Raw genomic sequence first — 125,358 nt, forward strand, 5'->3', positions numbered from 1 at the left:
AAAGGTGAAGAGCAGTGTGCCTGGGCCTATCTCTAACCCTGAAGAGGCCTGGTTCCAAAGGAGAAGAGAGAAGGGTCTGGGCCTATCCCTAACCCTGAAGAGGCCTGGGCCCAAAATGGAAGTGACAAGGACCTGGGCCTATCCCTAACCCTGAAGAGGCCTGGGCCCAAAAGTGAAGAGAAGTGGGTCTGAGTCTATCCATAACCCTGAAGAGGTCTGGGACCAAAAGAGAAAGGAACTCGGCCTGGGCCTATCCCTAACCCTGAAGAGGCCTCGGCCAAAAAGAGAAGAGAAGGGCCTTGGCCTATCCTTAACCCTGAAGAGGCCTCGGCCAAAAAGAGAAGAGAGAAGGGCCTTGTCCTAACCCTAAACCTGAAGAGGCCTGGGCCCAAACGTGAAGAGAAGTGGGGCTGGCCTATCCCTTACCCTCAAGAGGCCTAGGTCCAACGGTAAAGAGTAATGGGCCTGGGCCAATCCCTAATCCTGAAGAGGTCTGGGCCCAATGAGAAGAGAAGTGGGCCTGGGCCTATCACTTACCCTGAAGAGGCCTGGGCCCAACAGTAAAGAGCAATGGGCCTGGGCCAATCCCTAATCCTGAAGAGGTCTGGGTCCAAAGGAGAAGAGAAAATTGTCTGGGCCTATCCCTAACCCTGAAGAGCCCTGGGCCCAATGAGAAGAGAAGTGGGCCTGGGCCTATCCCTAAATCTGAAGAAGCCTGGGCCCAAAAGAGAAGAGATGTGGGCCTGGTCCTATCCCTAACCCTGAAGAGGCATGGGCCCAAATGGGAAGAGATGTGGGCCTGGTCCTATCCGAACCCTGAAGAGGCCAGGGCCCAAAAGAGAAGAGAAAATTGTCTGGGCCTATTCCTAACCCTGAAGGGGCCTGGGCCCAAAAGAGAAAAGAAGTGGGCCTGGGCCTATCCCTAACCCTGAAGAGGCCTGGGTCCAAAAGAGAAGAGATGTGGGCCTTGGCCTATCCCTAACCCTGAAGAGGCCTGGACCCAAAAGAGAAGAGAGAAGGGCCTGGGTCTATTCCTAACCGCGAAGAGACCTGGGCCAAAAAGAGAAGAGAAGTGGGCCTGGGCCTATCTCTAACCATGAAGAGGCCTGGGCCCAAAGGTGAAGAACAGTGGGCCTAGGCCTATCTCTAACCCTGAAGAGGCCTGGGTCCAAATGAGAAGAGAGAAAGGCCTGGGTCTATCCCTAATCCTGAAGAGGCCTAGGCCTAAAGGAGAAGCAAAGTCGTTCTGGGCCTATCCCTAACCCTGAAGAGGCCTGGGCCCAAAAGAGAAGAAAGAAGGGCCTGGGCCTATCCCTAATCCTGAAGAGGTCTAGGTCCAAAGGAGAAAAGAAAATTGTCTGGGCCTATTCTTAACCCTGAAGATGCCTGGGCCCAATGAGAAGAGAAGTGGGCCTGGGCCTATCCCTTACCCTGAAAAGGCCTGGGATAAAAGAGAAGAGATGTGGGCCTGGTCCTATCCTTAGCCCTGAAGAGGCCTGGGCCCAAAAGAGAAGAGATTTGGGCCTGGACCTATCCCTAACCCCGAAGAGGCCTGGGTCTAAAAGAGAAGAGAAGTGATCGTTGGCCTATCCCTATCCCTGAAGAGTCCTGGGCCCAAAGAGAACAGAAGTGGGCCTGGGCCTATACCTAACTCTGAAGAGGCTTGTGCCCAAACAGAGAAGAGAGAAGGGCCTGGGCCTATCCCTAACCCTGAAGAGGCCTGGGCCCAAAAGTGAAGAGAATTGGGTTTGTGCCTATCCCTATCCCTGAAGAGGCTTGGGCCCAAATGAGAAGAGAAGTAGGCCTGGGTCTATCCCTAACCCTGAAGAGGCCTGGGCCCAAAGAGAAGAGACAAGTTCCAGGGCCTAACCCTTACCCTGAAGAGACCTGGGCCCAAAAGAGAAGAGAGAAGGGCCTGGGCCTATCCCTAACCCTGAAGAGGCCTGGGCCCAAAGGTGAAGATCAGTGGGCCTGGGCCTATCCCTAACCGTGAAGAGGCCTGGGCCTAAAGGAGAAGGTAAGTGGGTCTGGGCCTGGGCCTATACCTAACCCTGAAGAGGCCTGGGCCCAACTGTAAAGAGCAATGGGCCTGGGCCAATCCCTAATCCTTAAGAGGCCGGGGTCAAAAGGAGAAAAGAAAATTGTCTGGGCCTATCCCTAACCGTGAAGAGGCTTGGGCCGAAAAGAGAAGAGAAGTGGGCTTGGGCCTATCCCTAACCCTTAAGAGGCCTAGGCCCAAAAGAGAAGAGATGTGTTCCTGGGCCTATCCCTAACCCTGAAGTGGACTGGGCCCAAAAGATTAGAGATGTGTTCCTGGGCCTATCCCTAACCCTGAAGAGGCCTGGGTCCAAAGAGAAGAGAGAAGGGCCTGGGCCTATCGCTAACCCTGTAGAGGCCTGGGCCCAAAAGAGAAGAGACAAGGGCCTGGGCCTATCCCTAAACCTGAAGAGGCCTGTGCCCAAAAGAGAAGAGACAAGGGCCTGGGCCTATCCCTAAATCTGAAGAAGCCTGTGTCCAAAAGAGAAGAGATGTGGGCCTGGTCCTATCCCTTAACCTGAAGAGTCCTTGGCCCAAAAGGGAAGAGATGTGGGCCTGGGCCTATCCCTAACCCTGAAGAGGCCTGGGCCCATTAGTGAAGAGAAATGGGTCTGAGTCTATCCATAACCCTGAAGAGGCCTGGGACCAAAAGAGAAAGGAACTCGGCCTGGGCCTATCCCTAACCCTGAAGAGGCCTCGGCTAAAAAGAGAAGAGAGAAGGGCCTTGGCCTATCCCTAACCCTGAAGAGGCCTCGGCCAAAAAGAGAAGAGAGAAGGGCCTTGTCCTATCCCTAAACCTGAAGAGGCCTGGGCCCAAACGTGAAGAGAAGTGGGGCTGGCCTATCCCTTACCCTCAAGAGGACTAGGTCCAATGGTAAAGAGTAATGGGCCTGGGCCAATCCCTAATCCTGAAGAGGCCTCGGTCCAAAGGACAAGAGAAAATTATCTGGGCCTATCCCTAAATCTGAAGAGGCCTGGGCCCCAAAGAGAAGAGAAGTGGGCCGAGGCCTATCCCTAACCCTGAAGAGGCCTGGGTCCAAAAGAGAAGAGATACGGGCCTGGGCCTATCCCTAAACCTGAAGAGGCCTGGTCCCAAAAGAGAAGAGAATTGGGCCTGGGCCTATCTCTAACCCTGAAGAGGCCTGGGCCCAAAAGAGAAGAGATACGGGCCTGGGCCTATCCCTAAACCTGAAGAGGCCTGGGCCCAAAAGAGAAGAGAATTGGGCCTGGGCCTATCTCTAACCCTGAAGAGGCCTGGGCCCAAAAGAGAAGAGAATTGGGCCTGGGCCTATCTCTAACCCTGAAGAGGCCTGGGTCCAAAAGAGAAGAGAAGTCGGCCTGGGCCTATCCCTTACTCTGAAGAGGCCTCGGCCCAAAAGCGAAGAGAAGTGGACCTCGGACTATCTGTATCCCTGAAGAGGCCAGGACCCAAAGGTGAAGAGCAGTGTGCCTGGGCCTATCTCTAACCCTGAAGAGGCCTGGTTCCAAAGGAGAAGAGAGAAGGGTCTGGGCCTATCCCTAACCCTGAAGAGGCCTGGGCCCAAAATGGAAGTGACAAGGACCTGGGCCTATCCCTAACCCTGAAGAGGCCTGGGCCCAAAAGTGAAGAGAAGTGGGTCTGAGTCTATCCATAACCCTGAAGAGGCCTGGGACCAAAAGAGAAAGGAACTCGGCCTGGGCCTATCCCTAACCCTGAAGAGGCCTCGGCCAAAAAGAGAAGAGAAGGGCCTTGGCCTATCCTTAACCCTGAAGAGGCCTCGGCCAAAAAGAGAAGAGAGAAGGGCCTTGTCCTAACCCTAAACCTGAAGAGGCCTGGGCCCAAACGTGAAGAGAAGTGGGGCTGGCCTATCCCTTACCCTCAAGAGGCCTAGGTCCAACGGTAAAGAGTAATGGGCCTGGGCCAATCCCTAATCCTGAAGAGGTCTGGGCCCAATGAGAAGAGAAGTGGGCCTGGGCCTATCACTTACCCTGAAGAGGCCTGGGCCCAACGGTAAAGAGCAATGGGCCTGGGCCAATCCCTAATCCTGAAGAGGTCTGGGTCCAAAGGAGAAGAGAAAATTGTCTGGGCCTATCCCTAACCCTGAAGAGCCCTGGGCCCAATGAGAAGAGAAGTGGGCCTGGGCCTATCCCTAAATCTGAAGAAGCCTGGGCCCAAAAGAGAAGAGATGTGGGCCTGGTCCTATCCCTAACCCTGAAGAGGCATGGGCCCAAATGGGAAGAGATGTGGGCCTGGTCCTATCCGAACCCTGAAGAGGCCAGGGCCCAAAAGAGAAGAGAAAATTGTCTGGGCCTATTCCTAACCCTGAAGGGGCCTGGGACCAAAAGAGAAAAGAAGTGGGCCTGGGCCTATCCCTAACCCTGAAGAGGCCTGGGTCCAAAAGAGAAGAGATGTGGGCCTTGGCCTATCCCTAACCCTGAAGAGGCCTGGACCCAAAAGAGAAGAGAGAAGGGCCTGGGCCTATTCTTAACCCTGAAGATGCCTGGGCCCAATGAGAAGAGAAGTGGGCCTGGGCCTATCCCTTACCCTGAAAAGGCCTGGGACAAAAGAGAAGAGATGTGGGCCTGGTCCTATCCTTAGCCCTGAAGAGGCCTGGGCCCAAAAGAGAAGAGATTTGGGCCTGGACCTATCCCTAACCCCGAAGAGGCCTGGGTCCAAAAGAGAAGAGAAGTGATCGTTGGCCTATCCCTATCCCTGAAGAGTCCTGGGCCCAAAGAGAAGAGAAGTGGGCCTGGGCCTATACCTAACTCTGAAGAGGCTTGTGCCCAAAAAGAGAAGAGAGAAGGGCCTGGGCCTATCCCTAACCCTGAAGAGGCCTGGGCCCAAAAGTGAAGAGAATTGGGTTTGTGCCTATCCCTAACCCTGAAGAGGCTTGGGCCCAAATGAGAAGAGAAGTGGGCCTGGGTCTATCCCTAACCCTGAAGAGGCCTGGGCCCAAAGAGAAGAGACAAGTTCCAGGGCCTAACCCTTACCCTGAAGAGACCTGGGCCCAAAAGAGAAGAGAGAAGGGCCTGGGCCTATCCCTAACCCTGAAGAGGCCTGGCCCCAAAGGTGAAGATCAGTGGGCCTGGGCCTATCCCTAACCGTGAAGAGGCCTGGGCCTAAAGGAGAAGGTAAGTGGGTCTGGGCCTGGGCCTATACCTAACCCTGAAGAGGCCTGGGCCCAACTGTAAAGAGCAATGGGCCTGGGCCAATCCCTAATCCTTAAGAGGCCGGGGTCAAAAGGAGATGAGAAAATTGTCTGGGCCTATCCCTAACCGTGAAGAGGCTTGGGCCGAAAAGAGAAGAGAAGTGGGCTTGGGCCTATCCCTAACCCTTAAGAGGCCTAGGCCCAAAAGAGAAGAGATGTGTTCCTGGGCCTATCCCTAACCCTGAAGTGGACTGGGCCCAAAAGATTAGAGATGTGTTCCTGGGCCTATCCCTAACCCTGAAGAGGCCTGGGTCCAAAGAGAAGAGAGAAGGGCCTGGGCCTATCGCTAACCCTGTAGAGGCCTGGGCCCAAAAGAGAAGAGACAAGGGCCTGGGCCTATCCCTAAACCTGAAGAGGCCTGTGCACAAAAGAGAAGAGACAAGGGCCTGGGCCTATCCCTAAATCTGAAGAAGCCTCGGCCAAAAAGAGAAGAGAGAAGGGCCTTGGCCTATCCCTAACCCTGAAGAGGCCTCGGCCAAAAAGAGAAGAGAGAAGGGCCTTGTCCTATCCCTAAACCTGAAGAGGCCTGGGCCCAAACGTGAAGAGAAGTGGGGCTGGCCTATCCCTTACCCTCAAGAGGACTAGGTCCAATGGTAAAGAGTAATGGGCCTGGGCCAATCCCTAATCCTGAAGAGGCCTCGGTCCAAAGGACAAGAGAAAATTATCTGGGCCTATCCCTAAATCTGAAGAGGCCTGGGCCCCAAAGAGAAGAGAAGTGGGCCGAGGCCTATCCCTAACCCTGAAGAGGCCTGGGTCCAAAAGAGAAGAGATACGGGCCTGGGCCTATCCCTAAACCTGAAGAGGCCTGGTCCCAAAAGAGAAGAGAATTGGGCCTGGGCCTATCTCTAACCCTGAAGAGGCCTGGGCCCAAAAGAGAAGAGATACGGGCCTGGGCCTATCCCTAAACCTGAAGAGGCCTGGGCCCAAAAGAGAAGAGAATTGGGCCTGGGCCTATCTCTAACCCTGAAGAGGCCTGGGCCCAAAAGAGAAGAGAATTGGGCCTGGGCCTATCTCTAACCCTGAAGAGGCCTGGGTCCAAAAGAGAAGAGAAGTCGGCCTGGGCCTATCCCTTACTCTGAAGAGGCCTCGGCCCAAAAGCGAAGAGAAGTGGACCTCGGACTATCTGTATCCCTGAAGAGGCCAGGACCCAAAGGTGAAGAGCAGTGTGCCTGGGCCTATCTCTAACCCTGAAGAGGCCTGGTTCCAAAGGAGAAGAGAGAAGGGTCTGGGCCTATCCCTAACCCTGAAGAGGCCTGGGCCCAAAATGGAAGTGACAAGGACCTGGGCCTATCCCTAACCCTGAAGAGGCCTGGGCCCAAAAGTGAAGAGAAGTGGGTCTGAGTCTATCCATAACCCTGAAGAGGTCTGGGACCAAAAGAGAAAGGAACTCGGCCTGGGCCTATCCCTAACCCTGAAGAGGCCTCGGCCAAAAAGAGAAGAGAAGGGCCTTGGCCTATCCTTAACCCTGAAGAGGCCTCGGCCAAAAAGAGAAGAGAGAAGGGCCTTGTCCTAACCCTAAACCTGAAGAGGCCTGGGACCAAAAGAGAAAGGAACTCGGCCTGGGCCTATCCCTAACCCTGAAGAGGCCTCGGCCAAAAAGAGAAGAGAGAAGGGCCTTGGCCTATCCCTAACCCTGAAGAGGCCTCGGCCAAAAAGAGAAGAGAGAAGGGCCTTGTCCTATCCCTAAACCTGAAGAGGCCTGGGCCCAAACGTGAAGAGAAGTGGGGCTGGCCTATCCCTTACCCTCAAGAGGACTAGGTCCAATGGTAAAGAGTAATGGGCCTGGGCCAATCCCTAATCCTGAAGAGGCCTCGGTCCAAAGGACAAGAGAAAATTATCTGGGCCTATCCCTAAATCTGAAGAGGCCTGGGCCCCAAAGAGAAGAGAAGTGGGCCGAGGCCTATCCCTAACCCTGAAGAGGCCTGGGTCCAAAAGAGAAGAGATACGGGCCTGGGCCTATCCCTAAACCTGAAGAGGCCTGGTCCCAAAAGAGAAGAGAATTGGGCCTGGGCCTATCTCTAACCCTGAAGAGGCCTGGGCCCAAAAGAGAAGAGATACGGGCCTGGGCCTATCCCTAAACCTGAAGAGGCCTGGGCCCAAAAGAGAAGAGAATTGGGCCTGGGCCTATCTCTAACCCTGAAGAGGCCTGGGCCCAAAAGAGAAGAGAATTGGGCCTGGGCCTATCTCTAACCCTGAAGAGGCCTGGGTCCAAAAGAGAAGAGAAGTCGGCCTGGGCCTATCCCTTACTCTGAAGAGGCCTCGGCCCAAAAGCGAAGAGAAGTGGACCTCGGACTATCTGTATCCCTGAAGAGGCCAGGACCCAAAGGTGAAGAGCAGTGTGCCTGGGCCTATCTCTAACCCTGAAGAGGCCTGGTTCCAAAGGAGAAGAGAGAAGGGTCTGGGCCTATCCCTAACCCTGAAGAGGCCTGGGCCCAAAATGGAAGTGACAAGGACCTGGGCCTATCCCTAACCCTGAAGAGGCCTGGGCCCAAAAGTGAAGAGAAGTGGGTCTGAGTCTATCCATAACCCTGAAGAGGTCTGGGACCAAAAGAGAAAGGAACTCGGCCTGGGCCTATCCCTAACCCTGAAGAGGCCTCGGCCAAAAAGAGAAGAGAAGGGCCTTGGCCTATCCTTAACCCTGAAGAGGCCTCGGCCAAAAAGAGAAGAGAGAAGGGCCTTGTCCTAACCCTAAACCTGAAGAGGCCTGGGCCCAAACGTGAAGAGAAGTGGGGCTGGCCTATCCCTTACCCTCAAGAGGCCTAGGTCCAACGGTAAAGAGTAATGGGCCTGGGCCAATCCCTAATCCTGAAGAGGTCTGGGCCCAATGAGAAGAGAAGTGGGCCTGGGCCTATCACTTACCCTGAAGAGGCCTGGGCCCAACAGTAAAGAGCAATGGGCCTGGGCCAATCCCTAATCCTGAAGAGGTCTGGGTCCAAAGGAGAAGAGAAAATTGTCTGGGCCTATCCCTAACCCTGAAGAGCCCTGGGCCCAATGAGAAGAGAAGTGGGCCTGGGCCTATCCCTAAATCTGAAGAAGCCTGGGCCCAAAAGAGAAGAGATGTGGGCCTGGTCCTATCCCTAACCCTGAAGAGGCATGGGCCCAAATGGGAAGAGATGTGGGCCTGGTCCTATCCGAACCCTGAAGAGGCCAGGGCCCAAAAGAGAAGAGAAAATTGTCTGGGCCTATTCCTAACCCTGAAGGGGCCTGGGCCCAAAAGAGAAAAGAAGTAGGCCTGGGCCTATCCCTAACCCTGAAGAGGCCTGGGTCCAAAAGAGAAGAGATGTGGGCCTTGGCCTATCCCTAACCCTGAAGAGGCCTGGACCCAAAAGAGAAGAGAGAAGGGCCTGGGTCTATTCCTAACCGCGAAGAGGCCTGGGCCAAAAAGAGAAGAGAAGTGGGCCTGGGCCTATCTCTAACCATGAAGAGGCCTGGGCCCAAAGGTGAAGAACAGTGGGCCTAGGCCTATCTCTAACCCTGAAGAGGCCTGGGTCCAAATGAGAAGAGAGAAAGGCCTGGGTCTATCCCTAATCCTGAAGAGGCCTAGGCCTAAAGGAGAAGCAAAGTCGTTCTGGGCCTATCCCTAACCCTGAAGAGGCCTGGGCCCAAAAGAGAAGAAAGAAGGGCCTGGGCCTATCCCTAATCCTGAAGAGGTCTAGGTCCAAAGGAGAAAAGAAAATTGTCTGGGCCTTTTCTTAACCCTGAAGATGCCTGGGCCCAATGAGAAGAGAAGTGGGCCTGGGCCTATCCCTTACCCTGAAAAGGCCTGGGACAAAAGAGAAGAGATGTGGGCCTGGTCCTATCCTTAGCCCTGAAGAGGCCTGGGCCCAAAAGAGAAGAGATTTGGGCCTGGACCTATCCCTAACCCCGAAGAGGCCTGGGTCTAAAAGAGAAGAGAAGTGATCGTTGGCCTATCCCTATCCCTGAAGAGTCCTGGGCCCAAAGAGAAGAGAAGTGGGCCTGGGCCTATACCTAACTCTGAAGAGGCTTGTGCCCAAACAGAGAAGAGAGAAGGGCCTGGGCCTATCCCTAACCCTGAAGAGGCCTGGGCCCAAAAGTGAAGAGAATTGGGTTTGTGCCTATCCCTATCCCTGAAGAGGCTTGGGCCCAAATGAGAAGAGAAGTGGGCCTGGGTCTATCCCTAACCCTGAAGAGGCCTGGGCCCAAAGAGAAGAGACAAGTTCCAGGGCCTAACCCTTACCCTGAAGAGACCTGGGCCCAAAAGAGAAGAGAGAAGGGCCTGGGCCTATCCCTAACCGTGAAGAGGCCTGGGCCTAAAGGAGAAGGTAAGTGGGTCTGGGCCTGGGCCTATACCTAACCCTGAAGAGGCCTGGGCCCAACTGTAAAGAGCAATGGGCCTGGGCCAATCCCTAATCCTTAAGAGGCCGGGGTCAAAAGGAGAAAAGAAAATTGTCTGGGCCTATCCCTAACCGTGAAGAGGCTTGGGCCGAAAAGAGAAGAGAAGTGGGCTTGGGCCTATCCCTAACCCTTAAGAGGCCTAGGCCCAAAAGAGAAGAGATGTGTTCCTGGGCCTATCCCTAACCCTGAAGTGGACTGGGCCCAAAAGATTAGAGATGTGTTCCTGGGCCTATCCCTAACCCTGAAGAGGCCTGGGTCCAAAGAGAAGAGAGAAGGGCCTGGGCCTATCGCTAACCCTGTAGAGGCCTGGGCCCAAAAGAGAAGAGACAAGGGCCTGGGCCTATCCCTAAACCTGAAGAGGCCTGTGCCCAAAAGAGAAGAGACAAGGGCCTGGGCCTATCCCTAAATCTGAAGAAGCCTGTGTCCAAAAGAGAAGAGATGTGGGCCTGGTCCTATCCCTTAACCTGAAGAGGCCTTGGCCCAAAAGGGAAGAGATGTGGGCCTGGGCCTATCCCTAACCCTGAAGAGGCCTGGGCCCATTAGTGAAGAGAAATGGGTCTGAGTCTATCCATAACCCTGAAGAGGCCTGGGACCAAAAGAGAAAGGAACTCGGCCTGGGCCTATCCCTAACCCTGAAGAGGCCTCGGCCAAAAAGAGAAGAGAGAAGGGCCTTGGCCTATCCCTAACCCTGAAGAGGCCTCGGCCAAAAAGAGAAGAGAGAAGGGCCTTGTCCTATCCCTAAACCTGAAGAAGCCTGGGCCCAAACGTGAAGAGAAGTGGGGCTGGCCTATCCCTTACCCTCAAGAGGACTAGGTCCAATGGTAAAGAGTAATGGGCCTGGGCCAATCCCTAATCCTGAAGAGGCCTCGGTCCAAAGGACAAGAGAAAATTATCTGGGCCTATCCCTAAATCTGAAGAGGCCTGGGCCCCAAAGAGAAGAGAAGTGGGCCGAGGCCTATCCCTAACCCTGAAGAGGCCTGGGTCCAAAAGAGAAGAGATACGGGCCTGGGCCTATCCCTAAACCTGAAGAGGCCTGGTCCCAAAAGAGAAGAGAATTGGGCCTGGGCCTATCTCTAACCCTGAAGAGGCCTGGGCCCAACAGTAAAGAGAGGAGAGAAGGGCCTGGGTCTATTCCTAACCGCGACGAGGCCTGGGCCAAAAAGAGAAGAGAAGTGGGCCTGGGCCTATCTCTAACCATGAAGAGGCCTGGGCCCAAAGGTGAAGAACAGTGGGCCTAGGCCTATCTCTGACCCTGAAGAGGCCTGGGTCCAAATGAGAAGAGAGAAAGGCCTGGGTCTATCCCTAATCCTGAAGAGGCCTAGGCCTAAAGGAGAAGCAAAGTCGGTCTGGGCCTATCCCTAACCCTGAAGAGGCCTGGGCCCAAAAGAGAAGAGAGAAGGGCCTGGGCCTATCCCTAATCCTGAAGAGGTCTAGGTCCAAAGGAGAAAAGAAAATTGTCTGGGCCTATTCTTAACCCTGAAGATGCCTGGGCCCAATGAGAAGAGAAGTGGGCCTGGGCCTATCCCTTACCCTGAAAAGGTCTGGGACAAAAGAGTAGAGATGTGGGCCTGGTCCTATCCTTAGCCCTGAAGAGGCCTGGGCACAAAAGAGAAGAGATTTGGGCCTGGACCTATCCCTAACCCCGAAGAGGCCTGGGTCCAAAAGAGAAGAGAAGTGATCGTTGGCCTATCCCTATCCCTGAAGAGTCCTGGGCCCAAAGAGAACAGAAGTGGGCCTGGGCCTATACCTAACTCTGAAGAGGCTTGTGCCCAAACAGAGAAGAGAGAAGGGCCTGGGCCTATCCCTAACCCTGAAGAGGCCTGGGCCCAAAAGTGAAGAGAATTGGGTTTGTGCCTATCCCTAACCCTGAAGAGGCTTGGGCCCAAATGAGAAGAGAAGTGGGCCTGGGTCTATCCCTAACCCTGAAGAGGCCTGGGCCCAAAGAGAAGAGACAAGTTCCAGGGCCTAACCCTTACCCTGAAGAGACCTGGGCCCAAAAGAGAAGAGAGAAGGGCCTGGGCCTATCCCTAACCCTTAAAGGCCTGGGTCCAAAGGTGAAGATCAGTGGGCCTGGGCCTATCCCTAACCGTGAAGAGGCCTGGGCCTAAAGGAGAAGGTAAGTGGGTCTGGGCCTGGGCCTATACCTAACCCTGAAGAGGCCTGGGCCCAACTGTAAAGAGCAATGGGCCTGGGCCAATCCCTAATCCTTAAGAGGCCGGGGTCAAAAGGAGATGAGAAAATTGTCTGGGCCTATCCATAACCGTGAAGAGGCTTGGGCCCAAAAGAGAAGAGAAGTGGGCTTGGGCCTCTCCCTAACCCTGAAGAGGCCTGGGTCCAAAAGAGAAGAGATAAGGGACTCGGCCTATCCCTAACCCTTAAGAGGCCTGGGCCCAAAAGAGAAGAGATGTGTTCCTGGGCCTATCCCTAACCCTGAAGTGGACTGGGCCCAAAAGATTAGAGATGTGTTCCTGGGCCTATCCCTAACCCTGAAGAGGCCTGGGTCCAAAGAGAAGAGAGAAGGGCCTGGGCCTATCGCTAACCCTGTAGAGGCCTGGGCCCATTAGTGAAGAGAAATGGGTCTGAGTCTATCCATAACCCTGAAGAGGCCTGGGCCCATTAGTGAAGAGAAATGGGTCTGAGTCTATCCATAACCCTGAAGAGGCCTGGGACCAAAAGAGAAAGGAACTCGGCCTGGGCCTATCCCTAACCCTGAAGAGGCCTCGGCCAAAAAGAGAAGAGAGAAGGGCCTTGGCCTATCCCTAACCCTGAAGAGGCCTCGGCCAAAAAGAGAAGAGAGAAGGGCCTTGTCCTATCCCTAAACCTGAAGAGGCCTGGGCCCAAACGTGAAGAGAAGTGGGGCTGGCCTATCCCTTACCCTCAAGAGGCCTAGGTCCAATGGTAAAGAGTAATGGGCCTGGGCCAATCCCTAATCCTGAAGAGGCCTCGGTCCAAAGGACAAGAGAAAATTATCTGGGCCTATCCCTAAATCTGAAGAGGCCTGGGCCCCAAAGAGAAGAGAAGTGGGCCGAGGCCTATCCCTAACCCTGAAGAGGCCTGGGCCCAAAAGAGAAGAGAGAAGGGCCTGGGCCTATCCCTAACCCTGAAGAGGCCTGGGCCCAAAAGGGAAGAGACAAGGACCTGGGCCTATCCCTAACCCAGAAGAGGCCTGGGCTCAAAAGAGAAGAGACAAGGGTCTGGGCCTACCCCTAAAACTGAAGAAGCCTGGGCCCAAAAGAGAAGAGATGTGGGCCTGGGGCCATCCCTAACCCTGAAGAGGCCTGGGCCCAAAAGAGAAGAGAAGTGGGCCTGGGACTATCTGTATCCCTGAAAAGGCCTGGGCCCAAAGGTGAAGAGCAGTGGGCCTGGGCCTATCCTTAACCCTGAAGAGGCCTGGGCCCAAAAGAGAAGTGAAGTGGGCCTGGGCCTATCAATTACCCTGAAGAGGCCTGGGCCCAAAGGTGAAGAGCAGTGGGCCTGGGTCTATCCCTAACCCTGAAGAGGCCTGGGCCTAAAGGAGAAGGTAAGTGGGTCTGGGCCTGGGCCTATCCCTAACCCTGAAGAGGCCTGGGCCCAAAAGAGAAGAGAAGTGGGCCTGGGCCTATTCCTTACCCTGAAGAGGCCTGTGCCCAACGGTAAAGAGCAATGGGCCTGGGCCAATCCCTAATCCTTAAGAGGCCCGGGTCCAAAGGAGAAGAGAAAATTGTCTGTTCCTATCCCTAAACGTGTAGAGGCTTGGCCCCAAAATAGAAGAGAAGTGGGCTTGGGCCTGTCCCTAACCCTGAAGAGGCCTGGATCCAAAAGAGAAGAGACAAGGGCCTCGGCCTATCCCTAAACCTGAAGAGACCTGGGCCCAAAAGAGAAGAGATGTGTTCCTGGGCCTATCCCTCACCCTGAAGAGGACTGGGCCCAAAAGAGAAGATCTGTGTTCCTGGGCCTATCCCTAACCCTGAAGTGGCCTGGGTCCAAAGAGAAGAGAGAAGGGCCTGGGCCTATCGCTAACCCTGTAGAGGCCTGGGTCCAAAAGAGAAGAGACAAGGGCCTGGGCCTATCCCTAAACCTGAAGAGGCCTGTGCCCAAAAGAGAAGAGACAAGGGCCTGGGTCTATCCCTAAATCTGAAGAGGCCTGGGCCCAAAAGATAAGGGAACTCGGCCTGGGCCTATCCCTAACCCTGAAGAGCCTCGGCCCAAAAGACAAGAGAGAAGGGCCTTGGCCTATCCCTAACCCTGAAGAAGCCTGGGCCCAAACGTGAAGAGAAGTGGGGCTGGCCTATCCCTTACCCTCAAGAGGCCTAGGTCCAATGGTAAAGAGTAATGGGCCTGGGCCAATCCCTAATCCTGAAGAGGCCTGGGTCCAAAGGACAAGAGAAAATTGTCTGGGCCTATCCCTAAATCTGAAGAGGCCTGGGCCCCAAAGAGAATAGAAGTGGGCCTGGGCCTATCCCTAACCCTGAAGAGGCCTGGGCCCAAAAGAGAAGAGAGAAGGGCCTGGGCATATCCCTAACCCTGAAGAGGCCTGGGCCCAAAAGAGAAGAGAGAAGGGCCTGGGCCTATCCCTAACCTTGAAGAGGCCTGGGCCCAAAAGAGAAGAGATATGGGCCTGGGCCTATCCCTAAACCTGAAGAGGCCTGGGCCCAAAAGAGAAGAGAATTGGGCCTGGGCCTATCTCTAACCCTGAAGAGGCCTGGGTCCAAAAGAGAAGAGAAGTCGGCCTGGGCCTATCCCTTACCCTGAAGAGGCCTGGGGCTAAAAGAGAAGAGATATGTTCCTGGGCCTATCCCTAACCCTGAAGAGGCCTGGGTCCAAAGAGAAGAGAGAAGGGCCTGGGCCTATCACTAACCCTGTAGAAGCCTGGGCCCAAAAGAGAAGAGAGAAGGGCCTTGGCCTATCCCTAACCCTGAAGAGGCCTGGCCCCAAAAGAGAAGAGAAGATTGCCTGGTCTTAACCCTTATTTTGAAGAGGCCTGGGCCCAATGGTAAAGAGCAATCGGCCTGGGCCAATTTGTAATCATGAAGAGTCCTGCGTCCAAAGGACAAGAGAAAATTGTCTGGGCCTATCCCTGACCCTGAAGAGGCCTAGGCCCAATAGAGAAGCAAAGTGGGCTTTGGCTATCCCTAACCCTGAAGAGGCCTGGGCCCAAAAGAGAAGAGATAAGGGCCGGGAACTAACCCTGACCCTGAAGAGGCCTGCGCCCAAAAGAGAAGAGATGTTGACCTGGGCCTATCCCTAACCCTGAAGTGGCCTGGGTCCAAACAAAAGAGAGAAGGGCCTGGGCCTATTGCTAACCCTGTAGAGGCCTGGGCCCAAAAGAGAAGAGACAAGGGCCTGGGCCTATCCCTAACCCTGAAGAGGCCTGTGCCCAAAAGAGAAGAGACAAGGGCCTGGGCCTATCCCTAAATCTGAAGAAGCCTGGGCCCAAATGGGAAGAGATGTGGGCCTGGTCCTATCCGAACCCTGAAGAGGCCTGGGCCCAAAAGAGAAGAGAAAATTGTCTGGGCCTATTCCTAACCCTGAAGGGGCCTGGGCCCAAAAGAGAAAAGAAGTGGGCCTGGGCCTATCCCTAACCCTGAAGAGGCCTGGGTCCAAAAGAGAAGAGATGTGGGCCTTGGCCTATCCCTAACCCTGAAGAGGCCTGGACCCAAAAGAGAAGAGAGAAGGGCCTGGGTCTATTCCTAACCGCGAAGAGGCCTGGGCCCAAAAGAGAAGAGAAGTGGGCCTGGGCCTATCTCTAACCATGAAGAGGCCTGGGCCCAAAAGTGAAGAGCAGTGGGCCTAGGCCTATCTCTAACCCTGAAGAGGCCTGGGTCCAAATGAGAAGAGAGAAAGGCCTGGGTCTATCCCTAATCCTGAAGAGGCCTAGGCCTAAAGGAGAAGTAAAGTCGGTCTGGGCCTATCCCTAACCCTGAAGAGGCCTGGGCCCAAAAGAGAAGAGAGAAGGGCCTGGGCCTATCCCTAATCCTGAAGAGGTCTGGGTCCACAGGAGAAAAGAAAATTGTCTGGGCCTATCCCTAACCCTGAAGAGACCTGGGCCCAATGAGAAGAGAAGTGGGCCTGGGCCTATCCCTTACCCTGAAAAGGCCTGGGACAAAAGAGAAGAGATGTGGGCCTGGTCCTATCCTTAGCCCTGAAGAGGCCTGGGCCCAAAAGAGAAGAGATTTGGGCCTAGACCTATCCCTAACCCCGAAGAGGCCTGGGCCCAAAAGAGAAGAGATATGGGCCTGGGCCTATCCCTAATCCTGAAGAGGCCTGGGCCCAAAAGAGAAGAGATATGGGCCTGGGCCTATTCCTTACCCTGAAGAGGCCTGGGCCCAAAAGCCAAGAGAAGTGGACCTGGGACTATCTGTATCCCTGAAGAGGCCTGGGCCCAAAGGTAAAGAGTAGTGGTCCTGGGCCTTTCTCTAACCCTGAAGAGGCCTGGTTCCAAAGGAGAAGAGAGAAGGGACTGGGCCTATCCCTAACCCTGAAGAGGCCTGGGCCCAAAAGGGAAGAGACAAGGACCTGGGCCTATCCCTAACCCTGAAGAGGCCTGGGCTCAAAAGAGAAGAGACAAGGGTCTGGGCCTATCCCTAAATCTGAAGAGGCCTGGGCTCAAAAGAGAAGAGATGTGGGCCTGGGCCCATCCCTAACCCTGAAGAGGCCTGGGCCCAAAAGAGAAGAGAAGTGGGCCTGGGACTATCTGTATCCCTGAAGAGGCCTGGGCCCAAAGGTTAAGAGCAGTGGGCCTGGGCCTATCCTTAACCCTGAAGAGGCCTGGGCCCAACGGTAAAGAGCAATGGGCCTGAGCCAATCCCTAATTCTGAAGAGGTCTGGGTCCAAAGGAGAAGAGAAAATTGTCTGGGCCTATCCCTAACCCTGAAGAGGCCTGGGCCCAAAAGAGAAGAAATTTGGGCCTGGACCTTTCCCTAACCCTGAAGAGGCCTGGGCCCAAAAGAGAAGAGATGTGGGCCTGGTCCTATCCTTAGCCCTGAAGAGGCCTGGGCCCAAAAGTGAAGAGATTTGGGCCTGGACCTATCCCTAACACTGAAGAGGCCTGGGCCCAAAGGAGAAGAGAAGTGGGCCTGGGCCTATCCCTAACTCTGAAGAGGCTGGGCCCAAAAGAGAAGAGATGTGTTCCTGGGCCTATCCCTAACCCTGAAGTGGACTGGGCCCAAAAGATTAGAGATGTGTTCCTGGGCCTATCCCTAACCCTGAAGAGGCCTGGGTCCAAAGAGAAGAGAGAAGGGCCTGGGCCTATCGCTAACCCTGTAGAGGCCTGGGCCCAAAAGAGAAGAGACAAGGGCCTGGGCCTATCCCTAAACCTGAAGAGGCCTGTGCCCAAAAGAGAAGAGACAAGGGCCTGGGCCTATCCCTAAATCTGAAGAAGCCTGTGTCCAAAAGAGAAGAGATGTGGGCCTGGTCCTATCCCTTAACCTGAAGAGGCCTTGGCCCAAAAGGGAAGAGATGTGGGCCTGGGCCTATCCCTAACCCTGAAGAGGCCTGGGCCCATTAGTGAAGAGAAATGGGTCTGAGTCTATCCATAACCCTGAAGAGGCCTGGGACCAAAAGAGAAAGGAACTCGGCCTGGGCCTATCCCTAACCCTGAAGAGGCCTCGGCCAAAAAGAGAAGAGAGAAGGGCCTTGGCCTATCCCTAACCCTGAAGAGGCCTCGGCCAAAAAGAGAAGAGAGAAGGGCCTTGTCCTATCCCTAAACCTGAAGAAGCCTGGGCCCAAACGTGAAGAGAAGTGGGGCTGGCCTATCCCTTACCCTCAAGAGGACTAGGTCCAATGGTAAAGAGTAATGGGCCTGGGCCAATCCCTAATCCTGAAGAGGCCTCGGTCCAAAGGACAAGAGAAAATTATCTGGGCCTATCCCTAAATCTGAAGAGGCCTGGGCCCCAAAGAGAAGAGAAGTGGGCCGAGGCCTATCCCTAACCCTGAAGAGGCCTGGGTCCAAAAGAGAAGAGATACGGGCCTGGGCCTATCCCTAAACCTGAAGAGGCCTGGTCCCAAAAGAGAAGAGAATTGGGCCTGGGCCTATCTCTAACCCTGAAGAGGCCTGGGCCCAACAGTAAAGAGAGGAGAGAAGGGCCTGGGTCTATTCCTAACCGCGACGAGGCCTGGGCCAAAAAGAGAAGAGAAGTGGGCCTGGGCCTATCTCTAACCATGAAGAGGCCTGGGCCCAAAGGTGAAGAACAGTGGGCCTAGGCCTATCTCTGACCCTGAAGAGGCCTGGGTCCAAATGAGAAGAGAGAAAGGCCTGGGTCTATCCCTAATCCTGAAGAGGCCTAGGCCTAAAGGAGAAGCAAAGTCGGTCTGGGCCTATCCCTAACCCTGAAGAGGCCTGGGCCCAAAAGAGAAGAGAGAAGGGCCTGGGCCTATCCCTAATCCTGAAGAGGTCTAGGTCCAAAGGAGAAAAGAAAATTGTCTGGGCCTATTCTTAACCCTGAAGATGCCTGGGCCCAATGAGAAGAGAAGTGGGCCTGGGCCTATCCCTTACCCTGAAAAGGTCTGGGACAAAAGAGTAGAGATGTGGGCCTGGTCCTATCCTTAGCCCTGAAGAGGCCTGGGCACAAAAGAGAAGAGATTTGGGCCTGGACCTATCCCTAACCCCGAAGAGGCCTGGGTCCAAAAGAGAAGAGAAGTGATCGTTGGCCTATCCCTATCCCTGAAGAGTCCTGGGCCCAAAGAGAACAGAAGTGGGCCTGGGCCTATACCTAACTCTGAAGAGGCTTGTGCCCAAACAGAGAAGAGAGAAGGGCCTGGGCCTATCCCTAACCCTGAAGAGGCCTGGGCCCAAAAGTGAAGAGAATTGGGTTTGTGCCTATCCCTAACCCTGAAGAGGCTTGGGCCCAAATGAGAAGAGAAGTGGGCCTGGGTCTATCCCTAACCCTGAAGAGGCCTGGGCCCAAAGAGAAGAGACAAGTTCCAGGGCCTAACCCTTACCCTGAAGAGACCTGGGCCCAAAAGAGAAGAGAGAAGGGCCTGGGCCTATCCCTAACCCTTAAAGGCCTGGGTCCAAAGGTGAAGATCAGTGGGCCTGGGCCTATCCCTAACCGTGAAGAGGCCTGGGCCTAAAGGAGAAGGTAAGTGGGTCTGGGCCTGGGCCTATACCTAACCCTGAAGAGGCCTGGGCCCAACTGTAAAGAGCAATGGGCCTGGGCCAATCCCTAATCCTTAAGAGGCCGGGGTCAAAAGGAGATGAGAAAATTGTCTGGGCCTATCCATAACCGTGAAGAGGCTTGGGCCCAAAAGAGAAGAGAAGTGGGCTTGGGCCTCTCCCTAACCCTGAAGAGGCCTGGGTCCAAAAGAGAAGAGATAAGGGACTCGGCCTATCCCTAACCCTTAAGAGGCCTGGGCCCAAAAGAGAAGAGATGTGTTCCTGGGCCTATCCCTAACCCTGAAGTGGACTGGGCCCAAAAGATTAGAGATGTGTTCCTGGGCCTATCCCTAACCCTGAAGAGGCCTGGGTCCAAAGAGAAGAGAGAAGGGCCTGGGCCTATCGCTAACCCTGTAGAGGCCTGGGCCCATTAGTGAAGAGAAATGGGTCTGAGTCTATCCATAACCCTGAAGAGGCCTGGGCCCATTAGTGAAGAGAAATGGGTCTGAGTCTATCCATAACCCTGAAGAGGCCTGGGACCAAAAGAGAAAGGAACTCGGCCTGGGCCTATCCCTAACCCTGAAGAGGCCTCGGCCAAAAAGAGAAGAGAGAAGGGCCTTGGCCTATCCCTAACCCTGAAGAGGCCTCGGCCAAAAAGAGAAGAGAGAAGGGCCTTGTCCTATCCCTAAACCTGAAGAGGCCTGGGCCCAAACGTGAAGAGAAGTGGGGCTGGCCTATCCCTTACCCTCAAGAGGCCTAGGTCCAATGGTAAAGAGTAATGGGCCTGGGCCAATCCCTAATCCTGAAGAGGCCTCGGTCCAAAGGACAAGAGAAAATTATCTGGGCCTATCCCTAAATCTGAAGAGGCCTGGGCCCCAAAGAGAAGAGAAGTGGGCCGAGGCCTATCCCTAACCCTGAAGAGGCCTGGGCCCAAAAGAGAAGAGAGAAGGGCCTGGGCCTATCCCTAACCCTGAAGAGGCCTGGGCCCAAAAGGGAAGAGACAAGGACCTGGGCCTATCCCTAACCCAGAAGAGGCCTGGGCTCAAAAGAGAAGAGACAAGGGTCTGGGCCTACCCCTAAAACTGAAGAAGCCTGGGCCCAAAAGAGAAGAGATGTGGGCCTGGGGCCATCCCTAACCCTGAAGAGGCCTGGGCCCAAAAGAGAAGAGAAGTGGGCCTGGGACTATCTGTATCCCTGAAAAGGCCTGGGCCCAAAGGTGAAGAGCAGTGGGCCTGGGCCTATCCTTAACCCTGAAGAGGCCTGGGCCCAAAAGAGAAGTGAAGTGGGCCTGGGCCTATCAATTACCCTGAAGAGGCCTGGGCCCAAAGGTGAAGAGCAGTGGGCCTGGGTCTATCCCTAACCCTGAAGAGGCCTGGGCCTAAAGGAGAAGGTAAGTGGGTCTGGGCCTGGGCCTATCCCTAACCCTGAAGAGGCCTGGGCCCAAAAGAGAAGAGAAGTGGGCCTGGGCCTATTCCTTACCCTGAAGAGGCCTGTGCCCAACGGTAAAGAGCAATGGGCCTGGGCCAATCCCTAATCCTTAAGAGGCCCGGGTCCAAAGGAGAAGAGAAAATTGTCTGTTCCTATCCCTAAACGTGTAGAGGCTTGGCCCCAAAATAGAAGAGAAGTGGGCTTGGGCCTGTCCCTAACCCTGAAGAGGCCTGGATCCAAAAGAGAAGAGACAAGGGCCTCGGCCTATCCCTAAACCTGAAGAGACCTGGGCCCAAAAGAGAAGAGATGTGTTCCTGGGCCTATCCCTCACCCTGAAGAGGACTGGGCCCAAAAGAGAAGATCTGTGTTCCTGGGCCTATCCCTAACCCTGAAGTGGCCTGGGTCCAAAGAGAAGAGAGAAGGGCCTGGGCCTATCGCTAACCCTGTAGAGGCCTGGGTCCAAAAGAGAAGAGACAAGGGCCTGGGCCTATCCCTAAACCTGAAGAGGCCTGTGCCCAAAAGAGAAGAGACAAGGGCCTGGGTCTATCCCTAAATCTGAAGAGGCCTGGGCCCAAAAGATAAGGGAACTCGGCCTGGGCCTATCCCTAACCCTGAAGAGCCTCGGCCCAAAAGACAAGAGAGAAGGGCCTTGGCCTATCCCTAACCCTGAAGAAGCCTGGGCCCAAACGTGAAGAGAAGTGGGGCTGGCCTATCCCTTACCCTCAAGAGGCCTAGGTCCAATGGTAAAGAGTAATGGGCCTGGGCCAATCCCTAATCCTGAAGAGGCCTGGGTCCAAAGGACAAGAGAAAATTGTCTGGGCCTATCCCTAAATCTGAAGAGGCCTGGGCCCCAAAGAGAATAGAAGTGGGCCTGGGCCTATCCCTAACCCTGAAGAGGCCTGGGCCCAAAAGAGAAGAGAGAAGGGCCTGGGCATATCCCTAACCCTGAAGAGGCCTGGGCCCAAAAGAGAAGAGAGAAGGGCCTGGGCCTATCCCTAACCTTGAAGAGGCCTGGGCCCAAAAGAGAAGAGATATGGGCCTGGGCCTATCCCTAAACCTGAAGAGGCCTGGGCCCAAAAGAGAAGAGAATTGGGCCTGGGCCTATCTCTAACCCTGAAGAGGCCTGGGTCCAAAAGAGAAGAGAAGTCGGCCTGGGCCTATCCCTTACCCTGAAGAGGCCTGGGGCTAAAAGAGAAGAGATATGTTCCTGGGCCTATCCCTAACCCTGAAGAGGCCTGGGTCCAAAGAGAAGAGAGAAGGGCCTGGGCCTATCACTAACCCTGTAGAAGCCTGGGCCCAAAAGAGAAGAGAGAAGGGCCTTGGCCTATCCCTAACCCTGAAGAGGCCTGGCCCCAAAAGAGAAGAGAAGATTGCCTGGTCTTAACCCTTATTTTGAAGAGGCCTGGGCCCAATGGTAAAGAGCAATCGGCCTGGGCCAATTTGTAATCATGAAGAGTCCTGCGTCCAAAGGACAAGAGAAAATTGTCTGGGCCTATCCCTGACCCTGAAGAGGCCTAGGCCCAATAGAGAAGCAAAGTGGGCTTTGGCTATCCCTAACCCTGAAGAGGCCTGGGCCCAAAAGAGAAGAGATAAGGGCCGGGAACTAACCCTGACCCTGAAGAGGCCTGCGCCCAAAAGAGAAGAGATGTTGACCTGGGCCTATCCCTAACCCTGAAGTGGCCTGGGTCCAAACAAAAGAGAGAAGGGCCTGGGCCTATTGCTAACCCTGTAGAGGCCTGGGCCCAAAAGAGAAGAGACAAGGGCCTGGGCCTATCCCTAACCCTGAAGAGGCCTGTGCCCAAAAGAGAAGAGACAAGGGCCTGGGCCTATCCCTAAATCTGAAGAAGCCTGGGCCCAAATGGGAAGAGATGTGGGCCTGGTCCTATCCGAACCCTGAAGAGGCCTGGGCCCAAAAGAGAAGAGAAAATTGTCTGGGCCTATTCCTAACCCTGAAGGGGCCTGGGCCCAAAAGAGAAAAGAAGTGGGCCTGGGCCTATCCCTAACCCTGAAGAGGCCTGGGTCCAAAAGAGAAGAGATGTGGGCCTTGGCCTATCCCTAACCCTGAAGAGGCCTGGACCCAAAAGAGAAGAGAGAAGGGCCTGGGTCTATTCCTAACCGCGAAGAGGCCTGGGCCCAAAAGAGAAGAGAAGTGGGCCTGGGCCTATCTCTAACCATGAAGAGGCCTGGGCCCAAAAGTGAAGAGCAGTGGGCCTAGGCCTATCTCTAACCCTGAAGAGGCCTGGGTCCAAATGAGAAGAGAGAAAGGCCTGGGTCTATCCCTAATCCTGAAGAGGCCTAGGCCTAAAGGAGAAGTAAAGTCGGTCTGGGCCTATCCCTAACCCTGAAGAGGCCTGGGCCCAAAAGAGAAGAGAGAAGGGCCTGGGCCTATCCCTAATCCTGAAGAGGTCTGGGTCCACAGGAGAAAAGAAAATTGTCTGGGCCTATCCCTAACCCTGAAGAGACCTGGGCCCAATGAGAAGAGAAGTGGGCCTGGGCCTATCCCTTACCCTGAAAAGGCCTGGGACAAAAGAGAAGAGATGTGGGCCTGGTCCTATCCTTAGCCCTGAAGAGGCCTGGGCCCAAAAGAGAAGAGATTTGGGCCTAGACCTATCCCTAACCCCGAAGAGGCCTGGGCCCAAAAGAGAAGAGATATGGGCCTGGGCCTATCCCTAATCCTGAAGAGGCCTGGGCCCAAAAGAGAAGAGATATGGGCCTGGGCCTATTCCTTACCCTGAAGAGGCCTGGGCCCAAAAGCCAAGAGAAGTGGACCTGGGACTATCTGTATCCCTGAAGAGGCCTGGGCCCAAAGGTAAAGAGTAGTGGTCCTGGGCCTTTCTCTAACCCTGAAGAGGCCTGGTTCCAAAGGAGAAGAGAGAAGGGACTGGGCCTATCCCTAACCCTGAAGAGGCCTGGGCCCAAAAGGGAAGAGACAAGGACCTGGGCCTATCCCTAACCCTGAAGAGGCCTGGGCTCAAAAGAGAAGAGACAAGGGTCTGGGCCTATCCCTAAATCTGAAGAGGCCTGGGCTCAAAAGAGAAGAGATGTGGGCCTGGGCCCATCCCTAACCCTGAAGAGGCCTGGGCCCAAAAGAGAAGAGAAGTGGGCCTGGGACTATCTGTATCCCTGAAGAGGCCTGGGCCCAAAGGTTAAGAGCAGTGGGCCTGGGCCTATCCTTAACCCTGAAGAGGCCTGGGCCCAACGGTAAAGAGCAATGGGCCTGAGCCAATCCCTAATTCTGAAGAGGTCTGGGTCCAAAGGAGAAGAGAAAATTGTCTGGGCCTATCCCTAACCCTGAAGAGGCCTGGGCCCAAAAGAGAAGAAATTTGGGCCTGGACCTTTCCCTAACCCTGAAGAGGCCTGGGCCCAAAAGAGAAGAGATGTGGGCCTGGTCCTATCCTTAGCCCTGAAGAGGCCTGGGCCCAAAAGTGAAGAGATTTGGGCCTGGACCTATCCCTAACACTGAAGAGGCCTGGGCCCAAAGGAGAAGAGAAGTGGGCCTGGGCCTATCCCTAACTCTGAAGAGGCTGGGCCCAAAAGAGAAGAGAGAAGGGCCTGGGACTATCCCTAACCTGGAAATGACTTGGTCCAAAATAAGAATTGGTATGGCCCTCGACCTCTTTGTAAGTTTGAAGGACCGTGGGTTCATGCTTAGTCTTGTTCCAATGAAGTGACATCTGGAAACATTTTATCCTCCAAGAAGCACACTTTGATAAGTATCTGAATATGAACACTTGTATTGTTCCAAGCGTGACCTCCCAAGAAACCTGGTAGCTCCTTGATACCCAAGTAGCCTCGGTCTATATTGTCAAAAAAGTGTTTGTGGGCCTCACCCTCTGTATCCTACCGAGGATGCCTTTAACCACCAAGGTGCCAGGCCTTACAGGGACCACCCTCATCTGAATGACCAGTTGAAATGGACAAAACCATGACCCTGACCTGGTGTAAAGCCAGGCATTATCTTTATGTTAATTGATTTTCTTAAACCAACCACAGCCTAATTAGTGACCAATTTCATGCAATGTTAACAGAAATCTGGACTCACCATTGATGAGTGCCATCGGACCATGGCCATGAACGCCAATCATTAGTAACTTAGACGATTCTTTTGGTACAGTGTGTTTTCTGGGCTGTACCTGCCATTCTAACAACACAGACAACATTCTCACCTCAAGTGTGTCAAGACAACAGCATGGCTTTTAAGTAATCTGGACCACATATAAACATCAGAGAACATGGGACACTGTGGGAGCAAGGGTGTGTGGGCCGCACCCAGGGAACACTCTGTGTCCTGGTCTTATCTGGAACACTACAAATGAAGGACAACAAATTGACCTCAACTCTGACTTAGGTAACACACCCCTCCGGAGAGTATGGACACACTTTAACACCATGAGGTGGATGTCTGAAGAATGACACAAAGACAAAGGCCATAAAGTGACATCAAATGAGTCCTGCCAACTCCTTGTTTACTGAGTCCACAGGGTCCAGCTTAACTTCAATGGTTCTCTTCATCCAACCCAGGAGTTGTGCTCCAGTTTAGAACCACAAGCAGAATACATGGCCTTCATCATGTCTGGACCACAGCAGAGAAACCATGTGGGCAACTTTGGCATGCTGGGTGTGTGGACCCCACCCAGATATGTTATAGGCTCCAGCTGTTTTCAAGAGATCCAAGACAAGAGATCTTCTCTGTGTTAGTGAACAACAAGATCTCAAAGGAAACTGTAGACAGAACAACCAAATCTGGTGTCTGATGTGTGACATCACCCTCACAGACTTCCAGACTATGGTTCAAACCCTCATGTCCTGACACCTTGGGTACTCATTGTTGACTTTGGTCCTAAACCTGACCTGACCAGAAACATCAAGTCATCTGTGGATTAACAAAGTGATGACCCAGACACAACTTCAGTGCAGATGTGTAATGAACAACCCTGAAATCTTCCTCTGAAGCCATGTTTGTGGACATGCTCACTGACAGAATTGCCAAAGATTCCTTAAGCCCTTGCAGGGCCTACCTAGAAGTGTCCAAATTTAACTATCGATTTCTATGCCACTCTTAAAATTTCTGAAGACTTGTAATCTTATATCATTCTTTCTTGGAAATGTCCTAGCACTGTGTATATAATATAAATATAAGTTTCATATGCTAACATGATCATCCTGAAATGTTTAATTTGGCTCTTTTCCTATGTTTATAAATGATCCTTTCAATCTTTAATTTACTTAAGAACAGGCTAAGATGGTTGCTCACAAATATAGGAGGCTCCACGAGTAAGACAAATATCTATATGCTCAGACCTCATTCTCAAGATCAATGTATCTGCTTGGGTGTTTTATCTTTGCTCTTCTTAAGAAACAACAACAACCAATAGTGCAAAGGGTGAAATAGGCAGGAACCCTCATCTACTCTTACATTCACCGAGATAAGATTTCCTTGTTGGATGGGCTGCTAGCTACCCCTTCCGATATCAGATGAGCACCAACTTTCAGAGAATGCTGATGAAGGGCTTGGGAGTTAGAGGAGGAGCAGAAGGTTCAGTGCAGGTCACAGGGCACTGCCTCCACTCCTGGAAAGCAGCTTGCAGACCCTATATGCAATGCACTTGGGCCAGCATCAGAGGGCTGTTGTTTTAAAAACAAGAGTCCCAATCATGAGATTCTACCCCTAAAGACTCAGGATCCAGATGCTGAGGTAAAAGTCTACTATCCCTGGAAAAGAACCCCACTGACTAGTCAATATCCCAGAAGAAAGAAGCCTTTCTACTCAACTCAAGTTCCAGAGGAAAAAGCCAAAAGCCAAAAGCACCTTCTCCACCTTCTTCTCCATACTGCTTTAAACAGCCTTGAACTCAAAAGTCCCTCTTTTCTGTTAGTCCATGTCAGCTTGTTACTGGAATGGAAATTTTGGTTTCTTTGCAATCTCATATTTTTGTTTTAATTAAATGTGTGTGATTTTAGTTGGGCCATAGTTTGTCCACACCTCTTAGTTGTCAAGTGCATGGTGTGATCTTTGCCAGCTGCTAAGGGCCTTCCACTTGCTGCCCAGAGAGGGGAGTGTTCCAGGACTCAGTATAAATATGAAGTTGTGAAAGAGAAGAAGTGCTGTTTTTGGTGACGGTCAGTCTGGGCATTTGGCATGGAGCAGTTTGGAGAGACCAGAAGCCAGAGATGGTGTGTTGGTTTGGATCAGACAGACAGAGAGAAACTCTCCAGGGTGCAGCAATATGGAGGTGATTGCTAGCTGTGTCTGTAGTTGACAGAGATAGGTATAGAGTCCTAAAAGAAACCCTTGACCCTAAATTGAGGAGTAAGGTTGTCTGGGCACCCTCTACCCACTAACACTTTCTCTATCCTACTTAATTTTGGGGTATTGGTGGAAGAAAGGTAGAGGCCTAAATACCCCAAATAAAGTAGAGTTTTAAAAAGATCTCTACAGGTGGCCTTCTGCTATAGGTGAATTGCTCCAGAGTTAACTTTCTTTAATCCTGCTTAGAGAAAGGTTTTGGATTAAACGTACATGATAGGGTGAACCACACCACAGCTATCTGTTCACAATAAACAGAAAGTTCTTAGATTAAAGGTGTGTGCCATGCCTGAACCACTCCATACCTGAAAAAAAAAAAAAGGTTTTCACAGTTCACAATCTCAGGGTTCACAATGGAATCCTATAATCCTGAAGCCTTCTCTAGAAGCAGCCAAACTGTCAACAACTTCTCACTTTGAGGTGTGGTCAGTGAGACCCTTTTTATAGTCACTGCCTTGATCTCAGAGTGTGTTACTGAGTTCAGTACTGCAGATACAGGAGACACTGCTTTATTCTAAACTCTCTGATCTCTGGATCTTAAAATCTTTCTACTCCTCTTCCAGATGGTCTCTGAGACTCATGGATGGTGAAAAATAGTCTCACATATATCCCTGGGGTATATGAGTTGGTTGCTTGAGAAAATCAGAAGAATGACAAACCATTACGCAGTTTCACTAAAAAAGTGAGATTCAGGATAAAAACTAACAAAATTGGAGATGAGAATGGGCACATAACCACAGACAGCATGGAAACCCACAGAATCCTAAGACATGGTTTTAAAACCTTTCACCAAATTGGAGAATCTAAAAAGAAATCACTTTCTGGATAAATAGCACTTAACAAAGTAAAATAAAGGCAAGTTAAACAGTTGAAATAGACCAATACCTTGTTAGGAAATAGAAGCAGTAACTAAATTTCTCAAAACCTCTCTGAACTCAAATCGATGCTGGTGTACAATTTGATTCCAGGGCAACACAAATCTAGGGAGAAAACCCCTATTTTGAAAAATAGGTTTCTAAACAATAATAACAAAAACTCCAGAAAAGTTTATTTTGGCACAGAAGTCTACTATCCTTTCAAACTGATAATGGCAACACTCATCAATGTATCTCAGAATTAGAAACAGAAGGAACACTGTGCAATTCCTTTTATGAGGCCAAGGTATCAATTTACCCAAACCACAAATATCTCAAACAACGTAAATTACAAAATAATTTCCTTTATGAACATAGATGCAAAAGACTCAACATACCTGTCAACTACATCAGAGGATGCACAAAATGATCATTCACTATGATCAAGTAGGCTTCATCCCTGAGATTAAGGATAGCTCAATAAACAAAAATCAAAACATGGAATCCACTATGTAAGCAAACCAAAAAAAAGAAAACACATGATCATCTCATCACATTAGATGCAGAAAAGGCCTTTTGACCAAATGCAGCACCTATTCAGGGAATAAGAATTGGGAATTTTAGGGATAAGAGGGATATACCTCAGCACAATAAACCTTCCCACATGTGTGCACATACACCCCTGTAAAACTCCCCACACGTGTGGGCATTCACAGTAAACTCCCACACTTTTGCACATACACCACATGCACATCATAAACCAAATTCAACTTTTAAATTAGAAAACTTACAACCTGAAGATATAGTCAGTTGTGTTTACCTGCCATGCAGGAGGCTTCAGTTTAATCCTCAACACTGTCAAACTGTGCATAAAACAGAAATATTACAAATGTTGCCTTCTGGGATGACTTGATGAAATGGAGCAGAGTTTTCCTTTTGACATGAAGATGTTTAAATCTTAGTCCTTTCAGTTTCAAAACCCTAACCTAAACCCAAAGACCAATAAATGATTTTAATAAGATCCTCACACTGAGCCTTTTAAAATTTCCTTAGCCTGCAATGCTTTTTCTTCTTACATCTTTAAAAAAGCACAATTTTATTGTGCTTCTCCCATGAAGCATGATGTCTTTCCTCACCCTCCTGGTCATATCTCATGCCTCCTCTCCTAGTGACCTTACTGAGGTGGATTGCAGGCCTCTCAACTCAGAGGCTGCCCTCTTGACAGTGAGCACATATGCCTACCTGTGCACTGACAGTCAAGAGACACACATGACTTCAATAGATGACTTTCCACTACTCACTAATATGCCATTTTAAAACATATGACTAAGGACTACAATTTGCATCACAAAAATGTGTTGTGATTTCAGAGGGATAAATGACCGAAACAATGTGAGGAAAGTCACATTTTGGGCAAGCCTGAGCTAAATCAAATTAAACCAGCTTTTCTCCTGTCGAACTTTTGAGCACCTTCCCTTTCTGATGCTCAGTCTCAAATCAGCATTCATTATTTCACGTTTAACCAAATGTTTCTGTGTTGTGCATTCCAAGGCACTAGGGTTCATCAAAACACACTTCAGAAATATGGATCTAATTCTTTAAGTAATGAGGACACATTAAATATCATGTGTCCATTACTTGTTCCATTAATTATACAACCTTGCTTTAAGCCTATCTTCAGTACCCTTTGTGACAAATCCACTAAACTTACCTTCTTCTACATAAAAACAGCCAAAGGGATAAATGGCTTGAGTATGTGCCTGTTTATCTTCTAAGTATTTTAACTGACACCTAAAACGTTTACATATTTATAGATGTGGTATTTTGAAATAAAAACACATTGTATACCCTCCATTGCATTGATTGCTGGTATCCAATATTTATGAAGAACTCAAAAAACTAAACATCTATACACCAAGTAACCCAGTAAAAAATGAAGAACAATATAAACATAGAATTAAACAGAGGAATCTCTAATGGCTGAAAAGCAGTTAATGAAATGTTCAATATCCTTTGTCATCGGGAAAACACAAATTATAACAACTGAGATTTCATGTTAAACCCTTCAGAATGTCTATGATCAAGAACTCAAGCCACAGCTCATGCTGGTGGGGATGTGGAACACTGGGAACACTCCCCCTTTGCTGGTGGTTGTGCAAACTTGTCGAACCCCTTTGAAAATGAATGTGGTAGTTTTTCAGAATTGGTAACAATTAGATCTCACAACCCAGTTCTATCACTCCTAGACATATATCCAAAGGATGCTCCACCAAACCATAAGGAGACGTGTTCAACTATGTCCAAAACAGCTTTACTTGTAATAGCCCCAAACTGGAAACATCCTAAAAGTTCCTCAACCGAAGAATGAATAAAGAAAAGGTGGTTCATTTCTGCAATGAATACTATTTACCTGTTAAAAACAAAAACCTCATGTAATTCACAGATAATGAATAGAATTAGAAAAGATGATCCTGAGTGAGGTAACCCAGACCCAGAAAGACAACAGGGTATAAGCTCATAAGTAGATATTAGCCATCAAATATAGGATAATCATGCTACAATTGACAGATCAACAAAGCTAACTAAGAGGACCCAAGGGGGAAGCTTGAATCTCACTCAGAAGAGTAAATAGAATAGACGTCAGGGGTAGATAAAGGGCGGAGACTGGGTAGGAAAGGGTTGGTGAGGAGAGCAGGAGGAATTAGGTTTGGGGAGGACAGAGGAAAGGAGTACTGGGTAAGAGAACTGGAACCTGTTGGGCGGCATCTATGGGACAAGCTACAAAACTGGGACAATGGAAGCACCCTGGAATCTGTGAGGGTGACCCTAGCTAAGACTCCTAGCAATATGGATATGGAACCTGAAATTGCCATCTTCTGTAACCACACAAGACTTCCAGTATGGGGAAACCTATCCATGATTTGTCCTGCCTGGTAGATGTGCAGGGGTAAATATGAAGCAGAAATTGAGAGAATGGACAAGGATGAGACCCATGCTATGAGAAAGAGCCCACCCCTTTCACTATTAATGATATTTGACTTTTTACAGGCAGGCACCTAGCATATCTGTTTTATAAGAGGCTTCACTCAGCAACTGTTGGAAACAGATGCAATGACCCATAGCCAAACATTAGGATGAGCTTGGGGAATCCTTAGAAAAAGGAGGAGGAAGGATTGAAGAGCTCAAGGACACTACAAGAAAACCTACAGAATCAACTAACCTGGGCTCATAGGGGCTCACAGGGACTGAACCCCCAAACAGAGAGCATGTATGGGACAGACCTAGACCCTCTGCACATATGTAATAGTTATGCAGCTGGGTCTTCATGTGGGATTTCTAACGGCACAAGGAGGGGCTGTCTCTCACTGTTGCCTGCCTTGGATCCCTTTCCCTTAACAGGGTTGCTTTTTTTTTTTTTTTCTTCCTTTTTGTTTTGTTTTTTAATTAATTTTTTTATTTTTAATATTAGTTACAGTTTATTAACTTTGTTTTTGTTTTTTTTTTTTTTTTTTTTCAATGCAGTTTATTCAGGAACATTGAACAATCCTCGGACCCCGGGGAAAGCCAGCCCACAGCTTAAATAGCCTCTGGGTAGCCAACCCAGGCGTGCCACGGGGGCAATGCAGATAGGTCCACATACATGGAGCAAGCCAGATCCTCGGCCTTAGCCAAATGTGGAGTTGTTCGTGACAGAGAGCACTCACCGTCGGGAAGGTGGAAGGCGGAAACCAGCTCCATCTTTAAGGCATAGCATTCCGCAGCTCTCTACAGTTCCCCCTTTTTGTTTTAGACGCATCAGGCTGCAAATCTGTCTAAACAATTGTCGAGCTATATTTTAGGTAATTGGACTGGAGAATTCGATACTACGATGGAGCAGCTGAGAGTGGCCATTGTCACAGTAAATTCTACCGGAGTGGACGCAGGACTAGCCACAGGATTATCAACATGGATTGCTGCAGCCATGAATCATCTGAAGGAATGGGCGGGCATGGGAGTGTTAGCAGGCCTTCTGGTGTTGGTCTCCTTGGTTTGCCTGTGGTATATATGCAAGATTAGAGTCTCACAACAGTGTGATGCAGCCATGATCATTCAGGCCTTTACAGCCATTGAAGCAGGACATTCTCCCCAAGCATGGTTGGATACCATAAAAAGCTAAAATGATACGCTCAGGATGCGAGGCTAAGCACTGCACTCAGGGTCAGCCGCTTTGGACCCAGAGAAGAGCATGTCTGATTGCATGCGGGTTGATGCCCCAGGTCCCGCCTCTGAGAAAAAGGTATCGGACGGTCTGATGCTCTTTGGGAGGATGACACCTAAATGAACATCTGTACAAAGTCCCAATTTATTTCTAATATCAGAGAACAGGGTTGCTTTTAAGCTTCCACAATAGCAGAAGATGCCCTAGTCCTACTGCAACTTGATATGCCAAGGCTGGTTGATATCCATGTGAAGTCTCCCATTTTCTTGGAAAAAGGGACGATGGAGGATGGGTGAGAAGTTTGATGAGAAGGAGGTACTTGGAAGAAAGGAGGGAAGGAAAACTTTGAATATGATGTAAAAATAATAAAATAATAAATGATTCTGTTGCTCTCCTCTTGGAGCTCCTGTCCTTTTCCCACTTCTTTCATAAGATTCCCTGCACTCTGCCCAAAGTTTGGCTATAGGTCTCAGCATCTGCTTTGATACCCTGCAGAGTAGAGACCTTCAGAGGCCCTCTGTGGTAGGCTCCTGTCCTGTTCCCTGTTTTCTCCTCTTCTGATGTCCATCCTCTTTGCCTTTCTGAATGAGGATTTACTTCTTACCCAGATGATCCTACTTGATTAGATACCTCCTTCTTGATTACTTTCTGTTGTTTTACTGATTTTAGTATGTTTATCCTATATTGTATGTCTAATATCCACTTATGAGTGAGTATAGACCCTGTGTGTCTTCCTGTTTCTGGGATACCTCACGCAGGATGATCTTTTCCAGTTCCCACCATTTGCCTGCAGATTTCATGATTTCCTTGGTTTTAATTGCTCCATAAGGAGAGCAACAGGACGAAAAAATCTGGGCACAGGGTCTTTTTCTGAGACTGAGACCCCAACCCAGGACCATTCATGGAGGTAATCTTGATCCCCTGCACTGATGTACCCCATGGCACTTTGGTGTCCAAGTGGGTTCCATAGATATGGGACAGTGAATGTCTCTGACATGAACTGATTGGCCCACTCTTAGATCACCTCCTCCTCAGGAGGGTGCAGCCTTACCAGGCCACAGAGCAAGACAATGCAGCCACACCTGATGATATCTGATAGACTGGGATCAGAAGAAAGGGGAGGAAGACCTCTCCTATTTGTGGACTGGGGAAGGGGTATGGGTGGGATAGAGGGAGGGAGGGAGCTACAGGTGGGATACAAAGTGAGTAAAATGTAATTAATAAAACAATAAAAATAAAAAATGAGCTTACATATTTAAAACTTAATAAATGAAGGCAAAAGAAATAAAATACTGAATATATGCTTTAAAAATTAACGTATTGTATAATGTTTAAATGTAAGTGTATCCCATCAAATATTTATTATTTTTTTCAGCAAACATTCCAAATGCACTTTAAACAAGTTCTGTATAGTTTATAATTAATAAAACCTACAGTCATTTGGGAAGAAAGATACTCAATTGAGAAACTGCCTCAATGCCTATAGACATGCCTGAAGCAGTACTTTCTTAGTTGATGATTGATGTGGGAGGGCACAGCACACTGGGGGTGGTGCCACCCCTGGGAAATGGCCCTGGATTGTAGAAAAAAGCAAGCTGTGCAAGCCAGCATGCCACTTTCCTCCATGGTTCCTGCTGCTGCCATGTCCAGGTATAGGCCGTTTAATTAGCCCAACAGGAATAATGACTTAGGCAGGTTGACACAAAGGGCCAGTAACTAGCATCAGACCAATCTCCAACACCTGGGGGTCCCCCCAACCCTGCCCTACATGGTAACCAGAAGCTGACCAGGGGAGGCTAGGAGCTCTGTGCTGTATCTTGTTCTCAGAGTTTCCAGGGAACTGAATGGAAGGGGGTCTACCGTGAGACATACTGAGTTGTCCTGGCTCTGTCCTAGGCTGTTTGCAGACACTCTCTTTCTCAGCAACCTTCCTAATAACTGTCATCCTGTAAAGTGAGAGCCATTTCAGGCTCTGCCTCCTGGAAGCCTCATTGTGTGGGACAAGGTCTCGGGAGAGTAGGACCCAAGCTCTTATCCACAGAAGATGGCTAGATCTGTGTGATACTGGTCACCCATGGATCTTCAGTGAGGAACTGTCACTGGGTTCATAGGTCGTATGTGTGACAGTTGGAGAAGGGATCCAAATGATTGCTGGGTAACCCCTGGTGGAGGCACAGAACTTTCTCTCACCTGGAAACAAGGGCTGAAAGTTGAGTTTAGAGGTCAGGCCAGGGACCCATGTGATTCTATGTCTTTTGCCTAGGTCTTTACCATTCTGAACCTTTCTTCTTCTTTAGGCTTGGCATCCTGCCAAAAGGGATAGGCCCAGGCCCACATCTCTTCTTAGTATCCAGGCTTATTCTGTGTTAGGGAAAGACCCAGGCCAACATCTCTATTTCTTAGGCCCAGGCCTCTTGAGGGGTGGTGATAGGCCAAGTCCCACAACTCTTCTCCTTCGGGCCCAGGCCTTTTCAGTGTTAGGATAGGTCCAGGTCCACACCTCTTCTACTTTGGGCCTAGGCCACTTTATGGTTAGGGATAGTCCCAGGACAACATCTTTTTTTCTTTAGGCCTGGGCTTCTTGGTTTAGGGAGAGGCCAAGCCCTGAATCTCTTCTTTGTGGCCATGCCTCTTCAGTGTTAGGGATAGGCCCAGGCCAATACCTCTTGTTTGGCCCCAGGCCTCTTCATGGTTAGTGATAGGCCTAGGACTACATCACTTTTTTTTCTCCCATACTTCTTCAAGGATAGGATAGGCCCAGGCATATATCTCTCTTTTGGGCACAGACTTCTTTGGGTTTAGGGACAGGCCTATCAACTCATCTCTTCTTTGTGCCCAGGCCTCTTCATTCTTAGAGATAGACCTAGGCCCACATCTCTTCTTCCTTAGGCACAAACCTCTCCAGGGATAGGGACAGGCCCAGGCCCAGGTACACATCTCTTCAACTTGAGGCCCGGGCCCCTTTAGGTAGTGAGAGCCCCAGGCTCTCATCCCTTCATAGTGCCCAGGCCTATTTGGTGTTAGGGATAGGCCTGGCCCTTACCACTTCTTCTTCTTTAGGCTCAGGCCTGTTCAGGGTATGAAATAGGCCCAGGTCCACACACATTCTTCTTTGGTTCCAAGCATCTTTAGAGTTAAGGTTAGGCCAAAGCTAACATCTCCTCTTCCTAGGGCCCAGTTCTCTTCAGGATTATGGATTGGACCAAGCACACAGTTCTACTTTGGGCCCAGGCTTCTTCAATGTTAAGGATTACCCAGTCCCATACCTCTTAATCATGGGCCTAGGCCAATATGTGGTTAGTGGTAGGCCCAGGCCCACACCTCTTCTTCTTTGGGTCCAGGCCTCTTCAGGTTTAGGGATAGGCCAGGGCCCACATCTCTTATTCCAGAGGCCCAGGCTTCTTCACCGTTAGAGAGAGGACCAGGCCCACGTCACTTCTTCTTTATTCCCGGGCCCATTCAGGTTTGGAGACAGGCTAAGTGCACTATTGTTTTTTTGTGCCCAGGACTCTTCAGGGTTTGTGATGGGCCCAGGCTCATACTTCTTCTTTGTGCCTAGGCCTTTACAGTGTTATGGATAGGCCCAGGCACACATATCTTCCTCCTTGGGCCCATGACTCTTCAGGGTTATGGATTGAATGGACTGAATGGAAGGGGGTCTACCGTGAGACATACTGAGTTGTCCTGGCTCTGTCCTGGGCTGTTTGCAGACACTCTCTTTCTCAGCAACCTTCCTAATAACTGTCATCCTGTCAAGTGAGATTGGCCCAGATCCACACCTCTTAATCTTTGGGCCCAGTCCACTTTACAGCTAGGGGTAGGCCCAATACCACATCTCTTCTTCCTTGGGCCCTGTTCTCTTCAAGGATAGGATAAGCCCAGGAATTTATCTCTCTTTTGGGCACAGATTTCTTCAGGTTTAGGGACATGTCCAGGCCTCCATCCCTTCTCTGGGCCCAGGTCTCAACATAGTTAGGAATTGGCTCAGTTCCACAACTCTTCTTTTTTGGGCCCAGGCCTCTTCAGGTTTAGGGATTGGTCTAGGCCCACATCTCTTCTTCATTAGGTCCATGTCTCTTCAGGGATAGGGAAAGGCCCAGGGCCTCACCACTTCTTCTTTGGTCACAGGCTTCCTCAGTTGGGGATAGTCCACTCCAGGTTTAGGAATAGGCTCTTGCCAAAACTCTTCTTTTTTGGGCACAGGCTTCTTCAGGGTTAGGGATAGTCCAAGGCACACATCCTTTCTTCCTTGGGCCCAGGTTTTGGAAAAAAAGAAAAAGAGTGAAACAGTAGTTGTAATGGAAGTTTTGGTGTCTTTGTATGTTATGTTACTATACTTTTGTTTTAATCTGAAGTGTGAGATTTCAGTTGGGCTATAGTTTGTCCATACCTTTTATATGTCATGGGTAGGGCACCATCTTTGCCAGTTGCTAATAGCCTTCCTTGTGGGGCATAAAAGTGGCATGGTCTAGGACTCTGAGTATAACTGAGGCCAAAAAAGAGACAGTTCGACATTTAGTATTGGCATGTGGCTTGTAGCCATTTGGAGAGACCAGAGGTGGTGTTGCAGTTTGGAGCAGACAGACTGAGAAAAATCTTCTGGGCACAGCAGCATGGAAGAGCCTGTAGCTGTGTCTACAGTTGACAAAGATTTCTACAGAGCCCTAAAAGAACTCCTTGATTTTATCAGGGAAAAGTAAAGGGGTCTGGACCCCTGCTCCTCACTAACCTCTTCTATCTTTTACATAGAGTTGGGGGGTTAGTGGAAGGGAGGTAGAGGCCTAAGCACCCCAAATAAAGTAGAGTTTTGAAAAGACTTGTACAGGTGGCATTTTGTCACAGGTGGTGCCCAACATCATTTAAGATAAAAAGGGCTAACAAGTGACACCCAGGCATGGCTTAAGAATAATGGGGAACTTGGTTTTGGAGCTGTACACAGAAAATGGCAAGTTATGAAAGAGTGAATGCAATGTTTCAAGATGGCACTGAAAGTTTTATAGCAGTGGCTGATGTCAGGTTCTCTCCTGAAATGTTCCCAGGTGAAATTTTCTGTTGTTGTTTTGTTTTCTTCCTATAATCTGTTTTTTAGAAGATTAAAAAATTACGGATGAGATAGGAAGAACAAAGGTGTCACTCAGTTCTCTTGTTCTGGAAAGGATTACAGACTTGGTGTTTCAATCGGAAAGTTTATGGGTAGAGACTGAAGCTCTTGGAAAGCAAAAAGTGCTACTGAAAAATGGGAGTTTACCCTCTATTGCTGCTCTGCCATGCTCCATGAGGCAGGTGTTCAGAGTACTCCAAGGGGGAAGGGAAGAACTGGAAGCCCAGCAAGCCGAAAGAGCTCTGGTCCCAAGGGCTCCACTACAGGAAGTATCTGTGGCTACAAAGGGAGCTTCAGCTTTCCCAGTCTTTGTGCAACATATGCCTGATAATGATGGTCGTGAGGCTGACAATGACATGACATGGAGTCCAGTAGAAGTGTTAGATGAAAAGAAACTTTAAAAGTCTATCATATGGTATGGAATGCATTTAAATTTGGTTAAATAAGTGTTAAATAACTAGACTATGAAAAATAGACTTATTCACCAAAAGTGGAAAGGGTTGGTTTTAGCTCTATTAAAAGCTGGTCAGTAGATAAAATTATAATTGTTGTGAAGGAATGAAGCCACAAAAATAGAACAACAAAATATAAGAAAGGGGTCAAATGTTGGTAAGGATCAACTGTTTGTTGAAGGGCATTATGCTGACTTATGAAAACAAATCAAATCTGAAGATGTAGTGATTGAACAATGCCATTTTGCAGCAGTAAGAGCATGGGATATGGTAGAGGAGCCTGGCAAAAAGAACCTCCTCATTTACTAAGGTAATTCAAGGCCCCGAAGAAGCCTTCAACTTCTTACAGAGATTGGGTTCAGCTTGAAATTGAGCCAAACCAGACCCTGAGACCAGACAGGTGTTGACACAGATCATGGCTTTTGAGAATGCAAATACTAAATGTAACAGAGAACTTAGACCATTAAAAGACTGAGGGGCCCAAAGAGACAGATGTTAAGAGAGACCACTGGCATTGCCTCTCAGGAGCATCATGCCAGTATCATAGGACAAGCCATAGCTAAAAGTCTCAAAAATCAAAATGACTGGCGCTTTAATTGTGGTGAATTTGGTGACTTTGCAAAGAAATCATGAGGCTAGAAGCTTCACTCATAAGGGGAAGAAGCTGCTTCTGGCTACAACGTTCAATTGCCAGATTCGCTGGAATTTGTAGGTATTGTAAGAATGGAAAGCATTGGAGTAATGAGTGTATATCTAAATGGCATTCAGAAGGTCACCTCTTGCCACCATTAAACAGTCAGAGGGGCCTGTCAGCTCGAGGCCCCACAGCAAAATATAGGAGCTCTCCTGCTATGGTCAGCCAGGAGATGACAAGCAGGAGGAAGATCAAAATGGAAAATTGCTGATCTCACCCATGCTAAATCCAGCAGGGCTTTGGTTCTGGGCACAAATACCCTTCTTACCCTTTCAGCAAGATTTGCATGTTACAAAATAACCATTGGTGTTTATGGTCATTTTCTTTCAGGGACAGAAAGGATGATCTTGGGAAGAAGTGGATTAACTTCTGAAGGATTTATTGTACATCCAGTTCTTGTAGATGGGGAGTGTAAGGAAGAATATACAATCATGACATGTAAAACAGGAGGTGCCAATTAATGCAGGGGGTAGAATTGCTCAGCTGTTACTATATCTTTATGTCAAGGGCAAAGTCGATCCCATAGAAAGAACAGGTGCCTTTGGGAATACTAAAGAGACATGTGCTCTGGCATCAGTGGTTCATAGTACAAATGAATGATGTTGAGATGTAAGGTTTGATAGATACAAGAGCTGACATCAAAAGTCTTGGAAACAAGAACGGCCACTTCAGAAGATTTCTACACCATTTATAGGAATTGGTAAATTGTCTCTAGTAAGACAGAGTGTTGTACAGTAGATTAAAATATGTGGGACCAGAATGGCAACCAGGGAATTGATACCTAATGTGGCTGACATACCCATACATTTGTGGGGAAGAGATCTTTTACAAGAATGGGGTACTCAAATTAATATGCCTGTAATCCCAGAGACAGCCAATGCTCAAATAAGGGGTGAAATGGTAGAGGCTTCTGTGGAAGCTATTGATATGTGTAATCAAGAACAATCACAAGCTGTGCCCACTGTCCAAGTACAGCACATCACAGGGATTGAGTTTCCAATTTTATAAGAGGGGACACTGCTGAAATACCAACAGCCTTGCCCCCAAAGTAGTTATCAAACAGACCAGTGTGGCTAGAGCAGTGGCCCATAATGAAAAAAAGTTACAGGTTTTGCCCCCATCTTTATTTAGGGCTACCAGCTATGTTTAGTTCCCTGATTAGTGCTAACTGCAACTTTTGTCCTTCAAGGTTTTTGATGTTCAGTTTTAATGCAATATGGTGGGATCAAGATTAGCTAGCCCTTTTATGAACTGTGTCTAATTTTGCTTTGATTTTAGTTCAGAAAAAAGAGATTCAAAGTTTTGCTAAGGACTGCAGTTGAGTACAAGATTGAGCTTTACCTATTCTCATTGGTTATGGTTTTTTAAGATTAAGCCTAGGGTGGGTAAGTATGAAGTTTGCCTATGTATATCTACTTGAAATATAGTCCTAAAACATGCATCTAAGGAATATGCCAGAATTAGAGATTAGAGCATTCTGTTTTATAGGATACAATTTAGAGCAGATGATAAAGATAGACAAAGAGTAACTCAAATATGCTGGCCCTCAAACTTGTCAGAGATCTGATGAATATGACACTTTAATATGTTTAAATTTATTGTGGCAAAAGATCCCAAAATCCAGGCAGACTCCATGGTCTCTGAGAAGATTTGAGCATAACGACAGATGACTGCGACTCTGGATTGTGGTATGCTAACCACTGGACAAGACCTTAAATTTAGTATGTAGCTGAGGCTGCCCATGAATTTCTTCTGCCACCACTTAACATGTATTGAGAATACAAACATGAACAACCTTGCTCAGTTTGCACAGTGCTGGGAATTCAACCCAAGATCTTACGAATGTTAATGTTATACAATGCATGTTTATGGCATATCAACATTCTACCAGCTAAGCTACATTCATACCCTGCTTTGTCTACCTGTTGCATGAGAGTCAATCAGCTCTTTTGGAATCTGTGAGTGGATATTTTTCATCACATTAAAATTTTTTTTCAAGGATGAGATATGTAGAAGCAGCACTATCCAGCACATAGTGAGTTTAAATCTAACCTGCGCAAGCAAAGACACTATTTAAAAACCAAAACCAAAAACAGGAGGCACATTTTCAAAAACCAGGAAAAAGTCGTATTTAATGTTTACCTAAAAATGCACATATAATATATGTAAGTATAGGTGTACATATAAACATAACTGAAGTAAAGTTATGCCACCGGAGGTGAAAATGCCATGAAAAAATTAAAGTCCAAGTGCAAGGTATAAAAATTTCTCTTTGCATTGTGGTCAGGAGACCCTCCCCTCCAATATAACATAGGCTTTTGCTGTTTCCTTTGGTTGTCTCAGAATTTGATGACAGGATCCTATTACTCAAGACACCACATACTTCAAGCTCAAGACATGAAAGAATCTAGAACTGTCCTTGGAAGCCTCTTCCCTAAAGACTAACTCTCTCTCTCTCTCTCTTTTCTCATTTAACTTGTTTTAATGGGTCTCAAAATTCTGTGACAGATTTTTGGTCAAGTTGTGTCCATTAAAAAGTACTGATTTTGAAAACTAATAACTTAAAACTGCCACATACACACAAAGGTCCAGGAAACATTCTTCTTTTCTTCTGAAGGTTTTAGGATGCATTGTTATCATTAACCAGTATTTTACTATTAAACTTAAATTGCAAATTGAGACAAACAGTTCTGAGACCATTCTTTTACCACTGTTTAAGACAAAGAAAACAAACAAACAAACAAACAAACAAGATTAACTCTCACAGTACCCAAAGGTGCTATGAAAGCTGTCAAGGGAGAAAAGCAATTCACCATCCTACCCAGCCACAAAGCCTATGAACCATAACAACGACCAGCATGGATGGTATATCCTATGGTATATTAATGGCTTTTTTTTATCTTGGAGGTAACCAACACCTACCCAATAAAATGTAAAGGCTGCTCAGGAATAGTAAATTCATGCCTGCTACCATAAACCAAGCTAACTTCCTGTGGCTGGTAAGGTCATGGACCCTGAAAGACAGCCTACTCTTACCATTTGCTAAGCAAGTGTAATTTCTACCTGCATTCTGAATACTTGTCCTTATATTCACAGATAAGTATAGCTGTCGATCTGCATCAAAGAAATCAAAGAAGCTTCTTCTTTCTTTTTCTTTTTATTTTCCTTTTATTTGTGTGTGTGTGTGTGTGTGGTTTTGGAGACAGGGTTTCAATGCATAACCCTGGCTGTCCTGGAACTCACTCTGTGGACCAGACTGTCTCAGATTCACAGAACTCTGTCTGCCTCTGCCTCCCAAGTGTTGGGATTAAAGGTGTATGCCACCATCACCTGTCAAAGAAGCTTCTTTTTCATAGAAGACAGAGACTATAACAGAAGTCCACAACTGGACAAAATCTAGAGAACAAGCTACCATGTGGAGCCCACCACAATATGGGTAGTCCCACCCCTAGATGAAGAGCTATGTGTGCTTAGTGGACGCTGAGGGGGGACTCAGCTTCTCCACAGACAATGCCCAGCAGGTTATCCAATCCCAAGCGGTCAGCCCTGAGCACATACGTATAAAAGCAACACTAATAAATACAAACTCAGCAGTTTGTATTTATATATGTGTTTATATATACAGATATGTAGACTAGGTTGACAGGGAACTGGGGAACAACAGTAGGTGTTGGAGGGAAGAGAGCATGGCATAGAAAGTATGTAAATACAGCACTCATGTATGACATTGTGAAAAATATAATGAAATAAATGTCAGTAAAAACAATAAAACAGGCAAACAAAATAAACAGAGAGAGAAAAAGAAGGAAGGAAAAAAGAAATAAAAAGGAAAAAGAAAGATTGAAAGCTCAGGAGGCCTCAACCCTACACAAAGAACTATAAAAACCTAAGGGATGCTAATGATGGGAAAACCAGTCTTCCCAGGGAAGAGCATGCCAGTTGGTTATGTACTAACAAATGGTCAGCCCTTAAGTCATATATACAAGTAGTAGTATTCAGACTGATCCGGTATTTAAGTATTGAGAAATGTATACACATAATTAGTATACAAGTATATTAGAAATATATATACACGCATGTATGTATATATGTCAATATCAATATCAACAACTAATTTTAAAAACATGCCATGAATCTGAAAGAGAGCAAGGACGGGTATATGGAATGGCTTGGATGGAAGATAGGAAAAAAGGACATGATATATTTTATAGTTTCAAAAGTAATTCTTAAAAAGAAAAAGGACAGGGCTGGAGAGAAGGCTCAGTGGTTAAGAGTGCTTTCTGCTCTTCCAAAGGACCAGGGTTCAATTCCCAACACCCATATGGTAGTTCACAGCTGTTTGTGATGCCAATTTCAAGGGATCTGACATCATCACATCAAATGCACATAAAATAAAAATTAAATAAATTATTAAAAAGAATAAAAAAGTCTTTAAAAAAGTTAAAAAAAAAGAAAAAGGACTATACAGACAGAGCAAAGAATACTTGAGCATATAGCATGCTGCTAAAAAAAATCAAAGTTCTGCTACTAACAATAACAAAAATTAAAAATTAAATATTTGCCATGGTATAAAGACTGAGAAATTAACTGACTGAAAGATAGTAAAGTCTAGGAGCTGAAAAGATGGCTCAGCAACTAAGAGCTCCTGCTGTTCTGCAGAGGACCACAGTTAGGTTCCCAACACCCACATTATGCAGCTGGAACAACCTGTAACCACAGCTCCAAAAGATCTGACACTCTCTTCTTACCTCTGAGGGCAACTAAACATACAAGCACAGGAACACAGACAATTAAATAAATATATTTTAAAAGACATCATTATAAAGTCTATCCTGAAAACTATCAAACAGCGCTTAGAAGAAGACATAATTATTATTTATGCAGATTAAATGTCTTCTGTGGAGAAGCCATTTCCTCCTCTGGGCAGCGAGAGAACAGAAGGCTCTCCAGCATCATCTGACACACAATGCCCCATTAACCAACAACAAGCTACTCAAGCACCCTTCTGAGGACCTTGAGAGATGAAACTATGGTGGCAATATTTTCCTAGTGTTCTCTGAGTTACTTGAAACCCATTCTAGGATTCAGGACCTTATACACTGCCTCAAACAATGAGAGTATTCAGATCTCTCCTATCGAGGCACATCCATGGCTTGTGTCTGCGAAGTTTCACTCATCTAACACTAACGATGAGAAACCACAGAGTCAGCCAGACTGCTTGTGAAAGCACAGGGATACCTGGTAACTGGTTCGTCCCTGAGACCTCAAGAGACTGGAGGGCAGGCAGGGTGAGAAGCAGCTCCTGTTCTGCTGTGCTGAGCTCCAGCCTGCACATGGAACACTTGGTGACAGAGGTCTTATTCCGCTCCAGAGCTGGGCGGATGCTTTCAAGAAAGCCATTGCTGTTGGACAAGCAGAGCTCAATATTCTGTGAAGCTGAGAAGACTTCCATTAGGACCCCAAGCAGTGCTTGGTCTACTGGGCCCATGTCAGCCACTGCAACTTCCAACCTAGGGATCTTGTGTGGCTTGGGTGAGAGTTTCCAATACCCAGAATTTATTTTTGGTAGATGGCTGCGTTGGTTATTCATGTTATTGAAAAAACTGTATACATTCTCTTGATTTTTAGCTAAATTTTCCGCCCATTGCTTCATATGTTCAAAGGCAGATGCATAGTCCTCATGTATACTTGGTGGCTGTAATGTTTCATAACAGTTTTTCATGACTGAATAACCTACATTAGGTGACATTTTATTTCCATTCATGGAGACTTTTATACTTGCCAACAGTAATAGGCTTTCTGGGTGGTCCCTAAAGTACTGGAAATTCAATACTTTTAAAGCCAGTTTTCTTTCTCGAAGGAATTGCAAAATCAATGGAGAACATGCAGAAACTGTGTTGCTTTCATAAGCAAAGTTTAGAGCAAGTCTCAATAAATTTTCTGAAAAATTTGAAGACAAAGCTTCAGGAGAAAACTGCCACAATTCTTTAATTGACTGTGTTATAAAAGAAGGTTCTGGTCCATGCTTTACATGATCCTCTTCTTCAGACATGTTCTCCAGGGACTCTTTCTCATCCACCAACTGAAGCAAATGAGACACAACTTCTGGCCCTGCCTTTGATGAAGGGTGGCTGAAGACATACTTCAAAAAGTTGTTGTAGGTGGTCAGAGCCTTCAAGGGTGAGTTAATTTGTCTCTCCCAGATCTTGGTCTTCCTGCCTGTCTGAACCCAGGAGTTCAGTCAGCCTCATGGCAGCAAGAAATTCTTGGAAGAGAGGACTTAAAAACCGGTAGACTGGTCTCAGTCTCTGGGTGGTGAATTTGCTCATCAAGCAGGTGGTCAGGTCTTCATCTTCATCCACTCCAGCCTCTGTGAGGTCATCATTGTTGAACTCAAAGCATGAAGAAAAACGCCCTCTCATGTGGGCCAGCTGCCCACATGAGGACACAGTGGCCTTGAGGGCTTCAGCTGCAGCTTTGTACTTTAAGGACAAGTACTTCATATAGGACTTGAAAACTGCCACATCATGAAAGGGCTGGTCAGAAGGATTTTGAAACCAGTCAGTACAAACTGCTGCTACGAAGAGAGGAGTTTTGTGAATTCCCCGTAAATCCTCATTCTTTCCGAAATAAACGATAAATTCTTGCAGAAGTGTTATACTCTGTGAGAAGACCTTCTGTAACACAGAGACTGTATTATAGAAAGGAAATTCTTTGATCTCTAAAATTGTATCTAGGTATGGACAGATGGACCTGGCTCTGTTTGTATGGACAGCGATCAATAAGCAGGTTCGTGACAAGTAGTTTTTTGTAATCAGTGTCTCTAGGACTTGGGGAGTGAGTCCATCCCATTATAGTCATCCAACAGGAACAGCACCTGGTGTTTTAACTGCTGGATGCTGCTGCTTAGGCATGCTTCATTAACACAGCCTCCTACCTCTAGAAGTTGGGCACAGATGATGCTGGCCAGACCCTGGTCTGGTCTGGTGGAACTAAGGGAGAGGTAGAAGACCAGCTGGAACCTGTTCAAAAGGGGACAGCACCCTGATGCTCAGAGAAAAGCTATTTTCTTCAGGAAGGTTGTCTTCCCACTGCCAGCTTCCCCCTCCACACACATGACTGAGCTGAGATTAGCGGAGACCTCTGGGATTGTCAGGGGCCCTTGCACTGGCCTGCTGATGTGTTTTGCAATGATGGACACATCACAGCCAAGCAAGTGGTCAGTGCCTTGGCTAGAGCACACATCTGGCAAATTCATGTGGCGGAAATTGGCTTTGGTGTAGGCGCCTTGCAGCTGCTCACTCAGACTCTTTGCCTCTTGATACCACTGGGCATCCCTCAGAGCCAAGCCTGTGGAGAGAAGGGAGGCAGAGGAAGATGTACCTTCACACCTCTTTGATTGCTTTGCTTGTCTGCTAAGAGTGGATTAGGACTCTCCTCTCCTTCCCATGACCCCCCTCCATACCCTAAGACCCTCTCAGATCTTTCCATAGCATCAGAATGTGGGGTACTATGTCTAAGGCTTCTCATTTGACAGGGACTTGGATATCCTGGCACCCTAATTTCCCTTTAGGATCTCAGGAGACCAGCCGGCTGCATGATGCCCTTAACACTGGCTGCTTTTGATCTGGCATGAGGACTGCTGTCTGTAGTCCTGCATTCACTCTCAAGATGCCACAGGAGCGCTCTCTCACCCATAGCTCCCTTCACCTCAGTGCTCTCCTCTAGGAGCTCCTTGGACAATTATAAACACACTTTCCTGTCCAAAGCCCACATACACATACACAGAATCCCATGTGCTTTCACGTTCTTACCGGCCTTGGTGGTTTGAACTGGGTCCTCGTGATTGCTTTCACTTGTGATTTCCTTTGAAAGAGAAATTCTTTATTAAATTAAAATTTGCATGATAGTGAGACATTATGTTATCATTGAGAACCCAATGTCTTCTAGATTTCACTCTGTATGTGGCATGTATCTTACCAACTGAACAACATTTCTAGCCCTTGCAATGTCATTTTGAAATTCGCAAATACTGTACACATATCACTTCAACCCAGAGTTGATTATCTTTTCAGTTTTCAACCTTTTTTCTTCATTTTTTTTTTCCGATTTGTTTGCTGTCGGGTTTTTTGTTTTGTTTTGTTTTCAGAGATGGGGTTTTATAGTATAATCCAGGCTGATCTTGAACTCACAGCCATCTCCTTGCCTCAGCTTCCAGAATGCTATATTGTAGACATGAGCCATGATTCCCAGATTTGCTTTTCCTTTGTGAGAAGGCAATAATAGCACACCTACCAAACAACTACAGCCTGCAGCAGTTGGTATGCCCATTGAATTCGTAGTTGTGTCTTATGTTGCAAAAATTCATTTCCTGGTTTACTACTTGGCATTTGGTTTGGTTCACAAAGCACATTCATGGGTCAGAAATATGTCTCAGTCCTAGAGTGCTTGCCTAGCACAAAAGGGTCTTGGTTTAAATACAAGAAACAACATCAAAAGTCAAATCAGCTAGACATAGGTGCAGACAGTTGGAACCATAGCATTTTTAAGGCCAAGGCAGAGATCAGAAGTTCCAGGTCAGGTTTGGCTACACAGAAAATTCAAGATCAGCCTAAGCTGAAAATCTGAAAATCTGTCTCAAGCAAAAGTCCAACTAAGGAAAATGACACATTTGTTTAAGGTTCTAAAGTTCTAGCAGAAAGTCTAGCCTACTGCCCTGCAGGAAAAGGGCAGATGGACTGTTTAGTCTACGTTTTAATCAAGTCAAGTCTAAAAGGGTCTCAAGCATCTGAATCTTCTGGGAGAAGGGCTCACTGTTCACTGTGAAGCCCCATATATAGCTGTCATGTGACAGTTGCTTCTTAGATTCTCGTGGACTCTATCTAATTATGATACATTTACAGTTGACAATCACAGCTCAACCCCACAATCATGTGTTGCTGAGTCAGAGAAGAGGCAGGGCTCATTACCATGGCTTCCAGAAGTGCATGGTGGCTCTCAAGGGCTGGAATCACTTCTGCAGAGGACTTCAGGTTTTGAAGAAATACACAACTATGCAAAGAAGATAAAAGTCATGAAATGGTTCCATGCAGTTAACTGACTGTATTAGCTTTATGGAGAACATGAAGATTCAGGACCAGGAGTGAAATAGAAAGTGAACATTTTCAGTGACTCTGTCAGTCTTGCATCCTGTAAAACCTTCAGTCTCTGGGTCCTAATAACGATGCATGTGGTTTGTAAAGTAATGGTGAGGATATTGGGGGAGTGTGTTGGGGTGTGAACAGAGCTAGTTCCTGTCCGTGAAACCAGCTAAAATAATCAGAAAGAATAGAAGATAGTGACACAGCACTGTGGGTGCAGAGGCAAGAGGATAACTAGGGCTCGCTGGATGCTAACAGGTTCAGAGAGAGACCCTGCTTCAAGGGAACAAGAGGGTGACATAAAGGAGAGGAGACTCCCTGTCTCCCTTTGGCCCCATGTAGAACACACATTGCACACACAAACACACATTACCTAAGTGAACAAGGTAAAAATAAATAAAAATTCACAGATTAAAATATGAGAAAACTCTATAGAGTCATGGAAAAAGAACAACAAAGGACATTAAAAGATACTAAACAAAGTGTACAATTAAGAATTTAGTTAACAGTAATTTTTAACCATTTCAACTCTTGTCAAACTGTCAGAAACAAACCCATAAGATCTGAGTGTGCCAACTACATGAAATTCACATTAAGTATAAAAACATAGATATCACACAAATAAAATTTTAAGTTAGATATCCAGAGCTTAGAGATGGTACAGTTGGCAAATGCTTGCTGGGCAAACATGGAGACTGGGTTCAGAGCTCCAGCACCTGTGTAATAGCCAGGCAATAGGGACAGTGTAATCTTAGTGCCAGAGAAGGAGAGACAGGAAGACTGTAGGGGCTCACTAACCAGCCAGTAAGTCTCATTGGCCAGCTCCAGGCTTAATGAGAGACCTGTCTCACAAAATAAGTTGGACAGAACTACAGACCTATTTCTGAATACACAGAGCATGTTGCTTTCAGGATAGAGAGGAGCTGACTCAGAATTTCCTCCCTGCTGTCTCCCTGTCACAGTACTGGAAGAGGTTTTTCAGTCTGCTGAGGGAGGAAGGCCACCTGCATTCTACAACATCACCATCATGCCAGACAAGATGAGGCCAACGGTGAAGAGTGCCCTGAATCTTTGGGGATAACCAACTGCTTTTGAATTGGACTTGAAGCTGTTTCACAGATGCTCTGAACCTGGTCAATCTTGGTGTGGTGGTGTAGGCTTGTAAATCTCAGCACTTGGGTGTCAAAGACAGGTGGATCTCTGGGTCAATGGCCAGACCGATTTACATAGCAAAGTCAGAACAGAAAGGGCAACACAGTGAGACCCTATTTCAAAAAGGCAAAAAGAAAGAAAACAAAAACCTAAATTAGATCTGGTGAAAAGCACATGACCCAGAAACACTGTAAAGGTCTTAGCAGGGAAGGGTCTAGGAATGCTATCTGGCTTAATGGACATCCTGTCAAAATTCCTTCTAAATATTTATGTTCCTATGCAACGAATGCTGCTGCTTTGATCCTTGGCTACATAAGTTTCTCACTGTAGTACAGAGAATAATTGGTTATTGAGTGTTCAGCCATACATGAGACGTCTATGTCAACCTCACACCAAGGCTCTGGGAGCATCTGATGGCACAGCCATATCCATTGGAAACAGCAAAAGCCATGAAGCCTGCACAGCTGTTTGACACAGCTCTAGCAAAGAAGAGCCAAATGCTGCAATCATTTCATTCTTTCCCTCTTTTGTAAGTTTTTAGGATCTATGCATTTTATTTGGGGGGAGGAATCCTTTCTGCATTATGATTTTTTCTGTCTTTTCCCAAGAAAATTATGTCTGAGTTATTTCCTTTCATGAAAAATAACATTATCTGGCCACTGTTTTGAAGGTTTCCTTATGCTTTGGAGATCACTGAGCACAGATTAGCATGTAAGCTAGAAATTATTTCATGAAGCCGTTACTACAGGAATCTTTTGTGGATATCTGCCCTTAAGCAAACTCAAACAGTATAATTGGTACAGGGGAAACAAACACAGCTGACAAGCTCTGACTGGTCAGAAAACCAGGTAACAGATTCAAGGCATCCCTTTACAATACGCTTAGAACTCTCTGAAAATGTAGTTTACAGATAGGGGGTCATACAGGGTACACCCCTGGAGGAAGAGAACTGAGTAAATAAGACAGATTGACTAAAATAAGGTGTTCCTACTTTATAGTGTAGATGATGACACAAGTCGTAAAAGGAGTTGTGTATTAATATTTGTTCTTCATTAAAAAGAAAGTTCAGGTGTTTTCTGTTTGTCTGGAGTGCCTTAAATCTACAAATACCACCAGCCTAAAAGCAGGATGTTATATAAGAAATGTGTTTGCTTTGGATAAGACAATCTTTAGAGTTTGCTTTGGAGTTATAAGGCTTATAATAAAGATAAATTTGCTCTGTTTATATTTTCTAATCATGACTGAAGTTGTAACACTTCGTAATGAAAAATCAAACAAATCTTCTGTACTTCTTGGACATGTTAGTATGTCATTAGTCTGTCTTTGTTCTCTGAAACCTGTGTAATAAAGAAGCAATCTCATTCCTAGTGAATCAGAACTGCAAAATTCCCCTGAGCACCTCTCCTGACTCACTCCTCTCTCCCTCGCCAATTATCTCCTCTGCACACCACTCTCTGTTGCTCTCGTTCATCTATAAGCCCTGATCAAAGTGGCAGAGCTTTCTGAGCCACAGTTTGGAAGCCTTTTCTTTTTTAAAAAGTATTTTATTCTTTGGAAATCACAGATGTGTATACAATGTATGTGGATTATATCAACCCCCACTGCCTTTCTTCAGTTTCCCCAGACTCCTCCTAAAGTCAGGTCGCCTCCCAGCTTCATATCCTCTTTTAACTGAATTCAATTAGTGATGCTCATGGGTGACTGGACACGGGGCCATCCAGCAGAGCTCAGGAAACCTCAAGGCCCACTGGTTGAACAAGTGTCAACAGCTCCCCTCCTACAGGTGGGGCTTGGCTTGGCTGGATTTGGGGCAGGCTTGTATGGATAGGCAACCACAGCAACTGTGAGTTCCTGAGGGAAGGAACCTGCTATGCACAAAACAAGACAAAACCAAGCTGTCCTCTACAGCCTCTGGCTCTTCTGACCCCTTGGGCCCCTCTTCTACAATGGCCCCTGAGTTTGGGAGGAGGAAGTGTACCCTCAGGAATGAGCACACCCTGTCACTCACTGTCTCCACTTTGACCTTGTTGTAAGTCTCTGGAATTCTGTTCTTGTTAAGGTCTGAATTTATGTTTATTCCAGACTCCCATTAGCAACTGAGAGCCCTGGGGTGTCCCAGAAAGACACTTGGAAGAAAGGATATGGTCATTGTTGCCAATTGTAAGTTTACAAATTGCTGTTGTCTATTTAAACAAAAGCTGGGGCTAAAGAGATGGCTCAGTGTTCAAGAGCTCTGGCTGCCCTTCCAGAAAGCCAGAGCTCAATTCTCAGCACCCACAGGGCAGCTCACAACTGTCTATAACTCCTGCTCCATGGGATCTGACTTCCTCACACATGCAGACAAAACACCAATGTATAAAATAAAAATGAATAAAGTAAAACAAAACAAAACTTGGGTGTGTTGGAACATGCCTGTCATCCAGCACTTGGGAGGGGGAGGCGGCAGGATAAGAGTTTAAGGCCATCCTCCCTAAACACTGAGTTCGAGGCCATCCCGAGTTATCTGGCACTCTGTCTCAAACACTCCTCTACCAGCTGACCGGCCCCCCCAACAAACATAGCAGGCAAGCCAATCAATTATGGTAGCACATGGCTGTGCATCATGAGAGTAAGGCAAGAAGATGTGAATTCAAGGGAAATCTGAGCTATACTGCAAATCAAGATCAGCTACACAGTAAATTTTTTAATTTTTTTTTTCTGAAACAGGTTTTCTCTGGGTAGCCCTGGATTCCTGGGACTCACTCTGTAGACATACTAGGATTCTGTCTTAAACAATGTGAGGGCTGGAGCAGTAGTTCAGTGGCAAAGTGCTGCTTCTCACTCATGACATTCTGGATTCAACCTTCTGTCCCCTTCCACACACACACAACAGACATAGAACTAAAATAAAAAGAAGCAACAAACAACTGAAGAAGAACAGGCAAAGTTGAAGGTTCATGTAGATGTGTGTGTGCTTTTGTTTGGTAAAAGGACTGTGAACTGAAAATCAGGACTGTGTTTGCCCCTGGATGAGGAGGGCAGCATCCTCAGGACAAGAGAGTGGCAAGGTGGCCTCTGAGGCATTGAGAGACCTTGACATCTTGACTTTAGCACTCAGCTCCTAAGCTTTATTGTTATTGTCCTTTCAACCAGATATGTAAGTACAGTAGATACGCATTACGTATGCTAGTTTTAATTATAATAAAACAAAGTTTGTTGATAGATTCTAGAACAAGTTTTAAGTACAACCAAAATGTCTCCCAACTTGCCACACAGGGTTTAAGAAGAAGAAGACCCTGACATTCTCAACTATTTTCTACATACTCCTAAAGAAAAAAGAAAAAAAGTGAGGCCTGAAAATGTCTCAGTGGGAGAACAGTCACTACTCCTGGGAGGACTCAGGCTTGCTTCCCAAAACCCATATCAGGCAGTTCACAGCCTCCTGTAACTCAGTTCTAGGATATTTGATGCCCTCGTTCTGACCTCTGTGGACACCAGGCATGCAAGCAGTGCACATATATACATGCAGACAAAACACCCAAAAGTCAAATACTTTAAAAAAGAAAAAGGAAAAGAAAAAAGTGACCACTGCTGTAACTCTTTAACTTCAAAATGAAATGGATTATCTATCTTTGTATTTATTTATTTATTTATGGCAAAGATAAGTCTTGCTATATATCCCTGGGCTGGCACAAAACATATGATTTTAGAAGGAATAGAACTAAGAAGAGCTATAAAGAGATAAGAGAATGTAATGGGAGGATGGTGGTGAGCATGATTGTAGTAAACTGTAATATATATAACATATGTAAAACATAATGTATATATATATATATGCAATGTTATTGTATGTCTTAATGCACACTAAGAAAACATTTTTAAGGAATATTTTAAGTGATTCAGATACTATTAGCATCCTATCTCAAGTCCAGATGGTTATTTAAACCTTTATATTTAAATGTTAATAATTAAACTTAAATCAATTTAGAGCACTTTTAGGGGGGAAAGGAATAAAGATAGAAGAATGAGCCCTTCACAGTAGGAACCAAAGAGTGAGCAGACACTACCCACAGATAACAAACCTGGACAGTGAGGGAATAACAGATGAAGTGAGTTTAAAGTTAACAGAATTCACTTTGCTCACTTTGGGAAAAACTTGGTGTGGTCTGCTAATGGGTCATCAACTTCCTCCCACTTCTCCATACATCCTCCACAGGAAAAAGACCGGACAAGGTCCTTTTTGCCTAGGAAAAGGAGATGGGGTCAGCTCAACAGCACATACACCTGTCAATTCATGAATTCGACTCCAGATTTCACTAGTGAAATCCTGCTTGCTCCTCCAGTTGGATTATGTGACAATACCACGCACAGGAGGCAAGAATTCACACAGGACTCTTGGTCCTTCAGTGGGGTGGTCAGCAACAGTCAGCAACAGTCGCCAAAGGTTCCTGTGCACCATGTGCTTTGATGAAACCTCTCCCAAACCATCATACTGAAAGATTTGCCATTAGGACCTAGAGTAGGAGCTCCGTGAGAGCAGAGATTTCTGTCTGTTCTGGACAATGATGACTTACGGGACATTCACAGACATAGGCAACCAACAAGCAATTGCTTACTGAGTTAATCAGAAGAATATACTTGTATCTGGGGCAGGATGGAAGAGCAAACTTAGAAACCTCTATGCAAGGCATGTTATGAAGAATCCCTGTCTCTCCTCACATTATTGCCTGCTCTACTCCTCTATAAATAGGAGCGCTTCATCTGTGACACTCAGGCAAGGCTGGCAAGAAAAGGCAATGCGTTAAGACCAGGTGGTGAGTTTAGTGCCAGTGGAATAGGCCTGTCAGATGAAGTGACCTCAGGATCCCCAAGCTCAGAGGCTGAGCACCAAGGGAACTATGGAAAACTGAAGGTCTTATGAGGCCCCAAAGAGATCTATGACAAACGAAAATAAAGAAAAGTGCAATTCCAGGATTAGATATGTGGCAGACACAAAATTCTGAGTCAGATGCTAAAGAGATGCTCAGCATAAAGAGCACTGGCTGCTCTTGCAAAGGAGTCAGGTTTGTTTCCAGCACCACATGCTGGCACACGGCAACTATACCTCCAGTTCCAGGATCCAACACCCTGTCTATCCTCTGAGGGCACCAGGCAGACATGTGGCACCCATACTTACCTTCAGGCAACACTCACACACAGAAACATACAAATAAGGGGGAAAACCCCCGACTGACCTGTGTAGAAAAGGCCTGCTTTGATGAGAGCTTCAACAGCCTCAGGTGACTCATGGGGCCAGTCCTTAAAAGTCTCCTTCCTCAAGTCTTCATTAGTAAAGACGCTGTCATTGCAGTAAGCTTGGGGAAAAGAAGTGGGTGAGAAGAGCAGGCTTTGATAACAAAGTTCAAGTTAGGTATGTGTATAGGTGGGAATAATGTCATGATCTGTACTTGTGTCAGAATAATTGAGGGTGGATAGAAGAGCGGGAAGAAATAAGAGGCACAAGAAAGACCATGTTAGAACTGCTGGAGCAGAGTGGCAAACACTGGGGTATTCCATTCATTCTATTAATTTCTGTACATGGTCACTGTGTTAAAGTCTAACTTATGACTATCCTTTGGTCATCTAGAATCAGGATACAACAAAATCAAGACAGGATTCCAGTTTTCAGGTCAGTGTGAAGATTTGAGAAAGGTCGTTTCTCCTGTGGCTTTCTTAAAAACAGTCATTTTGATGGCTTGCTCTTTGAGATCACCACACTGGGAAGATCACTCATCCTGGATCTGGGCCACTGGTCTTCTCTACACTGTGAAGACTTGAAAATTAAACTGTCCCAACCTTGGTCTGACAAGTCTCACACATAATCCTAGATTCCCCCTTTTTTTTCCTTTTGCTTTAAGTATTTCTTTGGCATTTGGAATGCTACACTTTAATTTAAACAGAAAAATATTTTTAGAGTCTAAACCTTTTTATTTTATTGACTTTTGACTTCTATTAAGCCACAATGTCATAGCAAATAAATTCTGTTTTTCTCTTTTTTTCAACAATGTATCCTATGTATATATTTTTTTAAGTTTTATTAATTACATTTTATTCACTTTGTATTCCCCCCTTGAACCCCGCCCTCCTTGTCTCCCAATCCCACCTTCCCTCCCCTTCTCATGCCCCACTCATGCCCTTCCCCAAGTCCACTGATAGGGGAGGTCTTCCTCTCCTTCCTTCTGATCCTAGTGTATCAGATCTCATCAGGAGTGGCTGCATTGTCTTCTTCTGTGGCCTGGTAAGGATGCTCCGCACTCAGGAGAAGGTGATCAAAGAGCACCTACTAAAATCTGCACACCTAAAGAAACTAATCAAGAGGGAGGACTCTGGCTATAATGCTCAATCTCCATCCCGAAAGGCAAAGGGGATGGATATTAAAAAAAGAAGAAAACAGAAAACAAGTTAGGAGCCTGCCACAAAGGGCCTCTAAAAGGCTCTGCCCTGCACACTATCAAAGCAGATGCTGAGACTTATGGCCAACTCTTGGGCAGAGTGCATGCAATCTTATTAGAGAAGTGGGAAATAGTAAGATCTGAAGAGGACAGGAGCTCCACAAGGAGAGCAACAGAACCAAAAAATCTGAGCACAGGGGTCTTTCCTGTGACTCATACTCCAACCAAGGACCATGCATGGAGATGAGATAACCTAGAACCCCTGCACAGATGTAGCCCATGGAAGTTCAGTGTCCAAGTGGGTTCCATAGTAATGGGAACAGGGACTGCCTCTGACATGAACTGATTGGTCTGCTCTACTGTTTTTCTTAGTTCTCACAAGTATGTTTCTCTGGTTGGAGCAGGCTGGCACTTGTGTCTTTCATTGGCTTCCTTCTTTATCTGATCATTTCCTTCACCTATATTAGGAAGCTGTCTCAGGACTTAGAGTTCTGTGTGTGTTCACGTGTGTGCAGGTATACGTGCAGGTATATTGTTCAGATATCTGCGGAAGTCAGTGGACAACCTTCACTGTGTCTCCCTTGATGTGAGGGGCTTTCACTTCTCTGGTGTGGTTGAAGATCCCCAGGATTCCATCTTTCCCTGCTTCCCCAGTCCTGAGAATGCACAACAGTAACACCTGGCTTTGACACATGGTTTCTGGAGACAGAATGCAAAGCTTTGTGTTTGTAAGGAAAGCACCCTGCACTTACTGCCCATCCCTGACCCTTAGAGTTCCTAATCAGATAAATACTTTCAGTGATTCTCTTCCCAGGAATCCTGCTCATGACTTGCTTCTTTAATAAAAAAGAGCATGCTGGGTAACACTGTAGACTCTTCCACTTTTGCTGTGGTAGAATTCATGATCACACCTTTTTGACAGGCCATTCCCCATGGCGACAATATCACTTTTTTTGTAGGCTCTTGCATATGTGGCCAAAGAAACAGCTCTGCGTTCAAAGACCAAGAGAATAAACATTGTCTGCATCTTCTTTTTCCGTTTGTGTTTGTTATTTAGCAAGTTACTAGAATACAGTGTTTCCAGGGAGAAGGATGCCATCTTTCTCTCTCTCTCTCTCTCTCTCTCTCTCTCTCTCTCTCTCTCTCTCTCTCTTTCCCTCTCTCGCTCTCTTGGTATATGTGTATGTGTGTGTGTGTACTCACTTGATTATGAATGTGTGTTGAGTGTTTTGCCTACAGGAAGCATATATGTATACCACAGGTTGGCTAGGGCCCCAGGTGGACAGAGAGGATGTTACATCCCCTCGAGATGAAGTTAGAAATTGTTGTAAGCGACTACCTTGGAGACACTTTGAACTGAAACTGAGTCCTTGGCAAGAACAACAAATACTTATAACATCTGAGGCATCCCTTCACCCTCATGCTCATTTGGGGAAGGAGGCACAATGCTTTGCCATGTAGGCTAAGCTAAGCTATCCTTAAACTCATCATATTTCTGCCTCAGCTTTATTAGTGCTGGGATTACAGGCATGGAACTCTATACTTGGCAGTAACCTCATTCAGCTTATACTGGCCTCTAACCTGTTATCATAGTCCTACCTGGCCATGGATACCTCATTCCACCTTCCAAGAGCAGGAAATACAGGGAGAAGCATACTCATATGACCATAGAATTCTTACTCTATTACGACTGTTTTCACCTATCCACTACCCCATGTTCCCATGTCTCTGACCTCTGCTGGGACTGAACTCAGAGCCTGTCCTACTTGCTGTATGGATGCCCTACAACTGAGCTAGATTCCTAACGTTAAGGCTTTGTTTTCCTTTGGATGTTGGCATGAAACACAAGGACCTTGTTCTTTCTAGGCAAGTGAGTAATATCCTTAAGCCTGTCACATCATTTTAATGTGAATATTCCTTAATTTCTTAACAGCACACTATGTCACTTAAGAATGTTTTGGGGGACTGGAAATGTAGCTCAGTTGGTAGCATGCTCTCCTAGCTTTCAGGAAGTCCTCAGTTCCATCACCAGCACCCAAGAAGCTCTGTCTCAGAACTCAGCAGGAGAAACAAAACTTCAAAATTCATTTGCATTTGAGGCCAGCCTGGAACAGGAGAGATGCTCAAAAATGCTTCCAAAACATGTTATCCAAAATGTTAGCTGTTTTAAAGAAGCATCCATGACAGCGCCCACCCTACCACACTTAGCTGTGTTCACCTATGCTAAACAGTAAGCCAGTTCATGGCTCCACGGTACAGATGCTTGCTGCTGAGCCTGACAAACTTTTAATTAATCCCTGGAACCCTCATGGCAGAAGGAGAGAAGCAACTCCTATGTTGTCCTCTGGCTTCCGACCTTCACACATGGACCCACGCATACACATATACATTATGGAAATAACTGAGTGTAAATTGGGTTTTATTTTCCTTTGTTTTAGAGACAGATTTTCTTTGTGTAGACTTGTCTGTCCTGGACTTGCTTTGTAGACCAGCCAGGTTTCAAACTCAAAGATCCACCTGCCTCTGCCTCCCTGAGTGCTGGGATTACAGGCATGTGCCACAGTGCTTGGCTGGGTGTCAATTTTTAAAAAATTTACTTTTAAGGATTCACTTATTTTTATTTTTGATGTAGGTGTTCTGTCTGAGTGTTTGGCTGTATCACATGTGTAGAGTAGCCAAGGAGGTCAGAGGACAGTATTGGATCTTCTGGAAATACACTTGCAGAGTTGTCAGCTACTACAGGGTGCTGGGAACATAACCCAAGTCCTTCCCAGGAGCACAAGTACATTAACTGCTTAACTCTCTCTCCCAGCCATAAAGTAAAAAAAAAAATAAAAAAATAAAACACAAAACAAAACAAAGTCTTTCCATGATGGAGAAATCACTTATAAAAATATTTTTTGAAGAAAGTTGATGAGGGCTGAAGAGATGGCTCAGTGGTTAAAAGCATTTTCTACTTTTTTAGGGGACCTGAGTTCGGTTCCCAGCACCCACATCAGAGAGCTCACAAATGCCTGTTTCTCCACCTCGAAGGGATCTGATGCCCTTGTCTGGCTTCCAAAAGCACCTGTATATGTGCACTGTGTGCACACAGTTAGAGAGAGAGAGATACAGAGAGACAGAGACTGAGATACAGACAGAGAGAGAGAGAGAAACACCAAAAGAAAGAACCAAACAAAGACTTTGGAATGTGCCTGAGGTTTTACCTGATACCATAGGTAATTCTCTTCTGACCCAGGAATTCACAAAATGTTCTCCCTGAGGAAAAGAAATTCAGGTTACTGCCTGATTGGCTGACTTACAAGATATACATCTATCTGTGGCCTGAAACTTAAGGTCTTCCCAAACTGAAGTGAATTTTCATTCGAGCAGCAGAATTTGAGCAAAGCAGCCCTTTAATTTAGGTTTGATTTCTATTGATCTTGTAAACTTTTATGCAGTGTCAAACATCAGTGAAATGGAAGCTTCTCAGGGTCACTCTTACCATACACCCTGTGCAACCACAGAACTGCAGTTACACACAGAGGTGTATTTGGACTCATGAGGAACTGAGACATGGGAAAGGAGCCATGCTCTCCAACCAAGCAGCTCTCCCTCTGAGAAAACTGCACCCCAACTGTCAGCCCATGCCCTCTGCAGATGCTGCCTCTCAGTCAGTCAGACAATACAGTCTCCTTTGGCTTCAGTTTGAGGTGGGCTCCCACTGCTTGCCACTAGGAAGTCCTTACTAATTTAAGGGTGTAAATAACCAGGTTCAGGAGCCACCTTTGAGTGCCCTGCCTCTGCCATGTACTAGGTCAGAAGATTGAGTCAGACATCCAGATGGAGGTGGCAGGAGGTAGCTAGAGTAGCGAGTGGCCTCACTCAGAGGGAAGATGAAGGAGGCAGCAGAAGCAACCCAAAGCCGCCTGGAAACTGTCTAAGTGGTTCCAGCTTCACAAGACAAGAGTTTTGTTTCCTCTGTGCACAGAAGAGGCAGGAGAAGACAAGAGAAAGGAAGAAAAACATAGAGTATTTGGGAAAACAAACAAACAAACAAACAAAAATGAACATCACCCTGATGAATCACATATTATTAGGTAACAAACATATGCTATTAGAAATGGCCCTTGTAAATTACCGTTACATGAACAAATCCCTCGTAGCTTTGAATATACTGGGCAATTTCCCTGATGATTTCTTACTTTGAAGAAATTCACATCTATAATTAAAAATATAATTAAAATATACTCTGAGTTCCCGGAGCTGTACCATTTCCCAGGACCCGTGTGGAGAGCTGGGGTTTGGTCGCCATGGCGCTGGCTTCCACCCTCAAAACTGGTAAACAAGTCCTAGAGCGCATTACCGTTAGGCAATAGCGCGCCAAGTCACGAGCCCCGCCTGGGGCGTCGTATGGGGTGATGGGTGAGCAGCCAATCAGGGGATGATATGTCATATCACAAGATGGGTGAGCAGCCAATCAGGGAATGATACGTCATCTCACACAACCCTGGTGCAAGCAGGGCTTATATAAACAGCGCCACTTAGGGGCTCAGGGTCTTCCTCTTTTCATTGTAATAAAGCTTGCTGCAGAAGGATCCTGTTGTCCGCGTGCGTTCTTGCTGGCGAGACGATTATGCGGGTCGCAATATCTGGTGCCGAAACCCGGGACGCCGGGAGCCTGCCATTGCTGGTGCTGAGGAGACCCCCAGTTCGCGGGGAAAATTCAGAACTGCAGCATCGAGGTAAGTTCTGAGAGGTATGTTTGGTCTTGATTTATCTCATCTTTCACCTCAGCTAGCAGGAGCCCTTATTGCTTTCCCTGTTGTGACTGTTGCCCTCATCCTTTTTCTTTTGGTTTTGTACAAGCTTGAGGGCGATCTCGAAAGGGAAGAGATTAACAAAAAGCTAAGAGCAGGTACTAGATCACTGTGGCTTTTGGTTAAATCTTGCTTGGAAGATGAAAACTGTCGTTCCTCTATTAAGGCTGGTCAGGAAGTGTTGGAGGAGATACAAGACAGCATGTCAGAAACAGAATGGGATAAAAGGTTAAGAGCTCTTACAAAAAAGGAAAAGGATGTCTCTAAAGATGTCCCTAAGGATAAAGACCCTTCCATGGACGGTAAAGCCGCGGGAGTGAAAGGCAAGGGAAAGGACACCCTGGGAGAGAAACATGATAAGGAGAAGAAAAAAATCTAAAAAGGAGCCTCTCTATCCGACAAAAGAACTAGAGGCTTTAGAAATTGGCAATTCTGAGTCGGAGGAGTTAAGTCCCTCCGAGGAGTCAGATCTAGAGGAGGAAGCAGCCTGCTATGAGGAAGAACGATACCACCTGGATGAGCGGCCACTACTGAGAAACAGGAAGCGTGTACTTTCTCGGTCGGCCGCTCCTGTTGTCCCTAGTGCTCCTCCTCCTCCCTACATCGGGAGGTACTGCCCTGACTCCTTCTTTTCAACAAAAGATAGACATAAAATTTTTCAGATTTTTCCAGTATTCGAAGACGTGGAGGGAGGCCGTGTCTACGTGCCTATAGACTACCCCCTAGTCAAAGAACTGGCAGAATCAATTAACAAGTACAGGGTGGATGCTAATTTTACAATCATGCAGCTTGAGAGGCTGGGCTCTACAGCAATGACCCCAAATGATTGGCAGACTGTAGTAAAAGCTGCCCTCCCCAATATGGGAGTGTTTTTGTAATGGAAAGCTTTATGGCATGATGCCTGTCAGTCCCAGGCTAGGGCTAATGTTAATGCAGAGGACAATCAACAAAATTGGACCTTTGACTTACTAACAGGATAAGGTGCACATGTTTAGCGACAGACAAATTATGATTGGGGAGTGTACGGCCAGATTTCTGCCACTGCAATTAAAGCATGGAAGGCCCTTTCAAAGAAGGGTGGGACTGAAAGCCATTTAACAAAAATTATCCAGGGTCCTCAGGAGTCATTCCCAGAATTTGTGGCCAGAATGACAGACGCAGCAGGCAGAATATTTGGAGACCCGGAAAGGGTCCGACCAATGATAGAGCAACTGTTGTATGAGAATACTTCACCAGAATGCAAGGCAGTCATTATCCCTAGAAAGAGCAAAGGACTAACAGATTGGATAAAAGTTTGCCGAGGACTCGGAGGCCCGCTTACCAACGCTGGCCTTGCGGCAGCCATATTACAAAGCAAGAACTGCCCAAGTTCTGGAAACAATAAAGTTTGTTTTAATTGCAGCAAAATGGGTCATTTAAAAAGAGACTGCCGTATGTCTGCGCAAAAGAAAGTTCCTGGACTTTGCCCTAAGTGTAGAAAAGGCAATCACTGGGCTAATGAATGCCGCTCAGTCAGATATTCAGGGAAAACTTATACAGCATGACAACCCCTCTGAAGAGAGGGATAAAAATGTTCCAAAAAATGGGCATCAGGGCCCCAGGTCTCAGGGCCCCAAAAGATATGGGACACAGGTAGGCAACAGGAGGGTTTATCCAGCTGTAGAACAACAAGAGGATCAGCAGGGTTGGACCTCCGTTCTACCTCCCAATTCTTATTAATGCCACACATGGGGGTGCGACCTATCCCAGTGGAGTTTGAAGGCCCCCTGCCTGAAGGAAGTGTCGGTCTTATTTTGGGTCGCTCCTCTCTCACTCTAAAAGGACTTATGGTCCATCCTGGAGTATTAGATCAAGATTTTACAGGACAGCTCCAGGTGCTTTGTTCCTGCCCTCAAGGCATATTTTATATTTCTCCCTGAGACAGGGTGGTTTCTCTGTGTAGCCTTGCTTGTAGACCAGGCTGGCCTTGAACTCGTAATGATCCATCTTCCTCTGCCTCCCTGAGTGTTGGGATTAAAGGTGTGTGCTGTTACTGCCTGACTCAGTGGATTGTTACTGGAAGAAAACAATCCATTCTGGGTACTGGAGCGCCTCACGCGAAAGCTCGCGGCAGCTGAAGAAGATCTTTCAACGAATATACCTACAACTAATTCCAGTTCTTGCTTGGATCCTTCTAAATCAGGTTCCTAGTATTGTGGGGGTACAACGTTGGGCCATTTTGTCTGCATTCCCGAAGCCTATGCTGGTCATACATAATTCATAATTTTTTCTTGTCCAGTAAAGATTTAGGCCTGCCTTATTTGATAGTAAATCAATTGTCGGCAGGTGTGGCTGAAGCCATAAACCTTCATGCATCTGCTAGCGCACAATTAAAAGGCAGATTGATGGTTCTTAACCAGCTTCTGGATCTTGTGGAAGAAAGAATAGATATTTTATCTCAATTGGCTCAATTAGGGTGTGAAAGAAAAATAGGAGCACTCTGTATTACCAGTGTACAATATGAAGATCTTACCTGAGCCGCTAATTTGTCCAGGAAATTGTCCCTATATCTTGCAGGAAATTGGTCAGAAGGATTTGAAGAAATGCTTGAAGAGCTAAGGGAGGCAGTGGTGACCATTAATTCTACTCGAGTGGATTTATCGCTCACAGATGGCTTATTATCCTGGGTTTCTTCCGCCTTTTCTTATTTTAAGGAATGGGTGGGTGTTGGGATGTTTGGCGCTGCCCTGTGCTGTGGTTTAATATTTGTCCTCTGGTTGTTCTGCAAACTCAAAACCCAACAAAAATGTGACAAGGTGGTGATCGCACAGGCGCTAGCCGCTCTGGAGCAAGCCACCTCCCCCAATATTTGGTTATCCATGCTGAAAAATTAATGTTTGACAAGGTTGCCTCTGTCTTTGCAGGCACATGCTACAATCTGGATTTACAGCCCTTTCACTCCCTGGGGATCTGTTTCCCATTGCACGGGGATGGGTGTAAATCACAATTTTTCTCTTGCCAAATGATCTGGAAAGTCAGTGACACAAGAGTGCAATTAAGTCTTCACCGACCTAGGACAGGACAGCCTCACAGTGAGGAGGTTGCTCCAATGACGGTCAACAGCTGAAGCATTGCCTTCCACCAGGCTCAGATGTTGGCTTTCTGGCATAATGCTGTATTGACAGTAGGAAGCTTACTGTTCAAACAAAATAAAAAAGGGGGAGATGTGGAGAGCTGGGGTTTGGTCGCCATGGCACTGGCTTCCGCCCTCAAAACTGGTAAACATGTCCTAGAGAACATGACCGTTCGACAATAGCGCGCCAAGTCACAAGCCCAGCCCGGGGCGTCATATGGGGTGATGAGTGAGCAGCCAATCAGGGGATGATATGTCATCTCACACCATGGGTGAGCAGCCAATCAGGGAATGATACATCATCTCACACAGATCCGCACCAATCAGCAGCCCTAGAGACCACCACAGATCAGAGAGTAGCAGGTGAAACCTCCCACACCCTTCCCCATCCACTGGCCTGCCAGAGCCTGCCAGCAATAATGTTGAGGTCAGCCCAGAGTGCTTGAGCTCCACTTCCCTGTGAGCCCTAAACCTCAGTTCCCTGGGCCTGTGCCATTTCCCAGGAACACTCCGATCTGTGGCCTTGGAGATCAGCATTGATCAGAGAGCAGCATCGAGGATCAGGGAGTAACAGACCCGCATGGATCAGGGAGGAGTAGGAAAACCAGAAGACTGAGGCCATCTGGGACCAAGATTTCCACCTATAACTCCAGAGACCTGCTACCATCAGAGACCACCAGGCCTGCTAATACCAAAGTCAACCAAATGACTAAGAATCAGTGCAAGAACACAAGCAACAAATCCCAGGGCCACGTGAATCACCCAAACCCAACTATCCTACCACAGCAAGTCCTGGGGATACTATCACACCAGAAGCACAAGAAAACAATCTTAAATCTGAGGTTGTGAAAACAAATGATTAAGGCCTTAAAAGAAGTAAATAAATCCCTCAAAGAAATTCAGGAAAATACAATTAAACAGGTAAAGGAATTGAATAAATCCCTCAAAGAAACACAGAAAAAAAAAAAAACAGACAAATGGGAGAAAGAAAAGAATAAAATTGTTCAAGACCTAAAAAGGTAAATAGAAGCCATAAAGAAAACACAATCTGAGGCAATCCTGAAGATGGAAAATCTAGGGAAGAGAACAGAAACTACAGAGAAAAGCATCACCAACAGAATACAAGAGATGGAAGAGAGAATCTCAGCTGTAGAAGATACTATTGAAGAAATTGATTCATCAGCCAAAGAAAATGTTAAATATAAAACATTCCTGAAACAAAACATCTGTGAAATCTGAGACAATAGCAAAAGACCAATCCTAAGAATAATAGAAATTGAAGGAGAAGACTCCAAGCTCCCTGGCCCAGAAAATATTTTCAACAAAATCATAGAAGAAAACTTCCCCAACCTAAAGAAAGAGGTGCCTATAAATACACAAGCCTACAGAACACCAAATAGATTGGGCCAGAAAAAAAAATCTCCCATCACATAATAATCAAAACACTAAATGTACAGCACAAAATAGAATGTTGAAAGCTGAAAGGTAAAAAGGCCAAGTCACATAAAAAGGCAGACCTATCAGAAGTAAATCTGACTTTTCACCAGAAACTCTAAAAGAGAGAAGGGCTTGAGCAGCTATCTTACAGACACTAAGACACCACATATGTCTGCTATGACTAATATGTCCAGCAAAACGTTAATCACCATAGAGGGAGAAAGCAAGATATTCTATGACAAAAACAATTTTAAACAATATCTAACCACAAACCCAGCCCTACAGAAGGAAAACTACAGAGGGAAAACTGCAACCCCAGCAGGCTAATCACACCCAGATAAACACAGGAAACAAATAACCCCACAACAATAAACCAAAACAGGGAAGGGGCACATACACACACACACACACACACACACACACACACACACAGCACCACAAACACCACCCACCACCAAAACCACCACCACCATCAAAATAATGGGAATCAACAACCAGTGGTCATCAATCTCTCTCAACATCAATGGCCTCAACTCCCTGTTAAACACACACACACACACACACACACACACACACACACACACACACGCTAACAGAATGGATGTGTAAACAGGACCCATCAATTCAGTTGCTAACAAGAAACACACCTCAGCAACAATGATAGACATTACCTCAGAATAAAGGGCTGGAAAAAGGTTTTCCAAATAAATGGTCACAGAAGCAAGCTGGAGTGGCTATTCTAATATCTAACAAAATAGACTTTCATCCAAAATTAATTAAAAGAGATGAGAAAGGGCACTTCATACTCATCCAAGGAAAAATCAACCAAGATTATATTTCATTTCTGAACATATATGCCCAAAATGCAAGAGCACCTGCAGTCATAAAAGAAACATTACTAAAGCTTAAATCACACGTTGAACCCCTCACATTAACAGTGGGAGGACTTCAACACATCTCTCTCACCAAAGACAGATCATTGAGGCAGCAAATAAACAGAGAAATAATGAAGCTAATTGATGTTATGAGTCAATTGGACTTAACAGAGATCCAGAGAACATTTCACTCAAACACAAAAGAATATGCCTTCTTCTCAGGACCTCTTGGAATCTTCTTCAAAACTGACCACATACTCAGATACAAAGCAAGCCTCAACAAATATAAGAAAATTGAAATGACAACTTGTATTCTATCAGACTACCATGGATTAAAGCTAGACTTCAACAATAACAGAAACAATAGAATGCCTAAAAACTCATGAAAATTGAACAACTTTCTAGCTAATGACTACTGGGTCATGGAGGAAATAAAGAAATTAAAAGCTTTCCAGAATTCAATGAAAACTAAAGGATAACATACCTAAACTTATGGGACACAATGAAAGAAGTACTAAGAGGAAAGTTCATAGCACTATGTGCCTTCATAAAGAAATGTAGAGAGCTTATACTAGCAACTTAATAGCTAACTTGAAGGCTCTAGAAAAATGGAAGCAAACACACCCAAGAGGAGTAGGCATCAGGAAATAATCCAACTCAGGGATGAAATCAATAACCTAGAAACAAACAGAACAATACAGAAAATCAACAAAACCAAGAGCTGATTCTTTGAGAAAATCAACAAGATAGACAAACCCTTAGCCAAACTAACTAAAAGACAGAAGGAGATTATCCAAATTAATAAAATCAGAAATAAAAAAGGGGATATAACAACAGATACCGAGGAAATCCAAAGAATCGTTAGATCATACTTCCAAACCTGTATGCCACAAAATTAGAAAATCTAAATGAAATGGATGATTTTCTTGATAGATACCACTTACCAAAGTAAACTCAAGATCAGGTTAACAAATTAAATAGACCTATAACCACTAAGGAAATAGAAGCAATCATCAAAAGCCTCCCAACCAAAAAGAGCCCTGGCCCAGATGGTTTTAGCACAAAATTCTACCAGACTTGCAAAGAAGAACTAATACCAATACTCCTCAAACTACTTCACAAAATAGAAACAGAAAGAACATTGCCAAACTCATTCTATGAGGCCACAGTTACCCTGATACTGAAACCACACAAAGACCCAACAGAGAATTTCAGATCAATCTCCTTTATGAACATTGATTCAAAAATACTTAATAAAATACTTAAACTGAATCAAAAAACACATCAAAAATATCATCCACCATGACCAAGCAGACTTCATACCAGAAATTCAGGGATGGTTCAACATATGAAAATCCATCAACATAATCCACCATATAAAAAAACTGAAGGAAAAAAAAAAAAAACCTCATGATCATCTCATTAGATGGTGAAAATGCCTTTGACAAAACCCAAAACCCCAAGGGGGATCCAAGATGGCGGTGACCAGCAGCATAGTATCTGAGAGGCTGAGGACCTGAAACTCCAAAATTGGTGAGTGGAGGGGCAGCTAAATCCTGAAAATCGCCATTGAGGCTTCCTGAACAAGAGGGGGCATCACATGAGTTGAGACCTTTAGATTCAGGTCACCCAAGGACTTCTCTGGGGACCGAGAGAATTGAACTTTTGAACCCCTTGCACTTCTGTTTTTCGGGCCTCCCTCCCCTCAGAGTTGGCCCACAGTGCCAGAGACTCTCAGCACAGAACTCTGCCTGGGGACTGAGACAGCAGAGGCACAGCTCCTAGCTCCTCAGCCACCCAGCTGCCAGCCATACCCACGTTCTGAGTCCCAGATCCAAGGTACCATCCTTCCTGGTCCCAGGTCCTGGGTCTGCAAGCAGCTGTACAGACTCTGCAGGGCCAGCTAGCCAGTGACTGTATGGGCAGCCCAATACCTCAGTGGCAGATAACCGGCCATAGAGCCACCAAAAGAACCAGGTACACCAGGTGCCAGGCCACCTAGGTCTGTGGACCACTGTTGTGGTCCCCCAAGACTTCCCAGCAGGCACCTGGACCAGCCTCCCATTCTGAGGCTACGGCTGGACTCCCTAGTTCAATGGTTGCAGCACCACTGAGCTGACGGAGCTCATCCTCCCATGTTTGACTCAGCAGGTTCAAACCTGGGAGTAAAGAGCAGGGGTACCAAGGTGCTTGCCGAATTGACCTGCTAGAGAGAGAGTGTGCCCTCAAGTCCCTGCAGAGTCCCAGATCCAGGGTCCTTCTAAGATAGCAGCTGGTCATCAGATCCCTCCCACCCATCCATCCACTATGGGAAACAGAGGGATTCTTGGGACATTGAAGCCCCTGCTCTGCGGGGTCCACCAGTGGAGTTCAGGCAAATAACATCTGGAGCTCAGACTGAGCCAGATACCAGTAGCCTGTAGGCCACTGAGGTACTCAGGGAATTTACATAAGCAATTATCACCATCGTGTGTGACACTTTCAGTGCCTGCAAACCCTTTGGTGCCTGCAAGGCAGCACCCCTCCCACACACTCAAGGCTTCTACATTATCTACCACCCTGTCCCTCAAGGTACACTTCCACCCATGTGCAAATGCACACACTTGCCCAAACTTGTCCTGCTGCACCCTCGGACTTTCCTCCTACAGGTACAGCTGAAACACCAATGCACATGCTGAAACCACTGGACCTCTCTCATCTTCCTGAAGAATTCTCCAGACTCCAGAGACAGACTGTATAGTCTGAATTGCAGAATCCAGGAAAAAACAGTGACAGTTACAGATAAGCAAATGGCCAGAGGTCGGAGAAAGAACACATCCAACAAAAATCAGGATGTTAGGGCTTCACCAGCAACCCCCCAAATCAATGGCTATCCAATCCATCTAAGACACAGGAAAATGACTGTAAAGCTATGCTTATCCAGTTATTAGAGGCACATAAAGAGGAAACAAACAGATCTCTCAGAGAAATACCATACAAATAGAGACAGTTAAAGAGGAAATGAACACATTTCTCAAAGAATTGGCCGCACAAGTGGAGGCAAATAAAGAGGAAATGACCAAAGCTCTCAAAGAAACATAGTCAAATAGAGCCAAAGAAAAAGAGGCACAATTACTGGAATATAGAGAGAAAATGAACAAAAAAATAGAAGCCATCATACAGAGACAGGAATCTACATCCAAAAAGATGAAGGAAATGGTGCAAGGCATAAAAACAGAATTAGAATCAATAAAACACACACACACAGAGAGAGAAAACTTCTAACACAGTCAAATATAGCCAAACAAAAAGAGGCACAAGTATTGGCACAGTTACTGGAATATAGAGAGGAAACAAACCAAAATAATTGAGGCCATCATACAGAGACAGGAATCTACCTTCAAAAAGATAAAGGAAATGGTGCAAGGCATAAAAACAGAATTAGAATCAATAAAACACACACACACACAGAGACAACTTCTAATATAGACTCTATCGCCTGGTTTGGATCAGCTCCCCGTGGCAGGACTGCGTTTCCTGGCCTCGGTGGATGAGGATATGCTCAGTCCTAATGTGACTTGATGTCTTGGGGAGGGCTGATAAAAGGGAAGAGGACTCTCATTTTCTGGAAGAAAAGGGAGAGTGGAAGAAGAAAGGAGGGGAAGAGGAGATTGGGAGGAGAGATGGGAAGGGTCACCCTTATGATGTAATGTAAATGAATTTAAATAAAAGAAAATTTTCTTTATTAAAAAAAACTCTATAAACAGAGATGTTCTACACTGCAAAGACCTTTTGATGAAACCTCTCAAATTATTGGACTTTATACGTCACTAATATTGTCAGGAAGAATACTTGCAAACACAAGACCTGAGTAGGTCCCAGCCAGATGGAGACCCAGCACTGAGCAGGGAAAGTGGACACAAGGACCCTAACCAAGAAGCTATTTCCAACTGATCCCTGCTGATGAGGGGACAATCAGTCTCCAGTGCAGTGTCCCTGGGTATAACCACACACTTCAGGGCAGGCCTATGCCCAGGAATACTTGCCAACACAAAACACACTCCTTTTTTTTTTTTGGTCATACTAGTTTTTTGATTGTTATGATTTTCTTGTGAAGAGGGGCGAAATCAAAGAATAATAGGAACAGACAAAAAAGTCCATACCAGGCTCCAAGGTCCAGAAAATATCTTCAAGAAAATCATAGAAGAAAAATTTCCCAACTTAAAAAAAGAGATGTCCAGAAACATATAAGAGGCCTATAGAACACCAAATAGACTAGACCAGAAAAGAAACTGCTCATGTCACATCATAGTCAGAACACTGAATCTACAGAACAAAGAAAATATATTAAAAGCAGCAAGGGAAAAAGGCCAAGTAACATATAAAGGTAGACCTATCAGAAACACACAAGACTTCTTATCAGAAACTATGAAAGCCAGAAGGGCCTGGGCAGATGTCATGCAGACTTTATGGGACCACAGATGCCAACCCAGACTACTATACCCAGCAAAGCTTTCAATCAACATAGACAGAGAAAACAAACCATTCCATGACAAAACAAAATTTAAGCAATATCTACACAGGAAGCCAGCCCTACAGAAGATATTAGAAGGAAAACTCCAATCCAATGAAAACACTACAACCAAGAAAACAGAGGATACAGATAATTTCCCAACAAAAATTACAAGAAAACAAGCAAAGAATCACAGTAAGACCACCAATTCCACAATAAAAGGAACTAACAGTCATTGGTCACTATTATCCATCAACATCAATGGACTCAAATCTTCAATAAAAAGACACAGACTAACAGGATGGTTGCAGAAACAGGATACAACCTTCTGCTGCATCCAAGAAACACACCTCTGCAACAGAGATAAACACTACCTCAGAGTAAAGTGCTAGAAAAATGTTTTTCAAGCAAATGGACCCAGAAAACAAGCTGGGGGTAACTAATATCCTAATATCTAATAAAATAGACTTTCAACCAAAAATAATCAAAAAAGATGAGGAGGGGTACTTCATTTTCATCAAAGGAAAATTCCACCAGGAGTACATCACAATTTTGAACTTCTATGCCCTAACTACAAGACCACCTACATTTGTAAATGAAACATTATTAAAGCTAAAATCATTCATCCATCCCAACACCTTAATAGTGGAGACTTCAACACTCCATTCTCACCAAGGGACAGATCATCCACACAGAAGCTAAACAGGGAAATAAGGGCACCTACAGAGCTCCTAAATCAAATGGACCTAATAGATGTCTACAGAACTTTTCACTCAAATTCAAAAGAGTATACCTTCTTTGAACACCTCATGGAACCTTCTCCAAAATAGACCATATAGTTGGTCACAAAGCAAGCCTCAGCAGATACAAGAAGATTGAAATAATCTCTTGTATCCTGTCTGATCACCATGGAATAAAGATGGACCTCAACAACAACAGAAATAGCAAAAAGCCTACACATTCATGAAAACTGAACAACTCCCTACTCAATGACAGCTGGGTCAGGGAAGAAATAAAGAAAGAAATTAAAGACTTCCTAGAATTCAATAAAAATGAAGGTACAACATATCCAAACTTATGGGACACAATGAAAGCAGTGCCGAGAGGAAAGCTCATAGCACTATGTGCCTGCAAGAAGAAATTTGAAACATCCTATACAAGCAACTTAATAGCTCACCTGAAAGCCCTAGGAAAAAAAAAAAAGAAGCAAACACACCAGAGTAGTAGACAGCTGGAAATATTCAAGCTCAGGTCAGAAATCAATAAATTAGAAACAAATAAAACAATTCAAAGAATCAATGAAACCAAGAGCAGGTTCTTTGAGAAGACCAACAAGATAGACAAGCCCTTAGCCAAACTAACTAAAAGGCATAGAGAACCTAAAAGAGGGACATAAGAACAGGCACTGAAGAAACCCAAACAATCATTAGGTCTGACTACAAAAGCCTATATGCAACAAAACTTGAAAATCTAAATGAAATGGACAATTTTCTTGATAGATTGCACTTACCAAAGTTAAATAGAAATCAGGCAGAAAGATTGAAAAGTCCTCTATGCCCCAAGGAAACAGAAGCAGTCATCAACAGTCTTCCTTCCAAAAAAAAGGCAGGGCCAGATGGTTTCAGTGCAGAATTCTACCAGACCTTCAGGGAAGAGCTAACTCCAATTCTCTTCAAACTATTTGACAAAATAGAAACAGAAGGAACATTACCAAACTCATTCTATGAAGCCACAGTCACCTTGATACCTAAACCACACAAAGACCCAACAAAAAAAGAGAACTTCAGACCTATCTCTCTTGTGAACATTGATGTAAAACTACTCAATAAATTACTTGCAAACTGAATCCAAGAACACAAAAAAATATCATCCACCATGACCAAGTAGGCTTCATCCCAGGCATGCAAGGGTGATTCAATATACAGAAATCCATCACTGTAATCCACAATATAAACAAACTGAATGAGAAAAACCATATGATCATTGCCTTAGATGTTGAAAAAGTATTTGATAAAATCAAAAAACCATTCATGATTAAAGTCTTGGAGAGACCAGGGATACAAGGTACATACTTAAACAAAATAAAGGCAATATAGAGCAAGCCTACAGCCAACATCAAACTAAACAGAGAGAAACTTAAATCAATCCCACTGAAATCAGGGCCAAGGCAAGGCTGCCCACTCTCTCCATATCGCTTCAACATTATACTTGAAGTCCTAGCTAGAGCAATAAGACAAATAAAAGAGATCAAGGGGATCCAAATCAGAAAGGAAGAAGACAAAGTATTACTATTCACAGATGATATGATAGTATACATGAGTGACCCTAAAAGTTCAACCAGAGAACTCCTTCAACTGACAAACACCTTCATCAAAGTGACTGGATACAAAATTAACTCAAAAACTCAGAACCGCTCCTGTATAACAAAGATAAAAGGGCCAAGAAAGAAACTAGGGAAACAACACCCTTCACAATAGCCACTAAAAATATAAAAGTACCTCAGTGTGATTCTAACCAAGCAAGTGAAAGACCTCTTTGAAAAAAACTTCAAATCTCTGAAGAAAGAAATTGAAGAGGATATCAGAAGATGGAAAGATCTCGCATGCTCATGGATCGGTAGGATTAACATAGTAAAAATGGCCAACCTGCCAAAAGCAATATACAGATTCAATGCAATTCCTATCTAAACACCAACATAATTCTTTACAGACCTTGAAAGAAAAATTCTCCACTTCCTATGAAAAACAAAAAACCCAGAATCTCCAAAATGATCCTGTACAACAACAGATCATCTAGAGGTATGTCCACCCCTGATCTCAAGCTGTACTACAAACAGCATCTTCAACAAATGGTGCTGGTCCAACTGGATGTCTACATGCAGAAAAATGAAAATAGATCCATGTTTATCACCCTGCACAACACTAAAGTCCAAGTGGATCAAAGACCTCAATATAAAACCAGACACACTAAATTGGTGAGAAGAAAAAGTGGGGAAGAGCCTAGAACTCATTGTCAGAGAACACAGATGTCCTGAACAGAACATCAACAGCACAGGCTCTAAGAGCAACAATCAATAAATGGGATCTCATCAAACTGAAAATCTTCTGTAGAACAAAGGACACTGTCATCAGAAACAAAATGACAGCCTACAGACTGGGAAAGGATCTTCACCATCCCTATATCTGACAGAGGACCAATATCCAGAATATATAAAGAAATAAAGAAGTTAAAAATCAACAAATCAAGTAAACAAAAAAGAGCTAAAGAGAGAATTCTGTGTAGAGGACTATAGAATGGCAGAGAAACACCTAAAGTAACACTCAACTTCCTTGGCCATCAGGGATATGCAAATCAAAACAACCCTGAGATTTCACCTAACACCCATCAGAATGGCTAAGATAAAAATCTCAAGTGACAACACATGGTAGAGAGGATGTGGAGAAAGAGGAACCCTCTTCCATTGCTGGTGGGAATGTAACTTGTACAACCACTTCAGAAATCAATCTGGTGCTTTCTCAGACAATTAGGAATAGTGCTTCCTCAAGATCCAGCTATACCACTCCTGGCATATATCCAAAGATGCTCAAATACACAACAAGGACATTTGCTCAACCATGTTTGTAGCAGCTTTATTCATAATAGCCAGAACCTGGAAACAACCCAGATGTCCCTCAACAGAGGAATGGATACAGAAATTGTGGTACATTTACACAATGGAACACTACTCAGCAATTAAAAACAAGGAAATCATGAAATTTGCAGACAAATAGTGGGATCTAGAAAAGATCATCCTGAGTTAGGTATCCCAGAAGCAGAAAGACACAAACGGTATATACTCACTTATAAGTGGATACTAAGCCTATAAGATAGGACAAACCTACTAAAATCTGTACACCTAAAGAAGTTCAACAAGAAGGAGGTTCCGGGGTAAGATGATCAAACCTCACTTAGAAAGACAAATCGGATGGACATTGGAAGTAGGAGAAAACAAGAAACAGGACAGGAGCATACCATAGAGGACGTCTGAAAGACTCTACCTGGCAGTATATCAAAGCAGATGCTGAGACTCATAACCAAACCTTGGGCAGAGTCCAGGGAATCATATTTAAAAAGAGGGAGTAAGTATGACCTGGAGAGGATGGAAGCACCATAAGGACCAAATATATCTGGATACAGTCACCTTGTCTGAGACTGATTCTGCAACCAAGGACCATTCACGGATATAACCTAGAACCCCTGCCCAGACGTAGCCCATAGCAGCTTAGCATCCAAGTGGGTTTCCCTAGTAAGGAGAACAGGGACTGTCTCTGACATGAACTCAATGGCTGACTCTTTGACAACCCCCACCCACCCACCCAGGGAGGAGAAGCTTTGTTAGGCCACAGAGGAGGACATTGCAGCCAGTCCTGATGAGACCTGATAAGCTAGGGTCAGATGGAAGGGGAGGAGGACCTCCCCTACCATGGACTTAGAGAGGGACAGGGAGGAAAGGAGGGAGGGATGGTGAGATTGGGAGGGAATGAGGGAGGGGCTACAGCTGAGATACAAAGTAAATAAACTGTAATTAATATAAAAAATAAAAATTAGACAAAGAAAGGCAAAAAAAAGTAGTGGTTATAAGGATGATTAAAAAAATAAGAATGTATTAAAAATATCCTTTATGGATCAAGCCAATAAAATCACTCAATAATCCAGCAAAAAAATAATAACTTTATAAATAGAAGAAAAAGCTAAGTTCATGTGATTCAAACTTATCACTATGTGACCACTTAAAAAGTTCTGGGGTGACCTCGTATAGGATAGGAGGAAGATCAGAACTCAAGGGAATACCCCAACAATGTGGCTCTTTTATCTCTAGTTTTATTTTGCTCTATAAAACATTAAAACGTTTAATCATGAAATACGATCCACTTCCTTGGGGAACCACTTGGCATGCTCCTTCCAGGGATTGTCTCCTTCTTCCCAGTTTCCCAGGCATCCACCGCAGGAGAAGCACTGCACAGTGTCCCTTTCACCTACAGATGCAGGGAAGCGATGGCACCAGGTGTGTCTTGGAGCTGATCATACTGAACCAGAGCAACACAGACCCCAGCATGCTTGCTCTTCCATGTCCCCTCTGGCTGAATCCTTGGCCACATCCCACTGCCCTATATGACCCACTCCTGAGTCTCGACCTCCCATCCCAGCCATGGCCATCCTCCATAGACACACCCCAGGGCTTTGGAGGTCCTACTAGGTGATCTAGCACTCAGCTACACACTAAGCCCACTGCCGGTACTCTTAAGGTCTATATGTAAAGAACAGCAACATTTTACTGCCCACAAAATGGAACCTAACCCTTAACCACCACAGAAAACCTCACAAAATGGGACCCCGTTAGTTACCTGTAATGACAAAGCCGCCTGCGGAGAGTCCACGTGGCGAGGTCCCATGGGCATAAAACAGCCACTTCTCAAAGGATTCCAGCCTGGCCTCCTCTTTATGGTACTGTGCTTTGCTGCCTCTCAGCATCTTCTCTGGACTCTTCACCCTTATGTCATACTTGCCAATGTTACCAACATCTTTGCCCAACAGTAACTCACATTCAGGACGAACTTTCTTGTGGATTTCTATGGGAAATTTCCTGAGGCTGGTGTGAAAGAGGATTAAGCTACAGCAAAAGCACTGCACCCCAGGTTTCACCTCAGTAAGGTAAAACCTAGCAGCTGCCATGTCCTGAGGTGTCCATGAGCTATATGGGTCATAGGTCACAAAAGTCTTTAATCTCCTGGCTTCACTGCGCATCTGTGAGTTAAAACCTTTCTTCATTTTCCTTCCTGCTTTGTGCTCTTCTTCATCTTGGCTCTTGGCCAGCTGCACTGCATCCACACCGAGAAGAGCAGAGAGCTCATGGAGATGATCATAATCAAACTCAGTAACTGGCTCCTCAGAGGCCTCCCCGTGCTCGACCATCTTCTAAAAGAGAAAGGAAAACAGATAATGGAGATAGCAATGCTTTGCTATAAAGAACATGAATTTAGGTCCCATGAAGTGGCTCAGAGGGTAAAAACACTTGCAGCTAATCCCAGGATGGTGAAAGAAGAGAACTGACACCCACAAGTTGTCGTCTCACTTCCACATGGACATGGGGATACACACACTCATGCCCCTGCCCCATATGTCAAAACAAAGGGACTAAGAAGAAATAATTGCTGTGTTGACTTGTGTCTCAAACAAGTGAACTAGGCCATGAGGACCAGCTATGAAAAAGAAAAATAGGCCTGTTTCCATCCATAAAGGCTCTGCCCACCCTTTGTTTCTTTGTTATTCTGAGATAGAATTATGCTATGTATTCCATGCTGGTCTAGAACTTGTGGCTGAGGCAGGTGCCACAGGAAGGTGTTAATCCTGGGACCCTCTTTGGTTTGGGTTGTGCACATCTCCTTCTTGTAGTAACCTACATATACCACAGACACCCTGCCACTTTCATTGGGCCACTTTCTGGGCTTTTGGATTTTTTTCTTTCCTCTTTTGGACAGTCAAGTGCAGGCAGTCTCTAGTCAGGTGTGGCACCAATGCATTAGGAAGGGAGAATGGACAGGCTGATCTCACCTGCTCACTGGTTTGAGGTGCATATGCAGGAAAGTAAAACTACTTTCTCACGTTTATAGAAAGTTCCCTATTGAGCATCTTATCTTTTGCATAACTACATATGCATATGAAGAAAGTCAGATGTGTTCTGTGAAGGACATGCTCAGGGACTAAAGGCTTGGTTAAATTCAGCCTGTCAGACAAAACAAAGTACCTGTCTCCTTTCTTGTAACTCGACCCCTCATTTCCTCAACCCCATGAGTGAAAGCCCAATCAATAATCAGGGTGTGTCAGAACTCTGATTCACACAGCCATTTGTCCATCTTGACAGTGTATCCTGCTCTAATCTGTAGCTTCACTTTGCTCCAGATGAACTTATTTGCTTCTTTTGAAAATCTTAGAGCCTTTGTTTTCAGTTGTTTGAATTAAAGGCCAAGAGCTTAAAAACAGACAGACCACATCAGCCTACATGATGCTACACAGTTTGTATCACCAAGACCTGTCCCACATGTGAATAATGGCCCCATTGTTGTGATGTGGGCACATATTTGCCATGCATGTTAGAGAAAAATATACACGAAATCCCATAGCCTCGTAGAGAAAATGTGTTAAAATCACCCTTTTCTTTAAAACCCTTCTCTTCTGTTCACTTTTCAGAGGTAGTGCTCTGTGTGTAAGCTGTGTTAGGTCCACAGTGGCCCCCACAGTGGTAGTGCCAATAACCATGTCCTATCTCAGGCAGGACTCTGGCCAGGGAAACAGAAGTTTATTGAGTAAACCAGAGGGTAAATTCAGCATCCCTCAGGAACCTCAAAGGCACCTTTCTGTTTACCAGGAAAATCACCACTTCCTTTATCCAGCTGTCCCTAACAGTCACCTACCTGGGACACAGACATCTAGTTCCTGTTAATGGAACACCAAAGCCTGCACTAACTCTCAGGCTGTTTTGAGCCACACCTCTCCTCCCTATTCCCTTAAGATTGACATGGCTTTTTCTGTGCCACTGTTCCCTGGCCTACAAGTGAACACCTGGCACTTTAATTTCCCAAACAAACTTTTTTTTACCCATGGGTGGTCCAGTTCAGTGGTTTTACTCACCCTTGCTTACAAACTCCAGATGCAAGGGAGGATTTTACTCTGGCAGGCAGCCACTGCGCTTCCCAAGATCTTATATGTCTTTACAGTGGGTTGTATGAAGCACAGGGATGCTTACAGGCAAGGAGATAGTTTATTAAAGGAGACATTCTAATCAGCTAAGAATGCTGCCTGGACTGTGACCCAGACTCAAGAGAGGAAAGGGACAGCTCTGCATGACACTTCACATAATATTTTCCTCTCCCAGTGTTCTCACAAAGCTAGCTCTTCTTCAGCATGCTCCTTTGGTTGAAATGAAGCCCAGGTCAGGAAGGACTTCCAGTCTTCCACTGTCGCTGTCTTTCGTATTAATCTTTGGAACCTCCTCCTCTACACTATTCCCTATTCTATTATTATATTAGTAGAACATAATTATTATTATAGTTGCTACATAATTTATCTTATCAATTATTTTTCTCTAAGTTAAAATGTTGCATTGTCCCATTAGCCTATATAGATATAGACATGGACATACAAAGACATAGACATAGATACAGACATAGAGACAGAGACATAGACATAGATATAGACAGACATAGACATATGCATAAATGTACATATACCTGCAATATACTGGGGTGGCTGTTAGGGATCGAGCCCAGGTCCTCTATTTTGCCTAACACACTTGAACTAACCAAGTCCTTAGTCCCTTCAGTAGTCCAGGGTGGGTGTTAAGCAGTGAGTCCAGGACCTTTTGTATACCAGGAAAGTACCCCACCTCTGAGCTGCCTCAGCCAGCACAGCCATGGGCAGTACAGGGACATAGCAGGGTAATAGTAGACAGAGACACAAGTCTCTGGGTTTCCTGCAAGAGTAAACGATTCTCATTTTCCCACTGTGTATTTATTGGTTTCCTAGCTACTAGAGACAGCCCTGCAGTCAAGGCTTGAGCAAACAGGATTTCTATCTGAGTTCTATCTGAGAACTTAGATAAGATTAGAATGTTACAGATAATGTCACTTGCCAGTCATCCAGCCAAGAGACCATTCCACAGGAAATCTGACTCACCAGAAGATATGCTAAGTTGGGAGGCATAATTATTTCCTCAGAGGATAATGTTTGTATTTACAGAGCTTTCACCCCTCAGCACTGCTAAACCTGCCCAATTTTCTTAGTTCTAACAGGGAAACTGTAGCTTAGGGGGTCCAGGGTTACAAACACTGGATGCTCTTCCAGAGGACCTGGGTTCCATTCCCAGTAAACCCAAGTCGCAGCCCACAATGGTCTCTACTCCAGTTTCAGAGAGATCTAGTACCCTCTTCTGGCCTGGCACCAGATCTAGCACCCTCTTCTGGCCTCCATGGACACCAGGCATGTACCTTGGTTGCACAGACATGCATGCAAACAAAACACACCTACACCCAAAATAAATGATGAATAAATAAAATTCCTTAAGCCTGTAACTTTTCCCTTTTTCCTATTTCTTTTTTTTTTTTAATACTGACCAAGGGCTCCTGACACACTAGACTCCATTTCTCTGAAGACCTCCACTCCCAACCCACACATTGCTTGTTGAAATCCACTGCTGAATTTGCCTGTGTCCTTGGGTCCTAACTCAAAGGCGTAACTTTCTCTCCTCTTCTCCATGTCTCTCCTTCTGGAAGCTGCTGTGATTTATACCTTGCCTGCCTCATCATTTTTCTCTGAAACTCTAATAAAATGATCCCTGAGCTTCCTTCTGATCTCAACTTTTTTTTTTTAAATTAACAAGACCAAGAACCCAAGAAGGAAACCTTGATTTCCCCCTAATAGGTTGTGTGTGAGTGTTTGTGATTTGTGAGTGTGGGCACCCCAGGCCACAGTGTGTCTGTGAGGCTGGTTTTTCCCTCCACAGTGGAACCCAGGGATTGAACTCAGGCTTGCAAGGCAATCTCTTTTACCTGCACTGCTTTGAGCTTTTGTTGCTTGTATGTTGTTTAGTTCATTGACTTCTGAATGGCTAATCACTCCCCTACAATGGAGCATTTATGCCACTGCCATTTTCTCTTCATAAACAAAGATGGGTTCAAGATGCTAAAAACAAAACCTTTCCTCAAGTTTAAACATTTTCTCAGAGTAAATTCCTGAAATAAGAATTGCTGAGTCAAACACATGCATCCTCTTAAGGGTTTGGGTGTCTGTCAGGCACTGGCCTTGCTAATGGTCATCTGGGCTCCTTTTACCTTCAGTAAGGTCAGGGTCCTGCTTCTTCTCACGTGGTTTCCTGCAATGAGGTTTCACATATCAGAATTCCATGTATCTCTGTAACAGAAATTAAAGTCTGCTTACAAACCAAAAACTGATTTCCCAAGGGAAAAGCCTGGTCAGGCATCTCAACGACATCCAAGTCCAGCACCCCAGTGGTCATCCTGGGGGACAGGCATGGCCTCCACTCGTGGTCATATGTAAGTGAAACTGAGCTTGTGTGGTTCCATCATAATCTGTTGGTCAGTGATTATTTCAAGTTCCCACTGAACCTCCTGTTCTACAAAGCCACATATAAAGTTAATTCCAAACACTCACCCAAGCCAACCCTTTCAAAAACTTTGAAGATAGAGGTTTGAAAAAAATTTCAAACATGATATGTGATTTCTCCAGCAATCAAGAAACAAAGCCCATTTTTTGGTCTATCTTATCTCCATCTTGTATCTAGTAAAATAATTCTGAAAATTGGGGTTTTTTTTAGAGTAACCCAAATGAAAATATTCCCCATTTGTTAAGTCCTGTTTATCTCAGCTAACCAGCCCTCCCTCCCCCCACTGGTTAGCTGATGAACTGGAATTTTCAGTCCAACCTGATTCCTTCCTGCAATGAGGCTGTGCTTCCCAGTTGAATCAAATGTACACTTTTCATCAACAGTTTGTAGCAGTAAGCAAGAGGGTTTCTACTGCCTCTGGAATAGCCAGTGTGGTGGTACACACTCCAAGTGCCATCATTCAGGAGCAAAAGCCTAGATTCAGGCTATTCTGGTCTATAGAGCGAGTTCCAGCACAGCCAGAGCTAAAAAAACTCCCTTCTCCCAAAAGAGAATAATAAACAAATAAGTGAATATCCTCTGAGAACATCTTAAATCCTCTCCTCTTGCAAGGCTTAATTTTTACTTTTTTGCTAAAATAGGGTTGATAATAATGAAAGCATTTTCCAGCTGCTTAGAGCACCAGTGTCCCCAAGCTTATGAAACTCTTGCTATATAGTCTTGGCTAGCCTTGAACTTGTTCTTGCTCTCCCAAATCCTAGAAAACTTAATGAATTCTTTTTATTACATTTGGAAAGTATGTGTGTGAGAGTGCATATCAGGTCTCTCTCTTTCTGCCGGGTGAATCCCAGAGAACAAACTCTTGTTATCAGGCTTCCGCAGAGGTACCTTTACTTGCTGAGCTATCTAGACAATATGTTCTTAAAACCCTATCAGTTCAGAATGAAGCAAGTAGAAGGTTACACTTTAGTACATCCACTATTGTCTACAATTCATTTGCTGTATCATCAACTTTATCACACCCATAAGAGATTTTTAAATAATTCGTAGTGTTTATCAAATATACTGTGTCTTCAATGAAGGCTGAATCTCTTGACATTCCCCAGAGAGCCTATAGGTTTCAACCTGTGGGCCTCAAACCCTTGTGGTCAAAGGTCCCTTTCACAGGGGTTGCCTAAGAACATCAGAAAACACAGATATTTACATTATGATTCATACAGTAGCAATGTTGGACTTGTGAAGTAGCAACAAAGATAACTTTATGTCTGGGTCACAACAGGAGGAGCTGTATTAAAGGGTCTCAGCATTAAGAAAGTTGAGAACCACTACAATAGAGTGTTTCAAAGTAGATATGTAAGTAGTCCTCAGTTATTCAAATGTTTCTATCCAGCACCTGCAAACAGCCAAAAAGTAGATATTCATGAACTTTCTTTCCTCAGAGCAGGGATCAGGGGTAGGTTCTCCATTCAGACACCTTATCATCCTTTCTACTAGTTCAGGTAAGACACAATCATGCAGTTTATCACATAAATTCCTACTTTCAAGCATTTTCACTATTAATATTACAATGTTATTGGGACACAATGCACACATTATACGTTCTCCTCTATGCAGTTAATAGATTTTAGGACATTCACAGACTGGTACAATCAGTGATTTTCAAACAACTTACCACTCCCAAAAGAAAGAACTGTATCTATTAGTACTCGATGGCTTTCCATTTCTCCTCAATCTCCTTAGCCCTACAAAACTTCTAATTCACTCTATTTTCAGTTTTCCAGGAAAAGGTAATGCAGACATTCAATTATTTGAAAACAGCAACATGAGAAAAACACCATGTTTCTCCTTGCACAAGCCACAGTCCTTGGGAAGAAACAAAGATCCCGACGTTCACCTCAGTGGATATCAGTGCTCATGTAGCTGCACACTGAGCCTCCACGTGGCATTTCCTATGTGCACAACTAATTTTGTATCCACACAGTTATGTTGGTGAACTCATGGCCTGAAATGCTGGGGTGTGACTGATTCTGAGAAATACTCGGCAGCTGTCTGGAGTAAGGAGTACCCATGCATTAGAACCACCTGCTTGGGATGGTTTGGGCTGGCAATAGCATCAGGAAGATGCTGAGTTGTTTCCTTTTCTTATCCCACACAGAGAAGCTGCCACTCTCTTGTGGTCTGTAACGGGCAGCTCCTTAACTCTCTCCCTGCTAAATGGCTTAGAAAAGTGTTCAGCTAAGTCAATCCTTCCAGTAGTTGGTGGTATACAAGTTAGTGGCACACAACTTATAGAAGAAAGTATTTAAGTGGGTTCATGGCTCCAGAGGGTTAGAGTTCTTGATGGTGGAGTAAAAGCAGAATGGCAGGAACAGCCTAGAGTTCACATCTCAAACCACAGGCAGGAGAGCAAGAAACAGAGAGTGCACTGAGAATGGTTAGGCTTTTGAAGTCTCAAAGGCCATCCTTGTGACACACAAAGTCACCTTCTAGCCCTTCACAAACATTTCCACCAACTGGGGACCAAGTATTCAAACACACAAACCTATGAGTCATTCTCACCCAAACCACCTCATCCACAGCTCCCTTCAATCCATTTTTTGCCACCTAAGAGTCCTACCATTATTTCTACAGTTTCAGGACTCCTGGGTTATATCACTGAGCACTGAACAAAAGAAACATTTTCATGAGCACAAAAGCAAGAACAAAGTTAGGCTTTGTAAATGGCTCAGGTGGTGAAAGTGCTTGCCTCCAGAACATGATGACCCAAGTTCAACCCCTGAAATCCACCTAAAAGGAAGCAGCCATGATGATGCATGCTTCTTATCCCAGCAGTACAGAAAGACAAACAGGTGGATTTCTAGGTCTGTCTGGACAGACAGGCAATGCAACGAACTGGTAACCTTAGGCCTGCCTGAATGAACAAGGTTGATATCCCTGAGAAATAGCACCAAGGCTCACCTCTAGCCTCTGCATGCTCATAGTGTACACACATGCACCACACACCACACAGAGAAGGAAAAAACTAAAAGAAAACAAAGTTATTGATGTCTGCAGAATATCTATTGAGTGTCTGTAATTGTGAGGAAAAAAAAATCTAAAGATATTATGTAATAATGGTGTTTCCCTTTCCCTGAAGGGGGAGCAGCCTTACCAGGCCACAGAAGATGATAATGCAGCCACTCCTGAGGTGATCTGATAGACTAAGACCAGAAGGAAGGAGAAGAGGACCTCCCCTATCAGTGGACTTGGGGAGGGGCATGCATGAGGAAGGGGGAGGGAGGGTGGGATCGGGAGGGAAAGAGGGAGGGGCTTATGGGGGAATACAAAATAAATAAAGTGTAATTAATAGTAAAAAAAATTAAAAAATTAAAAAAACAAAAAATAAAAACAAAACAAAACAAGAATGGTGTTTCATCTCAGATGTGTATGAGACAGATAAAGAGACAGTGAACCCCATCAGCTCACGGAGGTGGGGAAAGGCCAATTTGCCATGTACTTCCTCAGTGTCTCTGGGTCAAAACAAGTCACAGTACTAACTGTTTTCATGAACCCCTGTCTCAGACCATTTGTGAATCTGTACATTCTCCCCTCTGTCCACCTGTGCAGTGGAGCATCTTAACTCTCCTTTATTACATGTCAACCCATTCCATTGCTCTCTCTATATGTTGCTTTTAGGGGTTATTTATCTTTAACAGGTGGTAGTTACTTTACTCTGGGTTCCCATGTAGCCACCAATAGAATCTCTGGTGAGAGAGGAACAGTGGTGACATAGTGGCATGAGTGTTACAGGGGTAGTGAATGGCTTTCTCATTAGATTTGAGGCCTGCTGCACCTGGGAGAAATTCATACCTGGTACTGTAAACCAAGTTAAAAGCCTTTGGTTAAACTGTGTGTAGTAAGTAGCACATGGCTTTAATCCCAGCACACAGAAGGCAGAGGCAGGATGATTTCTATGAATTAGAGGTAAGCCTAGTCTACATAGCAAGTTCCAAGCCAGCTAAGGCTGCAGAGTGACAGCCTTTGTAAAAATAAATCTTTTCAAAATGCGTGGAGCTAAGAGGTCATAGACCCTAGGGAGAAACTGCTCTAATTGCTTTTCTTCTATGACAGTGTGATAAATACCATGACCAAAAGCTAAAATCCACTTAGAAAAATTCTAGACTGTGTCAAGCTGACCTCCAAAGCCAACCAGAGCAGCAACTTGTTACTGATGTTTTACTTTAGGTAAATCAAACTGCTGTCTGAGTATTAATGTTTATTCCCATGGATTAGCTCTGCTCTCAGTCTTGGTCAAAAGAGTTTCTCTTGCAGCTGACAGAAGATTATAGATTCATGTAAAATTCATATACATATCAATGTACAGATTCATATCTGGTCAAAGTGCTCAGAATATGTAACTCTTGAATGATTAGCCCTAAATGAGATATCCATATCGACCTCACCCCATGAGGCTTAGAGAACATCATAAATGAGAGGGCAGAAAGAACATAAGAGCTAGAGAATGAGGAAGAAGCTGAAAATGTTGTTTTTAATGACATGGACATTGAACTCATGAACTCAACAGCACCTGTATTTAATTGCATAAGACGTTATAGGATGAAGCCTGTCAACATTCTATCACAGACAAGGGAGGGCCCCAGAAGGTCCTGCCCCAACTGAATAGCATATTGGCAGTTTATGGGTGCTTTGGGGCAGAGTCTTTTCTTTTTTCTTCTCCCTGAGATGTGGACAGTTGTAGGTTCTCTATGGTACAGAGGATGGCCCCATACCCATACAGATGGCACTAGTTGAACTCAGTTGATTATGTTAAAAAAAAAGAAGGAAGGAAGGAAGGAAAGAAAGAAAGAAAGAAGGAAAGAAAGAAAGAAAAAAGGAAAGAAAGAGAGAGAGAAAAAGAAAGAAAGAAAGAAAGAAAGAAAGAAAGAAAGAAAGAAAGAAAGAAAGAAAGATGGAGGAAAATGAGGATGAGAAAGGGACCTGTGTGGGATGTGTGAGCAAGCCTCATGGTGTGTATGATTCAGACACATTACATGCATGTATGAAATCTCAAAGAATAAAATTTAAAAGCTTTAAAGAAAATACCCAAAGAATTTTAACACACAAACTCACAGAATGTATAGTCAACAAATTTTGAAAAAAATTAAAATATATATGTATATAACATACATGAAAAGATATGACATATCTTTAATCAAATATAAATACTTGAGACTCTCAAACATTAAGTTAAAAAAGGCACATACTTAAACATAGTAAAGGCAATATAGAGCAAGCCTATAGCCAACATCAAACTAAACTGAAATCAGGGACAAGGCAAGGCTGCCCACTCTCTCCATATTGCTTCAACATTGTACTTGAAGTCCTTGTTACAACAATAAGACAACTAAAGGAGATCAAGGGAATACAAATCAGAAGGGAAGATGTCAAATGTCACTATTCAGAGATGATATGATAGTACACATAAGTGACCCCAAAAATTCAACCAGAGAACTCCTTCAGCTGATAAACACCTTCAACAAAGTGGCTGGATACAAAATTAACTCAAAAAAATCACAAGCCCTACTGTATACCAAAGATAAAAGGGCCAAGAAAGAAATTAGGGAAACAACACCCTTCATGACAGCCACTAAAAACACAAAGTACCTCAGTGTGATTCTAACCAAGCAAATGAAAGACCTGTCAGAAAAAAAACTTCAAGTCTCTAAAGAAAGACATTGAAGAGAATATCAGAAGATGGAAAGATCTCCCATGCTCATGGATCAGTAGGATTAACATGGTGAAAATGACCATCCTACCAAAAGCAATATACAGATTCAATGCAATTTCCATCAAAATACCAATACAATTCTTTACAGACCTTGAAAGAAAAATTCTCATTTTCATATGGAAAAACAAAAAGCCCAGAATTTACAAAACGGTCCTGTACAACAACAGATCATCTGGAGGTATCTCCATCCCTGATCTCAAGCTGTACTACAGGGCAGTAGTAATAAACACTGCATATATTGGCATAGAAACAGAATGGTGGATCAATGGAACCGAATAGAAGATCCAGAAATAAACCCACACACCTATGGATACTTGATTTTTGACAAAGAAGACAAAACCATTCAATGGAAAAAAAGACAGCATCTTCAACAAATAGTGCTGGTCCAACTGGATGTCTACATGCAGAAAAATGAAAATAGATCCACATTTATCACCCTGCACAAAACTAAAGTCAAAGTGGATCAAAGACCTCAGCATAAAACCAGACACACTAAATAGGTTAGAAGAAAAAGTGGGGAAGAGCCTAGAACTCGTTTGTACAGGAGACAACTTACTGAACAAAACATCAACAGCACAGGCTCTAAGAGCAACAATCAATAAATGGGACCTCATGAAACTAAAAAGCTTCTGTAGAGCAAAGGACACTGTCATCAGAACAAAACGACAGCCTACAGACTGGGAAAGTATCTTCACCAAACCTATATCTGACAGAGGACCAATATCCAGAATATATAAAGAAATAAAGAAGTTAAAGAGCAACAAATCAAGCAATCCAATTAAAAAATGGTGTACAGAGGTAAACAAAGAATTCTCTGTAGAGGAATATAGAATGGCAGAGAAACACCCAAAGAACTGCTCAATGTCTTTAGCCATCAGGGAGATGCAAATCAAAACGACCCTGAGATTTCACCTTACACCCATCAGAATGGCCAAGATCAAAAACCAACCCAAGTGACAACACATGCTGGAGAGGTTGTGGAGAAAGAGGAACCCTCCTCCATTGTTGGTGGGAATGTACAACCACTTCAGAAATCAATCTGGCGCTTTCTCAGAAAACTAGGAATAGTGCTTCCTTAAAATCCAGCTATACCACTCCTAGGCATATATCCAAAATATGCTCAAGTACACAACAAGAACATTTGTTCAATCATGTTTGTAGCAGTTTTATTCATAACAGCCAGAACCTAGAAACAACCCAGATATCCCTCAACGGAGGAATGGATACAGAAATTGTGGTACATTTACACAATGGAATACTACTCAGCAAGAAAAAACAAGAAAATCATGAAATTTGCAGGAAAAAAGTGGGATCTAGAAAAGATTATCCTGAGTAAGGTATCCCAGAAGAAGAAAGACACAGATGGTATATACTCACTTATAAGTGGATACTAAGCCTATAAGATAGGATAAACATACTAAAATCTGTACACCTAAAGAAGCTAAACAAGAAAGAGGACACAGGATAAAATGATCAATCCTCACTTAGAGAGACAAATGGGATGGACATTGGAAGTAGGAGAAAACAAGAAACAGGACAGGAGCATACCAAACAGGGCTTCTGAAAGACTCTACCTAGCAGTGTATCAAAGCAGATGCTGAAACTCATAACCAAACCTTGGGCAGAAAGCAGGAAATCATATGAAAGAAGGGGGAGTTAGGAAGACCTGGAGAGGATGGGAGCATCACAAGGACCAAATATATCTGTACACAAGAGTCTTGTCTGAGACTGATTCTTCAATCAAGAACCATGCATGCATATAACCTAGAACCCCTGCCCAGACGTAGCCCATAGCAGCTTAGCATCCAAGTGGGTTTCCCTAGTAAAGGGAAGAAGGACTGTCTCTGACATGAACTCAGTGGTTCACTCTTTAACCTCCCCCCCTCGAGTGGGGAGCAGCCTTGCTGGGCCACAGAGGAGGACATTGCAGCCAGTCCTGAAGAGACCAGATAAGCTAGGGTCAGATGGAAGGGAATATGGACCTCCCCTCTCATGGACTTAGAGAGGGGCAGGGAGGAGATGAGGGAGGGAGGGTGAGATTGGGAGGGAATGAGGGAGGGGCTACAGCTGAGATACAAAATAAATAAACTGTAATTAATATAAAAATAAAAATAATTTAATATATATATATATTAAGGAGAATCATCTAGAGAAACAGATACTTTCCAGGTTATGTCTCAGAGAAGCCTGAACTGTCCTGACCAGCCTGATTTTTAACTCTTCCTCATCCCAGAATATAAACTATTCAGGCAGGAAACTACAATACCGTTTCCGGGTACAGTCATTACAGCATGGAAATCATGGTGCCAGACTCTTGAGGTAGCTGGACAAATTGTGTCTTTAGTCAGGAAGCAAAGAGTGATAGGTACCTAATTTGCTCTGTCTATTTAAATTGGCATACTCTGGAGAGTTCACAAAACTAAACTATAATATGTGGTCCTCCTATTTGGTTATATTCACTTAGCATAATATTTCCATGATTCATCCATGTTATACAGCATGCATCAGTACGTCTACTCCCTTGTTAAAGAATATTATATTGCTGTGTATATATGTCATATTTTATTTTTCCAATCATATTTATCAAGTAATTTGATTTGATTATATTGTTTTAGATCTTATGTTCAAGTGACTCTAAAATCTATAAGTGCATTTTCATTTTATATTCTTTGTTGTTTTATTTCATTTTAGAAAGAAAAGAAATTTCTTGTACACTGCAAAGACAGCAGCAGGCATGGCATTAACAGAAGAACTGCCTACTGGGATCTTTGTTGGTATAATGTTCTTTTGGAATGTATACAATTTACCCTCATTCATTCAAAAGTTGATTTCTCTACCCCACTATCTGGGTTGAATTAGGACATTGCATTGTGATGCTTATTCTAAGCACAACCTATCTCAGGTTTGTGTAAACATGCCACCATTTGTTCTCTATATTGTCAATTAAACAACCAGCCCCAATGCAGTGCAATGGAGAGGAGAGGGTGAGACATCCTGGTCCGGAGAGGAAGGAAAGGAAGCCAGAGACTAGGAGCAGAGAGGTCTGCAGGATAGGTCTCAAAACTACATGGAGAGATGAACTGCACCTAAGATATGACTAAAAGCAAGTATAATGAGTGAAATCTGAACGGTAGGACACTATGTCAGCTTGGAGGTTTAGGATGGAATAACTATTGCCCAGCATTGTGCTCTAGATTAATTAAAGAAATCCCAGTCTCTGTGTGTTGATTTGGGTATACACTTGGTTTAGGACTAACTGATACTTAACTAAAAGATATATCAACAATAAATATTAAATAACCACAACAGATCTTTGATTGTTTCTTTCATATATACATTTGAGACAGGAATTGAGCATATAATCCACAAGTTCTCCTGCCTCCATTTCCTGAATGCTGGGAAAAATGGGGATTTTCCACCATTTGCAACCATCATATTGCTTTAAGGAGATGGCAAATTCTGCTGTTGTGTCATCAGAAGGTAAGACTATAATAAATTAGAAATTCACCCTGGTGCTTTGACAGTTGGAGGAGTTGGTGGAACAGACCCTGTAGCCAGTCATTGGCATAAATTATCACATCATTTGAAATTTCAGAAGTAACCCCACTTTTTTCCTCCTTTCTGGTTGTCATGTCTAAGGATTCACCTGCACATTACCATCTGGCTTACTAGACCTGAGATCTTTTCATTCTCATTGATCATCATACAACACAATTTGTAGCAAATGACCAATTTAGCCTACAACAGCCTGTCTCATCTTCCTCCAACATCAGACCCATATGTAGAGTTCATCTGCTTAGAGAACTTCTGAAAAATGAATTGTTACATAAACCAAAGACATAAGCCAAAAGACACAATTGTGCAACTGCAGTGTCCTCTTCCACCCTTAGAGCAATAGAGCAATCCTCAAGCCTTGTCTGCATTCTCAGTATTTCAGTATCCCACAGGAGTATCCAGCTTAACACTTGAGCTACAGTTGGACAGACCTTCCTTATCACATATTTTACACACTCTACCTTGATCTATCTCATCCAGTTTGAAATTTTTCTACTACCCATATTTCCACAAAAAAACTGCAGCAAACTGAAGGCTTTAATTTCTTCCATCTGTTTTTATTTTGATTTGGGGACTCAGTCTACTGAGTGTTGGGATTCTCTGCATTAGCCACCATGCTAAATTGCAGACCTTGAAAGTAATGAAAAGTTACATCATGTAGAAATGATCACATTTATGAATACCTAATAAGATTTTTGAAAGACTCCTATCACTCCTTATCACAGAGGAATCATTCCTCTGAGGACCAAATAGCTATTCCCCTCTTTGGTTCTTTTTAGTTGTCCCCCGATGCCCTCTCCGTAAAGTCCCCTTAATGAAGATGAGACAAAAGACACACTTGCCCAATTCTGGTTTCCTGTTCCACGCCTCTGCAGAAGGAACTGGCCATGACTTGGCAGCTCTGCTTAGTTACTTCATGTTTCCCCACACAAGCTGGAGCATTCCTTTTGCTGGGACAAGATACCCTGACAAAAGCAACTTAATGAAGACAGTTGATGTCCTAACTTCCATCGTGGCAGGGAAAGGGTGGGAGAAGGAGCAGAGGTTACTGGTCACATTTCATCCTCAGGGAAGAAGGAGAGAAAGAAACTAGGAAGTTGGGCCAGGCTATAAACCCTTCAGGCTCTAACCAAGTACTCATTTCCTCCAGGGAGGCTCCACCTTTTAAAGGTTCCACAAACGTCCCAAAGGGCTCTAGCTGGACAAGGAATAGCCAAACCGATGAGCTGCCTATAAGGACTATTTTACAATCATGTCATAATAATCAAGAACCAGTACCCTCTACTAAATTTCCTTTCCCACCCCATCCTTATGCTCCTCTTCCTTTTATAAAAAAAAGTTTTATTGCATTTTATTTATTTTGCATGAGCTTGTGGTAAGGTATACACATGCCACATAGTGGAGGAGTGTGGTGAACATCAGATCTCTCCTTCAGCTAGGCAAATCTGGGGGATGGTTATCTTTCCAAGCAGTTGTTTTGTTTTAGTATAGGATCTCACAGAAGCCCTTTAATAAGAAACTCAGAAAGTGCTGGAGGAAGTAAAAGTCGAATTGCACAATTATGGAAACTACCAGTTAAGGCTCTATATTGTACTAAGATGGTTAGTCAGGACCCCAGAAGAGTAAGTCCTATATATTTCATTTTGAACCATTTAGGGTTGTTCTAATTTTTTTGTGACACTATTCTTAGGAAGACATGAACACCTACCAACCCCAAATAGAGACCCAACCACAGAATGCAATCGAGAATGGTATCACACCACAGAATGCCCAAGTCCAACCTGGGGCCAGGAGTGCTGGTAAACACCTTTAATCCCAACACTTGGGAGGTGGAGGCAGTAGATCTCTGTGAGGTCAAGGTCTACATGGTAAGTTTCAAGCAAGACAGATCTATGCAGTAAAAAAAAAAAAAAAATTGGGGATTGAAGAGATAGCTCAGTGGTTAACAGTGGTTATTGCCCTTACAGAGGACTGTTCCGGCAGAGGATAGGAGTTCCATTCCCACCTCCCACATCAGGCAGCTCACAACTACCTATAACCCCAGCTCCAGGGTATTCAATACCTCTGGCCTCCATGGGCACCTTAATTCACTTGTACAAACCCACAAACAGACCACACACATTCACATAATTAAAAATTAAGCTTAAAAAGTCTAACTGACAAGCCAGTTAGTTTCATTGCAGGTACTTACAGAAAGATGGGGGAGGAGAAAGGACTCACCAAAAGCCCGTTGCAGCACAGGCGACAGCTCCCCAAAGCTAGAGACCCAGAGCACACCCTCTACCCGCAGGCAGCTCAGCAGGCTGGAAAGTGTACAAGGTCCCAGGCCCTAGGGGAACTGGGGACCTCCCAATAGCTGAACAGCTCCTGTTGTAAGGAGACAGTTGTCTGAGTCCATCCATCTCAAGGACAGCTTCTCCATCTTGCTGGCAGGGTCAAACTAAGTTCATATACCCAGGCCCAGGAACCAACTCCTCCTACCCTGATTAGTGGGAAAATATAACAATCATTTGGCACAAATACTTGTAGTTTGCAAGCTAAAGTATTCTGTGATATTCTGGCTCAGGGTTGCAATTTAGCTCATGAGCCTGTTCTGTGGCCCTGATCAATCAGTAGCAGCTTGATTACAATACATTTGTGTCACCTGTATTGACCTGGTGTTTGAGTTACGTTGGATCTAAGAGAACCCCATAACAAGAAATCCATGTTTCCTTTGTGAAACATTTCTTGATTACCTTCCTGCTGACCATCCCACCATATGATTGCTTTCTGTTTAGTCCCATTTCCTCTACAAACTGGAAGATGCTATACTTGTTTTTGTTTGTTTCCTGGCTTGTTTGTTTTGAGTCAGGGTCTGTGTAGTTCCACCTGTCCTGGACCTCATTAAGTAGACTGGGCTAACCTCAAACTCTGAGATCCCCCTGTCTCTGCCTCCCAAGTGCTGGGATTAAAACTGTATGTCATCACATATGGCCTGATGCTGTACTTAAGTTTCCATGAGCCTTAGCTTGTGCAAGACCTCCTGATTGCAATCTTTCTTTATTTTCTCATCACCTGTCCTTCTCCTTAGGACTCTGCACTGAAGAAATGACCTGCTGGTCTAGGTCAACTTTAGTGTCAGAGGAAAGTATTATACAACATCTAGTTTACTTTCTGTTTTTGTGGGATACACCATGACATAAAGCTTGAAGTTGGGAGGGCTTATTTCAGCTTACAGGTTAGAATCCATCATCAAGGGAAGCAAGTGCAGGAACTCAAAGCAGGAACCTGGAGGCAGAAATTGAAACGGAGGCCGTGGAAGAATGCTGCTTAGGGGCTTGCTGTCTGTGGCTTGCTCCACCTCCTTTGTTACACAACCCAAGATGACCTGTCCAGGGGTAGCATTACCCTGTGAACTGGGTCCTTCCGCATTAATCATTAATGTCAAAAACACCCACACAGACTTGTGTAGGAAGTATTTTCTCAGTTGAGGTTCTCCCTTCCCAGATAACTCTAAATTATGTCAAGTTGACAAAAATTAGGCAGTCCAGGGGTATAGTTAAATGTGCTACTGTAATCCTGTGTCTTTGATAGAAACAGTTCCTACTTTCTGGTGTTTTTTTTTTTTTTTTTTTCTGGTTGGTTGGGTTGTTTGTCTGTTTGTGGGGGGAATGTTTGTTTGATATTGTTTCTGACAAGGTCTCACATTATAGCCAGCCTAACCTTAAAATTATAATGTAGCCATGCTGGCCTCTGACCCAGCCCCTTAAGTTCAAGGATTTCAGGTACTGGCCACCACACCTATATCTTTATGGTGCTTTTAAAAGACTGTCATTCTTAATATTATAAATTTCCTAAATGTGTCTAACTATAGGTCTTTCTACAGCCATTTTACTAGATACTCAATGGGCCTTTCTATTTTCATTTCTTTTCTTTCTTTTTTTTTTGTGTGTGTGTTTTGTTTGTTTGTTTGTTTTGTCTTCAGAGGCAGGGTTTCTCTGTGCAGGCTGTCCTGGACTTGCTTTGTAGACCAGGCTGGCTGCAGACTCACAGAGATCTATCTGCCTCTGCCTCCCAAGTGCTAGGTGGCACAACCACCATTCCCAGCTTCAATGGATCTTTTCAATTTGTACACTTAGTTCTCCCATCAAGTACAGGAAATCATTTTCTATTATTTATTTGATTGGTTTTTTTTTTTTTTTGGACTTTTTCTCTCTAGTATCCCCATTTTCGGGAAAGAAAATTAATAACTTACATTCTTACCTTTTTTTTCCTCATATTTTCTCAATATTGTGCTGATTACTACATTTCTGTACCTTGATTTTGTGGGAGGTGGGTAGGTTTGCTGCTGGGATTGAACCCAAACCCTGTGTATGCCAGACAAGTATTCTACCACTAAGCTACATTTCCCCACTATATTATACCCTCAACCCCCTGCAACACACACACACATACACCCCCCCACACACACATGCATTTGTCACACTGGCTTTAAATTTTCTATGTAGCCAAGGCAGACCTCAAAAGGGTTATCCTCCTAGCTCAGATTCTTGAGTGGTTGACATTATAGTACTATCACATTTAGTTTCTGATAATATTATCACACAATATATAATTATCATGGTTTGATTTTGAGACACAGTCTCATACTGTAAACCCCAAGTGCCTTGAGCTGACTGTGGAGCTCAGGGTTCTTTTTAAATCCTAATCCTCTTGCCTCCACCTCCAAAGTGATGGCATCACAGGCAGACAGGCATCATGATTTCTGACTTGTGGTAGTATTTTTAAATTTCAGCAATTGTAATTGTCCATGGTTCTGTTGTTCTGTTTTCCTTCCTGCATGTCCATTTGTGTGTGTGTGTGTGTGTGTGTGTGTGTACATGTGTTGGGGTACACTGTATACTCATACATGTAAGGCCAGAGACTCACAATCACTCTCCACCTACTTTGTGAGATAGGATCAGTCACTGAACATGGGGCTCATTGAAGCAGCTGAAATGGCAGGCAGCTACCTCAGGAATCAGCCTCTCTTCAGCTCTTCACCTGAAGAGCTGAGATTTCAGGAGTCTTGCCCTGCCCTACTTTTACATAGAAGCTGACAAACCAAACTCGGGTCCTTAGGTTTGCCCAGCAAGCATTCTACAGATGAACCATCTCCTCAACCCTTCATCTAATTCATTCTGCTTGACTCTCTCCTACGATATTATTAAGTTCACATGTTTCTGGAATTGTCTGTTTCTTCTAAGGTTGTTACCATTTACCTCAGTGCTTATTTCTCAGACTATCAGCTATCCTCACAGATGTAGTGATCCTTGGTTTAACAACTGGACAATTTCAAAGCAGTTCAGGCAAAACTTGGCCTGGTGAAGTCTAGTGGTCAAACAGTTGTCTAACACGTGGGAGTTCCGGGCCCTGTACCAGAGAGAGTACATGGATGTGGCTCTCAGAGGCTGGGACAAAAGGATCAGAAGTTCAAGTTAATTTTTGGCTAACACAGCAAGTGTTAGGCCAGTCTAGACTATGGAATCCTCTGACCAAATAAATAAATAAATGGCATCTTCTGTGATTTGGAGGTTTGGGGTCTTTTACATTATGGATAACAGATTAGATTACCTGTAGAAAGGCTAGATGTCAGAGAAGCACTTCAGAAAATGACTCCAAGTTACCTTCAAAGTCAAAGGCAATAGCTGAAAGCTCATTGGGAACAGTCCTTTGGCATAAACTATCTCTGGGTAGTACCAAAGTGAAGTCATTCTCACCTCACTGGTATCCACACAAAAACTGTACAACTGATGTAGAAAACCATTCATTTCATGCAAAAAAATGTGTGTACATTTATTTCTTTATAGGCTTTAAGTAAACTTAGTTTCTTATTATGAGAAATATATATTGAAGAGATTTTTTACATTATGAGTACATACAAATTAAGAAACAGAAAAGTAACCATCAGCACACAGAACATTTTTGATAAAATTTTGGGAGGTGGCAACTAAATAGTAGTAACAATGAAGCAAGCCAGAAGAAACCATAGGCTGAGCACCCTGCCTTACAGAAAACTCTATCCTGGAACTGGAGAAAACTGAGTATGAAGGATGAAGGAAGGAGAAATGGCATGAGGGGAGAAAAGGAAGAACTAATTCAAAATCTCTGCAAAGTACAGTCAGTTCCTTTTACTCCACCATCAGCTATTTACACAAAGGTACAAAGAGGTAGTTGAATACGGATGTCTTGTTTTGTTTTTGAGACAGGGTCTCACTATGTGGCCCTCGCTGGCCTAGAGCTCTCAACATAGATGAGGCTAGCCTTGAACTCAAAGAGATCTCAGCCTGACTCTGTCTCCAGAAGAATGCTGGGGTTAAATTTGGGTACCAATATACCCGACAGACCTTTTCTTTATTCCACTCATTAAGTCTGTATATTTTTATTGGTGATAAGAGTCCATTTCCTTTTTGTTGTTGGCAGTGGTGTTGGTGGTGGTTTAGTTGGTTGGTTGGGTGGGTGGGTGGTTTTTTTGAGACAAAGTTTCTCTGTGTAGCCCTGGCTGTCCTGAAATTCACTCTATAGTCCAGGCTGACCTCTAACTCTCAGAAATCTGCCTGTTTCTACCTCCCAAATGCTAGTATTAAAGGCATGCACCACCACTGCCTAGCTGACCGACCATTTTCATATAATGTTACTAATGAAAAAGGTTTGCTACTCCCTATAGATTTGTTAGGGAATGTTTTAGTGTGCTGGATTACTGCTTGTTATGGGTTACTAATGTTTATTATTGATTTGTCTTTTAGTTAAACAGTGTTTATTTCTGAACCAGCTGTATGCCCAAATCACCACACAGGGACTAGGATTTATTTAATTAATCTAGAGCACAATGCTGGGCAACGATTACTCCATCCTAAACCTCCAAGCCCGCATAGTTTCCTACCATTCAGATTTCACCCATTATATTTGCTTTTAGTCATAACTTAGGTCTGGTTCATCTCTCCTTGTGGTTCCAAGTCCTCTCCTCTAGACCTCTCTTCTCTGAATACTCCCACTTGCTTCTTTCTCCTCCCCTCTGGAACAGGAGGCCCCACCCTATTCTTCCCATTGCTCAGCATTGGTGGGTTGTTTTATTGAGTTACAGAGAATAGAAATGCTTAGAACCATGCTTAGAATGAAGATCACAATGCAATGTGCAGATTGAAACCAGATAGTGGGGTAGAGAAATCAGCATTTGAATGAACAAAGATAAATTGTATGCATTCTATAAGAATATTATACCAACAACTCCAACAACTGCTATTTCTTTTCTTTCTCCCCTATTAGTTTTGGGAATTTTTTTTTTTTTGCTATGATAGGCATATTTGATTCTTTGTCTTTTTTTTTTTTTTTTTTGCTGTTAATCTGTTTATTTCATGGGGCACATACTTTCATGGACTATCACAGAAGCTGTCATTCTTCTTCCTCCCTCTATAGTTCTCAACCTGTAGGCTGCAACCCCTTTGGGAGTTGAATGACCCTTTCACAGGGATCACATATCAGATATCCTTTGGATCAGATATTTACATTATGATTCATAACATTAGCAAAATTAGTTATAAAGTAGCAACACACACTGGGTGTGGTGGTGCATGCCTATAATCCCAGCACTCAGGGAGGCAGAGGCAGGAGGAGCTCTATGAGTTCAGAGGCTAGCAAGTCCAGGACAGCCAAGGCTACACAGAGAAACCTGTCTCAAAAAAGCAACAAAGTAATTTTATGGTTGGGGGTTATCACAACTTAAGGAACTATATTAAAGGGTCTCAGCAATAGGAAAGTTGAGAACCATGGCTCTCTAGCATTCCTTCAATATCCTGGCTTGTTGGTTTGACTGTCATAAATAGCATCCATTTGTATTTGTCTTGAAATATTCTTATTCTTCATCAATTGTGAAAGTTAACTTTTCCAGAACTGCAAATGTATCGTTTCATGCTTTTCTAGCTTTTATGGATGCAGATGAATGTTCTGTTACTTACATATCCCTGTTTCTGTAAGCTGAGTTAATATTTTCTCATACTTTTAATATTGCTTCTTTGCTTTGTATGTCTGACATCTTGACTATGAAGTACGGTTATTTTTTCTCAGGCCATACTGACTGAGGACTCTAATGCCTCTTGTGTTTGGGTGTTTACTTCACTCTCTGGGTTTGAGACAGTTCTAGTATAATTTCATTAAGCACTCTATTCCTTTTGACTTCATCTCTGCTCCTTCTATACCACAAATTCTCAGGTTTGACCTGAATGTGTCCCCAACTGCATGGAAAACTTGTTCATGATCCTTTTCTCCTTATGCATGTCTGTTTAACTGCCCCCCCACCCTGTCTTCGCATCCCTTTTATTCTTCTGCATGGTCTTGTCTATTGATGATGCTTTCTGATGCAGTTTTTAATTAATTTCCTTCACTTTCAGTATTTCAATTTGGTTTTTAACATTTCAATTCTCTTGCTAAATTTTCCCTTCTTATATTGAACTTTTGCCTCCAATTTGTTAAATTTTCATTCATGTTGAACACTACCTCAGAAGATTTGGACAGATGTAGTTAACTCATCCAACTTCTTGATTGAATTCCTTATGGTAATTAATTCCTATTAAAAGTAAGAAATGTCCTTCTCAGAACTTTCAGCTTCCTTGATGACTTTGGCTTCCATTTGGAATTGGGGGGTTTGGAATGAGTATTGCAATGGGTAGCTGTGCTATTTTTTAAACTTCTTTTTGTGTTTTGCACATATGTTGGTTGAATTTATCTTACAGTTTTCAGGTCTTTCAACTCCCTGCTGTCTTGTCTGTGCGTCCTCATAAAACTCAGCTATGGAGACTGGTGAGGCTTGGCGTTGATTCCAAAGTGGGCTTACTGAGGTGACCTACACTTGGCTGGGTGACAACAGGACCACCACACACTGACTACTAGAGTGACCACATGGAGTAAAAGCCCCAGTGGCATACTGAACTCTGTGAAACTGCTAGCGGCTGCAGTCAAAATGACAGTTTCACCCTGAACTCTGAACTGATTGTAAAGGTGTCAAATCCTCAGTCCAGTAGTGATCTCTAAGAACTTTTGGAACCAACGCCTTTCCTTTGAACAATGGTCAATGCTAGGACCTCTAGAACAAAAACCCCTATAACATGGTGAAATCTAGAGCTGCTATAACCAAATTTCTGGCTCAAAGATAAACTCTGGGACAGCTAAGGCCAAAATCCTTGTTATAATGACCTCTGGGACCCCTGGAGCTAAAGGTATTTTTCCAAGATAAACTCTGGGACCACAGCAAACAACACCTGCGTCCTAAGGTGAACTCTCAGATGGCTCAAAGGATCAAAGGCCAAGTCCCAAGGTGAACTCTGGGACCACTGGAACCAAAGACCAGGGACTGAAGTGACCTCTGAAATCCCCCTCTGAAGTCATGTTTGTGGACATGCTCACTGACAGAATTGCCAGAGATTCCGTAAGCCCTTGCAGGGCCTACCTAGAAGTGTCCAAATTTATATATCGATTTCTATGCCACTCTTAAAATTTCTGAAGACTTGTAATCTTATATCATTCTTTCTTGGAAATGTCCTACCACTGTGTATATAATATAAATATAAGTTTCATATGCTAACATGATCATCCTGAAATGTTTAATTCAATCTTTCCCTATGTTTCTAAATGATCCTTTCAATCTTTGAATTACTTAAGAACAGGCTGAGATGGTTGCTCACAAATATAGGAGGCTCCACGAGTAAGACAAATATCTGTATGCTCAGACCTCATTCTCAAGATCAATGTATCTGCTTGGGGGTTTTATCTTTGCCCTTCTTAAGAAACAACAACAATCAATAGTGCAATGGGTGATGTAGGTAGGAACACACATCTACTCTTACATTCACCGAGATAAGATTTCCTTGTTGGATGGGCTGCTAGCTACCCCTTCCAGTGCCAATATCAGATGAGCACCAACTTTTAGAGAATGCTGATGAAGGGCTTGGGAGTTAGAGTAGGAGCAGAAGGTTCAGTGTGCATCACAGGGCACTGCCTCCACTCCTGGAAAGCAGCTTGCAGACCCTGTATGCAATGCACTTGGGCCAGCATCAGAGGGCTGTTGTTTTAAAAACAAGAGTCCCAAATCATTAGATTCTACCCCTAAAGACTCAGGAACCAGATGCTGAGGTAAATGTCTACTATCCCTGGGAAAGAACCCCACTGACTAGTCGATATCCCAGAAGGAAGAAGCCTTTCTACTCAGCTCAAGTCGCAGAGGAAAGAGCCAAAAGCCAAAAGCACCTTCTCCACTTTCTTCTCCATACTGCTTTAAACAGCCTTGAAATCAAAAGGCCCTCTTTTCTGTTAGTCCATGTCAGCTTGTTACTGGAATGGAAATTTTGGTTTCTTTGCAATCTCATATTTTTGTTTTAATTATATATGTGGGATTTTAGTTGGGCCATAGTTTGTCCACACCTCTTAGTTGTCAAGTGCAGGGTGTGATCTTTGTCAGCTGCTAAGGGCTTTCCACTTGCTGCACAGAGAGGGAAGTGTTCTAGGACTCAGTATAAATATGAGGCTATGAAAGAGAAGACGTGCTGTCTTTGGTGGCAGTCAGTCTTGGCTTTGGCATGGAGCAGTGTGGAGAGACCAGAGGCCAGAGATGGTGTGCTGGTTTGGATCAGACAGACAGAGAGAAACTCTCCAGGGTGCAGCAATATGGAGGTGATTGCTAGCTGTGTCTGTAGTTGACAGAGATAGGTAAAGATCCCTAAAAGAACCCCTTGACACTAACTTTCTGGGAGAAGTAAGGTTGTCTGGGCCTCTCTACCCACTAACACTTTCTCTCTCCTACTTAATTGTTGGGTGTTGGTGGAAGAAAGGTAGAGCCCTAAATACCCCAAATAAAGTAGAGTTTTAAAAAAGACCTCTACAGGTGGCTTTCTGCTACAGGTGATTTGCTCCATAGTTAACTTTCTTTAATCCTGCTTACAGAATGGTTTTTGGATTAAAGTTACATGATAGGGCTGAACCACACCATAGCCATCTGTTTACAATAAACAGAAAGTTCTGAGATTAAAGGTGGGTGCTATGGCTGAACCACTCCACACCTGAAAAAAAGGTTTTCACAGTTCACCATCTCAGGTTTCACAATGGGATCCTGTAATCCTGAAGCCTCCTCTAGAAGCAGCCAAACTGTCAACAGGTTCTCACTTTGGGGTGTGGTCAGTGAGACCCTTTCTCTTCCCTGCTAGAATAGTCACTGCCTTGATCTCAGAGTGTGTTCCTGAGTTCAGTACTATAGATACAGGAGACATTGCTTTATTCTGAACTCTCTGACCTCTGGATCTTAAAATCTTTCTATCCCTATTCCAAATGGTCTCTGAGACTCATGGATGGTGAAAAATAGTCTCACATATATCCCTGGGGTATATGAGCTGGTTACTTTGGAAAATCAGAAGAATGACAAACTAGTACACAGTTTCATTAAAAGGGTGACATACAGGATCAAAACTAATAAAATTGGAGATGAGAATGGGCACATAACCACAGACATCATGGAAACCCAGAGAATCCTAAGACGTGCTTTTAAAACCTTTCACCAAATTGGAGAATCTAAAAAGAAATCATTTTCTGGATAAATAGCACTTAACAAAGTAAAATAAAGGCAAGTTAAGCAGTTGAAATAGACCAGTAACCTGTTAGGAAATAGTATCTGTAACTAAATTTCCCAAAACCTCTGTGAACTCAAAGCCATGCTCGTGCACAATTTGATTCCAGCGCAAGACAAATCTAGGCAGAAAAACCCTGTCTTGAAAAATAGGTCTCTAAACAACAAAAAAACCTCCAGAAAAGTTTATTTTGGCACAGAAGTCTACTATCCTTTCAAACTGATCATGGTAACACTCCTCAATGTATCCCAGAATTAGAAACAGAAGGAACACTGTGCAATTCCTTTTATGAGGCCAATGTATCAATTTTCCCAAACCACAAATATCTCAAAGTAAATTACAAAATAATTTCCTTTATGAACATAGATGCAAAAGACTCAACATACCTGTCAACCACATCAGAGGATGCATAAAACGGTCATCCACGATGATCAAGTAGGCTTCATCCCTGAGATTAAGGATAGCTCAATAAACAAAAAGCAAAACATGGAATCTACTATGTAAGCACACCGAAAAAAGGAAAACACATGATCATCTCATCACATTAGATGCAGAAAAGGCCTTTTGACCAAATCCAGCACCTATTCAGGGCATAAGAATTGGGAATTTTAGGGATAAGAGGGATACACCTCAGCATAATAAACCTTCCCACATTTGTGCACATACACCCCAGAAAAACTCCCCACATGTGTGCACATTCACAGTAAACCCCCCACACTTGTGCACATACACCCCATGCACATCACAAACCAAACTCAACTTTTAAGTTAGAAAACATACAACCTGCAGATGTAGTCAGTTGTGTTTACCTGCCATGCACGAGGCTTCAGTTTAATCCTCAACACTGTCAACCTGCGCATAAAACAGAAATATTACAAATGCTGCCTTCTGGGATGACTTGATGACTGGATGAAATGGAGCAGAGGTTTCCTTTTGACATGAAGATGTTTAAATCTTAGTCCTTTCAGTTTCAAAACTCTAACCTAAACCCAAAGACGAATAAATGATTTTAATGAGATCCTCACAATGAGCTTTTTAAAATTTCCTTAGCCTGCAATGCTTTTTCTTCTTACATCTTTAAAAAAGCATGATTTTATTGTGCTTCTCCCATGAAGCATGATGTCTTTCCTCACCCTCCTGGTCATATCTCATGCCTCCTCTCCCAGTGACCTTACCGAGGTGGATTACTGGCCTCTCAACTCAGAGACTGCCCTCTTGACAGTGAACACATATGCCTCCCTGTGCACTAACAGTCAAGAGACACACATGACTTCAATAGATGACTTTCCACTACTCACTAATATACCATTTTAAAACAGTCGATTAAGGACTACATTTAGCATTACAAAAAATTGTTGTGATTTCAGAGGGATAAATGACTGAAACAATGTGGGGAAAGTCACATTTTGGGCAAGCCTGAGCTAAATCAAATTAAACCAGGGCTTTTCTCCTGTCGAACTTTTGAGCACCTTCCCTTTCTGATGCTCAGTCTCAAATCAGCATTCATTATTTCACGTTTAAACAAATGTTTCTGTGCTGTGCATTCCAAGGCACTAGGGTTCATCAAAACACATTGCAGAAATATTGGTCTAAATCTTTAAGTAATGAGGACACATTAAATGTCATATTCTTGTTCCATTAATTATAAAACCTTGCTTTAAGCCTATCTTCAGTACCGCTTGTAACACATCCACTAAACTTACCTTCTTCTACATAAAAACAGCCAAAGGGATAAATGGTTTGAGTATATGCCTATATATCTTTTAAGTATTTTAACTGATACCTAAAACGTTTACATATTTATAGATGTGGTGTTTTGAAATAAAAGCACATTGTATACCCTCCATTGCATTGATTGCTGGTATCCAATATGTATGAAGAACTCAAAAAACTAAACATCGATACACCAAGTATCCCAATTAAAAATGAGGTACAATATAACATAGAATTAAAGAGAGGAATCTCTACTGGCTGAGAGGCAGTTAATGAAATGTTCAATATCCTTAGTCATCGGGAAAACACAAATTATAATAACTAAGATTGCATGTTAAACCCTTCAGAATGCCTAAGATCAAGAACTCAAGCCACAGCTCATGCTGGTGGGGATGTGGAACACTGGGAACACTCCCCCTTTGCTGGTGGTTGTGCAAACTTGTGGAATCCCTTTGAAAATGAATTGGTAACAATTAGATCTCACAACCCAGTTCTATCACTCCTAGACATATACCCAAAGGATGCTCCACCAAACCATAAGGACACGTGTTCAACTATGTCCAAAGCAGCTTTACTTGTAATAGCCCCACACTGGAAACATTCTAGAAGTTCCTCAACCGAAGAATGGATAAAGAAAAGGTGGTGCATTTCTGCAATGAATACTATTTACCTATTAAAATAAAAAAACCTCATGGAATTCACAGATAATGAATAGAATTAGAAAAGATGATTCTGAGTGAGGTAACCCAGACCCAGAAAGACAACAGGGTATAAGCTCATAAGTAGATATTAGCCATCAAATATAGGATAATCATGCTACAATTGACAGATCAACAAAGCTAACTAAGAGGACCCAAGGGGGAAGCTTGAATCCCACTCAGAAGAGGAAATACAATAGACATCAGGGGTAGATAAAGGGCGGAGACTGGGTAGGAAAGGGTTGGGGAGGAGAGTAGGAGGAATTAGATTTGGGGAGGACAGAGGAAAAGAGTACTGGGTAAGAGAACTGGAACCTGGTGGGCAGCATCTATGGGACAAGCTAGAAAACTGGGACAAAGGACAAAAGAAGCACCCTGGAATCTGTGAGTGTGGCCCTACCTAAGACTCCTAGCAATATGGATATGGAACCTGAAATGGCCATCTTCTGTAACCACACAAGACTTCCAGTAGGGGGAAACCTATCCATGATTTGTCCTGCCTGTTAGATGTGCAGGGGTAAATATGAAGCAGAAATTGAGGGAATGGATAAGGTTGAGACCCATGCTATGAGAAGGAGCCCACTCCTTTCACTATTAATGATATTTGACATTTTACAGGCAGGCACCTAGCATATCTGTTTTATAAGAGGCTTCACTCAGCAACTGTTGGAAACAGATGCAATGACCCATAGCCAAACATTATCCTGAGCTTGGGGAATCCTTACGAAGAGGAGGAGGAAGGATTGAAGAGCTCAAGGACATTACAAGAAAACCTACAGAATCAACTAACCTAGACTCAAAGGGGCTCACAGGGACTGAACCACCAAACAGAGAGCATGCATAGGACAGACCTAGGTACTCTGCACATATGCAGAATTTATGCACCTGGGTCTTCATGTTGGAATCCTAACAGCTCAAGGAGGGTCTGTCTCTGACTGTTGCCTGCCTTGCATCCCTTTCCCCTAACAGGGTTGCTTTGTTTAGCCACAATAGCAGAAGATGCCCTAGTCCTACTGCAGCTTGATAGGCCAAGACGGGTTGATATCCATGTGAAGCCTCCCCTTTTTCTTGGAAAAAGGGACGATGGAGGATAGGTGAGAAGTTTGATGAGAAGGAGGTGCTTGGAAGAAAGGAGGGAAGGAAAACTTTGATTATGATGTAAAAATAATAAAAATAAATAAATGGTTCTGTTGCTCTCCTCTTGGAGCTCCTGTCCTTTTCCCACTTCTTTCATAAGATTCCCTGCACTCTGCCCTAAGTTTGGCTATAGGTCTCAGCATCTACTTTGATACCCTGCAGGGTAGACACCTTCAGAGGCCCTCTGTGGTAGGCTCCTATCCTGTTCCCTGTTTTCTCCTCTTCTGATGTACATCCTTTTTGCCTTTCTGAATGAGGATTGAGCATCTTACCCAGATGCTCCTACTTGATTAGATACCTCCTTCTTGATTAGTTTCTGTAGTTTTACAGATTTCAGTATGTTTATCCTATATTATATGTCTAATATCCACTTACGAGTGAATATATACCCTGTGTGTCTTTCTGTTTCTGGGATACCTCACACAGGATTATCTTTTCCAGTTCCCACCATTTGCCTGCAGATTTCATGATTTCCTTGTTTTTAATTGCTCCATAAGTAGAGCAACAGAACCAAAAAATCTGGGCACAGGGTCTTTTTCTGAGACTGATGCCCCAACCAAGGACCATTCATGGAGGTAATCATGATCCCCTGCACTGATGTACCCCATGGCACTTTGGTGTCCACATGGGTTCCATAGATATGGGACAGTGAATGTCTCTGACATGAACTGATTGGCCTGCTCTTAGATCACCTCCCCCTCAGGAGGGTGCAGCCTTACCAGGCCACATAGGAAGACAATGCAGCCACTCCTGATGATATCTGATAGACTGGGATCACAAGAAAGGGGAGGAAGACGTCTTCTATTTGTGGACTGGGGAAAGAGTATGGGTGGGATAGAGGGAGAGAGGGAGCTACAGGTGGGATACAAAGTGAGTAAAATGTAATTAATAAAAAAATAAAAATAAAAAAATGAGCTTACATATTTAAAAATTAATAAATGAAGGCAAAAGAAATAAAATACTGAATATATGCTTTAAAAAGGAACATATTGTATAATGTTGAAATGTAAGTGTATCTCATCAAATAGTTATAATTTTTTCAGCAAACATTCCCAATGCACTTTACACAAGTTCTGTATAGTTTATAATTAATAAAACATACAGTCATTTGGGAAGAAAGATCCTCAATTGAGAACTTGCCTCAATGCCTATAGACATGCCTGAAGCAGTACTTTCTTAGTTGATGATTGATGTGGGAGGGCACAGCACACTGGGGGTGGTGCCACCCCTAGGAAATGGCCCTGGGTTGTAGAAAAAAATCAAGCTGAGCAAGCCAGTGCGCCACTTTCCTCCATGGTTCCTGCCTCTGCCCTGTCCAGGTATAGGCTGTTTAATTAGCCCAACAGGAATATAGGAATACAGGTATAGGCTGTTTAATTAGCCCAACAGGAATACCTGACTTAGGCAGGTTGACAAAGAGAGCCAGTAACTAGGATCAGACCAATCTCCAACATCTGGGGGTCCCCCCAGCCCTGCCCTACATGGTAACCAGAAGCTGACCAGGGGAGGGTAGGAGCTCTGTGCTGTATCTTGTGCTCAGGGTTTCCAGGGAACTGAGTGGAAGGGGGTCTTCCGTGAGACATACTGAGTAGTCCTGGCTCTGTCCTGGGCTGTTTGCAGACACTCTCTTTCTCTGCAACCTTCCTAATAACTGTCATCCTGTCAAGTGAGAGCCATTTCAGGCTCTGCTTCCTGGAAGCCTCATTCTGTGGGACAAGGTCTCTGAAGAGTAGGACCCAAGCTTTTGTCCACAGAAGATGGCTAGGTCTGTGTGATACTGGTCACCCATGGTTGTTCAGTGAGGAACTGTCAGCGGGTTCATAGGTCGTGTGTGTGACAGTTGGAGAAGGGATCCAAATGATTGCTGGGTAAGCCCCAGTGGAGGCACAGAACTTTCTCTCACCTGGAAACAAGGGCTGAAAGTTGAGTTTGGAGGTCAGGCCAGTGACCCATATGATTCTATGTCTTTCGCCTAGGTCTTTACCATTCTGAACCTTTCTTCTTCTTTAGGCTTGGGATCCTTCCTAAAGGGATAGGCCCAGGCCCACATCTCTTCTTAGTATCCAGGCTTATTCTGTGTTAGGGATAGGCCCAGGCCCACATCTCTTCTTAGTATCCAGGCTTATTCTGTGTTAGGGAAAGACCCAGGCCAACATCTCTACTTTCTAGGCCCAGGCCTCTTGAGGGGCTGTGATAGGCCCAGTCCCACAATTCTTCTTCTTTGGGTCCAGGCCTTTTCAGTGTTAGGATAGGTCCAGGTCCACACCTCTTCTACTTTGGGCCTAGGCCACTTTACGGTTAGGGATCGTCCCAGGACCACATCTTTTTTCTTTAGGCCTGGGCTCCTTGGTTTAGGGAGAGGCCAAGCCCTGAATCTCTTCTTTGCGGCCATGCCTCTTCAGTGTTAGGGATAGGCCCAGGCCAATACCTCTTGTTTGGCCCCAGGCCTCCTCTTCATGGTTAGGGATAGGCCTAGGACTACATCACTTTTTTTTTCTTCCATACTTCTTCAAGGATAGGATAGGCCCAGGCATATATCTCTCTTTTGGGCACAGACTTCTTTAGGTTTAGGGACAGGCCTAGCAACTCATCTCTTCTTTGTGCCCAGGCCTTTTCATTCTTAGAGATAGACCTAGGCCCACATCTCTTCTTCCTTAGGCACAAGCCTCTCCAGGGATAGGGAAAGGCCCAGGCCCAGGCACACATCTCTTCAACTTGAGGCCCGGGCCCCTTCAGGTAGTGAGAGCCCCAGGCTCTCATCCCTTCATAGTGCCCAGGTCTATTTGGTGTTAGGGATAGGCCTGGCCCACACCCTTCTTCTTCTTTGGGCCCAGGCCTGTTCATGGTATGAAATAGGCCCAGGTCCACACACATTCTTCTTTGGTTCCAAGCATCTTTAGAGTTAGGGTTAGGCCAAAGCTAACATCTCCTCTTTCTAGGGCCCAGTTCTCTTCAGGATTATGGATTGGACCAAGCACACAGTTCTACTTTGGGCCCAGGCTTCTTTAGTGTTAAAGATTAGCCCAGTACCATACCTCTTAATCATGGACCCAGGCCAATATGTGGTTGGGGGATAGGCCCAGGCCCATACCTTTTCTTCTTTGGGTCCAGGCCTCTTCAGGTTTAGGGATAGGCCAGGGTCCATATCTATTATTCCAGAGGCTCAGGCTTCTTCACAGTTAGAGAGAGGCCCAGGCCCACGTCACTTCTTCTTTATTCCTGGGCCCATTCAGATTTAGAGACAGGAGGCCAAGTTCACTATTGTTTGTTTGTTTGTTTTGTGCCCAGGACTCTTCAGGGTTTGTGATGGGCCCAGGCTCACACTTCTTCTTTGTGCCTAGACCTATACAGTGTTATGGATAGGCCCAGGCACACATATCTCCCTCCTTGGGCCCATGACCCTTTAGGGTTATGGATTGGCTCAGATCCACACCTCTTAATCTTTGGGCCCAGTCCACTTTACAGTTAGGGTTAGGCCCAATACCACATCTCTTCTTCCTTGGGCACTGCTCTCTTCAAGGATAGGATAAGCCTAGGAATTTATTTCTCTTTTGGGCACAGATTTCTTCAGGTTTAGGGACATGCCCAGGCCCCCAACCATTCTTTGGGCCCAGGTCTCAACATAGTTAGGGATTGGCTCAGTTCCACAACTGTTCTTTTCTGGGCCCAGGCCTCTTCAGGTTTAGGGATTGGCCTAGGCCCACATCTCTTCTTCCTTAGGTCCAGTTCTCTTCAGGGATAGGGATAGGCCCAGGGCCTCACCACTTCTTTGGTCGCAGGCTTCCTCTGTTTGGGATAGTCCACTCCAGGTTTAGGAATAGACTCTTGCCAAAATTCTTCTTTTTTGGGCACAGGCCTCTTCAGGGTTAGGGATAGTCCAAGGCACACATCCTTTCTTCCTTGGGCCCAGGTTTTGGAAAAAAAGAAAAAGAGAGAAACAGTAGTTGTAATGGAAGTTTTGGTATCTTTGTATGTTATGCTACTATAATTTTGTTTTAATCTGAAGTGTGAGATTTCAGTTGGGCTATAGTTTGTCCATAACTTTTAATTGTCATGTGTGGGGTACCATCTTTGCCAGTTGCTAATAGCCTTCCTTGTGGGGCATAAAAGGGGCATGATCTAGGACTCTGAGTATAACTGAGGCCAAAAAGGAAACAGTGCAACGTTTAGTATTGGCATGTGGCTTGTAGCCATTTGGTGAGACAAGAGACCAGAGATGGTGTCACAGTTTGGAGCAGACAGACTGAGAGAAATGCTTCGGGGCACAGCAGCATGGAGGAGCCTGTAGCTGTGTCTACAGTTGACAAAGATTTCTACAGAGCCCTAAAAGAACTCCTTGATTCTATCAGGGAAAAGTAAAGGGGTCTGGACCCCTGCTCCTCACTAACCTCTTCTCTCTTTTACATAGAGTTGGGGGGTTAGTGGAAGGGAGGTAGAGGCCTAAGCACCCAAAATAAAGTAGAGTTTTGAAAAGACTGCTACAGGTGGCATTTTGTCACAGGTGGTGCCCAACATCATTTAAGATAAAAAAGGGCTAACAAGTAACACCCAGGCATGACTTAAGAATAATGGGGAACTTGGTTTTGGAGCTGTACATAGGAGATGGCATGTTCTGAAAGAGTGAATATAATGTTTCAAGATGTCACTAAAAGTTTTATAGCAGTGGCTGATGCCAGGTTCTCTCCTGAAATGTTCCCAGGCGAAATTTTCTTCTGTTGCTTTGTTTTCTTCCTATATTCTGTTTTTTAGAAGTTTAAAAAATTATGGATGAGATAAGAAGAACAAAGGTGTCACTCAGTTCTCTTGTTCTAGAAAGGATTACAGAATTGGTGGTTCAATAGGAAAGTTTATGGGTAGAGACTGAAACTCTTGGAAAGCGAAAAGTAGTACTGAAAAATGAGAGTTTACCCTCTATTTCTGCTCTGCCATGCTCCATGAGCCAGGTGTTTCAGAGTACTCCAAGGGGGAAGGGAAGAACTGGAAGCCCAGCAAGCCAAAAGAGCTCTGGTCCCAAAGGCTCCACTACAGGAAGTACCTGTGGCTACAAAGGCAGCATCAGCTTTCCCAGTCTTTGTGCAACATATGCCTGATAATGATGGTGGTGAGGCTGACAATGACATGACATCAAGTCCAGTAGAAATGTTAAATGAAAGGAAACTTTAAATGTCTATCATATGGTATGGAATGCATTCAAATTTGGTTAAATAAAGGTTAAAAAACTAGACTATGAAAAATAAACTTATTCACCAAAAGTGGAAAGGGTTGGTTTTAGCTCTATTAAAAGCTGGTCAGTAGGTAAAATCATAATTGTGGTGAAGGAATGAAGCCACAAAAATAGAACAACAAAATGTAAGAAAGGGGACAAATGTTGGTAAAGATCAACTGTTTGTTGAAGGACATTATGCTGACTTATGAAAACAAATCAAATCTGAAGATGTAGTGATTGAACAATGTCATTTTGCAGCAGTAAGAGCATGGGATGTGGTAGAGGAGCCTGGCAAAAGAACCTCCTCATTTACTAAGGTAATTGAAGTCCCTGAAGAAGCCTTCACCAACTTCTTACAGAGATTGGGTTCAGCTTGAAATTGAGCCAAACCAGACCCTGAGACCAGACAGGTGTTGACACAGATCATGGCTTATGAGAATGCAAATACTAAATGTAACAGAGAACTGAGACCATTAAAAGAATGAGGGGCCCAAAGAAAAAGATGTTAAGAGAGACCACTGGCATTGCCTCTCAGGAGCATCATGCCAGTATCATAGGACAAGCCATAGCTAAAAGTCTCAAAAATCAAAATGACTGGCGCTTTAATTGTGGTGAATTTGGTGACGTTGCAAAGAAATCATGAGGCTAGAAGCTTCACTCATAAGGGGAAGAAGCTGCTTCTGGCTACAACGTTCAATTGCCAGATTCGCTGGAATTTGTAGGTATTGTAAGAAGGGAAAGCATTGGAGTAATGAGTGTATATCTAAATGGGATACAGAAGGTCACCTCTTGCCATCATTAAACAGTCAGAGGGGCCTGTCAGCTCAAGGCCCCACAGCAAAATATAGGAGCTCTCCTGCTATGGTCAGCCAGGAGATGACAAGCAGGAGGAAGATCAGAATGGAAAATTGCTGATCTCACCCATGATGAATCCCGCAGGGCTTTGGATCTGGGCACAAATACCCTTCTTACCCTTTCAGCAAGATTTGCATGTTACAAAATAACCATTGGTGTTTATGGTCCTTTTCATTCAGGGACAGAAAGGATGATCTAGGGAAGAAGTGGATTAACTTCTCGAGGATTTATTGTGCATCCAGTTATTGTAGATGGGGAGTGTAAGGAAGAATATACAATCATGACATATGTAAAACAGGAGATGCCAATTAATGCAGGGGGTGGAATTGCTCAGCTGTTACTTTATCTTTATGTCAAGGGCAAAGTCGATCCCATAGAAAGAACAGGTACCTTTTGGAATACTAAAAAAAACTTGTGCTCTGGCATCAGTGGTTAATGGTACAAATGAATGATGTTGAGATGTAAGGTTTGATAGATACAAGGTCTGACATCAAAAGTCTTGGAAACAAGAATGGCCACTTCAGAAGATTTCTACACCATTAATAGGAATTGGTAAATTGTCTCAAGTAAGACAAAGTGTTGTACAGTAGATTAAAAGTGTGGGAGCAGAATGGCAACCAGGGAATTGAGACCTTATGTGGCTGACATACCCATACATTTGTGGGGAAGAGATCTTTTACAAGAATGGGGTACTCAAATTAATATGCCTATAATCCCAGAGACAGCCAATGCTCAAATAAGGGGTGAAATGTTAGAGGCTTCTGTGGAAGGTATTGATATGTGTAATCAAGAACAATCACAAGCTGTGCCCACTGTCCAAGTACAGGACATCACAGGGATTGAGTTTCCAATTTTATAAGAGGGGACACTGCTGAAATACCAACAGCCTTGCCCCCAAAGTGGTGATCAAACAGACCAATGTGGCAAGAGCAGTGGCCCATAATGAAAGAAATGTTACAGGTTTTACTCCCATCTTTGTTTAGGGTTACCAGCTATGTTTAGTTCCCTAATTAGTGCTAACTGCAACTTTTGTCCTTCAAGCTTTTTGATGTTCAGTTTTAATGCAATATGGTAGGATCAACAAGATTAGCTAACCCTTTTATGAACTGTGTCTAATTTTGCTTTGATTTTAGTTCAGAAAAAAGAGATTTAAAGTTATGCTAAGGACTGCAGTTGAGTATAAGATTGAGCTTTACCTAGTCTCATTGGTTATGGTTTTATAAGGTTAAGCCTAGGGTGGGTAACTATGAAATTTGCCTATGTATATCTACTTGAAATATAGTCCTAAAACATGCTTCTAAGGAATATGCCAGAATTAGAGATTATAGCATTGTGTTTTATAGGATACAATTTAGAGCAGATGATAAAGATAGACAAAGAGTAACTCAAATATGCTGGCCCTCAAACTTGTCAGAGATCTGATGAATATCACACTTTAATATGTTTAAGTTTATTGTGACCAAAGATCCCAAAATACAGGCAGAAGCTACTCCACAGTCTCTGAGAAGATTTGAGCACAACGACAGATGACTGCGACTCTGGATTGTGGTATGCTAACCACTGGACAAGACTTCCCCAACTAGCCCACTGCTAGGGCCCAGCCTAAACTGTGGACAAAGCTGTGGACAGCTGGAGAGTCATTGTTTCACTTAGCTGAGGACAAGGTGAGGTCAATCTCTTACTCCACAGCAATAGTCTCTCATCCTATGTTTCTTATGGCTGGACTGCCTATGCTCATGGTGCCATGATAACATGGGAGCCAGGGACATTACCTAGGTGATGGACTAACTAGTCATCTCTGTCATTTCGGTTGGTACGTGGATTGGTACATTTATTTAGCTCATAATTTATCCTTCTCAAGTCTCTGATCACACTGACGGCTAAGCTAGCTAATGGTAGCTTTGCAGCTAAAGACCAATTAGATCCACTGTTAGTTCATTGGTCAGTTCATTAGCTAGTTAAACGAGTAGGTACTAGAACATTTATTTAGAAAAGCAAACAGGTTTGCCTTGCTCAGAGGCTTCATGTTAGTTGTCCATGTCTTATGGTGAATAGCTGGATAGAAAGATATGGAATTTATGTAGGGTCTGAGGATATAGGAGGTTCGGATGTGAGAATCTAGATTGTGTTGACTGATGGTCTGGAAAAATATTTCCAAGTTGGTAAATGCAAGAAAGATTGGTAGGCCTAGGTAGGTGTCTTAAAGGTATGTGAATGTGAGTTATAATCATATAGAAAAGTGATTTAATACACATTAACAATAGAAATGGGAGATATTTAAGATTTCTCTCTCCTCTCTGCTATTTTCATGATGGTCTTGCTGTAAGACTTCAAAAGTTCAGAGTTTTCACACTGATCAAAAGCATTCTGATAAGTTATTGGAATTTATTATCCAGTCATAAGCTTGTGATTTAATTTCCTTTGGTTGTCCTCTGAGATAGACTTAAAGGTGCATCTCATCATGTTAAAACATCTGTCTAATGTGTATTTCTGACCCAAACACCATAGTGTTTACTATGGTATTTCTCATATCTGACATTTCTGAGGTAGACTTTGACATAGTATTTAGAAATATCTTAAGCCTATTCTTTCTAGTTGCTTTGTTAAGGAAAGTCCAAGCATCCACTTTTAGCATCAAAACCAATAATGTATTTCTGCCTAACTTTCCAGTGTGACATGGAGGTGGGTGGCTAAAAGTAGATGCTGAGTGTACAAAAAGTGGCTGAGCCTCATTGGTGGCTGATTACCAACATCTGTGCCCACAGAGAAATTGTTAGTTTCAGACCACGGACACACTTTGTTTATAAAGGTTACAAAACAAATAGCTAAGAAGAACTGATACTCATGCTGTTGGATCCAGTTTTTCCTGTTACTCTCAGAATGTTCTTATATTAGATTTGCTGATATTTTACTTTTCTGAGGTTTTTAAAAAAATATATTTCTTTTGTAAACTAAATTTCATATGAGTTTCAGGAAATCAAAAAGTCATGAGACCTGGATCTGCCATAGTCAGATCCAGATCAGTCAAGACAGATGAGTCTTCCCCTTAGTCGTGGGATTCCTCACTTTTCCCATTTAATAGGAAAAAAATAACTTCTGACTCTAATCTGAATTTGTCCCAGCTGATTTTTACATGATTGACTCTATTCTGGAATCAGCAACTGACTGCCAGCTGAAAACTGAACTTGCTGGAAGCTGAAGTAATCAAGTCCAGCCAAAGTGATGGCTCCATGTCTCTTCATATGGATCAACTAACCAGATTCTTCCCAGTACTGCTCCACTGCCCAGCCTTTGACTGATATTTCAGCTGTCCTAGCCCCTGTTGGCAATCCTATTGTCAGCACTGAAGCAACTTCAGAAGAAAAGTCTTCAGTCCAAAATCCCATCTAACAGACTGAAATGCAAAGTCAAAGGGGTTCCCTGGCATTAGCTACTATCTTGGAAACGTGCTTAGCTGGAGCAGGAACTAGTATTGCAGCCTTTAGATACACTAGAGAGAAAAGATTCCAGAGGATGGTTTAAATCCTGGCGTTATTGTTCTTCTTGGCTTCCTTCCTCTATATCCACACTGAAGGGACCCCCTACTCATTTTGATTTTTATCTTTGGGCCTTGTATTTTAAATCACTTGAAGGCTTTAATAAAGTAATGTTTGGGAGCAAGGCAGTAATGGTACTGAGATCCCATTGTGGAAAGGTAAATGTGAAGGACTCCAGGGGTGATATCTGGAAGACTGAAGATTGGGTCTTCAAATGATAATGGTGAGGGGAGAATGACAGACCAGAGAATTAAGAGTCAGTGGGTATTGTTTTAAAGTTTAAAGCTCCAGCCACCTGGGTAAAACAAAAACAACTAGATTTAATGCATTTCGCCCCTCCCACTAATACAGTTGCTAGGAAACCAGCCCATGTTACTAGGCCACAACTGTTTGTGGTCTTGGAGCCTAAAGTGTACCAATCATTTCAAAAGTCAATTTCCCTTACCCAATCATGTAATGCCAAAGCATGTAAGTACCTGCATGTAATTTTGCCCTATAAAAATCTTGTTCCCCTAGATCATGGTGCTGCATTTCTAATCTGTTTCCACAGAGGGTTTGTGTCCTGTGTTCAAACACATATACAATTAAAAATCCTCATGTATTTTCAGTGAAGTCTATTCCTGGTGTATAGGGGTTTGACAACTGGGCACAACAGGCTTACCTCCTGGGATTTACCACCATCCAAACAACTGTGACTTTCTGCTCCCAACCTCACACTGTGGCTGACATGTAGGGCTCAGTGAAGGGTTGTCATCCAGTCATCCATAATGTCGTCCCCAGGCCAGAGCTCAGGCTGAGCCAGGCCTGAAACCCCTATGAAGCTCACAAACAAAAACTGAACTGGGTTAACAGGCTGGGCTACAGCTGCTGCTTCTGCCATGGTAGCTGTGGAAACAGAGGAAGAGGAGGAGGGGCCCTGCTGTCACCTTCAGGTTAGGCAATGTGACAAGAACACACCAACCCTGCCTAGTGCACTCCCCATCCCTCACCCTAGTGCCAAGCACCAAAGACAATAGCCCAGAGTGACTTCCAACTCCTAGGCCAATGACAGGTAGGTTGGGTCCATACCCTACACACTAATGAGGCTTGATGGGGCTTTCGTGTGTTTGTAGGTGTTACCACCTGACATCAAGGTGCTGTCAAGCACTTGCACTAGAGATGTGGCCAGTGACAGGCTTCACCCTAGGGCAAGGACATAGGTGAGGCTGTGCTCTGAATTTGAATCAATTATGTATGACTTGTTCATTCTCACCACATCTCTGTGAGGACAGAGAGCAGGATCTGTGAGGGTTAAAGTCAAAAGAGGTGTGAGTGGCCCAGTTTTCCATTGGAGATGTCCCACCTTGGAAGCTAATCCCCTGAATCAAATCTACTTGGTGGCCCACTGTTGTGACTGTAAACAAGTTTTGGATTTGATCCCAGGACTGGTTCAGACTGTCCACTGAATCAAACTATTTGTCTGGTGCAGGCTGAGAGGGCTGTTTCTCAGCTGCATACAGTTTAAATCTGAAGACTCTGGAGATGGAATAAATGCCAGGGCCCAGAGCGGGAAGAGTGCTTAGAGAAAGAAGGCTGCTGATGCTCCCCTTGCTACTCCTGGTTGCTGTGGATGCATTTGGATGAGATAAGTTGAAGAAATCCTGAAACAAAGATTGGAATGCCCAAAGGAACCCAACGACCCTAACTGGCAGGAAATAGCTAAAGAGAATTCCACCTGTCTCCCCATTATTGTTCCTTCTCTTCTACCTTGTGTTGGGGTGTTGGAAGAGATTAGGGTGAAGGGAGGAAGAGGCATAAGAAACCAAAATAAAATAGTAATAAAAATTATGCTAACACCCCACCTCTTAGATGCAAGTGAGAATCACCTCAAAGCTACTGAGCAAGTGATGTCCAGTTTGGGCAGAAGCTGGGATCTGTTTGCTAGACCCAAACAGCGATGACTATCTGGACAAACAGGCCTCAGCTAACTCTGCTGTAGCTTGTGATCTACTTCCTGTAGCCTTTGGCTACTGTGCCACTTTAAAAACAAGTGCATGTAGCAGCGCAGGGCCTTTAATCCCAGGACTAGGGACGCAGGTAGATCTATGTGATTTTGAGGACATCCTGTTCTACAAAGAAAGTCCAGAGCAGCCAGGCTGTTACACAGAGAAACTGTGTCTTAAAAAAAAAAAAAACCCAAAAAGAACAAAGTAATGAAAACCAAGTTCATGTGACCTTGAATAAAATACTCCCCAGAAGTGATGGAGGCTAAGATACAGGCTGAGATATAAGACTCCCACAGCCTTGTCCACTAAGGGCTGCTCCAAATATATATATATATATATATATATATATATATATATATATAAATCCTCATGTATTTTCAGTGGAGTCTATTCCTGGTCTTTGGGGGTTTGAGAACTAGGCACAACATGCTCACCTCATGGGATTTACCACCATATATCTGCACATATATCTTTTGAAGAGAACATTTATTTGAGTCACAATTTTTTTTATGTCAGAGGTCCCCAGGAACATCCAACCTGGAAGTCCACTCATGTGCACTCCTGTGTAGCTATGATGTGTGTATTGTGTCTGGTAGGATGTCACTCCTGCTCCTACCAACTCCAATATGCAAGGACCAGAGGCCTTGAGCATCCATTATGGATCCAAGGACTCAGCCAACAACCCAACTCAACCTAGCTAACGCATGTGTACTCTCCCCTTGCACACAATCTCCTACCATCCCCCCACCCCTGAAAACCTACAGCATTTGTTTCATCAGCCTGTTGACAAGTGTATTCTTGAGAGCTGGGATCCCAGCCCTTTGCTGGACTCAATAGGGGGTGAAGAAGAAATAAAAGCCCCTTCCCAAAGGGAGGTCACAGTCTAGTTGGGGACTCAAGGTGCACATGAATACACATAGCACAGATACACACACATACAGAAGAGACAAACACAGGACTGAACAGCACATAACACTCTAGGGAGACACCGTGTGTTAACTTGAGTACTACTATAAAGGAGCCTGGGCTGGGAGCCTATCCCTGGTGAATGAGGGAGGGGTGAGGGTGGGGAAGAACATTTCAAAGCAGTACAGGGGAAGGCATGGTCCAGTTACAGTAGGGAAGAGACAAGCTGGGTAATTACCTGAGGGCCATGGTAAGGGCTTCAGTAAGTTAGCCAAGGAAAGCAGGAGCATGGAAACTCCTGGGGATGGGGAGTGCCTCCCTTTTCTCATATCTTTGAGTACTCAGTGACCCCAGAATAAGGCATAGGGGTTCAGTAAGAATCAATAACCCCAGCTGCATGGGGGCTACATACAGTAAGACCCCAGGTCAGTAATACACAGGTTCCTACCAAGCCCAGGTAGGGAATATCGCTCTCTTTTCCTAACCAGTGGTTCACAATAAGGTAAGAGGGAGTCATTTGTGGGCTCCCAAATGACATGCTCACATGTGAAGATATGAATCCTTGATCAGCAGTGGCCAAGACCCACAACTCTACTTGTACCCCTGCTCATTCAGGGACACACACAACTCCTCTGCTGTCATCTCCCACTGCCTAGACCCATAGGCACCATTTGCTGGGCTCTGTTGCCTCTCTACTCTCACTATCCCAGATGACACCTGCCTGGAGCTGATCACCTGGCCAGCATGTGGTTAATGGAAGCAGGATTCTTTCCCTCTGGGATAGACAGAGAAAAAGATTTACCATCCATTCAGCAATTCAACCTCCCCTTGAAACTCCACAGTGAAGTAGAGCCATGACTAAGCTCCATTGTAAAATGTCACAGCCTGGCAGACACAAAAAGGAAAACAGGAACCAAGCACAGGAGCCTTGGGCATGTCTGGGGAGGGAAGCCAGGTTCCACAATTCTGGTGTACATTTAAGACTTCGAACAAGTGATGGATGGACTGAAAGGGGCTCAGCCTCAGCATTCTTTATCACAAACAAGAGGAGATCAGGAGGAGAGAGACACACTTGTATGTGGTAAGGACAGGATGGCAGATGAAATCCCAGGGCTGAGGTCTTTAATCTGGAGTCCGGAGTCTCCTGAAAGTGCTTGGCATTATTAAAGCTACATGGGTATGCACGTTCTCCTAGAAGAAGGTCCATAGCCTCCATCAGGTTGTAAAGGGACAGTTGCCCTCAAGTGTTAACCTTTGTAGTTCAGAAAGGGCATGGTGCCCTGGCTCTGGGGAGAGTGTGGGAGAACCAGGCTTAGGTTTTTCTCACCTGGGTAGACCTTGTCTCCACAGAACCATGGAGCTAGCTAGCCAAACAATGTTAAGACTTAGGCAAAGCCATAGCACTTAGTGGAACTTGGGTGCCCTCTGCTCCTGCATGCTGCCCTGCTGGGCTCTGGATTTGGAGAGGTGAGCCAGATCTCCTCACTGAAGAGCCCTTCAGGTGCCCTTTGTACTCCTGTGCTTGACTTCAGGTAATTCTTTTCATTCATTTGTTTTTATTTTCTCTGTGTGAGTGTTTTGCCTCCATATGTGGATGTGCCATTTGCCAAGATGAAAAACTCAAGTCACAACACATGCTGGAGAGGTTGTGGAGAAATGGGAACCCTCCTCCACTGCTGGTGGGAATGTAAACTGCTACAACCTCTTTGGAAATCTATCTGGTACTTTCTCAGACAATTAGGAATAGTGCTTCCTCAAGACCCAGCTATACCACTGCTAGGTATATACCCAAAATTTGCTTAAGTACACAAAAGGGATACTTGCTCAACCATGTTTATAGCAGCTTTTTTTGTAATAGCCAGAATCTGGAAACAACCCAGATGTCCATCAACGGAGGAATGAATACAGAAATTGTGCAATTTTTATACAATGGAATACTACTCAGCAATCAAAAAGGAGGAAATCATGAAATTTGCAGGCAAATGGTGGGATCTAGAAAAGATCATTCTGAGTGAAATATCCAAACAGGAGAAAGACAAACACGGTATATACTTGCTCATATAGACCTATACGATATGATAAACATAATGAAATCTATACACATAAAAAAGATAATTAAGAGAGCGGACATGGGGTAAGATGATCAATCCTCATTTCGAAAGACAGATGGGATGTGCATTGAACTTATGACAGGAGTCTACTGAAGGCATCCTGAAGACTCTAACTAGCAGTGTTTTCAAAGCAGATACAAAGACTCATAACCAAACCTTTGGCAGAGTACAGGGAATCATATCAAAGAAGGGGAGTTATTATGATGGGGAAAGTATAGGAGCTCCACAAGAACCAAATATATATGAACACAGGGTCTTTTCTGAGACTTTCATTCAACCAAGGACCATATATGGATATAACCTAGAACCTCTGCTTGGATGTAGCCTGTGGTAGCTCAGTAACCAATTGGTTTTCCATAGTAAAGGGCACAAGGACTATTTCTAACAGGAACTCAATGGCTGGCTCTTTGACCTCCCCACCTCCCAAGGGAGGAGCAGTCCTGTTAGGCCATAGAGGAGGACTTTGCAGCCAGTCCTGAAGATACCTGATAAAAGAGGATCAGATGAATGGGGAGGAGATCCCCCCCATCAGTGGACTTGGAAAGGGGCAGGGTGGAGACAAGAGGGAGGGTGGGAGTGGGAGGGAATGAGGGAGCAGGATACAGCTGGGATACAGAGTTAATAAAATGTAACTGATAAGAAAAAAATAAAATTAAAAAAATTCAAAACATGAAATCCACTATGTAAGCAAACTGAAAGAAGGAAAACACATGATCATCTCATCACATTAGATTCAGAAAAGGCCTTTTGACCCAATCATCCTCATTAGCCATCAGGGAAATGCAAATCAAAAGGACCCTGAGATATCACCTTACACCCATCAGAATGGCCAAGATGAAAAACTCAAGCGATAACACATGCTGGAGAGGTTGTGGAGAAAGGGGAACCCTCCTCCACTGCTGGTGGGAATGTAAACTGGTACAACCACTCTGGAAAGCTATCTGGCGCTTTCTAAGACAAATAGGAATAGTGCTTCCTCCAGAACCAGCTATACCACTGCTAGGTATATACCCAAAGTTTGTTCAAGTACACAAAAAGGACACTTGCTCAACCATGTTTATAGAACTCTATTTGTAATAGCCAGAACCTGGAAACAACCCAGATGTCCATCAACGGTGGAATGGGTACAGAAATTGTGGTATTTTTATACAATGGAATACTACTCAGCAATCAAAAAGGAGGAAATCATGAAATTTGCAGGCAAATGGTGGGATCTAGAAAAGATCATTCTGAGTGAAATATCCCAAATCCAGCACCTATTCAGGGAATAAGAATTGGGAATTTTAGGGATAAGAGGGATATACCTCAGCACAATAAACCTTCCCACATTTGTGCACATACACCCCGGTAAAACTCCCCACACGTGTGCACATTCACATTAAACCCCCCACACTTTTGCACATATACCACATGCACATCACAAACCAAACTCAACTTTTAAATTAGAAAACTTACAACCTGAAGATGTAGTCAGTTGTGTTTACCTGCCATGCAGGAGGCTTCAGTTTAATCCTCAACACTGTCAACCTGCACATAAAACAGAAATATTACATATTTTTTCTTCTGGGATGACTTGATGACTGGATGAAATGGAGCAGAGGTTTCCTTTTGACATGAATATGTTTTAAATCTTAGTCCTTTCAGTTTCAAAACTCTAACCTAAACCCAAAGATCAATGAATGATTTTAATAAGATCCTCACACTGAGCTTTTAAAAATTTTATTAGCCTGCAATGCTTTTTCTTCTTACATCTTCAAAAATCACGATTTTATTGTGCTTCTCCCAAGAAGCATGATGCCTTTCCTCACTCTCCTGGTCATATCTCAGGGCTCCTCTCCCAGTGACCTTAATGAAGTGGATCACAGGCCTCTTAACTCAGAGACTACCCTCATGTCAGTGAACACATATGCCTACCTGTGCACTGACAGTCAAGAGATACACATGATTTCAATAGATGACTTTCTATTACTCACTAATATGCCATTTTAAAACACACGACTAAGGACTACATTTAGCATCACACAAAATTGTTGTGAATTCAGAGGGATAAGAGAGAAAACAACGTGGGGAAAGTTACATTTTGGGCTAGCCTGAGCTAAATCAAATTAAACCAGCTTTTCTCCTGTCGAACTTTTGAGCACCTTCCCTTTCTGATGCTCAGTCTCAAATCAGCATTCATTATTTCACATTTAACCAAATGTTTCTGTGCTGTGCAATTCAAAGCACGAGTGTTCATCAAAACACACTTCAGAAATATTGGTCTAATTCTTTAAGTAATGAGGACACATTAAATGTCATATTCTTGTTCCATTAAGTATACAACCTTGCTTTAAGCCTATCTTCAGTACCCTTTGTAACAAATCCACTAAACTTACCTTCTACATCAAAACATCCAAAGGGATAAATGGCTTGAGTATGTGCCTATATATCTTTTAAGTATTTTACTTGATACCTAAAATGTTTACATATTTATAGATGTGGTATTTTGAAATAAAAACACATTGTATATCCTCCATTGCATTGATTGCTGGTATTCAATATGTATAAAGAACTCAAGAAACTAAACATGGACACACCAAGTAACCCAATTAAAAATGAGGTACAGATCTAAACATAGAATTAAACAGAGGAATCTCTAATGGCTGAGAAGCAGTTAATTAAATGTTCAATATCCTTAGTCATAAGGAAAATGCAAATTATAATAACTGAGATTGCATGTTAAACCCTTCAGACTAGCTAAGATCAACTGTCAATGAAAATATGCTGGACGTTGAGTCACTAGCATATAACATGATAATTTTTCCTGTGCTGCAAATCTGTCCAAACAATTGTCTAGCTATATTTTAGGTAATTGGACTGGAGAATTCGATACTACGATGGAGCAGCTGAGAGTGGCCATTGTCGCAGTAAATTCTACCAGAGTGGACGCAGGACTAGCCACAGGATTATCATGATGGATTGCTGCAGCCATGAATCATCTGAAGGAATGGGTGGGCATGGGAGCATTAGCAGGCCTTCTGGTGTTGGTCTCCTTGGTTTGCCTGTGGTATATATGCAAGATTAGAGTTTCACAACAGCGTAATGCAGCCATGACCATTCAGGCCTTTACAGCCATTGAAGCAGGACAGTATCCCCAAGCATGGTTGGCTACCATAAAAAGCTAAAATGTTACACTCAGGATGTGAGGCTAAGCACTGCACTCAGGGTCAGCCGCTTTCGACCCAGAGAAGAGCATGTCTGATTGCATGCGGGTTGATGCCCCAGGTCCCGCCTCTGAGAAAAAGGTATCAGTCGGGTCTGATGCTCTTTGGGTGGATGACACCTAAATGAACATCAGTACAAAGTCCCAATTTATTTCTAATATCAGAGATCAGACCTCTACTCTTGCCTGATGCCTCTAAAACAAAAAGGGGGAACTGTAGAGAGCTGCGGAATGCTGTGCCTTAAAGATGGAGCTGGTTTCCGCCTTCCACCTTCCCGATGGTGAGTGCTCTCTGTCAGGAACAATTCCACATTTGGCTAAGGCTGAGGATCTGGCTTGCTTCCATGTATGTGGACCTATCTGCATTGCCCACGTGGCACGCTGGGGTTGGCTACCCAGAGGCTATTTAAGCTGTGGGCTGGCTTTCCCCAGGGTCAGATGATTGTTCAAGGTTCCTGAATAAACTGAATTGAAAAAAAAAAAAAATCAAAGCAATGTCCATTTTAATGTTTGTTTACATTTAACATCTTTATGTTATTATTTTTATCATTTCAAAATATTATACTGATTTGGTAAAACTTGCTTTCTGATAGATATATGTATATGTACCACCTAGACAATGGAAAAGTTACTTCATCCTGGCTTCAGATCTTCATTTATTTAAACAATATACTTTTATTAGGATTTTTGGGAGATCAACATTCTTACTAAAAATATGTGGAATTATTGAGCATGGAAGCTAATGATATTTAAATATTTGTTATAAACTTTAAACTCATATATTCATGATAGAACCTTTCTATTTATTGTGAATAATAATTATAAAAATATAAGCTCTGTCAAAGTATACTACATTTTGTGTGACTTTGCATTTTGTTTTCTCTTTTTCTCTTTTTCTTTTTTTTATTTAGATTGCAAAAGGAATGACTCAACTGTTGTTTGAAACTTTTTATAGATATATCAATTCAACTGATAACATTTATAATGTAATGATTAATTTAAAATTTTTAATGGCTATTTTAAATGTCACTATTTGTCTAGAAATATTTTTGGTATGTATGTTTATGTGTAGTGTATGAAAAAAATCAGTGCTGAAGGAGATCTACACTCATGCTCTGGTAATATGGAAGAAGAAAACTAAAACCACTAGAAAAAAAAAAAAGAACTCAAGCCACAGCTCATGCTGGTGGGCATGTAGAACACTGGGAACACTCTCCCATTGTTGGTGGGAGTGTAAACTTGTAGAACCCCTTTGAAAATGGATGTGGTAGTTTTTTAGAATTGGTAACAGTTCTATCTCACAATCCAGTTCTACCACTCCTGGACATATACCCACAGGATGCTCCACCAAACCATAAGGACACGTGCTTAACTATGTTCAAAGCAGCTTTACCTGTAATAGCTCCAAACTGGAAACAACCTAGAAATTCCTCAACCGAAGACTGAATAAAGAAAAGGTGGTGCCTTTACACAATGAATATTATTCACCTATTAAAAACAAAATCCTCATAGAATTTGCAGATAATGAATAGAACTAGAAAAGATGATCCCTAGTGAGGTAACCCAGAAAGACAATGGGGCATATACTCATAAGTAGATATTAGCCATCAAATGTAGGATAACCATGCTACAATTGACAGATCAACAAAGCTAACTAAGAGGACGCAAGGGGGAAGCTTGAATCTCACTCAGAAGAGGAAATAGAATCGACATCAGGAGTACATAAAGGGGGAAGACTGGGTAGGGGAGGGTTGGGGACAAGAGCAGGAGGAATTAGGTTTGGGGAGAACAGAGGAAAAGAGTACTTGGTAAGAGAACTGGAACCAGTTGGGCGGCATGTATGGGACAAGCTAGAAAACTGGGACAATGGAAGCACCCTGGAATCTCTGACGGTGACCCTACCTAAGACTCCTCCTAATATGGATATGGAACCTGAAATGGCCATCTTCTGTAACCACACAAGACTTCTAGTAGGGGGAAACCTATCCATGATTTGTCCTGCCTGTTAGATGTGCGGGGTAAATATGGAGTAGAAATTGAGGGAATGGCCAATTTTGAGATCCATGCTATGAGAGAGAGCCCACCTCTTGTACTATTGGTGATATTGCACTGTATTTACGGGCAAGCACCTAGCATATCTGATTTAGAAGAGTCTTCACTCAGCAACTGATGGAAACAGATGCAATGACCCACAGCCAAACATTAGGCTAAGCTTGGGGAATCCTTAGGAAGAGGAGGAGGAAGGATTAAAGAAGCCAAAGAGCTCAAAAACACTACAAGAAAACCTAGAGAATCAACTAATCTGGGCTCATAGAGTCTCGCAGAGACTGAGCATGCATGGGACAGACCTAGGCCCTCTGCACATATGTAACAATCATGCAGCTGGGCCTTCATATGAGACTCCTAACAGCACAAGGAGGGCCTGTCTCTGACTGTTGCCTGCCTTTGGATCCCTTTCCCCTAACAGGGTTGCTTTGTTTATTCACAATTGGAGAAGATGTCCTAGTCCTACTGCAACTTGATATGCCAAGGCTGGTTGATATCCATGTGAAGCCTCCCCTTTTCCTTGGATAAAGGGAGGATGGGAGGATGGGTGAGAGGTTTGGTGATAAGGAGATACTTGGAAGAAAGGAGGGAAGGAAAACTTTGAGTATGAAGTAAAAGTAATAAAAATAAATAAATGGTCCTGTTGCTCTCCTCTTGGAGCTCCTGTCATTTTCCCACTTACTTCATAAGATTCCCTGCACTCTACCCTAAGTTTGGCTATAGGTCTCAGCATCATCTTTGATACCCTGCAGGGTAGAGACCTTCAGAGGCCCTCTGCAGTAGGCTCCTGTCCTGTTCCCTGTTTTCTCCTCTTCTGATGTCCATCCTCTTTGCCTTTCTGAATGAGGATTGAGCATCTTACCCAGATGCTCCTATTTGATTAGATACTTCCTTCTTTATTACTTTCTGTTGTTTTACTGATTTTAGTATGTTTATCCTATATTATATGTCTAATATCCCCTTATGTGTGAGTATAGACCCTGTGTGTCTTTCTGTTTCTGGAATACCTCACACAGGATGATCTTTTCCAGTTCCAACCATTTGCCTGCAGATTTCATGATTTCCTTGTTTTTAATTGCTCTATAAGTAGAGCAACAGAACCAAAAATTCTGGGCACAGGTTTTTTGTTTTTTGTTTTATTTTTTCTGAGACTGATACCCCAACCAAGGATCATTCAGGGAGGTAATCTTGATCCCCTGCACTGATGTACCCCATGGCAGTTTGGTGTCCAAGTGGGTTCCATAGATATGAGGACAGTGAATGTCTCTGACATGAACTGATTGTCCTGCTCTTTGATCACCTCCCACTCAGGGGGTGCAGCCTTACCAGGCCACAGAGCAAGACAATGCAGCCACTCCTGATGATATCTGATAGACTGGGATCAGAAGAAAGGGGAGTAAGACCTTTCCTTTTAGTGGACTGGGGAAAGAGTATGGGTGGTATAGAGGGAGGGAGGGAGCAACAGGTGGGATACAAAGTGAATAAAATATAATTAATAAAAAATAAAATAAAATAAAACAAAGCTTACATATTTACAAAATAAATAAATAGAGGCAGAAGAAATAAAATACTTAATTTATGCTCTAAAAAGGAACATATTGTATAATGTTCAAATGTAAGTGTATCCCATCAAATATTTATCATTCTTTTTTTCAGTCAAAATTTCCCAATGCACTTTAAGCAAGTTCTGCATAGTTTTTTATTAATAAAATCTGGAGGCATCTGGGAAGAAAGATCCTCAATTGAGAAT

General features: G+C 44.3%; 1 pseudogene; it reads right to left on the bottom strand.

Moving 5' to 3' along the window:
• Positions 1-42,215: 42,215 nt before the first annotated feature.
• On the bottom strand, positions 42,216-79,051 carry LOC110542864 (baculoviral IAP repeat-containing protein 1a-like; annotated as a pseudogene).
• Positions 79,052-125,358: the final 46,307 nt, after the last annotated feature.

Source organism: Meriones unguiculatus, chromosome 6 (assembly GCF_030254825.1).
Source record: "Meriones unguiculatus strain TT.TT164.6M chromosome 6, Bangor_MerUng_6.1, whole genome shotgun sequence".
Lineage (NCBI taxonomy): Eukaryota > Metazoa > Chordata > Mammalia > Rodentia > Muridae > Meriones > Meriones unguiculatus.